The sequence below is a fragment of the Thunnus maccoyii genome, chromosome 15 (genome assembly GCF_910596095.1).
Source record: "Thunnus maccoyii chromosome 15, fThuMac1.1, whole genome shotgun sequence".
NCBI lineage: Eukaryota > Metazoa > Chordata > Actinopteri > Scombriformes > Scombridae > Thunnus > Thunnus maccoyii.
Window position 1 is genome coordinate 23481967 of NC_056547.1, and position 144179 is coordinate 23626145.

Consider the following 144179-nt stretch of genomic DNA (forward strand, 5'->3'; position numbering starts at 1 on the left):
ACCCACAAATAGACAGGCATTCACCATTTCATTCAACTGTATCCCAGAGCAACTCAAATGAATTATTTACTGCTAAGAATTGCACCAACTGCATAAATGTTTATACTATGCATAAGGTGGGGGCGTGAAAATTAATATCAACTAAGCCAACCTTACACGTTTCTATCACTTTGCAAAATCTGCTGGATAAAATTTAAAAAAATCATATATTTCTCTGAACCCTTAAAATGCCTGCAAGGACCCCAGAAATTCTCATTTTATGAGCCATTGTTGCAGCCTATGAAATCACTGTAGGCCCGTGTGAGTGTTACTAACTACTTAGCTAATGTTAGCAGCCTCTAACCATGTCTAAATGCAGCAAACAGTTTAGTAGTGTATGAATAAATCAGTGTCACTGGCATTCTGTGCTTTTTTTAACCACAGCCAGTAGACCGTGGTATTGATAAAAGGGCAGCCTTTTGGCCTTGATAGCCATGTCACACAGCTAGCTCATCCTGCACAGTGCACACCCAGGCTATATGTGCCACGCCATGTATTGTTTACATAGCTCGCCCAGTTGTGCTATTTTTTTGACAGCACAGAAAACAACAAACAATGACTTAACGGCGTGCTGGTTTCAAAATACGCACACATTATTTATGTTTGTACTTCCTTCATCAATAAGCTGCTTTAGATACACGCCAGCTTTGTCAACTCATTGGCAAGCTAGCAATGCTAAACTAGCTAGCATTTGTTAGCTTAGCAGACAGGATTCACCAAATCTGAATCATTGGAAGCTAATGTTGAAACTAGTTACTCAACAAACGAGTCCATTATCGGACAGACCTAACCTGCTTTTTTTCCTCGTTTCAGTTGCGTCTACAATCACTCCACATGGTTTAAGCAGGAATGTATCTATCACATGCCATTTTAACAGTGTAATAAGCATAATAATAAACTGTCGCTTTGATCCGATAGCTGGGTCGGGACGAACATACATTTTGCGGTTGCTGTTTTCCTTTCTCTCAACGCTTACTGGGTCAAACCTACATTACACATCCTCATTTTGACAGCAGACAGTGGTGTAAAGTGTGGTTACATAGTGACTGGGAATCAGCAAAACATACAATAATGCATTTGAAAGAAAAGTACACGGAAAGGCTTGCAAAAGCGCTGCCAAATCTAGGATCGATGTCCGAAGATGGAACCTGGGACATTAGCGCTCTAGCTAACGTTGCCTGGCAGCACAGTCTGGATAAAAATACATTCAATAAACCCTTTTTCAGTTGCTTAAACAACTGTGTTAGTCATTGCTATATGTTGTTCACCCCGTTTATAACAACGGTTATGAATTTCATCGGTTAAACTCTACCCTATCCTTCACTGTCTGAGCCCCCAAAACAGACAACACGGACGGGAACAATGTCCCTCATGTAGCTGGACCAAAGGGAGCAGCTCTTGGTGGAGCTCAGTCCGACCTCTCCCACTCAATTTCAGGCTCACCGGTCTTGATGAACGCCGCTATGTCGCTGGCGTCCTTCGTCGTCTCCTCCGCTCCTTCCCCGGAGCTCATGGCTGCCACAACCCGAACCTGGAGCTCAGTATCTCCCAAGTAGATCCCCCCCAAAAAACGACAAAAAGGTGGCACAAAATTACTTCTGTCCCGACAAAAGCGTCATTAAAGACACACGGACGGTTACGGTGACTCGTGAACGCTAGCAGTGCCATCTGCAGACCTCCATCTTGGGGTAACGTAATTGGAAACGATCAGCCGGGGGCACCGGGTTCCTCCTCGGAGTGGAGCCGAGGGGAGAGTCGCTGTGGCGCGGAGGAGGAGGGGGAGGAGGAGGGGCGGGAGGGGCCGGGTCGCTGATCGGTGAATCTCCGTGTGCTTTCGGAAATGAGCAGACGGCGGTCACTGTATGTGCGTGTGTGCGTGTGTGTGTGTGTGTGTGTGTGTGTGTATGTAAGGGGACATTTAAAATCAATGAGTCAGGTAGCTTAGAAAACTACAAATGGACCACACATATGATGGCTGCCAGCTGTGATATTGATGTTAATGACAGCTTTATTGGCTACGTGTAATTTGAGCTGTCTAATCTGTCCAGTGACTCATAACTGTTTAAGAATTGCACTATATAATTATTATCGTTCTGCACAATGTATAATAATAACAATGTCTCTATTGCACATCGTATAATAATAATCATAACAATAGTAATTCTACTCTTTTTATCGTATTTCATTATATACTATGTATATGAACATTGCACAACGGATAACTATTTTTTTAATCTATCTCACTACTCTCATTTTATTATATACTACTATATAATTACTGCACAATGTATAATGACAACCTTTTCTATTTTACTATGTAACTATTTTGTTTTATCCTATTGTTGTGTGTGATGTGTGCTGAAGTATTTCTTATTCTAATTCAGCCCAATTATGCGACACTGTTGGGAAAAGACCAAGTTTTGGTAAATTCATCAGAGACTGAATTCTCTGATTGTTTCTCTGTTGTGTCCTTTAAAATGGGTGAATGTTTGGTTATTTAAGGGGAGGAGCAGAGTGATTGGTAAACTCTCCCGGATACGATCCAAACAGAAAAAGGTCAGCTGTTTTGATTGAGGTGCTGTCACGGCGTTCTAGTCTCCATCCTCTGTGATCTGAGCTGTATTACTGACGCCATCTGCTGGTGCAGGCGGGAACTGATACTCACATTTCATAGTCTCTCAATGATATGAAAATAAATGATTTGGATTAGAGGTAAAATTGGTTGATTAACTGATTCGTTGATTGACATAAAGATAATCAGCAACTGTGTCTTATGGGATAGTAAACTGATAATCTTTAGGTTTTGAGTTAACAAAACAAGCAAGATGAAGACATGAGCCTGAATGTACGGAGAGTTTAACTTTAATTTTCTGGCATTTTCAAACTATTAATTGATTTATCAAGAAAATAACAGGAAGATTAATTGATAATGAAAATAATTGTTAGTACAGCCTTTGAATAGATTGTATTAATACTGCTTTTCTATAATAAAGCACATTTTATTTGCAATTCATTGTAATGACATTACACGCTGATTGTCCACACACACACACACACACACACACACACACACACACACACACACACACACACACACACACACACACACACACACACACAAGCACAACATGCTCAAAATGATTTCTAGTAAGTGAAAATGTTGATGTTGAGTGTGTAGAATGATTTATTGATGAGATGACGTTATATTGTCTTTTTACAACAAGGACTCAACATGGAGAAAGACATTTAGTTGTAATGTATTCATCAGATCAGCTGTCCTGCATCAGTAGAGAGGATGGTCTGCTTTTATCAGTGTTTAAAAATAATGAAATGGATCTTTGCAGCTGCATAACATACATACAGAAGGGATACAAAAGGCAATACTGCACCAAATTACAAAAAAAAGATAGCATGCTCAGAATATATATTAAGAAAGATTACAGATGGAGGCAACCAGGTGAGGCAGAGGGTGAACTCACCTAATGTCAGTGTACCAGCTTTTCTGTATGGAGAGTAGAGTACACATTTTACAAACCTAGAATTTGTGAATATCAATGCATACTATGAAACGCTGAATTTAAATGGCACTTGTTAGTTTACCTTGATGTTAACTTACTTCTTTATGATCATCTACAATGTGTCTCATAATGCAAATATCAAGACTGAAGTTCATAAATCTTGTTTGTCTCAAGTACAAAAAGATATTCACGTAAACAGGCATTTTCCATGGCTGCACACCAGACAGATGAATGTAATAGAGAACATGTAATACAGTAAGGAGCAGTTTAGATTGTAAAACAATTGCACAGTCTTCAGTCTGATGTGCTAAAACAGGAATTTACTGTATATCAAATTCCCAACTTCTCACTTTGTGAGGGCATATCAATGGAGGCATTGAAAAGAGGATGCATGTACTTATTGTTGAAATGTATGACGTGTATAATCTTTCCTTAATATAACTATAATTCACAAGCTGTTTAACATTATAGCTAATCCAGCTAATTACAGCCTTAAGTTTAGAACCTTTATTTAATTGGCTTTTTTATTGAAATCATTTCTTAGATCCACAAACCAAAAGCTGTAAAGAAAAAAATATTTTATATTTCTATATTTTGCAAATGAAGTTCACTAGTTACTTTACATTTAATTCTTACTTAGATGCTAATGTATTACTTCAAATGTCCACCAGGGGGAAGCTGATACTAGTGATCAACCTTTCCTGCACAGAGGGACACTGAGGCCAGGTGGTGAAGGTAAGAGATGAATCTCTCTTCTCCTTTTCATGTATTAGTTTATTAGTTTCAGCACTGACAGGGACACCAACCTGCTGGATGTAGTAGTAGTAATAGTCATTAATGGTAATTTTGTATAGTTTTGCTATTTTCATTCTGATGAGGACTGTCAGTAAAATACTCAGTGTTTTGATATACAAATGTGCAAAGACAGTGTAACATTTAATTCCACATTAATAAAACATGATCTGAAGCAGTGGGGGTAAAAATACAGATGAGAACTCAGGGCTCAGTAACAGTGGTCCCTTCCTTTAATAACTCAGGACCATTGAATGACTGACCCCTGCCTTCAGGTGCTTTCATTCCCACAGTGACTCCTGCCAAATAGCAATATATCCCACTGAAATGTCAGCAGTAATTACTCCTGTGCGCTGAGACAACCTCTAAAATGAAAGAAAGCAGGTGGTGATCATGCTCCGTCGCCCTGTCTCTATCATGTCTCTCTTTCTCTCTTTGTCCACATATCTCTACTGTCCTCTACGTCATTGTTGTTGGAAAACCTCTTGAACTGCGCTGAATCGTTGGCAAATGCATCAAAATCTGTGCTCCTCTGCTCTCAGTGAGGTTTTGGGGCTTTCTATTGAGGTCCTCTGTGTGTGTGTGTGTGTGTGTGTGTGTGTGTGTGTGTGTGTGTGTGTGTGTGTGTGTGTGTGTGCGTGTGTGTTGTGGTCTGGGCAAAACTCACAGTATAATGTGTGGTGTCCTCTTATTGGCCACCCCCTGCTGCTATCGTGGAAGGAGAGAACAATAACAGCAGGTGGAACTGACACACAAACAGACACAGACACACACACAGAGAGAGAGAGAGAGAGAGAGAGAGAGAGAGAGAGAGAGAGAGAGAGAGAGAGAAACAATGTGCAGCCCCCTAAATGGAAAAGCCTTCAAGGTTAACTGGACTGCTATGTGGACAATGTGAGCTTTCTCTCAGGGCACCATCACTGGGAAAGACACACACTCTGTGAAGTGATAGATTCAAGTGTGAGAGAGGGAGAGAGAGAGAGAGAGAGAGAGAGAGAGGGAGAGAGGGAGAGAGGGACTCAGACATGCACATACAGGCTCTGAAATTCATTTTGTTCCAATTTCATCTGCCACAAAATAAAATTACAACACATGTATTTGCATTTTATTTGTCACTCATATCATCCTGTCACACAGTACCATTCTCACTTTAGTTTTTAATATACTTTTGTGAATAAATTACATTAAAATAACCCAAAATGATTAGTCATACACAGTACGGATACAAATTGATCTCACAGAAGTTGCTTTGTAGCAACATTCCTTGTTTCACCGTTGGACTTAATTTGCCAAGATGAACTTGAAGCGCACCATCTGTATCTTATACAGTGAAGAACTGGGAGGTTATTTATACTTTATCTGAAGCAATTGGACTTTCGTGTCACCCATAACTGAACCGCACTGTGCTTGAGGCATAGTCTGTCCAATGTTATAAATTGATTCTGCTGTCAGAGTTACACAGCGGATACAGTGAGAGACCTGGTGAAGGGCTCGAAGGGACAAGCATAAAGAAAGACACTGGTGCAGCTGTGCAACGATGTGCTATCACTTTATTTTTCATAGTCTGCTGTTGGCTCTTGATGAATCTCTTGGTAGCAATTCAGCTGTGTATCAGCAGACAGACCATTTAGGTGTTGACATGTTGGACTATCAGGATCTGTTGGATCAGGTAATGAATTTAGGTCAGTACCTTTAAGGTGACCTGTTTGAATACACCAGCTGCTGTCAGACTGTTGGTAACTTTGGTTATTGATAAATGAATCAGAATTGAAATGTATATGTATGTTTTGAATGGCAACTGACTCTTCAACCATTTTCATGTAGAAAGTGGAATATAGGAGTGTTCTTATTGGCCACAACCGACTGGACAAATGGAGGTTTTATCAATAATTGATGTTGAAGTGAAGGTCACCAATTGTTGACAATTAACTTAATAATCCCCCTGTGGCTTTTCCCCTTGTTTTGCTGCAGTAAAAATTGCTCTGCGCCTCTACAAATGAGGTGCATTAATACTGATTCCCAACCAGGTCCAGGTCATACAGTGAAATGTGGCTTTCAGCTAAATCAGTTGCAATTTGATCATTTTAGTATGATTTTTGAGAGCAGACTGTCAAAAACAATCCACAGAAATGTACTCAGAGGCAAAAGCAGCCAGGAAAAATATTCTCTTCAAGCTCTGTAGTTTGGTAACAACTACACGCACCACTATATTTCCTACATGTGTTTAGTGGATAATAGGGATGTGCAGAGGGCTCGGTATTTGTATCTGTATTTGTTGAGGCAGCAAAATTATTTGTATTTGTATTTGTATTCAAATAAAAGTGGAGAGAGGCTTAAATATCCTGTTTTTGTTTTTATTACGCTTATAATTTTAGAAAATTAAAGATGAAAATTGAAGTGATGTCCAAATTAAGAAATATGCGTCATAGCAGGTGGATTTGACTCCCCTCATTGAGACCTGCTGATAGCGTCTATAACTGACCTGCTCACTGGTATTTGACATGTTTTGTTTTTTTCTTCCCCAAAACAAATCATTTTAAAAATATTTGTATGAAACAAATATTCGTAAAAAAAAAAAACCCACTATTGGTGCTTTGCCGAATAACGTATTTGTATTCAGGCACACCCCTAGTGGATCACTCATATTTTTTTGCCTGGGCTCTTGAATGTATTTGAGGTAGCACTTTGAAGCTCAGAGGTACAGACTAAGAAAGAACAAATTCAAATAAGCTTTATTGACATGACAGATCAGAAACCTATATTGCCAGAGCAGTACAGAAAACTATTAACACTGACAGGTGATTAGCAGTAAATATACAGTAATATGCAAATATCAACAATCATATCAAATACAGTATAATAAAAGGCATTAAATAACAATTGCATTCAATTAAAGTCATGACCATACAGAGGAGAAAAGTTGTCCATAACGCATGGAAGGATTGAGTCCAGTAGATAGAAAAACATCTGCAGCTGTTACACATGTAATCACTCAAACATTTACTACAGAGCTTGTTTTTCTTAGTGTATGACAACAGTTAACATATATGCAGCTAATAGTGAACACTGACTTTTCTCCACACATAGAGAGGGCAGTTTCTGAGGATCGGGGAGATGGATAAACTCAGGATACATATTTATTTTTTCAAAGAAAACCTCTCTAAAATAATTATGTCTCACAGTATAGCCAGGAAGTGACAGAGAGCATTTGAAGGCAGCACGTTAAACGTCAGTTGGAGCGGTATCCTAGCAACCACAGACGCCAGCGCCGTGTTTCGTCTATCTGGAGTTTCACTTTTCTGAAGCTTTTTTTTTGTTTTGTTTCTTTTGTTTTTTTGTTTTTTTGTTGTTGATTGTTAGCTAGGAAGATGGACGTATCACTCGAGGCACAAACTAAACCGCTTTCTACTTTGTCTCCATACGGTTACATCCCACCACGACGGAAGGACCCAAAAGAAATGTCGTACTTTAACAAAGAGTCCACGGTAACGTACAGTTACAGTGTTGGAACTACTTGTTGGTAGCCGCACTAGCTATAAGCTCACTTTTGCTTAAACTATCTGGAAAAGTGGGGGGAAAAATGAGTCATAACTTAGCCAGGTTACTAATCTGTGGAAAGGCCCAGACAAACGTTAATAAATTTAAATGCGTACATTAAATAATGAAAGTAGCTAAATCGATGAATATTCTCGAAATGTATCTACAAACGTGTCTCCAGCATAAGATATATTGTAACAAGCTACTATTACAACTTTTTCATTGTACTAGATGGTGATATGCCTGTTGTAAACTCAGTTAATGGACAAATCCACAGAAGTCAGTTTACATTAAGTAATGTGACACATTGTGACACATTGTGACACAATGTATCCCAACAACAAGAGGCTTGCTTTTAGGAATAAGGACTAAGTGCCACTAAGATCAGTACAGAAGAAGGTGAACCAGAAACTCAACACAGCTAAAAGACAATACAGAGGAGGACTTCTGTAGAAATAATACGAATAAGCTGTGGGCCACTATGAAATCTATTACTAATAGCCTATGACTGCCACTAGAAAACCACTGCGCACAATAGATGGCAGTACTATGACAAATGATTTGAACAACTTCTACATTAGGTTTGATTCACATGATTTCTCATTAGCAACATAACAATTGATGATTGTGTTTCAGGGATAGACATTAGTCCCAGAGAAGTCACAAGACTATTTAAAATGACAAACACCAATTAGGCAACAGGCGCTGACGGTGTCTCAGCTTTCCTTTTGAAACCATGTGCAGAGGATCTTACACCAGCCTGGCTCTCTGTTGATTCACACACATACATCTCTCTGGAAAAACGGCAATCATTACTCCTCTTCCAAAAAAGCCTGTTCCCCCAGGAAAATAATGACTATAGACCAGTAGCCCTGACCTCTATTATAATGAAGTGTCTGGAAAAGATAATGGTGTGGAAGCTGAAGTCAAACATAAATGGACAGCTAGATTCTTAACAGTTTGCCTGTAAAGAAAAAACACTGATAATGCAACACTGACCATAATACACTTTATTTTGCAACACCTTGAAAACCCCAAAGCCTCCTGACTCCACTAGACTGCTGTTTATAGACTCAAACTCTGCTTTTAACACCCTGCAGCCACACATCCTGCTCAGTAAACTCAGACACATGTTTGTTAACCTGTATATCATCATATATCATCAGGTGCTATCACTCATTTTTAACCAACAGGACTCAGCAGGTCCGAGTGAACCAGACGTTATCTAAGTCTAAAATCATTAACGCAGGCGTTTTTCCAGGATGTGTGAGTTCTCCAATTCTGTTTACATTACATACATTAGTTTTCTGATGACACTACTATCTATGGATACAGACACATTAGTTTGGACGTTAAAAAGTTTGTACAATGGTGTGATGAACCGTCATCTCATTTCAAACACATTTAAAAGAAAAAAATGATTTTTGATCCAGGACATCTGGGGGATCATTCTTCACTACTGGTCCATAATTCTTGTGAATTCTGTATGCACTAGGATACAACAGCAACTCAACTGTCTGCACAGACTCAGGGTGTGGTTGGACAGAGGGTAATGATGTTATTTTATCATGCTTTGATAGAGAGTTTATTGCATTACGGAGTCTCAGCTTAGTTTGATAAGATATCAGTTAAGTTACAATCACAAATAAACATACTGATCTACACAGCAATGAGAGATATGGGGCTGAGGGAGTGTCCCTCCCTCCAGATCAGTTGGAGCAGACTACAGTTAAACAGGCTAGAAAATTATTGCTGACCCTTCCCATGTCCTGCATTCAGAATACAAACTGCTCCCATCAGGTAGACGCTACAGGGTTCCAATTAAATACAGGAAAAGATGCCTGAATGGCTATAAAATCACTTTCATCCCTCTATCAGTGAATCTCCTAAACGCAAGACTAATGAAGTTGTGAAATCAGGGGCTGTGTTGCACATATTTGAACACACTTTTTGCCTGCACTTGTCTGTGCTATGCACTTCATGTCTGTTGCTGCACCATAATTGTATGTTTCATGTCCAAGACAAATTTCCCAAGGGACAAATAAAGTAATCTTGAATCTTGATCTTGAATTAACCTTGAAGAACCTCTCTGAGCTGAAAAATATAAACAGTCCCAGGAGGGAATAACTCTTCTAAATTATACATTACCAAACTTAATTAGTTTGTTAGAGCAAACCATGAAAATATAGAATTTCATATTCAAGCCACAAACTGAACCTCTGTCCAATGAGGATATTACAGAAATAGTATGAGTCTCCGTATTGACTGACTCAAACTTTTTAAACCACTTTTGAGAATAGACGGTTGTGAATTTTGCCTTCACTTGCCAAAAGTGGCGAGACATGATCCCCCTCTGAGAGAGAACAGGCTGTGAATGCCAAACTGAACTGAGTCTCTTTACTGGCAGGCCCCAGAGGTCTCCATGTATGACCAAGTGTTCCACCAGGCTGAGGGTTATGATATGAGAGCGCACCGGGATGACAGGAGACACTACAAAGGAAGAGGACTAGACATATACGAGGAGGTAACGGCCACACTTTAGTGACCATTTCTGTTCTGAATCGTCAAATTTATACTGTTTTAACTTGCTGATGAGCTTAAAATTTGAGTTAAATGAATCTAGAGCTGCAACGATTGATCGACAGAAAATGAATAGCCACCTATTTTGATAATCAATCAACCATTTTGAATCATTTTTAAAGAAGTAGTGAACTGATTATCTTTGGGTTGTGGACTGTTGGTCAAACAAAAGAAGACATTTGAGGTTGCACCTTGGGCTTTGGGAAACAGTGATCGACATTTTTCACCATTTTTTACATTCAGTAGACCAAACTTAGCCCTAAATGAACCTGTCATGTTTATTTAACCTAGCTTCAGCAAGACATTTCACTTGTTCTGACATATGAGGAATTGTGATAAATTTCCACGGATAGTTCTGCTTTTTTGTATGTGAAGTATTCATGGATGATGTTGGATTTTATTTTATGCCCTGTTGATTGTACTGTATCTTATAAAAACAAAATCAGAAGTACATTGGATCAACAGAAACGGAACAGAAATGTTATTTATTTGATGAATTTTACATCCACTGAACCAATTCACCGAACCCGGCAATCCTACGAATGCAGGTTTGTCAGTAAAATGAACGAGCCATTCGTCAATTTCTCCTTTGTAGGACAGTTGTACTGACAGCTAAAGCATTAGATCAGAGTGCGCAGCACACAGAGCCACAGACAGAGATGATTTGAGCTGATCCTCCAGTCACATACTCAGGCTTATAATACTCATCATCATCATTGAAATGTGATGGGAACACACACACTGTAAATTTGATTAAAACTATTCCTTCCTTTTGAGATGAGCCACTATTGAATCAATGGGACTAAGCTATCAGGGATGTCTTTCACATTATCTTCCCCAAAAATGTTGAAAACATGTTTATTACTGTAATCAAGTCAGGACTAATGTTCCAAAGAAATTAGGTCACACTAAAGTAATTAATCTTACATTCATTTCATGTATCAAAATGTTGCTTTTAACTGAGTAGAAATGACATGAATAAGACTTTGAGCCTCTAGTCTGAATGATGCACAGCTGTTTTACAGTAAAGTGTAATGCAAACTTATTTTCCAGTAATGACGTCAATGGATATTACCTTATGACACTGACCACCTACACACTGGCCACACAGACCAGTACATTATAAGATTTACCTCTCTGCTCAGCTAATAATCCACCATATAATTCCTGCAGAAGTCCTTATTCTGGCAAACTTTTAAAGCTGTGGATGATATTAGCAATAAGGTTTTTGGAGTGTTTCATAGAAGGAAAAGGCAGTATATCATGAAAATAAATAAAGAGCATACATTTAAAGACGTTCTATATTTATAGGTCTGTTAACATTTTTCACCATGTGGTGCCCGACATATATCACAAAGTTTTATGACATTTGTTTATGACTCCTTTTGAAGCCATTTCATCTCTGTAGAGTAATTATTCATGTCAAGAAAACTAGCTCACAGTGAGTTTCTGGGTCACTGAAAGCAGAGAGAGTGGTGAACAAAGCAGCAACACACACACACACACACACACACTGCTGAGCTTGTAATTACAGTGAGTTGAGTGGTAGCCTGTCAGTGTTGGTGACAGCTCCTGCTAAATTAGGACGTTTCTGTTACGCTATTCACGTTTTAATATGAATTAAAACCAATTTTTTTATATAAACTGTTCAGATGATAATGGCAATGTGTCATTTATTTATTTTTTTGTGCCTGTTCCCACTGAAACTCTTGAAAATATAAACCCAGCGGTGAATCTGCCACAGAAAGGAGCAGGTACTATTTGCCCTGCCTGAAGTCAGAAGCTCACAGTGTTTCCAAAAATCTGTTTAAAAGGCTCACTGCTGCTCTGGGTAATATTTAACACATGTTCATTCAGTTTTTCCTATTACAACTTCATGATGTAGCTAATAGTTTCATTTGCTGGGACTATTTTCTTTCACTTCTGCCAATATTGCACACTATACCTCGAGGCAAAGAAGAAGCTAAGTGAAACTTGGGGCAGAGAGGGACAGTCATCTTTTCATCTCAGCTCTGGCAGAGTGAGAGTACTTTTGCTTTAACTTGATTTTGGTGATACCTAAGTGATGTATTAGAATAGTAGCAGGTTCAGTGCAGTCACTGAGTATAGCACCTTAAACTGTACACCGTCGGTACCTCTACTACCACTACTTCACAGGGCAAATTCTGGGCCCAAAAATGGTTTGATGAATCAGCACAACAGCACCTGTAAACTGCTAGCTCTAAGTGCATTCTTTGCCATTTTAGCCATGAAATGTGAGCTAAATTTATAACTTTTAATCCTTTAAGTGGTGTGTTGGTTGGTCCACCACTTTGGCCCTGACTGAAATATCTCCACTACTACTGGATTAATTGCCATGACGTTTGTTACAGACATCCATGTTCCCCTCAGGATGAATTGTAATTACTTAAGTGACCCCCAAATATAGGGCTGCAACTAACAATTATTTCCATTACTGATTCATCTGCCAATCAATTTCTCAATAAATTGTTTAGTCTATAAAATATCAAAAGTAGCTAAAAATGCTCTTTATTATTTTGCCTTTTATTATGTCAAGGTGACAACAATATTTGTATTACTGTCCTATATGACAAAGAAAAGCAGCAAATCCTCATGTTTAAGGAGCTAGAACCAAAGAAAGTTTGGCTTTTTTGCTCGAACAGTAACTGAAATGATTAATAAACGAACAAAATAGTTTCTGATTAATTTTCTCCAGATCGACCAAACAATCTCAGTTGTACCTTGTGTTTAGCAAATGTTAGCATGCTAACACGCGAAGCTAAGATGAAGACCATGGCAAGCATTACACCTGCTAATCATCATGACAACATGACATGTTCATTGTCAATGTGAGCAAACTAACATGCTGGCGTTAGCATTTAGCTCAAGACCGCCAATATGACCCCAATACGTCTGATGTATTAGACCACCAACATGTTTTGAGTTTAATTTATAGAAAACGATCACAATTTAAACACCAATCACAATATTGGTCAGAAAAATACAGTATGCTTTTCACAGTAGATATTTTGAATTGTCATAGCAGGAAAAGCAGAGGTGGAATTAACACAGTACTCTTAACAATGGCTTTGTTCCATTTATGTATCCCAGTAAGTCAGTGAGAAAACATGAACAATACCTGAACCCTGGAGTTGACACACCTTACACCTACTATTACACCTGTGCTATTCCTGCTTTGGCATGCCAAAATGTTTGCTGTGACAAAATCCTATGTGATATTTCTCCCACTCCTCGCTGCTACAGCACCTCCAAGAAAAACTGTGTGCAACATAAAAACGTATCTCTCTGCCTTGTTGTCCTGCTCAACCACAGGAGAAGTCCCGAGTTGTGCCAGTGAGATCCTCCTCAGACTACGGCCGCCGTCCTGCTCCTGTCCTCTACCAAACAGGCCGGCAGTACGCACGTGTGGCTTGCATAAAAGCTGAATTTTTCATGAAGAACGGGATCATCTGGAATGTGGCTGAAGGATACGGATCAGTGGCCCCCATTTGAAGTATCGCAGCATGAGATGAAAGTGTTTGTTCTCACCATGAAGGCATTGAATAATAAACCAGTGTTGGAGTGCGTCAGTTTCAGTTCAGTTAACTTTTTAATTCAGACCACGTGTCCATAATGAGAAAAACATAACATTTAATCAGATGACATTTAAATATGATATATCACTGTATAACATGCAGGTAATTAGCAAGACAAACCATTATTTTTTCTGTCTCAATAAAGCTTGAAGAACAAAACTGAAAATATGGAGACTTTGACATTTTCCAGGAGGCTCAAGCTTATTCTATCAGTATGATGGAACCATATAAAGGTTCAGGTAGTACAGACAGTCTATAAATCCAAAAAATGTCTTCCAGTTATTGCAGCTCAGTATTACACATTATATCAAAATTGATTTCTGCCTTCAGTAAAATGTTGTTCTCAGTAAGAAACTGACATGATTTCTCTATTGAACAAACCTCTGACTATATGTTTGAAACACTGGACTTTCCTACTCGAATAGCTGTGTTTCTGATGAAAGCTAGCTCAGTAAAGGCCTAATAAGAGATTAAAGAGGTTAATTGCCTCTTTAAAAACCCACAATCTTGAGCAGATTTCATATTTGCCATTATACATTACCTGTATTTAATCTCCCTCTGTTTTCTCCCCTGCACTGTGATTTTATGTTACCATTGCCTTATGCATCACTAACCTCTTTGATTTGCAAGTTCTTGGATCCCTTTTGTGTGTAAATTTTGAACCCACGCAAGTGAGACCAGCCTCCTACATAATAGGATTTTTTTGAGGACAGACATCTCTCATTTGCTTGGCTTTTGTTATGTGACAGAAAGAGACCCTTTATTCTTAGAGAGGGTGCAGTATTTCAAACTGTTGGATATTGTGTTTGTTTAAGAGGATTAGGAGCTAATACATGGGGCGGTGGTTCAAAAGTAGAAAGATAAAGTAGCATAGTAAAATGAACATTTTGTCATACAAGTTATTATCTTGTAACAAAAGCCTTTATAAAACAATGGTTTCACATCTTAAACATGAGTCATCCTTAGACTTCTGAAGAGTGAGTGTAGCTCATTGCATCTTGGTGTATTGCAGCTGTACAGTCTTTATTTATTACTCCATGTCTTTGCTATATGGATATTTTCAGAATATTCATATTATGTATATTAAATATATTAAATTATATACATGTTCTACTGATAAGTTTTCATACAAACAAACACAAAGTATTAACTGTAACAGTTGTAGTTGTAAGTTAGGTTTGATAGTAAGACATATACTATTTATAATGTATCATTGTGTTATATTTAAAGGAATACTTTGTCAGTTTGTAAAAAAAAATACACTTGTTTGATACCACTTTCATTTATTTCCATTAAATAAAAGGCTACAGCCAGCAGCTGGTTAGCTTAGCGTAGAATAAAGACTGGAAACAGCTAGCCGGGCTCAGTTCAAAGGTCAGCACTCACTAATTAACATCTCAGCACTCATTAATTAACATCTCGTCTGTTTAATCCACAGAAAAACCAAAGTGTAAAAACAATATTTTCCCGTTTCCAGTCTTTGTGCTAAGCTAAGCTAAATGGCTGCTAGTTGTAGCCTTATATTTAATGCACAGATATAAAGTGGTATCAGTCCCTCTCATGTAACTCTCTGACAAAAAGTGGACAAATAAGCGTATTCCCCAACTATTCCTTTAAAGAAAACAATATAATACCATTAAAGAAATCTACCTTATGATAGATGGTAATATTGCCACTGTATAAATAGAGACAAGCATTACTAATGCATTCTGGGGGTTTTGTTTGGTGACGGCATTGAATACAACTGCCAAATGAGAGCCTGTGTTGTCTCTAATCATTCAAACTAATGACCTTACAGGCTTTTGACTCTATTGTGAATGAATCCTGTGAATGTTCATAATGTGATAAGTACACTCATGTTTTTAGAGCACCAAAACAAAGACACAAAGACAATGGATCTCAATTTATATACAAATGTTTAATGAATAACAAAAGGATGGCAGTGAACATTTACACACATTGCTGTTGGTTTGGCTCCAGATGGATTATAAAAAAGAAACCTTTACTTTCCTCTTGAATCCTGTGCCTGAGTCCACCTACTCTTCAGTGGGACACGAACACAGCTCTAAAGCTATAAATACAATTCACAGGTTTTGGCAAACTACCCATCACACTGGCAATTTGTTGGCATCCACTGCTCTATATGACAATAAACTATTGTAACATCCATTTGGAATAAAATGGAACAAACCGACTCACAGTGCCAACCAGGCAGATATATAAAAAAAAAAAAAAAAAAAAACACAGCTCGGCAGGCAGCTCAGATTAGCTCCACACCACTACTATTGTACAGATGGGTGACTGCGGTCCTTGAGAGCTGCACTAATTTAGCAAACCTCTCTTTAGTCAGGCACTCCTTTAGACAGTGAAGAGACTCCTTGGAGCGAAGTCTTTGTTACACTTGAGATGTGAAAAACCATCCAAAGTGCAGCGTTGAAGGACCGTGGCGGTGCACCTCGGCCCTGCTCTACATTGTGTTGCTAAGGACAAAAGTGGTTCTTGACAATTGTCTATCCATTGTACTGCTGGCTTCTGGTAATGAGCTTTAGTTAAGGAGCATGACGAATCACCTCTACGGCCACCTTGTGTGTGTGATTGTGTTCTCAAGTCTGTTCGGTGGGTAAGTGCGTTAATGCTCAAGGCATCACAGTCCCTTGTGACAGAGATCGGGTCATCTCTGTGTGAACAAAGTAGGTCTTCAGCTCTCCTTTGCCCTTCACATTGATGATGCCACGACATGAACACATGTACCCTAGTGTTGATAAGATACTACTCGTCTCCTCTGTTACCTGCATGGAAAGAAAGAAACGTCACTAGAACTAAGAAGTTCACTAGCACATTGGAAGACAAGCACCTGTATTATGTAAGACATCTCACCTGTATTTTGCCCAGTACCCCAGTGGTCTCCATCCTACTAGCCACGTTCACACTGTTTCCCCAGATGTCATACTGAGGTTTTTGCGCCCCAATAACACCTGCAATCACTGGCCCGTGATTTATACCTAGCCAAAGGAACACAACATCACAAATCATATGGCTAATTCTTTAGAATGAGAGATCATCAACATTAATTTTCACTTATTAAAGGGAAAAAACTAGTTTGTGCACGTTATTTATGCTGTGAAGAAATATTCTCACCAATTCTGAGTCTGAAGTCGTTGAAGGAGTGTTTGTTGATGACGTCTAGCTTCCCAACCAGAGCAAAGGCAAACTCCACCATGGTGCCTATGTGCATGTTCTGTCTGTCATGTTCCTGAGGAAAATGCATAGGGGGAGAAAATAAATTAAAGGTGCTATATGAACAATGTTTAGACATCAATATGCCATTTTCAAATGAACAGTAATAACTTATAATACATAAAGACTATGATCAACATGGCTGATAATCTCTATTTCATACCAGTGGGATCATTATTAATGCTTTTAAATTTAAATTTGTTTCCTGTTGCGTCTTTAATCACAAGTTTTCTCTTTTGACTTTACACTTTGAATCTGATATTTGTGGCTCTGCATGCACAAGAGGAACATCAGTCTATTCCTTTTTGTGCTGTAAATCAACACAAATTTGCCACAGTTGTCATTTCAGCCAACAAAATCAATGTTCAATGAGAAATGAGCAGCCTGCTTTCGTCTACTTTTGTGTGAAATCAAAGAACCATTATTTCAAAAATGACTACGATTTTTGAGTGGGAAATCTGCCACCAGTATAAGATAAGATAAGATGCACTCTATTGTCCCCTTAGATACATTTTTCCTGGGTTCAGTGTTGATGCATCACAAAACATTTATCTCCCAAGCAAACTTACATACATACATACCGCACAACATTCATGCAAAAACAAACTAACAAAAAAAAAAACACATATCACTGTAAATCACTGTAAACTGCATTATGTGTCATGCTAGGACAGAGAGCTAGACAGGTGTGGCAACAGTAAATAAGCTGCTTAGTGAACGCTCAATTAAGCAGATTTCCTTCCAATGAGGCAGATTTTATTTTTACAAAGCAATTTTCTGCCACATTTCTGAGTGATGATCTCATTTGCATCCAGTGACTGCACTGATGTATTCAAATGAGTGTAGTAATGAATCACTGATGCTTATTTGTGGCACATTTAAGGAGCAACCCACACAACGCTTGGACAGCAATAAATACTTTGATGCTTAAGCTTGATCCTGTTTTGTGACCATGAATGAAAAATGATGAGTTTATTGAATATGAGCTTAGGCTGCCAAAACAGTTGTGGCCCACTGAAATGTGGTAAGCATGTGCAAAAAGGCTCTTGTTCTCTGCCTGGTCCTCTATTATCAAACATAAGCTCATAATAAAGCTGGTAGTAGAAGCTGTAACTCCATAGCCGGTGTGTCACTGTGTATCTGATATGGAGGAATCATTTAACACTGTGTGTCTGTCCATGTATGTCCATGTATGTGCACGTGTGTGAAAATGAGTGTAAGAGCGTGCCTGTGCGCACTCTGGTCCCGGTGTCACATTGAGTCCAGTTGCAGCCATGTAGGTGCTACCGATGGTCTTTATCTTCTCCACTCCGCTGAACTTGGGTTTGGAGAGCAGCTGAGGACACATGAGGAAGTTAGTGGATCACATAACACAAACAGAAACAGGAAATAACACCAGCTATCAGCTAAATACTTGGCACTTTTACATATTACTTCTCTGACTACTTTGGTGCGCAACCACCCGGTGTGTTTCCATCTCAAAAAAGAAGCAGACAGCCAGGAGTATCAATATGAGAGGAGTTTACCTCATCAAAGTCTGCTATGATCTCGTTGAGGAGACGGAGGCACTCCAGTCCTTCCTTATTGACATCAGACTCGGTATAAAACTCTTTGAAGTCTGGGATGGAGGCGAACATCACACACACCGACTCGTATGACTGATGATAAAGGTCCTGATAACAAGCAAGCAGATGATAACAGCTGGATGTGTTGTATTGATCGAGCACTGATGAAGGAAAGTTAAAGACGTACGTGTGGTCTGTGGTTTCAGATGAGTCTCAACCACAACTGACACTAACTCTTTAAATAAATATGATAAAACTTTAATCATCTATGTGGAGACTCTGAGTCACTGCAGCAGATGTAAGCAAAACGAACAAAAGTTTACTGAACTAATGAATTACGGAGAAATAGAGTATGCTAGGAGAGTATGCTACATCACAGCTTGCAAAGGAGTAAGAAGAGTTGAGAAAATGAAAGAATATGCTGAAAAAAGGTATGAATTAAAAGCACATATAGAATATTTACATTTAATTATATATTTTCTTTTTAAAGACACAGATAAAGCATGATCATTAAGAACCACAAACTGACAGATTGTAAATGTCGATTGTGAATGTACCTCATTCTTCCAGTTGCGACCCAGGAAGTGTTCGGCGACGTGGGCGGGTAGAACATTCTCCAGCAGAACCCGGTTGAGGTTCTCCATGGTTTCAATCTCCTCGCACTCCCTCTTGAACTTGTCCCTCCACAGGAAGTCCAACCTACAGTAATATTCATTCTGTTACAGGAGGACACAGAGTAAAGAGACACCAGCGTCATTCACACCCAGCACTCTGCTCCAGAGATACAGGCCACAGTGGAAACGTACACCAACAGCAGGAAAAAAAAACAAACAAAACAAAACTGAAAGCTTGTCATTTTTAATCTACGGTTAAATGTTCATATTTAACGAGGACTGGAGGTCGATCTGAGAAGCATCATTGTAATTGGTATTCCTCTATGATATGTGAGCATTTCTAAGAGGTGGACTTTGCCGACAAATTTATAGGATATCTGGGAAAACCTAACCAACTGAAACTAAAGGCGTGCTTGGTATTCATGGAAAACTAATGTCCCAATAAGGCGACAATGAAACAGTGCGAGAAGCTCCGCTCTCATTGCTCAAGGATACAGTAAGCAGACCGACCTGTTTTGCATAAAAGATAGCCACTACTTTTTTTTTTTCTTGGTTTGGTTATTCATGCTTGAGGGAGTTTTGAACACATCTAAATATGTCAGCAAGACTCATCTATCGGGGTCAAAACGTCCCAGGAATGTGTGTTTGTGCATCAGACAGGGGTCTCCTGAACACACCATCATAATGCTCGTATATATCAGAGAGCTCCGGGCTACCTGTGGGCTGGTCCCTGCAGTGTTTATGGATGTGTGTGGGTGCGTATCCGGTCTCCTGTGAGAGATATTTCATATGTGTGGTTAGCTGTCTGGATGATGTATGTGTGCACTGAATATCTTTCCCTTGAGATTAAAGTATGGTGCCAATTACCAGACTCCTACAGTGTAGGCTTACATACACTGAGATCTGCTATAGTGTTGATAGCTTGAGGCCAAAATAGAAATGAAGGCTAGCTTTCCAGACTCTTAGGATGGTTAGTCTGAATCACTTGTATGTATACGTATGTATATTTGCTTCTCTTGCGGAGACTGGAGCTCCGGTACTTCCAGGAGTCCAGAAAGTAGGCCAGGGGAGAAGAATCTCATTCCAGATGCCGTTTAGAAACCAGCTAACAAGACTGTAAATGAGCTTTGCTCCATCGTGCATCTGTTCTTGAGGGATGAATTACAGATGCCTTCGTTCTTCTAACCTGATTTCTCCTCCCTCTGACTAAATGGCTGGGAATTGGCTCACTAGAGTTGACAATGAAATTTTGCAAGGCAAAATATGTTAGCATGTAAAATGCAATCTTCAGCCTTCTGCCCTCATATCCGGTACACATTTATGCACTTCTGCGTCAAGGGCCACGGGTGACGCCACTTTGAGCACCTTTTGACCTGTTTCCAGAATTATTTTGATGACAATGAAGTCTGGGCAAAACTCAGACTTAAATTTTAAATCCCACATAAAGGGGGCAGCTTTCTTTCATTTAAGAAATATTGCAAAGATGCCGAAAAACTTGTTCATGCGTTTATATCAAGTAGATTAGACTTCTGAAATGCTCTTTTCACCAGTCTTCCAAAACAATCCATTGATAAACTACAATTAATTCAGACCTGTGCTGCCAGGCTTTTAACTAGAACAAGAAAAAGAGAGCATATCACCCCAGTTGAAGCTAACATGCACTGGCTCCCAGTGTCTTTTAGGATTGATTTTAAAGTTCTTTTACTTATTAACAAGGCTCTTAACAGTTTGGGACCAGCCTACATTACTAATTTGTTGTTTTATAATCCTTCATGGTCTCTTGGCTCCTCTCCTGTTTTTTAAATACAAACAATCACACATATAAGAAAATTGGCAGCTCAGCCTTTTATGCACCAAAACTATGGAATTCCCTGCCCAAGGAAGAGATGCATGCCCTGTGAACATTTTTAAATGACAATTGAAAACTTATTTATTCAACATTGCTTTCAACCAACTGTCACTGTTGGTTCCTCTGTTTTATTCTTATCTTTTACATATTTTATTGTTCGTATGCCTTTCTTTGTTTTATTTCTATTTTTGACATATTCTGTTGTTCTTAGCGTACCTGTTCTTGCTATTTGCTGCCTCTTTGGTTTGTTATTCATTTGATTGCTTGGTTTTATTGTGCAGTATTTGTACTTGTTTTGATTTGCCTGTTTTTATGTATTCTCTTGTTTCTTCACTTTATTGTAAAGTACTTTGAGCTACATCCCCTGTATGAAAGGAGCTATATAAATAAAATTTATTCATTATTATTATAATTGATGAAGCATTTTACTGTGCTGATTTACACCCAAACAGCATCCGGAAGAACGAAACCAATTACCCCCCGACAGACTTTGATAAAAGCACAACCCTAAATAAGATGTGACAGCAACAAAGAGTTTTACACAGCAAAGTTGTGTTTCCAAAACAAAATGCTCCCCTCCCATCTGGTGACAGTGACCCAGAATGAGAACAACACAATGAGCTGTTTGGACCGACTGTGGCTCTCTGGGGAGCCCCGGTTTTGGGTACAGAGACTCTAGAGGGAGTCCTCCCGTCCAGAACATCTGTTTCGGGGTTAGAGCTGATGGCTGGTACCCCGAAAAAAAGATAAAACATGCACATGAAATCTGTGTCAGCTGAGTTTAGTTCTCATATGAACTGAAGATGTTAGACACGGAGGAGATGGAAGCAACACTACAAAAATGCCCATCTGAACAAGTATTTTGATCTGTCATATTGAGTCAAATCCTTGAATGCAGTTTCATTTGCTACCAAAATTTGGTGTGGAAATCATTTCAAATCCACTGATGTAATATCTCTTGAAATTATTCAATTCCTTCACTGGCGAAGATGTTCAGCAAAAAAAGATTCTGTAACAGCACTGAATGACCTAATCAGATGGATACAGTATATCTGTAGTGAATGACTCAGGTAAAGTTATAGTTTATACTGAAATTTGTTTACTATTACATTGTGATAATAGCAATATAGTGAAGTTATGTCATTGTGGTTTAATAAAACTACTGACCTGCCTGGCTAATACCAGCAGGGTGATGAAGAAGATGAAGAGAGACACAGAGCCCATGGTCTTCAGGTCTTTCAGGACTCCTGGTCTGGAGAGAGAGCTAAAGAGAGAGAGAGAGAGAATACTATTATCATGATGTTGATCGCCTGCTGTCAAAGTCTGGTGATACTTTCGATTTTTCTTATTGTCAACAAATCCCATTAAAAGACAAAAAAACATTAATTAACTGATCCTACTGGGAATCTTATTCATCTCTGTCAAAGAGCTCCGTTGTTATCCAATAACACATCAATGAGCCACATTGTTGCACTGGGTGACATGTTCCTTCATCACGATGAACATGGAGACTAGTTTATTTTGAGTCAATCAAACATACTATACACCACCCACTGCTGTAAGTACTCACCAGAGCACCAAATGTGTAGTAAATGTAAAAATCCCCTTTTTACTTTGCTTACTGAAAAACTACAGTGCCCAGTTGTTACAGGGAACGATTTAGTCTTTTGGAAAAATCTGACTATAAATGTGCGACTCATTTTTTAAGATTTTTATCTTCTATAGGAACCACCTGGTTTAGGGTTAAGTATTCAGATGGGCTAAACTACACTAAACGCATTGTTGGTTTTGGTCTTTTCATGAAATTTACTGGAAGTAGGAAAATGAACACCAGCCTCATTGTTTAAAGGAACACGCTGCTATTAGCATGTTGTAGCCATTACTTTATTGTGTGGTGAAATGCAGACTAATCTGAAAAGTGCATGCATCATTACCACACAATATTAATGTAAATTCTACAATACTGAATGAGAGACAAAGGTCAGTGTGATGAATAACCAGACTCTACTTCATACTGTTGCTGTTATTGTTACTGTTGTGCTTAAATTGATAGAATTAAATGGCTCCCTAGAATTTAGGAAAAAACATGTTAAAAAATGTCAAAAAACTATGTTTGCCTTGGAAAATGATGAACAATAATGTATCCACGACTGGTAGTAAATAGACATAAACATGAAAAAACACAGATATGATCCTTTAAATGTTATTTATCTGTTTGTACCAGTCTCATTAGTCACTATAATAACTGATCCATCCAGACAATCAGTTGTAGATGTAAATGGAAAAATACAGTAAAATAAGACTTTATTAATAAAAAAAAAAAAGTGTATATATAATTTTAGTCTCAGTAAGATTTTATGTGTGATATATATATTCTTACTGTTCATACTGCTGGTATGGTGAGCATCAGCTTGCATTTACTGCTGTACTTTAGAGGGTAGAGATATAACTTTATACCATGAATTCATACCCGCCAGTACTGTCAAAAACATCCTTTGAGGGAACTGAAGTGTGAATGAAGGTTTGTCAAGAAACAAAGCAGATTTATTCAGCAGTCCTCGTCTATCCTCCTTTTATTTACCTCTGCATCGCTGCTCGTGTTTATATGTCTTTGTGCTCTGGCAACAGCAATATAATATCTTCATGCAAATAAAGCCATGGTGAGACAGAGAGAAAAATGAGAGTGAGAAAAAAGTATTTCTTCAGTCTATCTCAGTGCCCCTAAAACTTTTTGCATAATGGGATTTTTTTTCCAGCAGTGAGACTCAAGCTGTCAGTCAAATGTGAAAAATGAATTCAGCTCCATAAACAGAAACTACTGTATTTCATGCTGCCACTCATCATCCTCCTCTCTGTGGGTTACTCCTGATAGACAGTTGGATGGGATATTGCCACCTCAGCAATACTCCTCCACTGAAGACCAGGGTCCGGTCTCATTAGTCATTTTAATAGGCTGTGCTCGGCTGAGCGGGCTGCAGGGTCAGAGGGGGAGCGGAGGGTTTCAAACAGAAAGTGTTGACCTTAAGTGGGCATAATAATTGTTTCATTATTGCCTCGGTTAGAGAGGAGAGACTGCGTGAGACAGAGTGAGCGTGCACTGTTTGCAGGTACCTTTCCAGTGTTTTGTTCACATATGGCGCATTGCTAAATCCATCCAGCCTGGTCTGGAGGATGATGATGTTGTAGATCACCACGGCAACCAGCATCACCACCATCTTCAGCTCATAGTTGATCCTCAGGAACACCGAGCACGACACCAGACCCAGTATACAGCAGTAGATAAAGTACTGAAGACAGAAAGAGAGAACACATAATCCAAATGTGCATTCATTACTCTTCATATGTTTTCTTTTCTCAAAATGTAAGTGTTGTACACAATGTACTGTCTGTACTGAGCTGAGGAAAAAGACTGAAATGTGGCTTTATTTGTTCAGTGTACCATGTTGGCTGCAGTAAGTGTGCTGCTGTAAGAGCGGTGAGTAAGCCAGAACACAGATAGAAAACAAGAGCAGAACTAGAGTGTGCATACTGACAGCAAGAAATATCAATATTTTTATATAACAATTATATATTCTTTACGTAATAACTGAGAATAAAACAAATATCAATTCTGTGAGCCTATAGTGTGTGAGAAGGCCTCTACTATGCTTATTAAGAATTAACCAGCCAATGAATGAATGCCTTGAGCTTTAAGAATTCCCCTATATGTGGGACAAGCTGGCGCCACTGATGACAAAAATAAATATGTTGGCTTCCCTGGTTGTCTTCTTCCTGCTTGGTGAGAAATGTAACCAATCCACTTAACAGATTTGAAATGGCTAAAAGTTTCCTCGTGAAACTGGGAACAATTAACATGGCTGTCTCTTTGATTCATTTCCTTTTATGGTAAAGAGACAGGGCTGTGTAACAGTGAACAATCAGAGACATTGCTTCAACAAATGCCTAGCAGCAGGTTTATTCACATGTTCACAACAACATGTGAGCAAATTATTTGTAATTAAAGTTATACGAGAACATTTCCCTATATGTAACAATGTATTTTGAATTGAAATTTGTGCAGTTTTAGATACATATCAACTAATTTTAGCTGTTTATGGGATACTGGTGGTAGGTAATTTGACTTTTATTTAACACAGTTAATATTTTAAGTCTCTTACTACGTCTCACTTTTGTACTTACTGGCAGGTACAACTTGATTTTATGTCCTGTGTTTTCTTCCTGGCAGACCCCCAGGCTGTCATTGGTTAGATTCACAGGTGGAATAGTTGTCGAGTCTTTTTCCATGGATCCTCCACAATCCTCCACAAAGAACTGATAAACAAGGAAACGGGATAAGGGGGACACATTTTGACCCATTGCTTTAGTGCTAGAGCAGCAACAACTGATGTTTGTGGTGTAAAGCTCTGACCAGAAGACAAATTACTGCCAGCATTTATCAGTCTTTGGCTACAAACTATGTGATCTTTTGATAATGTGGAGAGATGAGCAGAGCTGGAGGTATCTGAGTGTGGTAACATTTCCAATTAAAACCTTACACCTATAACACATGATATACTGTGAAGGAATGAAATGAGAATACAGGAATTAAATATTTGTATTGAGTGCAGTTTGAAACACTAGTTCTATTTCTTTATTTTTCCTCCTACAGAGGAACAGCAGCAGGGTGATTAATAAAAGAACAGCAGTCATACTCTGCAATTATAGCAGAGACAGAGATAGACACATTCAGGTCTCAGGAATATTAATAAAACTAGTGAATATGAAAACAAAAATGTTAAGAATTTGCTGGTAGTTTGTATATTCAGCCTGTGTAAACCAGTGGCACTGTTTTCTTGTAAGTATTATTAGGTATACACTGGTGTGTGTTGTGTTTTGAATTGCTACGACTTAAAGTGATTAAGACTACACCACAAGAGCTGTGGAGATTTATTGTACTATTGATCCTTTTTTTTCTATATTCCATCTGACTATGAAACAGAATAATTTATTTTTGCGTGGTTACGTATGTTGTCAAGTCCTTGTGTGTGAATCCTTGCTCACTGAGATTAGTGAGGCAATTAGCTAATAAATTCACAAGATCATTGTTTAAAGAAGGTTGACAGGCAGTGAGAAATAGATAACTAATGTGTCGAGAATAATGTTGATAACAATAGTACAGCAACTATAAGCAAATATCATACTTCACAATACCAATGATTTAAAGTTTAATGAAGATTACCTCATGCTGGCATAACATTTATCTCTAACATTTACAGTGACGTGAATCATCAAATAATCAAATGTCCACTGTACTAATGCAGCTGCCATCATGACATACAGTGATCACCTGATGCATATTTGCCCTGAAGAAATCAGAGGAAAAAGCACAAACACAACATCTTTACTTTTAACTTTTCATAGCCTCTTGTAGTTTCTCACCATATTAAAGACGGCCATCACCAATATGAGAGCTGTAGTCGTCATGGTGAGGACCAATCGCAGCCAAGGATTATTGGTGACGATGATGCGGGAGGAAGTGGGGAACCAAGAAAGAGAGCAGAGGGATCCTTTCCTTCCCTGCTGGAGATGCAATGAAACCGAGGGAATGATTAGAGGAGGAAGAAAGAAGGAGAACAAAAAATACAACTCAGTAAAATCTCTCATATCTAAATTGCTGTCCTCTGGAGGGATTTGAGGTATATCTTGAGATTAATACCAGACGTTAATACCAAGGTACTGGTAAAGTGGAAATTAGTAAATTTAAAAAGTCACATTAGTTATTTTTATGGCTCCTGGCAGTTCAAATCAGAACAAAATCAGAACTAGGGCTTATCTGTCACATATGTACATACCAAGTGTTGGAAGTGCTTAATTAACATAACTTTTTTATTCATACGCAAGAGTTTTAACTGAAAACACATCTTTTTATTAGAGTGCTTTCTTGGCTAATGTGTCTCTTCCTGTCCCTATTTCAAATTATTTTCAAGTGGGTATTAGTGTGGCACTTCTCTCGGGTTTCTCACCTTTCAGGACAGTATGTTCGTGCTTCAGAATTAGCTCTAACAGGACTCTCACACTTGGACTGAGTCCTTGTTTTTTCTAAAACCGAAGTAGTCCTTTCTTGATGAACAAAAATCAACATTTAACACTTGTTTGGCCCACTGAGTAAGGATGCTTTTTACATCTTTCTTGAAGTTTGGCAGATTTTTTCTCTGGCAATTGCAGTGCTGCTTCTTCATAGCAACAGCTAAGCTCATTTGGCTTGGACAGACATTTTCCAAGAAATGTGTTTGATCACAATAACCATGTCATGCACTCTTTCACAGATGAACAGAGCACATCCTTTAACTATAATATGCCCCATTAATAATAACTTGCATGAACTCAGCCAGGCGCATGGAGCTAAAGCACACGCACATAGAGTATGTTATACATGGCCTCTCATTAGTCGACTGTGTGCTCTTTCCCCAGTAGCCGCAGAGGCTTTTATTGAGAACATGTTCGGTGTTAAATTGATGGTTAGTACAAATCCATCGAACATGATCTCTCCCTCTTTCTCTCTGTTCTCATTGAAGCAGTGTATAAAGCTGATATCTGGGTCAGGGGAGACCCAAGGTTATGGATAACCCCCCGTTAATTAGAAGTGACCCACTTCCAGTACGGGGTGATGATACTCTCTTGACAAGGAAGAAGGAGAGAGATTGGCTCTCAAGGGGGGATATCATTTATTGATGTCCATAAAACACTTGTGACAGGTAGCTGTAGCAGTGTGGAAATAACACCTGCTTGTGCTGGATAATAAACAACAGCAGTGAGTGAATAGATGAACTATTGTATAGAGGGGAATAAAAGGTAGATCAGCTAATATAATCCTTATATATAATGGTTACAGTTTATATTGAGTTCCAACAGATGCAAAAAAATGCTGTTCGAAACATCTGCTCAGCCTTTCAGACAATCAATCTATTTCTCAAATATAGAACATTTTACCTTATTGTTATTTAAATGGATAAACAGTAAAAAGTAAATTAGTAAAATTATAAATAGTGAATTACAAGTTTAAATGATGTGCCTGTGTGTGCACCCATTTTCAGTAAAATGGGACTCTCTGTCTTGTGTGGGTTGTATCTTGGTAATAGATCAGTGAACAATGGAAGTTTTAGTTTCAAAGTTAAACTCAAGTGTTATCTAATGCACACCTGACAGACATCAGTGTAGGGAATGAAATCATGTGACAGAAAAGAAAAGAATGAATTCCTGCACACTGTCCACTGAAGCCAAATCTCAACCAGAGACAATAACCATGGCAATGATTCATAAAAGCACCCTTAAAATGAGACAAACAATACATGTCAAAATCCATAGAGTACAAAGGAAAATAGAAAAAAAAAGAAATATATTTTTTAATATAAGAGATTGGATGGGCAATGCTTCTTTCAAGTTGAAAGTAGAACTTAATTGCCAAATCACTTATAAAATGTGAAGGTTTCATCTTGTGACAGTCCAACACTATGATGTGTCCAGGGGGGAATTGACATGAATATTGTGAGCTGCTTATTATTAGCTCAATGATTTCCACAGTCATAAGAGACCAAATTTAGAGATTTGTAGAGAATGCATAAAGTCATGTACTGAAACAATGTGAGTAAGACACAATGTTGTAAATGTAGAGTTTTTTATGACTTTTGTAGGTTTTGGTGGCAGATAAAGAATATTACAGCATATAGTTCCTATAGTATCTACCTAAAAGATATATACGTATAAATATAATCTTCTGTAACTGTTTCTTTTTTTGACAAAGTCAGTGTTACATGGTAATTGCCCTCAGAATGGGAAAACATTTTGATAAGTAACTAAGTTTCAGGGAAGTCTACAGGAAACTTTAAAAAGTGCTTAAAAGAGAGTGTTGAGTCAATGACATCAACATGTAGGAAAATGACTGTGTCATCTGCATATAGAGATCTACTAGAGTATGCACACATAGAGTTTCTATACAAAAGAAGAAAAGGTAACTACATTAGCCACCTTGGAATGAATGACACCATGGCCTCAGATGTACTAGACATTTTGAATGACCTGATTAGCAAATATCTGCAATGTGTACAAGTTTTACCATTTTTAAAGGCTTACTTGACTTGTACATATTTTTGTCTCAAATGCAGATTTTGTGAGGGTGTGTACACGCGATTGAGTGTGTGTGTGTATTCACTGACGAATGCATGCAAACCCACCCACCAGAATATGGCCAGCGAAGCAAAGGAGCAGGATCAAAGCCAACAGCAGGAATGCCAGGCCAAAGGAGATCCCCAGCACAGCAGTTCTGCAACACACACACACACACACACACACACACACACACACACACACACACACACACATTACTCTAAGCCTCATGGCACTTCTCAGCCCTCTGCAGTGCCATCCAGGGCAATAAATGTAATGAAGGTCCTAATGTATTCTGCCTCAGAGCTAGAATCCATTTACATTAAGAAAGCATTTATCTGACAGTGGATTGTACATCAGCATACATGCTTTGTTATGAAGTTATGTTCATCTATCACTTTTTCTAAGGAGGAACACAGTACGGTTGATTTAAGGACCCCTGCCATAAAACAGATGATGTCATGTCTCAATGTGCAGAGCGATGCTGCGACAAACAGAGCAAAGATAAAGAGAGTGAGAGAGAGGTGAATTAGAAAATCAATGGCCTCTCAGATACTAAATTACACCTTTGGCTCCCAGAAGCAGTAAATTAGCATGACCGCGAATTTCTCTCCTTGCCATTAAAGAGACGCCACACTTTGATTCACCTGATCTATAATCACTACCAGACATGGTGCCCTTTCATCTCCATCTGCTTTTTAGCATTCTGCCTCTTGCTCCCCTGCCTCTTTCATTTCAGCGTGGGCCTGTTGATGAGACAGCTGGTGCCAAATGGCTTTTTCACATCAACCTGCTGCCACAGCTGGAGTTTGCTGACGCTACAGGGACTGTGCAGTGTAAATCCTGTGAAGGGGCGCAGACTTACCTGGGCAAGACGAGGACCTGCACTATGAATATACAGCAGAATATGAGGCAGGCGCAGGTGACATAGTACTTGAAGGCAGGTAATGTTGTGGATCTGTACTGTTGAGAGAAGATAAGGCCAAAATAAGAAAACTGTGAATGGGATTATGAGTGTGTGTCAAGTAGCAGCAGCAGAACATGTTAAGGCAAAGTCCAAATTAACACTCAACATGCACAATGTAAAATATACCAGATCTAAGTCATAGTATGAAATATATAGCAGACAGTTTGTTTCCTATAAGGCTGAACAGCCTCCTTAATGACTTCATTTCACTGGTACCTATACAATTCCATTGATTTGTTTCCCCAGCGAACAATGCTGGCGGGTGCTTTGTATGCATTCGCCTACCTCTTTCTCCAGAGCTTTGTTGTGAAAGAACAATGAGATCCTCTGAATGTCCTCAGACTTCAGCCACTGTCTGGAGATGCAAGTGAAACAAACAGATTGAGACACTGCAGAGAACTTTGCTCTGGGTTGTGCTATGTAGTATCTGAACACTCTTCTATACCTCTTCACAGTGCAGATATTAACCAAATATGAATGTATGAATGCTCAAAATCTGACTGCAGGTTTTGAATATTATCATTGTTTTTTTGTTTTGTTTTTAGTGTTTAATACTTATACTTATTACAATTAGACACAATTTAATGAAATGTGCAGAGACAGCACCTTTTTTCCCAGTGGATAAAACCAAAGAGTATTTCCTTGTTTCATGAATAACACAATAGATGGTAATATACTCATTCTTAGTTTTGGGGTAAATTACACTGAAAATACTCTACGCTTGGAGAAGATCTCATTATTGTTGCTACTTCTTATAAGTAAAATACACCATAAAATCCAACAAGACAGGAAGTATCAGAGGTATGATTTTACCAATTTGTTTTGCTTTGACAATAAACGAATTGTCAATAAAATTGCACTGTCACACCTATAAAATGAGATAAAACAAATGGGTTTGGGCTACATGCATCTTTGGCACTTTTGTCCTAAGACACACTAAAAACTACACTAGGTTCTTTAGCTAACTCACATTTTTAGTTTGAATAACTGCAAGGTTTCTGTAAGTCATTATAGAATATGTCAGTATAGACCTTAACTAGTTGGGTGTAGACACTAAAGGGCTTTTCACACTGCCCACACTTGGCCCAGGGCTAGAAGCATTCTTAGAACCTTTTTAGCCCCAGGCTAAGAAAGCTTTCACATTGGCACAATCCTGGCACATTTCAAAGTGGGCTAACCCCCGACTTTAGCCTAGGGTTTGTGGCCCTGCTCCAGAGTGGGATTAGCTCCGAGTTTGTAGGTTTATCCCCTGAAAATTGACTATCAGCGTAACATCTTAAAGGTGCCAGTGTGAAATGGGGCTAAAGTAAACAATGGAGTAGTCACGTGTCATTCTAGAATGTAAACATTAGTTGCATGTTTCAACGGATATGTAACCCAGAGCTAGTAGAAGTGCAGTGTGAATCGTATAGCTCTGGGCTTAGGTTAACCCGAGGTTAAAAATGTGTCAATGTGAAAAGGGGCTAAATTATCACAGGGTCAACTCTTAGCCCAGGGCTATCCCTAGCCCTGGGCTAAAAATATACAGTGTGAAAAGCCCATAACTTGGTGTTTCTACTGCTAAGTGTCAGGAGAACCTTTAACTGACTGAACTGACTGTGCATGACCTGTCACTGTGAAGAAAAATAATGCAGAAATAGGATACAGCAGCCGTGATGCTTACTTCTGTGAGTTGATGCCATCAATGGTACGAATCATCCGCTCATTGAGTTCCTCCTCAAACCTCCTCCTCTGTGACTTGGACCTGCAGTTGAACGGAAGGAGGGGGAAGTTTAAACATGAACACAGACTGAAAAATGTTCTCTTATGAAATCTTGCAAAGACGGAGTAATTATATTTGTCATGATAGCTTACCTCTCTCGTCGCTGGAAGTGGTACTGCCCCATTGGAACATCCTGAAACAGGAATCACACCATTAATATATTAATAATGGACACCTGCATCTGTGTGTGTGTTTGAAAGAGACAGTGCATTGTACTCACAGTAGTGTTGATCTTGCCGTTGTCTGTGGTCATGCTTTCTCGATGGTGGAGGTTGGCAAAGGGTTTGGCAGCGCCCCAGGACTCCAGGTAGCGGGTCATCCTGACAGACGCCCTCCCACCATCCATAGAGGGACGAGAGCGCACACTCAGCAGAGGGCTGTGCCTCTCGGTCTGAGAAAACCAACAGGGACAGAGAAAGAAACAGGCAATTTTAAACATTATGAGCTGATTTTGTTGTCAGCTGTTGTGAAACAGTGCCAACCCCATAACCCTTATGTAATGTCAAAGCATTTTTCGATAAATAACGCAATGCAAATGATGCTCACAGAGATTAATTTTGGTGAACTTAGGTGATTTTAACTTGTACTAGTCGAACTTGTTCAAGTATTGTCTCCTGCAAAGAATATTTTTTTCTAAAATTTCACAACTAAAAAACACTAGTTGGATAAAAAAAATGTATGTATTACAAATCTCCAAAATGTAGAGAGAATCACATATTGCAATAGTAGTGCCCACTCTGATCCATGAACTGCGCCTGTGTAAGCCAGACTTTTACACTATCGCTGTGCTCACACTCAGTGGGTGTACAGTAAAAAAGACTGGGCTCTGTGGAAACACTTGTCAATTGACAGCGCTTGACATTTCCGACCTGACTTTTGATGATTTGAGCTACTTGAACAACTTTTAGTGAAGAATGATGCAACTCATTTTATTTTGGCATGTGTGCTGTGTGCTTGTCTCTGACAAACAGCACACCACTTTACTTCTGACAGAAACATTGCCCTGCATAAAGTCATACAGAAATGAGAAGAAGTGTCAAAATGGAGTTTGGAAGACTTTTATGGGTAGGATCCAGGAGGATTTGCTGGATGGTGACATGTTCTTGTTCATGTTCTGTTAATTGCTGCTAGATTCGGGTATTGTTACTGAAAAAAGTCACACAAATGCCTATAAGAACTGAAACAGACATGTCCATAATGGCTGTTTTCATTTCCCGCGGGTGCACTGAACAGCTCTGACAGTGACAATCAATGACAACGACAGTGGGGATGACACCTCCTGTGATCCATGCTCCATATTTGGCCTTGATCCATTCAGGGCTTCTTGTAAATGTCACTTAGCCCCCACAGCCTTTTGCTAATATCTGATAGGATATGGAAAAATGATCATCTTTAAAGTAAATAAAGGATACAGAGTAGCATCTTGTAATATTAATTAGTTGTAAGAAGAAGAGTAACCACAGCTGAAATACCTTGAGGCTTAGGTTTGGCCTTAAACTACCGGTTTAGTTGGTTACTGTGGTGATAAAAAAAGTGTCAGTAATCTGATGAAATACAGTAATATACTACAGAGAACGGAAAAAGTTATTTACAAGGCTGCTTATAATATATAGCCTGCATGATTTGCCGAAATAACCTCTCATCCACAACTGAAACACAGCTAGTGGAGTTAACAGCGACTCAGCAGAGTAGTTCTTGGAAACATGTTGCTTGCACTGATAAAATGTGTTGAAATATGTTTGACAGCGCAGATAGCTGACTTCTTCTTTTTTCTGACCATCTAATAGATGACAATCACAACATTATCAATCAAAACATGCTTGATCATCATCAACACATACGAATTTTAAAGTTTTTTTGACACATTGAAATTAACATTGTACACTGAGGAGGTTATCTCTGCTACTCTGTGAACTGGAATATGCTTCTACTAAAATGGGAATCTTCAGGATTTAAAGTGATGAGATGGCTATATGGGAAAGCTACCAATCCTTGGTCAAGCTGTTTGGAGAAGCATCAGAGAGTGAGAAGAGGAAAAATGCAAAAGGAAAGGAGCGGATTTAGAGAAATCAATGCCTTAAAGACACTCTGGCTTATTTCGTCATTTCCAAAAGAGGCAACGGAAAGCTTCAAGACGTTGATACTTCAGAAAAGACATGTCACTGTTGCACCAAGAGCCCTGAGGTCTATGAAGCAAGCAGATAGTGAGCACAGGATGCCTGGAGGAGGAAAGAGGAAGGCCTTACTGCAGATATTTAAGGGGGTGGGTGCATTGTAGCCAAGTTATGGAGGGATTAGTAAGGCAGAGAACTGTTAAGCACAGTTTTTCATTTGCCAAACCAAAAAAAAAAAAAAAAAACTGAGCACAGACTGGATGCCAACAACACACTCTGTATAGAGATGATCAGTGCAGAAAGTTCTCAGCAGAGGCAGATCTCTTATACAGTATGTCCTTAACTAGCTCTTTATGCAGCACAATGTTTCAGTCCACTCTGTGTCTCAAGCCAAGCAGTGAAAGGAACACTTCAAACATAATCTTCACTGAGTAGAGCAACAGACTGAACACCCGCACAGAAAACAAGCGGTGAAATTGTCCATCTGATAACATACTATACTGTCATTGGTACTCCACACAATTATATTAATTCCCTATACTTGACAACAATGTGGACTTCTTTTGTGCAAACCTGACCATCTCATCAAGATGTTTATAAAGCAGTGGTGTTGTCCACGGTGCTGAAAGTAGACCCTCATTTCATCTACTGTAAATTACATGAAAACTAGGTAAGGCAAGTTTATTTGTATACCACATTTTATACACAAGAACAATTCAAAGAGCCTAATATAATAATAAACAATATCATTGTTTTGCGTGATTTGACCTAGAGGGGGTATATACAGGTTGAATAATAGAGGCCCCAGAATCTAACCCTGGGGGACTCCACATGTCACAGTGATCCGCTCTGTTTAATGATCACCAATGGCAACAACAAAGACCTTTTCAAGATATAATCTGAACCAACTGAGGACTGTTCCAGATAATCCCACCCACTTTTCCAGTCTGTCAATGACTACTTTATGTTCAACAGTATCAAAGGCTGCACTCAGGTCAAGCAGCACCAAAACTAATGTTTTACCTGAATCAGTGTTCAGATGAATGTCATTGAGCACCTTAATCAGTGCAGGCTCCGTGCTGTGGTGTGGTCTGAAGCCAGACTGAAATCTGTCCAAAAGGCCATTTTAAATTAAAAAGTTGTTGAGTTGAATCAGAACATCTTTCTCAATATTTTTTCCAATAAAACTAACCCAATTAATAATTCAAAACACACACAAGCAGTTTCTATTTAAACATATATAAGTTATTGTCAAGTGAATATAATATAATTTGTAGTATGTAGGCTGTGAAGTGATGACAATGCTTTCTCTTTTTCCAGGGTAAAGGGCAGAGGTTGGACAAAAGAACAAGAACACCTCATCACCCTCTTTCAGTTGAATAAACTGCTGTGACAAAAACTGAAGGTTATACAATAAGTGTGAAAAGGTTGCTCTGCTCCCTTTATCACTAGGCTCTGGTTCCCAACATTACCACTGTTTTTTTGTGTTTGTATGAAATCGTTAATTTCAGTCCAATGTTTCAGTTAATCTGTTAATTTATCAGTAATGTTAGACCTCACTTGTTTGCTTGTGTTTGAGTGAAGTGTGTATCATATGCTTTTGCCATTGTACGCTTGCATTTGCACTTCATGAAGCAACTTGTAAACCTGATTTGAGTGCTATATAAGTAAAGATTCTTCTTCTGTTTACACAAATGACAAAATATAAGGTTCAGTTGAGTATTTTGTGTTTCACAATGTTATGTGTTGTTTAAGTGCAAGATCCTGCTGTGATAATGTATATATTTTTAAGTGTGTGTTGTGGGATGATAGGGAAGATCATCTTCTTAATCAGTGATAGTGAAAACCGGTGTGCATCATTAGGTGCTCTAAGGCGTGCGTGGCCAGTCACTGTCAAGTAAAGGGAGGAACTGTAAATCTGTTCTGTAGTAAATGACATTTGGTGCACTCACGGCTGGGTGTGTGTGCCCATAGAAAATTGTGATTGTCAGTAATATCACAAAAATCAAATTTGAATGCTTGTTTGTTGTTCTGTACACTTTTAAAGCTTTATATGAGTCCAGCTCACCCTGTGGTAAGCTGAGCAGATGGTAGGATCCAGTTTGGCAAGGCTGAGAGGTTAAAAGACCAGTGACTGATGTTTAGTAATGGGAAGGAGAGTAGGTGGCAGCTTGTTGTGAGGCTACAGGTCATAGCTGTTGATTTGTTCTTTACTTCAATTGTAAGTTATTTTTGAGGCATTTCCTGGAGTGAATTTTTGCTAATAAATACCACCTTTAATCACATACTCCTGCCCACCAACCTGCTTCTTGAACATCCCCTTTAAAGTTTTCCAGTGCCAGAACGCCAGAACGCATTACAATGTCAGATGCTCCTGTTATTTTGTTTAGCTTATGTATGAATATCTGCTTTCAACATGTACCAATCATGTATTTTCCTGGACCAATTTCATATGTACACCACTACTATATGAGTGCACTTGAAATGGATAAAAAAATTGGTTATTACAATAAGAGTTTTCACAAATCTGATAAAATAAACTTTTTGTAGGAAGGAAAACAACTAAAAGTGCTTTAAAATGGACAAAATATTCATATATCAACAGGAAGAAATATTGACAGTCAGCCGAATTGAATGTCATTTTTAGTGTTATAGTAACCTGTCTGATAGTGCTTTTTGATTGTGTGTTTGAATGTATAAAACCATGTATGTGATAGTATCTGACCTTAGGGTTAATGACCAGGTAAGTGATCACTCTGTGTTCTTTCAGGTAAGAGTCTCGACTCTGTCCGTCTCCAAGTTCCACCTTATATGAGCCCTTCAAATGCTCCAGAGTCACTGAGGAGATGTGGACCCTCCTGTAGATGAGACAGAAAGGCAGAAAAGTTGACTGATGATGAGAGGTTAAGAATTTTTGTCATTATGTCATTACCAGCTCTGTCAAAAGTATTATTTACTTTCCAGCTTTAGAGCTACACAAACCTGCAATTCTCCTTTTTCTGCTTTGTTTGTTACCCTAGCAAACAGAGACGGATGGAGATGGGAATATGTTTTTTTCAGCGGGGCATATTTTTCAGATGTCTTTCAGCAGGCGTGAGAGGAGACAAACCATTAGCAGCCAAGTGAGACAACACAGTGGCACAGGAGAGCTTATTTTCAGTGTAGCATACACATAACCACCAGCCGATTTTCCTGTGCTTGTTACAGAGGTAGGATGGCAGACCTAATGGCTACGTAACAAATGCAGAGCTGATTGGTCAAATGAGGAGGCTATAATTAACAAAATGCTTATGACGGGGTAGAATGAAAACAGACATATCCCATGTTCCACCCGGTCTGTAAATGTGTTCATTTTACAGCTGACTCTTGATTGCACTTGTTCTTGGTGCTGCTGCAACACATCAATATGTTGTTCCCTCAGGTGTGTTTTCATATTTGGATTTAAGGGGGTGGTTTACTGTGATCTAGCCAACATTGGTTTTAGAAGAGTGATACTGATGTTAATATTTCTTTTGGACTGGCCAATGTTTAATATTTGATGCTGATATTTGATAAATCTGACTATTTCCACAGCCAGAAAATGTTAAGAAATGAGCACGGATTCAATGTTATTCTTTTAAGAGTGAAAAAGCATCAGAAACGGTTCACTTGCTCACATCTACAGTACGTGTTAGGCTACATGGAACTGCAGTGGAGCAGATGGGAATACACTGAGTTGCTTGTGTGCAACTTAACATTAATCATTGAGAGAGCAGAAAGTGTTAGTTATTTCCCAAAGCATAGCTTCCCCTATGGTTTAAAAAGTCAGCCTAGCAAGTACATGCATCTAATCTTCCAATTACACAATAATAAAAAAAAACAAACAAAAACTTGCAAGCAGCACTGCAACCACAGTAAGAACAAGCTGAGTTGTAGCTCATAAAACATCTAACTATCTAATTTAATTTAATCTAATTTATAAACATTAAACTTATTAATTCCTTATTGTTTTAACAGATACATTTGTCAGTTGATACATATATATGCGTTCTTCAGAAAAAATAGGCAATCGGCCCGTTCTGAACAGGAATGTTTTAAATGGGCACTGCAATTATGCAATTATGTCTTACCCTGGCACCCCTCCTGCCTCCATATGATTGGCTAGTGTTACGTCATGTGACCACACATCATACTGCCATTTCTGGAGGCCAATCACACCACACAGGACGTTCCCAGAATGAACGCCAACACGCATGTTGATATCAACTCCAGTGGCATCTCGGACCTTCCTGTGGAGAGTACAGAAGAAGGAATCTTTAAAGGAACAGTTCAGTATTTTGGGAAATATGTTTATTTGCTTTCTTTCTGGTAGTAAGATGAGAGTATCGATATCAATTGCATGTGTGTGTGTGTTAAGTATGGAGCTGGAGTGGGGACGTGGTTGGCTTAGCTTAGCATAATGACCGGAAACAGGGGGAAACAGCTAGCCTGGCTCTGCCCAAAGTTGAAAAAGTCTTTGTATTAACACCACTAAAGCTCACTAATCAACGTGTTATATCTCGTTTGTTTAACTTGTAAAAATGATCATTTGTGCTTTTTTTAAAAATGCTTTTTATGGATGATATTATCTCCTTTTTTAGACTTCCGTTTTTTGAATGCCATAGCCCGTGCTGGCAGTAAAAGAATTTGATTCTAGTCATGGTGGAAAATCCTCTGCATTGGCATTGAAATACAGACTCCGCTTCATTGTGTCACAGGTGGACGACAACGAATGGCATTTTAAATCTGATTGTGATTAAAGGTCAGTGCTGGCACGCTAACGTATTGGTCTGTAAAACTAATGTGCGTGATGAGTGAAAGACACAGAGACAGAGAGCAGAAGGAGGGAGGAGGGGGCAGAAAGAGAATGTTTTTTCATTTGTTTGAATTTTTTATTTGTTCAGTCGGGAGGCTTATCATATTGCATTCACATTGTGTTTACTCTGGAGTTCAAACAGAGCTGAAACCAAGTCTGGCATTCCTTCTGCGCAATCTGTTTGACAGACGTGTTTGTGTTTGTGTTTCCGTTTGTGTGTGTGTGTGTGTGTGTGTGTGTGTGTGTGAGAGAGAGAGACAGAGAGAGAGAGAGAGAGAGAGACAGACAGAGAAGAGGAGAGGGAGATCTGGTATTTTACTTGATGGCCTCACACATATCCAAGCCCATCTTCACGCAGTTCCTTGCGTGGTGAGGCAGCGATTCAGGCAGACCAGACACACAGTAGTAACAATCTCCCAAGATCTTGATTCTCATGCACTCGTTTTCCTTTGAAAGAGAGAGAGAGAGAGAGAAAGGTAAAGAGGGGACAAATGATCAAACTCTCTGGAACCATAATCTGCCAATAATTCTTAACATCTTTATTAATGGTTAACTATTTTATTTAAAAAACTGACAGTTTTTGGAGCTCTTTCTCACCTCCAAACAACCCATACACACACACACACACACATACACACAATCATATCCATTAAGCCCAGAATCATACACCCACACACATAACACATTATCTCTTGTTCCACATGTGGGATGTGTAGCAGCTCATCATTGGACCGGGTTTATATAATGGCAGCTTCATCAGCGGGAGGACAGAGCTGCTGGACACAAAGCTGAGAGAGCCTGACTCAACTGTTTAGAACCGAATAGCGGAGTACCCACGAGACCGCCAGATACACTCCGACCAGCCCACACTGCCACAACCTGCAGCTGTCGACACACACAGTACTTTGGGAAGGTACGATACGGAGGCCAAGAGTGGCCGCAGGACAGAGAAAAGATTTATTTCAAGGCCGTGCTTCATCTGATTGACAGCAATAGAGAGGTCTTTGTCTCTCTTCTCGGTTATTTTCTGGTTAACCCAGTTGCGCACGCTATTCAAATGAATTGAATGAATTCAGGTGACATTATCTTACAGCTTTATATGTGCAACAAAACACATTATTTTATACCTTATACAACTTTAATTTCCCCATTAAATCTGAATTAATTATTTATTAAAAAATTACTATATTGTAACTACAGACAGTAAGGGTTAGTATCATGGGTTTTAAAGGATTTATTATATTGATTCATGGAAGCTCTAGTAATTAAGGGACTTTTCTGATGTGTTTTGTGCAAGGTTTATGAGATTATCAATGATTTTTTAATGTGAAAAACTCCATTATATCTATCCAAAATCCATTTAAGGAATCCTGACTTATCAATACAAGACTACTAGCTTCTATTAGATGGCATGCTGGACTACACTATACTGAAAAATGTTTCTGATATTTTGTCCATATTTTGTCATTAACATACTGCATATGGAGGAATATAAACACATTACAGTATATATCCAAAAAATGACCGCCACAAAATACAAGTTCACAAATGTAGGTTGTTCACCACTGTTTTCTTGTACAGGACGCGTAGTTTGCATGTGTATGAAATTAATTCATTTCAAATCAATTCAATTCAATTCAATATACTGTCATTATATATTGTTACCTTTGCAATCTGGTCAAACTTGCCAAAGAGTTCATTCAGCATATGCACAAGTTCACCTGGAGAGCAGTCACTGGCCAGTCTGGTGAAGCCCACGATGTCGGCATACAGAATGCTGCAGAGAAACAAGAAGAAACAACAAATAACATAAATATTATTGCGATACTGAATAACACTACCATCAAATAACACAATTCATTGCGGGGAGGAGGAAAGGAGCATAAGGTTTTATATCCTGGACAGTCATTCTACTAGTAAAGTAACAAGGAAATGGAACACCTTGGTATTTGTTGATTGTCTTTTAATTAACTTGCATACGATGTTGAACCGCACAAACCCACTCAGTTCTTGATTAGTGCTCACACTCAAGTCAATGAAGGTGACAACTAAATGTTGAGGGCAGCAGAGAAAACATTTTACACACATACACATGGTTGTACTGGTTTCTATTTCGTATCTGGACCATGCATCTAATATTTGCCACTTTAGTCTCATGCACTTCCTTTTCTATCTATATTTCACATTTCACATGCATGTTTACATTTTAAATAACATTGAAATGCACAAGAAAAGAAACATAACAATTGCTAAAATGTTCCATTCTTAAATATTGAAACCTTTCCAACGTTTTTGCTAAATTTGAAATAAACTTATATAAACAGCACTCTAAGTTTCTTCGGAAATGTGACAAATTGTGTGCAAGGCCTCTTCAAGTATCCGACCATTTCCCAGAGAGAAGGAATGATATGTCAGTAAGTGTAAAAAACACACAATTTATTCTGCTCTTCAACACCAGCAACCAATTATCACAGTTGAAGACATGATAGTGAAGGCAGCAGCTGGTGTTTGGCTCTGCACGATCTGTCTAGCGCAGGAGGAACCACACTGCCACCTGTCCTTGGGTGTCAACTCCTTCTTCTGGTGAGATTGGCCTCTTTAGTGTGAACTGGACCATGTGAGGATTTGTTATTATTGGAAGGATAATGGGCAAATCAACATGAGAACACACATGCACACACTCACCCACAGACACACACCTGAGACCCACTTAAAAGGGACACAGTGATGCTGTTTCTGCTGTTTTGGAAAGCAGGTTTTTCAGAGGACATTCCTAGGAGAGACTCTCACGGTAAGCCTGGATTTGTGTGCTCTGCTCTGTTTCTACAAACCCTCTTCCTGCCACGCTATAGAGGAGGATGTGAGACTCCTCTTCATTTGGCAAAGTGACCTCAAAATACAATGGGAGAGGATTAACTCTGAACTGAATTTGGCCATGGCAATGAAAAGAAACAAGAAGATGGGATGTAGAGAAGATAGCAGAAAAGGAAAGGAAAGAGGAGGAAAGTAAATGCGAGGAGATGACAGAAGATGAGAGGAGGGCAGAGGAGAGGAGCAATCCTCATGTGAGAGCAGATAGAGAGGGGAGGACAAAAGAAGACAAGGGATGAGCAGTGGCGAGGGGGAGGACAGGAGGGTATAGGAGCAATCAAGCGCTGAGACGAGAGCAGAAAATAATAACCTTTATTATGTGGGGGCCCAGATAAAGGAGAGGGAAATTTACCTGACATTGGTGTGCCGCTGAACGTAGAGGTTATGGAAGTTGTTGGTACTCTCAGTTCGGCCAAAGTTTGGTCCCTGAAGCCTCTGGATGATCTCGGCTTTCATCACCCTGGCTATATGAGACGGCAGCAAGGATAAGAGTAAACGTTCCTAGAGGTGCGGGGGCAAAGATCAAAGACAGGCAAGGTAGAGTCAAGTGATTGGGATCCAATGAAGAAACAAGACTAAAAGTCTGCAGCCATGTTGGCCAAACCTGTCCCCTACAAATGACCTTTATATTGCTAATTTCTATGCTAACGTCAGCATGCTAACATACACCAAGTACAGCTGAGGATGTTCAGTTTCACAGTATTTGGTCATAAATCAAAATGTTGGGCATACTAAAAGTGGTGATGGATCTAGATGAAAGGTTGAGGGTTTTCCAAGTTAGTAGGCTTCATCCCCATCTCTGGGGACCATGAATGTCCGCAAACTTTCATTTCAATCCATCAAATAGTACTTTTGAGTCCAAAAGTGGTAGACTGAATTAAAAAAAAGAGTTTTATTCATAGACTGGTCACTAAATGTTTTATATTCACACATTTTAACATGATAATGCAGCAGCATTGATAGAATGACACACTGTGACCTTGATAAATCTGCAGAATGCTCGGCTTACAGTCATTTTGATTTCCAACCCACACAGCATCACTTGTACATTTTGAGCCAGCAATAAAACATGGCAGCAAGCAAGAATTATTAATATTATTTCGGGTCAGAATTCTCAACCAATATAGAGGCACAGATCCAAATTCATATTCTTTAGTAAGATTTGTGCATAGGGATATTCAGTTTTTATATAGCCACAGGTTTCACATGTAAAATGTACTATGTAAGTTATATTGGTATAACTATTATATGCCACATAAAAACAGCATGTTCTATTCTGTTCTGTTCTGTTTTAGTCTTTTCTTTTGTAATGTGGTCATTTGTGTTGTGTTCTATTCTGTTTCATTCTATTGTGTTTTGTTTTGTTCTATTCTGTTCTATTGATTTGTGTCATGTTGTTCTACTCTATTCTATTCTATTGTGTTGTCTAGTTCTGTTCTCTTCTATTCTATTGTGTTGTGTTGTTCTATTCTATTCTATTCTATACTCTGTATAAATATAGCCATAGTCATCCACAGCTAATATTTAATCTCTTAAATAGACTTTTACACGCCTTAATGATGGTTCATCGGGGCTAATTTTTCAGCATAATTGAGCTGAGGAACCCAAAGAACGATTGAGGCGGAGAAAATGACCTCACATGTGAAATATGTACTGTAACATGGCAGTTCTGTAAATTTGTGGCTGGTCTATAATCCTACACTTGGGTTTTAGATGATCATGGGGAACTTGAGGGGAAAATTAAAGAAGTCCTTGTCAGATAGACTTACCAAATGAACAATTGTGACGTTGAACCCTCTATACTGAAGGGTTGTTATTTATTTTACTGGTGTACTCAACTTGCCTCTCTGATTTCTGTTTCAGTTTTCACTTTCTACGTTTCCCACAATGCCTTTCAAACACCACTAGAGTCAAGCTGCTTTTATTCAAAGGTAGCAAATGGGCATATCAATACAGCTGTGAACACTGGGACACATCTACATTTGTGGAAACGTACCAAAGAAGTGACATTTCTTGTGGCAGGAAACTTTAGAAAGTTGACATATTCTCCACTGTCAAATTCCTCACAGCTGCACTGGAAATATCTTAACAAGACATGTGATTGTGTAGTATGGTTGGTTTTCTGGGGGAATAAGAAAAACGGAGAACCGGAGATGCAAGATCTATCGCCCATGCTTGTTGTGTAACCATGAAAGTTGTAGGTTTTCGCTTAGCACCGTACACATTTGGATGGAGAGTTGTTTGAGGGTGATTTGGCGTGCGTGTGCATGTGTGGGTGTGTGTGTGTGGGTGTGTGTGCATGTTAGAGAGAGTGAGTAGCTGCCTGAGGGGGTGTGACTCATAAATGCGGCTCACAGCAGAGAGGGTCATTACATTGTTCACACACTACGGGCTCATTTCCTAAAACACAGAAGCAAATTAAGTAGAGAGAGGGGTTTGGGGAGGGGGGTTGTGCTAAAAATAGGAGCCTTCACCACCCGCACTTATTTACTTATTCAGCACTGAACCAATATGAACACTCCACTGCGGGCATGCAGAGGGGCTATAATAGCCTGTAGAGACGAAGCTTTATTAGTCATGTGTTTGATTAATGAACGGAAGTGATTTGTATTTCGGCTATTGAATGAGATGTGGTGTTGTTTAGTTATGCACTGGCATTTGTGTTAACTTTCACACACTCTCAACACACACACACACACACACACACACACACACACACTGGTGCAAGCACACAAAATTTGGAAGAGTAGCAATAACATTTGCCCACCTGAAGCATTAATAAAATATATACTATATCATAAATAATTTTCTATCTTCAAATAAATGGATAATATATTTATACAAGACATTTGTAATAGTCCTATAGTCATAGCCATGCCTTTAAAAATTATATATTGATGATAAATGATAATAAGGAAATAATACAATTTTACAATTCCAGGAAATAGTCATAGCTAATCCCTACTGAGTGGATTATTAATTTGTAAAATTATGTGTCATTTCCCTGGTTGGAGAGAACGGCGAATGTCAGGGCAAAGACGCTAATGTCAAGCAAATGTCACTGCATAATGCCTCTTTAGACATAATCGACTTAATAACTCCTCAAAGCTAACAAAGCTGAGAAGTGAAATATTTTGGCAATAAAACAAAATAGGTTTTGAATTTAATCTGGGCCCTCATCAAGTATGTGTGGCTCTGACAGGAAACAATGAAACAAACATTCATGACTTAAAATCTGGTTTTGCAGGAATAGATGTATTAGATGGATTAGCATTTATTACATTTTTGATTGTAGTCTTGTATTGAAAGATTTCAGTCTAAAATAAAAACACTGACGTTGCTTTCTCTCTGAGAGTTAGACGAGAAGATTGATACCACCTCTATATCTGTCCGTTAATTATAGATAAAGACACGAGACGGTTAGCTTAGTTTAGCACAAGGAGTGGAAGCAGGGGGAAACAGCTAATTAGCCTGGCTCTGTCTAAAGCTGTGGTTTTACAGTAGGGTTATATGCAGTACTATTTCTTAGCCAAATTACCATGTTAGATGTCGTTTTCCTATTTGGTACAAAAACTGAAGTGTAAAAACAAGTTGTGGTCTTACAGGGGTTATATGTAGTACTATTTCTTGGCCCGGGTGCAGTGACTTACTGCACCCAAGTCACGAAATAGCCCAGCACATGCCCTCCCATAAAACCACAGCTTGTTTTTACACTTCAGTTTTTGTATTGAATAAACAAAGGAGATAAAAAAAAAAAAACAGTTTAATTAGTCTTCTTAAGAGGGGCTGGTAGGCAGATTTTTTAAAGGTTGGAGAGAGCCAGGCTAGCTGTCTCCCCCTGTTTACAGTCTTTGTGCTAAGCTAAGCTAATGTAACCCATTAGAGAATTGGGCTCTGTAAGATTATTTTATTATTTTCTGTTCGCTCAAACAATGTGTCAGCCAGAGTTATCTTACCCAGATGAACCATGCAGACTTCTGATTAGAGAGGTGAAATATTCAGGTAGAAGTTCGACAGTACAGAATAAATTAAATAACACAAGCATATGTAGTGCTAATTGAGTTACAAACTAGTTCAACTAAAACAAGTGGTAGTGGATAACTTTGTTATGAATGCCAAGCATATGACATTTATGTGAAGTGAAACTGGATTCAATTACTTTTGTACTTTTGCTAGTGTTATATTATGTACACTTGCAGCATGGCTGTCCTGTTATGCACTGCCAGTGCTAATGATAATAATGTAGTATGTTCAAGAAGACTATTGAATATGTGCACTTAAACTATAACCTTGAATATAAGAATGTGAGTTATGTCAGATACATGATGTTGTGCTGTTATTCAGTTCATGATTTAAAGAGAAACACACATGTCAATTTCCTGGTTAAAAGGTTTAATAATCATAATTTGTGGTTAAAAAGCTAAAAATATTGCTTACTGTGTCTGTCATTCTCTCTTTCAACCCCTCCTATGGACATAGATATTGGTCCTAAATATATTTGAGTAGTCTGTGAGCCCTAGGTGGGTTACACTAACCTGAGGGCTCCCGCTTCATAATGATCAAACAAATATGAGAGCAGTATCAGTCTTATCTAACTCTTAGAAAGAAAGCAAATATCGTCTTTCCTAAAAGGTCCTCTAAGAGTTCACTCATACATGATTTCAGATCTGATCGTGTGTGTGTGTGTGTGTGTGTATGTGTGTGTGTGTACCTGTTGGTGCTTCTCAAACTCTAGTTTGATGGGGGACTTGATGCAGTTGCAGGTGTCTTGGTAGGTCTGTTTGAGTGCCAGGTCCATCAGATGTTTGTGGTACGCCCCAGCCAGGTTGCCACAGGTAAAGATGATCACGTTGGCTAAGATCTGCCACATACCCCACATGCACACATATACACAGAGAGAATATGGCATTAAAATAATGCTAGAGGGTGCCACATGTTCCAGATATGCCTGTATGTGTCATTTTCCCACTATCTGCCTACCACTTAAACCTACATTATTACCTTGTAAAACCAGGTAGAGCACACACTTCCACAGCGCTTTTCCACCACTATGTCAACCTCAAGCACTTTAAAATGTGGCCATGCATATCAATAGGTTGTCCTTGGTGCTGTATCCAAGGGCAATGAGCATGTTTTATTGTTAATGTGGTTTTCCACTGTGTATGTGCAAGACGGAGAAGAGAGAGACTACAGTGATTAGAGTGTTATCAGTCTGTCTGCTTTGATTACTGACTAAAGAGCATTGCTTTGTGTGTGTGTATATGTGTGTGTGTGTGTGTGTTCCATTTTACTTCATGTATAGGTTTTGCATATGGGATGTATTTATATTGAAGATTTTTCTATTTTGTTTTATTGTGGGACTCTCTTTGTGTGTGTCTCTATGTGATGATACTGTATCAAGAGACTGTTCAGACCAAGCCAGTGTTTTAAGAGCTGTTCCCCGAGTACATTAAAAGGCAGTTCATTTGACTGTGCAGGCTTTGCTGAATGTGCTGTGTCACAGTGATACAGGACAAGTTCACTGTTTCACAACACAGACCTTATTAAAATGTTGTATCTCATCAGTTTTAATTGTGCATGGAACAACCTTGCCAATTTCGTTTTGAGAAACTAACCCCTGTGCTGTAGATAACAATGCGGTGAAGCAATCATGTAGGCCTTCAGAAACCGAAATAGGAAGCTCACAGCAGAGTCATCTCAGCTAAATTCTGCTCCAAGAGCAGGAAGTTGTGTAAAAAGGAGATTACAACAGTCAGGTTGATCTGTATGTTCCAAAAGTTTGTGGTTCAACATTATAAATCTGTCTTACCTGCCAGACTAAAGTCTCCAGGTCTGTGAGGGTGGTGGCCAAATAGACGCTAAGGGTGACGGTGTGCGAGAAGCAGGTGATGGCACTGGCGATAATGGCCGCTCTCATGGAGAAGGGCAGCATGGTGTACACGACAAACACGATGAACAGGAAGAAGGACACCTGGGAACAGATAGAATTACTGCCAAAATCAGCCACATCTGTACAAAAATCTCCAGTGATTTGCAATGTTTTGTATTTTTACAGTAAAAACGTCAACCTATTTCTAAGGTAATATGCATGGCCATACATGTACTACAGTAATGCCAAAATTACCACAGAAGCGCCCAAAATAAATCACAAAAATGCCTGCGATTGCATCCCACCAGCAATTTATGTCCTGCATCTTCCCTATTTGTCTGCATGTTGTCTAAATACAGTACAGAACACAGTTATGTGAGCTCGGTGGGCTGCCCACTCTTGTTCACAAAAAGATCCACCGATAAACTGCTGATCCTGTGATGAATTATTAGAGATGAGTAGGCTGCTCAAAAAATCCTGCCTAGAAAACAAAATACAACACCTCAGAGCACCATGAAAAGCCATAATATCACCATAATACAATGGCTGCTCAAATATTTACATACACATGGGAATAAGAGCAAGACTGTGTAGTATTTTCCTAAAGAAATGATTTATATGAAGTTTCTTTATATGAAATTACTGTGGTCAGTCCTCTCTTACTCTGACCTCATATCTAGAAGTACGTGTGTAGATGTCTCTGTATGTCTGTTTCCTACTGTGCTGTTCATTGATACCTTGTGCTGTAACCTCCTGCTTCGTCCCTGTCCACTTCCCCTGCTGTCAGTCCACCCCTTCCTGTTGTGGTGGCTGTGGTGGTGACCGGTTACACTTTCAAATGGGACACCAGATGAACTCTGACCTTCCTGCCTGTCTGTTTATTTCCTGCGTCTTTCAGGTTCAGAGAGTCGGTCTGCAAACAGGAATCCACTGACCCGGACCCCGATGTGTGAAATCTAAATAATATGTAACTAGAACACTTTTGTCTTTAAGCAAGCTGTAGCAGAGGGGAGCTCGTCTCATACTGCTCAAAGTGTTCATAACGTCAACATTATAAACATTATTTGCAGTGACAGGTTACTCGGTGATGCATTACAAAGATATTATTACTTCTACCTCTAGCGTGTAGTGTTTTATCAGGCACAAAGACGACTAGAACATTGGGTATAAGTGATTGTTTGTTTGGTTGACCGAGTTCCTTCTAAAAGAGGACCTGAACACAGAGAACAGAGAGAGAAAGAGGTGTTTTGTGTAGGCTTACACTTTAGCTTGCTGTTGCTAAGGGAACCAACATAGAGAAGGATGCTGACGTCGGAGCAGATGTGGTGTTTTGAAGGTCCTGCATAATTAGCTATAACCTTCAACTTCCAACCCTGAACTCTCACCTCCGAAAAACAGAGGGGGCAGTTGGAGTGTGTGACGTCCAGTCTGTTCGAGCTGGGGGAAATTGAGAATGGCAGTCCAATTTCAGGGGCGTCACCTGCTTGTGTCAGCCATGCAGACAGCCAGACACACTCCACATCGCCACATCACTCTGGCCCGAATCCTAATACACCCTCAAACACCTCGAGACGGGAACTGCAGCAGCCATCATCTCACTCCAGCTTCTTTGATTACTTTTTTTTCTCTCTCTCTGCTCTTTTTCCAAGCACACAACCCGCTTCTGTGTTTCTGAGAAAAGCAGCACACGCTCACTTACCTCCGTACCCAAACACACACACACACACACACACACACACACACACACACACACACACACACACACACACACACACACTCACAAACACACACTCACAAACACACAGATTTGCGGTGCTTGGATACGCACATTAAAAAATGTTTTGCTCTCTGCTCACTTCAGCATTTATGAGCATAAGCAGCTTGGCAGCGTTTTTGGATGCAAACATCTTCATCTGTTTAAGCCTGGATAGCATGTGCTAATACACACACAGGTCCTGGCTACCAGGTGTGGCCGCCATGTTCAATCAGCCTTCTTGAAAGAGCTGTGGCCTTCAGAGAAATCGAATAAAGCCCAGACTAACAGGGTAAAGCAGCTAGATCCTTGCACTGTATGTGTGTGTGTACAGAGGGAGGGTGAGTAAGCGAACATGTTTGGGATGGGGTGGAGGGATTAAAAGTGAATGACCAAGCAGAGCGCCAGCTACACTCTCTCTCTCTCTCTCTCTCTCTCTCGCCTTCTGTCTTTGTTTCTCCATTGCTCTGTTCACTGTTATTAGCTCTGTGTTCCATATCAGGCATGCTGTATTCTCAGTAATCACATTCAATCCAACCCACTGAGTGCAGGCTGCAACTCCAACTGGTCTCTTTTCACCAGATTTCTGCTCTGCTCCAAGTTCTTTCTTTTTTTCTTTCTTTCTTTCATACATAGATAGATAGATAGATAGATAGATAGATAGATAGATAGATAGATAGATAGATAGATAGATAGATAGATAGATGGATAGATAGATAGATAGATAGATAGGGGTATAAGTGGGAGAGTCATGGGAGCGGAATAGAGCGATTAATAATGCAGAATGATTATGCTCTCACAGGTGGCTGATGATAAAAATATCTCCACCACAGAGGAGGGAGGGAAGGAGTGGAAGCAGGAGGGGAAAGAGGGGAGAAAGGAAATTTGGGCATGTGGGTGGGGAGTGGGGAAGGGGGTGGGGGTCTCAACAGGAGAGGAGGTGGCAGGTGGAGAAGCTGAGGAGAGAAAAATGGGATTTGATGAATAGGGGGAGACAGGGCGCTAGCTTGAGAAAATAGGATTCCTGAGACAGAGAGAGAAGGAGTCTGGCACTGAAAACTAATGTGTCTGTCTGCTGATCTACTCACCTCCAGCTCTCATCAGACCTCATTAACACTTGTCACACGTGGAATTAATTCTGCACACACACACACGCACACACACACACAATCATGCACGCATATACAAAAGCACAGCTAAAGTGACGGACAAATGTCTGAAAGAGAACCTTTGTCACATTCGGCAAATGCACATGTATGCGATCATAATAAATCTCGTGGATGCACATGCACGCGTCAAACACCGGACATTAACTTATGCTTTGATTATTCTTAGTTGTGTATTCATGTACTGCTTGTATTAAAGGGGCATTTACAAGGCAGGAAGTGTCAGATGAAAGCATACTGTCGGTTGCATTATGGAAATTGTAGGATCCAGCGTTTTCAGAGCTTGATCCATTCTGGGGACTGTAAATCAGGTTATCTCAGCCTCAGCCTCTATTGTTTTAACCTGTGAGTCCCCCTACTTCACTGACAACTATCACAGATAGCTTGAATACCACTTTAAATTACATTGGCGGTGATTTTTTTTTCTTTAATTGTGTATTTGTTTTGCGGGTATTTTGGTTGGTTTGTTATTTTTTCGTTTCTGTATTTTGGTTGGTGCATTGTTATGCACTGGGTGGCATAAATTACCACAAACACGGCCTCTGAAGTTTATTTTGAGTTGATCCCACACACAATATAAATACCCGCTAACCAAATATGAAAATAATCCCAAAATGCACTGTTTGCTCCTGTTTGAATAACATTGACTAAAAACTACAAGCCCCGTAGCTATTTAAGGAAATTATTAAGTTAAAAAAATGAAAGTATGAACATATATTCACATCTTCACTAAGAACCAATGGGCGAGATAGGGAAATCATAAAGTAATGAAAGATGAACCCACAATTGCTGGTTTTTGCTTTTCAAGGTAGTTCCTGTTAATAATAAATATACAGAACGGGGTTCAGGAAAGACCTGCATCATGTCTTATTGTTGGCCATCAAGACATTTAGTTTATGTTGTGGACTTTTAGTAGCTGGTGCTGCTTGGTGGTAGTTAAATCTCCTAGACCAAACAACAAATCATTTTACCAATACCACCTGTGCCGTGACAGAATGCATACACAGACCCACAGATGCACTTGCATATTCTTTTAGAAACACTACCTGGTCCCAGGGGCTGAGTTTCCCTCCTGAGAACATGAACACGTAACCCATGGTGACCAGGCAGGCCCATATAAGGAGAGAGAAGAGGCGGAGCATCCGCTTGAAGACGGACTCAATGCAGACGAGGATGAAGATGGACAGGAACAAGAAGAGTGCAGCAAACACCGTGATCAGGAACGTCAAGTGGTCCTTTGTATTCTGGAGAGATAGAGATAAAATTGGTTTATACAGCTGCAGGTTTCAGTGTGTTTGATTCAGTTAAACACATTCACACTGATGTGCAGTACATGCCTGCATGCATACTCAGCAGCCCACACACACATGTACAGTATATATTAATGTACTAGTGAGGACCTTCCACTGATTATATTAAGTTATCTGCTTTAGCACAGTTCATGCTAGATTGTTAGCAATGGATGATTGAACGCACTCTCAATCCTTAAAAGATCAGTTTAACCCACAACTTGTAACTGTCTTTAACCTTAAACCCAACAATCAATGTCAAAATAACAAAAAAAATGCTTACTTTAGGAGAATTCCCCCCATCTTTGTATCCTAATGAGGACATCAAGTCCTCATAAGGATAGAGGTACAGCATGACACACACACACACAAACAGATGAACAGATCGGCAGACAGACAGTCTGAGCCCAGAGAATGTGCTACAGCATCACTTCTGCGCTCACACTGTCAAAGTCAGCATTTAGAAGCTGTCAACACACACACACGCACACACACACACACACCACATACACACTCTCTCTCCCTCTCTCTCCCTCTCCCTTTCTCTGTGCCTTTGACCAGACCTCCCTCACCACCTTCTCATCCTCTTCCTCACTCTCGCTTGCAATTCAGGAGGATGTACACAACAAAAACTGTCCATGCGTGGCTTTACTGTTTACAGTAAAGCTTACTGTTTACAGTAAAGCCATGCATGGAAAGTTTTTGTTGTCCCTGTTTACAGAGAAGACATATTCATAATCTCATATCTTGATTCCATTATCTGCCTCACTCTGCCTTGTGAAAATATTGATTTTTGTTCTTTGAAAATTTCAAAATCATGTGCAAATAATCTCACAAAACTGCTTTCACTTGTTTCAAGAAAAAAAAATACTTCATATCAGATAAAAAGACTTCTTTAAATAGACATTTTATGAGTTTATAGTGTATTTCAATCATTCTCACGGTTATTGCTACACTATAATTCTCATCAAATTTTCATGAAAGGATGGTTGGTTCTTGGGTCAAGGAAATGCTCCCAATATGGAGACATTGCAAAATTATGAACTGAAGCTCGTGTAGTTCTCAGGCATTCAGGCACCTTAGACTCATCTGTATCTTTGTGATAAATTATTAGTGCTAACAGGAGGAGACTCCTGCATCTTTCAGTTCCCCTTAATGTCTTTAACCCATGGCACTTTCATCTTTTTGACCTGTCCATAACCTCTGCATGTATACGTGTGTGTGTGTGTGTGTGTGTGTGTGTTTGTGTGTGTGTGTCCTAAACATATTTCTGTTCTAATTATGTGGTGAAAGTACCTCCTCTGATATTGACTGGAAATTAGTTTACTATGCAAAAATCCCATCAGAAACAGTACATACCCGAAAATGCACACACTCATAGTCAGGGTGGGAACAAAGTACTCTTTAAGTCCTTTTGCCCTCTTCAGAGTGTGTAAATTATGGAACAGGAGCAAAATCACCATCATTTGCTCAAAAAGAGTGCTATGAGCACACCGCTTCCACATACTTCGGAAATGAGCACACTCTCACAGGCTTGATCAACAACACCCACGTAAAGTTATTCCAAAGTCATGATTGTGCTGACACGTCCAGCAGCTGCGAATGTTGAATTAGCGAGCCTCTCTGTGATTAGATGTCATCGATTTTAAAGTAAAATGAACATCAGTTTAAGGCACAGAAATGTGTGTGATACTCTTAACGTGTATTTCACGTTAAGCAGCAGAGAAAGATGTTTCAAATCCAGCCTTGAATTCGTGTTTGATTTGACAGTTTACTGACCCGGCGGCTTGTTGAGAATAGCAGAAGCTGTTTGGCCGAGGCAAATGCAGGAAGAGAGCGTTTTGCTGTGTATTAGTGTAGCAGTGCGGTGTAGCAGAGGTAGTATGAGTCAGGGTCTGGCGAAGGGATCCCACGGGATCTGGCTGCTGACGCCATGCCAGCTATACAGTCAGCTTGAAGCACAGATTGAATCCCAATGAGGATGTAAGCAAGACTGCAAACTCACACATACAGCGGGGGGGATACCTGTGTTGACATCAGTGACAAAAGACCCCTTCTGTGTCATCAAAACACATTCTGCATGACCTGTATGCACACAGAGGTTAGGGAAGAAGAGAACAACTCTCACCACTTTAGGGAGGGGGTCACTACTTTTTCTAAAAAAGAAAAAAAAAAAATCTGCACCTTGCACATTTCTGATTGTAAGCCATCTAAGCCTGTTAAAACCCATTTGAAACAATTTAAAGCCATTTCCCTCGACGTGGCACAGGGGGAGGGAGTAGTGCCTGCCTGCCATAATGTACTGCATTGTCATCCAGAACAATTATTTCCTTTTTTAACCCAGTCTGGCTTATCCAGCTATTATACTGTGAGGGAAAAGGGTAAAAGGGAGACATAGCAGCGAAAGCAGCAGCAGCAGCAGCAGCAGCAGCAGCAGCAGCAGAATGAGACAGAGACATGCGGTAATATAATTATTCAGCATCAAAATGACACAAACATACAAAATACATTATGTCAGAAAGTGAGGTGAAGGGGAGAGGTGGCGCAGGAAGACACAAATCATGACCCAGTGTATGCACTTTCCATGTTTCAGGTCCTGTTGAATATTTATCCTGCTTGATGAAGCAGCGCTCTTGGCATATTTCTTCAATCTGCTCTCAGCCTGGTCATGAAAATCATCAATAATCAACAAACCCTTCCTCGAGTGCTCCATTTGCAGTGCAGAGGAATGTTAAAACACTCTGCTAAAAGAGGTCAAAGGTTGCAACATTTGACCCAAAAGATTATGATATTAATTATTAAAAGTTATAGTGCTAGTTTGAAGCATAATAGGTAGTTTATCTGAATCACTTTTACAGACAAGCTATTGTCAGAAAAGTTTAATACCACTTCAAATGCTCGTGCTAACTGCTTCAAATGGTGGCTGAACTGTTTCCTGGTAGCTTTACCCACTCAGATTTTGGAATACAACACTTGCTTTATATTGTATTGTACTTATTTAAGGATTTAGTAAATTCCAATGTGTGATCATTCATCACAGCATAACAGGGGAGGATTTCATCAAACCAGGGTGAAGAAATGGTCATTTCACAATCAGGCAAAAAAAGATGCCAGAGGGCACAGCAGTGGGACGGTGCTGCTAAGTGGATCCAAACAGTTTGAAACACATTCAAACATGCAAAGATTCCCACCGGCCAAATGGTAAAATATGGTAAGTGATGTAGTGGTAACTGAGGAAGTGGGTATTATAGGAAGACTTAAAATTTCAGGGAAATGTGATAGCCATCTTAAAGGGTTGATCAGCACTTAATTATACACAGCAAAGTAAATTGCTCCAGTGCTGAAAATAACAGTCATGGGGAATTTTAAAATGATCTCATAACCTTAAAGGAACACTGGACTGATTTCACACATCAAAGTCAATTTGGTTGTCATGGGAAGTGGTTTTAAGTTGTATGATGTCTGCTGTTGCTCTGGTGAAGCTTTATGAGATCTGAGAAAATAACCCCTAATGATGTCACCAATTAGGGATAACCCCTCCCAGGCCAAAAAATGTTAGACAAAGAAATTTAACAGAAAGCCTATGTTACACACTGGTGACTAAACTAAAAGTCTAAAGACTAAAAGTCAAGATATCAGCCTCTGCTGCTTTGATTTTGATCATTTTTTGCTTTTATGCGTCTCCCAACTGTATGGAAATGCAATGATAAATCACCTGAGTACTTCTTTACTGTGATGTTTCTTCTCGTTGAAATAGAGAGGAAAGGTATCATTCAAAACTAATGGGACATCATTTTGTTGGGAAGATTAGAGGTTGTTATGGAATAGTTGTATTGGCCTTGATTTGCATTGGTTGGCTTAACAAAGAAGCTGTTATCCAGGAAGTAAAATAATGACATTTTGTTTTAAAGAAACAAATGAATTATTTTCTTGAAAATTGAAATGTTTGACAATTAGATTTTAACTTCGATAATTATAGAAACCGGAATTGTGGAAAATCACATATAACAAAAATATTTTATATTATATTTTTACTTGTAAACTCAATATTTTTATATGAAGTTCTGTATCTGAGTGTAGCGGCACAACACCAATGCTTTATAGTGTTGCAGCTCTTACCACACCTCGGGCAGTGATGTCACAGCATTTACTTTACCACAGTCATTCACCTTGCTGCCCTCCATGGACAGATTGGTGATCCATCATAACAAAAACACCCTGCTCTCACTTGCCTGCATCTATCAAACTGTCAACGAGATGGAACAGACAGATCCTCTAAAGCAAAATTAACAAATTCTTAAAATGCAACGAGGAAAATGTGTCGCAGATGATCACAAACTACCAAGAACATGAACTGAAAGGACTATTGCGGCAATGAAACACAATATTGATGTAACCTATGATGTAAATCATGACAATAATGAGATGTTTTGTCCGACTTTTCATAGATTTCGTAAGTCCCATTACCAGTCATAATACGGATCTATTTTTAATCTATTAAATTGGCAACTGGTGTTTTAAAAGTCATTAAGTTAACATGCTGCCATGTAATTCCTGGTTGTGTACAAACTCACAAACACACACACATGCACACACACGGGCATACCTATACACATACCAAATAAAAACAACTTTGAGACAACAAGAGAGAAGAAGAATTATTTTCTCTAAAAACTGCAGATAAGCCTTTGAAGGAAATGAGAGACTTCCTCAGACTAACACACCCAAACAACACACACACATACACACACACAGGCATGCACATGTATATGCATAGACACACACACACATACACACACTGTACAGTATGGGTGGAGGAGTCTACATCTTAAAAAACACCACATTCACTCACTCCAGCCCTGATTTGTGGAGAAAGATAAAAGTGTGCAGTCATTTTGCGAGCATTAGTGCTGCTCACTGATAAAGCCAGAACACTTACAACAACATCCTCTCCTCCCTCTGCCGCCCTGCTCCCAACCCCAAACTACCCTCTATTTATTCCTGCCATTCTTCTTTGTCCAGCAGTAATAAATACGCACGCCTCACTGAACAACCGCTCCACTAACTACACACGAGCCCGTCTGTCATTTAATAGGAACATACTGGAAAAGAAATGGAATGATTTCGATTGACACTGTGAATGATGGGAAGTTATTAAAGGAGATTGTAATTTAAACTGCGAACGCCCAGGTTTACAGCCGCAGAAGAAGAAGAGAACCTGGAGAATTAAATTGGCAGGCCAGGGCAATGAAATCTATTGATTAAATAGAAGTAAAGAGATCGATTTAGGTGGAAGATCTCCCAGGAACGACCCTGTCATGGAGTTCAATTGAATGTAACGGGACATCAGTGACAGCCTGCAGGCGCTACTTTGAGGGCATATGATGCAGAGAGTGAGAGAGAGAGAGAGAGAGAGAAGCATAAGTCTACAGATCGTTCTGAGCATATAGGAGCAAAACAATCGGTTAGAAACAACAACAACCACTGTGATGAGTGGGCTTGCCTTTGTACGGCACTTTCATAAAAAAACACAAAAGCAGCACTTGAGAAACAATAGCTTGTGTTTTTGGTTGAGTGTTTGTGGCCAAAACAACACTTTTCACTTGACAAAAGCACCAACACCCACACAGCTGGGAACTAAACTCTCATCCCGCTCTTGATCCACTCTGCAAGCCCAGCGATGCAATTTAAAGTGCCGCTTCATATCCTCTTATGTTGTCACCCATAATCATACACATGCACATCGGCCTCAACGTCTCATTCAGTCTCGTGCTAAAACACAAACTCCCCTTTGATAGTAACACTCTGCTGCTCGATCCTAACTAAAAGGCTTCTCTCTGATGCTCCATATTGGCGTATACTTTACAGCAAAGCAGAATCTTTTAATGGTGCTGTGATGAAATGTGCAGCATTCCCAAGCATTGCAAAAAAAAACAACACAGCGTTGTCTTTATTCTGACAGACTCTGAGCTGTTTAAAAATGGATTTTAGCTAATCAGAGGGTTTTTTTTGGTCGGTATGGTTCATTATAGAAACTTTGGTCTTGCTCCATACTTCATACCAGAGAGAGGTTTGAGTGGAACAAAGGAAGGACGGATGCTTAATGTTGTGCAACATAAAAGAAAAAAAAATAAAGTGATATACTAGAAATGATAAGATGACATTTAATACAAAACATTGTCTGCTGTGGCGGATTTACACTACATTTCCATGACAGTGTGTGCAGTAATGTGTGTCCTCTTGTTTCAGTTTCTTTGGGTGGCACGCGTTTCTTTGAACCAGCTATTAAAGTCTTGCTAAAAACTTCTTTTTCGTTTCTTTTTTGGTATTTTTATGTCTTTAGTGCCAAGTTCAAAGTAGAGAGATGTCAGGGAGTTAGGGTAGAGAGAGACAGGGAACAACATGGGACAAAGATCCCCAATCAGACTCAAACCACGGACGCTGCATTTCATAGTCACAGGGCACCCCACTACCAAAGTCTGCTATTTATTGTCAGTTGTCATGATTGATAACAAAATATGGAAATGTGACAAAATTTGGAAAATTTGCAGGTTTGGCACTACTGCTTTAAATTAAAAACCAAGTTGATGTTTTTATTACTGCTGTGTAAGTGTGAATGTGCTACATTCATACTAAAGACCTGCTCTCACCTCTTCTTTCCCTGTAGATAAACTTACCCACACCTCTGAAAAAACCTGTTTAAACGCTTACATCTGTACACACACACACACACACACTGGCAACACACACACACACACACACACACACTCACCAGTCCTGAAGCGAAGAACACCACCAGCAGTGCGAGGCAGGTTCCCATGACGATCAGCAGCAGGAACACGATCAGCGGATGCTGCTGGCTCATTCTGTAGTAGGACTCGTACAGCCAGTCCTGGGGCTTCTCGTCCTCCACGCAGACTTCGCTCTGGAACCCCGGACAGCCGTCTCCCAGCCCCTCGGGCCCCTCGCCACCCTCGCCACCATCGCTCTTCTCTAGCAGATAGCGTCCGCGGGTCCACAGAGCCTCCTGCCACATGGGTAGCTGCCTCTGGATGGATGGTCCTGCTCTTTACTGACCAAAACAAGTACACACAAGTGAATGGGGTGAGGGATGCTTTGGCTCCTGCTCCTATTCCTCCACCTCACCCTCAAAAGTCCTCCTCCTCCTCCTATTCTTCTTCTTTTAAAAAAGTTTGCTCAGCTGTAATGGGTGGATGGACAGCTGAGTGAAAGAGAGGCAACTTGCCAGCGCTTGCATCCTCTGCCGCTCCTCCAGCTCGAGGTGACGAACTGAGCCAGGACAGATGAATGCTGATCTTCCTCCTTCTCTTCCACCTGCTCCTCTCCTTCCTCCTCCTCCTCCTCCTCTCAGAGAAGGTGGTCGGACACTGAAAAGGGGAGATGAGACTACACTTCCCTTCCTCTTGTTACTGCCTCTTGTTTGCCCTTTATGTTTGGTCAGTCAGATAGAAAGCAGCCAGACTCTGCTCACCGCTCAGCGCTGTAGCTGCAACGAGGCAACATGTTACTCTGCTGAGGTGCAGATGAGGACTGAGAGAGAGAGGGAGCTGAGGGAGAGAGAGAATGTGTAAAACTGGGAGGGAGAAAAGAGAGCGAGAGGAGAGAGGGTGTGTACCAATGTGGTGGGGAGATTTAGTGGGTAAAAGTGTGTGTGTGTGTCTGCTGTACCCATCAGAGAGATTGTGTGAGATTTGCTAATTTCGAGAGAAGTGGTATATGACTCAAGACTTTCTTTCTGTGTGTGTGTGTGTGTGCGCAAGGTACAGAAAAAAGGAAGAGAAATTTACATAAGAGAGAAAGAGAAGACAATGTGAAGTTAGCAGATGAGAAGAGAGTTAAAAGAAGAAGACTGTGTTGATGCATTTGTCAGCATGAGTGTGTGTGTGTGTGTGTGTGTGTGTGTGTGTGTGAGAGAGAGAGAGAGAGAGAGAGAGAAGCAGACTGAAAGTGAGTGAGTGAGAAGGGTTGTAACAGCTGTGTTAAACCAAGAGGAACAGCTGAGTGCGGAGAGAAAAAGACTAAAAAGCCATCCAGCAGCCGGCGACGAGATAAGATGGGCAAGAAAAACACACAGAGGAGGAAGGACGGGGAGGAAGAGGAAGCAGAAACAAAGTCAGGAAGGAAAAAACCCCAGGAGACAGAGAGAGTGTGGGTGGAAGAGAGATTGGTGCTTCAAATGGGGGGGAAGGAGAGGGAAGCTGGTAATGAGTGAAAGTTTGAGCGCGACAGCGTTTGTGTGATGATGGTGGGAGTAAAATAAGATCTGATGAACCAAAATCCCAGCATTCCTCTCATCCTTCCAGCTTTTGTCTCTCTCTCTCTTTCATTTCAATTCTTCAGCTGCCACACCGGGCTCCCTCTCTCCCCTCCTTGCTATGCTACATGTGATGCTCTGTGAAGTGTGAAAATGGCCGTGCCACTTCAATGTGTCAAATCCACATAGTTTCCTTTTAGCACGCTAAGCAGAGAGCGAAAGAAAGAGCAGTCTGTAAGCTAAGGCCAAGCACGGTTTATCTGATAATGATAAATACTGTACATTATGCTGCAGGTCATTTTTAGAAACCATACGCTTTTCAGATAATAGCTGAGTGTGGCTCTTATCCAGAGTCAAAGTGAGGGCAACAGAATATACTTCTGTCCAAGAACACCAAAATTACAAGTAGTTATAAACAAGGCAACAAACATGTCACCCCCAGTGAATAATGCAGTCAGCCAGTCAGAAAACTGGTAACAATTTAGTTTCCTAGCCATGCTAGCATCTCTGTGAGGTTGTACTCAGGCACAGCAGTGCTTTGAGCTACATGCTCATGTCAGCATGCTAACATTTGGTAGCAAGCACCAAACAACAAATACAGCTGAGGCAGATGGGAATGTCATAAAGTTTGCAGGTAAATGGTTATAAACCAAAGTTTTGGACACATTTAATATCTGAGCTAAGGATGGCACTAGAGGAAAAGTCAGGTGATCACCAAAGTACAACTCATCCTGTGGGGAACAAATGTATCAAATTGTATGTCAATCCATCTTGGCACGCGTCAAGATACTTCACTGGGTAAGTGATAACTTTGACCTGCTGGTGGCATTAGATGAAAAGTCAGGCATTTGCTAAAGTCATTAGGATTCATCCTCTGGGCACCATGGACATCTGTACCAAATTTCATGACAATCCATATGATGGTTGTTGAGACGGTGTGTCAACCTGCTGGAAGTGCTAGAAGAAAACTCTGGGGATCACTAGGTCTTTAGGATTCATCATCTGAAGACCAAGAAAAAGTCTGCAGAAAATTTCATGGCAATCTATCCAACATTTAGAGCGACCGACCAAACAACCAACAAACTGCCAACAAACCATCTCTCGAGCCCCGCCACTAGTGTGGCAACACAAATGCATTTTGGCAGTGTATTTACTGCATTTGTGCTGCCCTGTTTTGATTGATTGCACACATAATGTCTAGAGTACAAAAATGAAAAGGTGCATTGATGGTCCTGAGGGCATATTATTGCAACACCTGGGTTCACTGTATTTCATCTTATTCCAACTGTCAGTTCCACTCCCCTTCGGCATTCAGTCTAATTTTGAAAATCCTGGAATGCGACAGTAAGATGTGTTGTATGAATCATATTAACAATATATGTAGAATCCCATGTGAGTGATGGACAAACAAACACATGCCTGTACTCACTCAGGATTCATAGCTCTGTGCTCATGGGCTGAGTTTATAAAAGATGTTGAGCTTCACTTCTTGGATGACCAACAGAAATCCATAAGCACAAAGGACAGAGAGGTTGCAGCTTGTCAATGTTCCTGTGATTGCAGAAGGAAGAAGTGAAGAAAGAGATATTTTGATAGCAATTTTCAGACAGAGAGTGTAGAGCAGGGAAATCAATCTCTGTGGATAAAGTGACAAGGTGAGAATTTTGTAGAGAATGACGATAATGACAGTGATAATGATCACGATACCCATATCATCATGTCCTCCTTCAAATGAACCCTCAAGTAACCAACATATATTTTTTAGAACTCTACAGGCAGAGTTCTAAAAAAGTGTTTTGTTGTCAAAAGTAGTAAAAAAAAAAAAGTATACAAACAACCAATCTTAAATACTATGTGGTATATATTCTATTATCACTATGACTTCTTAAAATATATTTACATTTTTTTTGACACATTGTAGAACCTATCTATGGAGGTCAGTAATGAATGTGTGATTACATTGATTAAAATGCTGCCATAATTACTGTAATTACAACATGGTGATTTCATCTGACAAATTTTTAAAAAGCCATTAATTCAACAGCTGTCTAAAGTGTTTAAAATAAACATACATCTAATCAAAGCTGCATTAGGCAATTGTGTGACCACAAAAGTGCAGAAATTACACAGAGCCATATGGTTTGTCCCAGTTCAAAACTGATTCTACCTGGGTTTCAATAATGTTCTATATATTACATTACATTTATTTAGCTGACTAGCTATTTAGCTTGACTTTAAGTGCATTCAAACTCCACAGGAACATGCACTAGATATCATCACTTGTATAACATACCCTCCACACAAAAAAACTAAGAGTGTGAATGAAATGTGTTCACACAGGGGAAGTGACAATATGAATTATACTCAAAATTGCCAATATTTTCAGTGTGCTGTTGATGGATGGTGGACGGTGAGTAGAGGTTTTTCAGGGCAGGCATTCTGACACATAACACAACACACGACAGGAAAAGCACAGGTGGATCCAATAACGTTATTAATGGCCACATTTTGTTTAGGTGTGCCTGTCCTAGGGCCCTGGTTTTTACAGCAGACATTTTGACTTTCAAAGCAGGAAAAGCACAGGTGTAAATACTAACCTTAACGATGGCTCCATTACATTAATTGTCCCAGCAAGCCATGTTAGTGAGTGAGCAAGTGCATTGCCAGAGCACTGGAACTGGCTCACTTAATGGAATGGAGCCATCTTTAGAGGTGCTATATGTAAAAACTGGCCACCTGTCGAATTCAACCAATTGGGGGCAGCATATCACCAGAAAGTTGGACTGTCTGTTACATTATGCTACGTTAGTGCAGAATCAATTGTGCATTATCAGTGCTCTGTTAACTGGCAAACTAAGTAACTAGGACTTTGACTAAGTATGATAGTAATATCAATTCAGTGCTAACATTTGCTTGAATAAATCTAACACTGAAGAAGTGGGAGCGCTACTGTTGAACTGAGGGCAGACTGGATGCTACAGTGACTCACTATTTCACTATTGTCTTTTGAGGTACAAAGTGGTGTTACGAGACAGGACGGGCTGGGGCTAGCTGGTTAGCATACGAACTTCAGTAGATATCTCTGCAACACAACACATTGATGTCTTTGACATGATGTCAAAACTGTTATTTCTTCATATTCTGTTGATAATTTTAGTTAATTTTTGAATGTTTTAAGCTAAAACTCTTAAATATGGTTCCTTTAATGTTATTAATTCCACCTGTGCTTTTCCTGCTTTGACAAGTCAAAATGTCTGCTGTGAAAAAGGTATGTTGTGCCCCAAAAACTGCACATACGGAATATGAGGAGCTACTCACACGTGGAAAAAATTTAAGCTAATTATTGACAGTGATGAAAAGGCAGCACAAACAGATATCTTGCTTTCATCTTGTTGAGTTTCCAAATAAATTTTAGAGGTTGTAAATCAAAGCCATTTGATTAGTTTAACAACCTTTGGTGCAGGTTTTGTATTGTCAGTAGTCTTGAGTGCTAAAAAGACTGTATACTTTGAAGATTTATATAGTATATACAATAGTATTAACTTAGTATGCATGTATTTGAGCCAAAGCTACTGTAACTTATAGTATCAGCTTCTCAACTTAGCTAAGACATCGGCAAACACTTGCCTACTTTGTCACACATTTAGCTAATGCACATCAACATTGCATTCATTTGGAGGTGTGTTTCTGACTAGCTGATAAATGTAATGCTCACCGTTTACCTCTGTTTTGGTCTCTAACAGCTCTTTAGAAAAATATCTGTGCCTTAGCTTGCTAGGTGTTCAGCTTTCTTCAGTGGCTAGATGTTTACTCTGCCTCCCTGTGGTTCAGCGCTGGGCAGGTAACGTTAGCGTACAGTCAGCTCGTCAGAATTTGTTTGAGGAAATGGCTGCTAACTGTTTTATATGAAGGATGAGACCCATAAGACTCAAGTGTACAGTCTACTGTGTGAGTTTGCAAACCAAAACAGTAAGCTAAATGCTAATCACTTAAACTTAAAGTGGCTGCAAAACTGTTACAACAACAGCAGGTATAAAGTAAAAATACAGAGAGGTAAGGGCAGGAAATGGCAACTAAAATGTTACACCTCTACAATAATATTAAAAGTTTTGTAAGTGATAATGAAATAATAAATAATACCAGAGGACTAAAATAAATTTTACTCTGCAACAGTCAAGTGTGGATATGTGTGGAATTTTTCCAACTATGTTAAATATTTATGTGCCAAGGTGTATATTCACTTTAAAGGACCAGTGTGTAGGATTTAGTGGCATCTAGCAGTGAGATTGCAGATTGCAACCAAATGAATATCCCTAACCTCACCCTCCCCTTCCAAGTGTGGAGGAGAAACTTAAGTGGCCTTGAAACTCAGGAAAAATGCTAAAGGCCCTCTCTAGAGCCAGTGTTTGGTTTGTCTGTTCTGGGCTACTGTAGAGACATGGAGGTGCAACATGACGGGCTCTGTAGAAGAGGACCTGCTCCCTCTGTAGATATAAAGGGCTCATTCTAAGGTAATGAAAACACACTGATTCTTATTTTCAGGTGATTATACACTAATTATAACATACTTTTGAATATTATATTCCATTTCTGCCGAGTCAGTTCCGTTAGATGCCACTAAATCTTACACACTGGTTCTTTAATTACATAATATAAAGTAAATTTAAGTAAGGCGGTTAGTCATATCATGCACTCCAGCTCAACAACACTCTTGACTACAGTATAAAAAATGACAGATTTGAATAGTCTGGATTTATAATGGCTAGCTGCTGCAGTAGTTCATCAGCAGAATAGGATCAAGCTCTCAGTGTCAGTAACCTCCTGAATGGGAAGCAGGGCTCTGCTGGAAAAGATCAGGCCTTCTGGAACAGCAGAAACCCAAATATTTATTTTAGTAACAGGAAAGACAGCAGCGATATAGAGGAGATGACTGACGCTGGGAGTCACGCATCATAATAACCCAGATTCCCCTTGACAAGCTGATAGCTGTACGACATGAAGTGTGATGTATTCACAACAATTCAGTGTTGCTCATTCTGCCTCTTATGACTGTGAGTCTGCGCCGCCCCAACGGCTTTTTGACCCCGCAGAGATTGGTGTGAATCTGTGTTTAATTGTCACATCAAATCTCCCTTCTGTTGGAAACAGAGGCATTTGACAGAAGTGTGATGAGTTCTTAATCTGCAGTGTTTGGTGTCTGTCTCTTTTATCCTTTTGTTTGTGTCTCTGTGTGTGTGTGCATGTGCTCGTACCATATTGCAACATATCATATGCTTCCTGCTTGGTTGCCTTGAATAAGTGTGTGTAATGTAATCTAATTAGGTCTGCCGTGACACAACAAAGACAAGATTAATGAACTGAGTTCCTCGCACACACACGCACACAGACATACACATGCAACCCCCATGACACTTTAAGGTTGCATGTGTGTGTGTGTGCTTGGGTGTGTTTGCAAGTGTGCTAGTGAGAGACAGATTGAACTGTGAGCTGTTTTCCTTTATTCAACTTGTCCTTCGTTCAGTGTGATAAATGTTGTTTTTCATGAGCCCTTCAGCAATGTTACTCAGATTAGGGGAATCCCATTTTTTACCACGATAACACACACACACACAAATACACACAGACAGACAGACAGACAGACTGACAGACAGACCAATGGCTATGAGCTATGACGGCTACAGATAATATACTATGACGACAGTTTTTACCATGTTGTCAGACCAAATCCCATTCATGTACTGTATGTATGTGCTTGTTGTGCTATAAATGGGGTATTCTATATAAGCTCGTATACTGCATGACATTAACAACAGGTGTGGTTGTGCTGACCACCTGCTACCCCCTCAGCACGCACACACACACACACACACACACACACACACACACAGACACATCCGCACAGCTTAAAGGCGATGACAGAATGAGAGCACATTGAGGAAGAGTGGCCTTAACACCCTAATTCTGCATCAACACCCTCCCACATACAGACAGAGGCACAGTGTCAGGATGGAAGACGAGGCGGCACAAGCAGATGGAGAGAGGACGACCGGGCTATGCTGCCTTCATGTGCTCCAGGAAATATTATCACTATGAGTTGAGCATGCATGAATGACCCCTTATAAAGTTGTAAATGCTAATGTGAAGGTTAAGGTTGATATCTGTTACTACTAGTAGTGGAGGTACTATCATCTTTGGTCTTTTCGTGTCTTTTGATAACCCAAATGCTGTTTCTTACCTTGACAAGAAAATGTTTTGGGGAAATATTTAAGCTGCATTACTTATTTCTTTTTTTTCCTGTCCACTAGGGGGCAGCGGAACAAGCTGAAAATAATATTGTTATGGTCTATGTTGAATTGAAACAAATAAAATAAAACAAACATTTAGCTTTCTTTCTCTTAAGTGTCTAAAATGTAATTATGGTAAACAAATCAACTGTAGTAATATTAGCATTGCAAAGCTGCAGTTTGATTAACATCCTTCCATGCATGTTTTGTATTATTTCCTGTTAGGAGTAAAATGCATATTTCTTGTATGCTAGCTACCAAAAGTCTACTATGGAGAGATGTGTGTATTTACAGTATTATGTGCAGATTTGGGCCACATATATTATAAACTTATGGACTTAGCTAACATATTATCTAACAACTGTGTGTTTACACATTCAGTATGAACAGAGCAACATTCATTTGAAGAATGTGAGTCATATTCACTCTCATCTTAGCTCTGGTTCAACCCCTGAGGAAAATATCTGACTCTTTAGCTGCTAAATGTTTCGATATGTTCACCAGCTAGTGTACGGTGGGTTTATGCAATGCTAAAAGGCTAAAAGAAGCTAAAAAGCTCTGTACAAAAGAGATAATTTTATGCATTTGTCACCAAAAGCAAGACTTTTAAAACATGGTTTTAAACATTTTTAATAAAAAAAATTACTGATGATGTTCAAAACTGTAGATAAATTCTATTGTAAATAAAGAAGTTATCAACCTATTAATGACATACTTGATGTGTGTTATGTCCTTTATAGTTCTACTGCTACACCACCAACTGTGTCTCTGACTTGAGCGCTAAATCAAACCAATAAGATATGAAGAAGGACCAGCGTTTAGATCAGCATTTGATTTTTATGGTTTATTGGTCATGATCTATTCCTGATCGAAAGCGCTTGATTGCAGTGACAAGTTGTTTTACCAGATTGCAAACTGGAAGGAAAACATTAGAGCCTGAGGTGCAAAGTGACATCTGACCCACATTAATGCATGGGTCCAAGACATTTCTTCTGTGTTTAAGAATCCTTTTTATTGAGGGGGTAATCAAATGAATAATTAGGATGCACAGTACTAGCAGGCCTGCTGAGAGACGTCTGCGGCTTGTCACTTTTGTAAAGGGAAAGCAGCATGAGATGAGGGGGAACACCGAGAATTACAATTGTATTCTAGCACTGTTCCCTCTGTATATTGCCGTTTCATGTGCACTAATAAAAGCGAACACACACTCATACACACCCACCAGGAGGATAGTCAGAAATTAGCATATAGACATATGGGAAATCAACAGTGATGGAGATCAATCCTGTCTTATGGATTCGCTGCAGCACACAAAGGTCAAAACAGAATCTGGTCTTTTATATCCTGTAAAGTATTTGAAGATGTTGAGGGCTAAAAATGATCTAGGCTAAAAAGCAGCATGAGAATATTCAATTATTGATCAAATTGGATATTATCCCCAATGCAGTTGAGCATGAACAATGATAATTACAGTTTGAATGACGATGTGCTAGAAATAAAGCAGATTTCCCACCTTGATGAGAGAAAAGTGGGCTTCATCACCTAACTGGGTCTCGCTCAACCCAATGGTGATTAAAACACACTGAGATGACCTAGATGAGTAGCAATCAAGGTGGGAAAGTGGGAAAGAGAGCGAAAGAGAGAGAGCGAGAGAGAGAGAGAGAGATACCTCCCACACTCAGAACCCCTGATTCATCATTAAGACCTACACCGAGGGATTCATTAAGTACAACACACAATGTTTTTCTCAATCAAACACAGTGATTTAAACCATGCTGTACACTCAGCCTGTTTTGCATTTGATTCCTGGACAAAACTGTCTTATCTGAGAGATTCACAAAGTATCTTGGAATTGACAAGATGCAAGACTAATCAGGCTTTTAATTGCCTTTGATTGCTATTGTTCGGGGGATTCTTAACAAGACTTGTTAAAATGCTGTTTGGCTCCGTCTCCTGCAGCAGAAAATGTTTAGAAGTGGATGATCAAAGAGTTGGAAGACTCTCTGGATAAGTACTGGAGATGGTGATTGCTCTGGACTGAAACTGTAAACACAACTGCAAATACATGGTCTGTAAACTATGTCCCCTGATTTCTCAGGCTTGAAAACTACCATAAAGCAAAAAATACCAATATTACAAAATCTGATGTGTTTTCAAAAAAATTATACATACATTACACTCATAAACATATGCAAACTGTGAAGACAGGGGGGCATACGTAGATAATGCTTTATTTCAAGTGCCAAAGGCCAAAAAAGGTCGCACAGTAGTTTGATATTCTTGCCAAAGTCCAGTACAAATATTGTCCTTGTCATGACCAGGAAGTTATATTTCAAGTACTTAGTGCATTACAAGATTTACATATTCTGATCAGAGTGGAAAAGTCTCATCTGCCTGTACCCTTCCAGCCCTATTTTCTACAATATATAAGAATCAAACCAACTGTGTATGCAGCTGATCACTGACTTGAAAGTCTTGCCCATTCAGCCATGCATGAGGATTTTCCACTCAAAGCCATTTAATTCAGAGCTGGCCGCGGAGAGACTGCTGGGCTGGGTCATCAGGCTGTATAGCTGGCAGAGCTCAGACATACCAAAGCCAGCAATCTGTTTGGTGGACTGAATCCTCTCCAGCTCAGGGACATTTTTCTGTTGATGTTTGCTGTGAAAATACAGCACTTATCAAGCTGATGTGAGCAGTTCAATATGTCAAAGAACAATTCTTTACTTGTCTCTGTTTTTTAACTTTCTTAATGGAGTTTGTCACCTTAAGAACACCCCGGTCTCCTCTGAGAAACCTTTGATTCTAATCTCTTCATCTTCTTTCCTATGTTGTACACTTTCTCAATTTGGCTTTCAACACTAATCCAGATGTGGAAACTATGAACAGGTAGCTGCTTTACAATTCAAATTCCCCTGCTTTTTGGTCCTTTTCACCTACTTCAATCAGAGTCTAAGCCTCCTATGTAGTTCACGTTCGTTCTTGTTCAGAGGTCGTTTCAGCAGAGAAGAAAAGTGGATTGGGATAATTTTGAAGATGCTGGGCTGAGTTGGACAGACTGATTCTTTTCTATAATATGAAGCACCACTGTCAGAACACACAGGGAGGCTCAGAACACTTAATCCTAAACCAGACACTCACATACAAACATCTGACATCCACTGAAGCTCAGGCAAGTCCACTAAAGGCCTGGTGTGACTGAATGTGAAGCTTGTGGACAAAGTCTGGCATCATAGAGTTAATGTCTCTATATTTGGTTTGGGATTTAAGCATATTGAGGACACCAGCCAGTGTGACAGTGTAGAACAGACTTGTGTTTGAGTGGTTTTCTTAATTCAGCACCAAACAGTCCATGTCCACCACCTAGTGTTGTTGAGAAGAATCACATGTTGACTGAGGGATATGTTGTAGCCTCATAGGCACAATTTTAACTACAAACCCCAGGAATTCAGAACCATCAGAAACAAACAAGTGTACATTAAAGGATATATGGCAAGTTACAGCTACACCAATCAATATTTTTATCTTAACAATCGGTCAATTTACTATGTGTAAAGTGAAAGGGGCCAGTCAATGACAAGCCCGCATAGACTTATCACCAATCTGCAGTTATTCTTACCTCTAAGGAGCATTTTAGCATCTTTCAGTTAATTGATTTGATTTTAGAGTCCACAACTGTTTTGGTTCAGTGTCACTGCTCTCATTAGCCTTGTTTCCAGATGCAGCCGGCAGCTGTTTTCAATGATTAAACTCTGGTAAGCCCACAATTAGCTGCCTGCTCAGCACCAAACAGCCAAGTTAGCACCTAGCAAGTGGAGCATTTAGCAGCTCAATCTGTAAAACAGAGCTACAAAGAGTGAACAGAATTACCTAAATTTGTCATCAGGTGGTCAGAAATGTGACTGTAAATTAATGCTAATGTTGCTCTGTGTCTGCCTGCAGAATAAATAGGCAACTGTTTACTATCACGATTGCCATTATGAATTTTAAGGTGATATACTCTATGTCAGTGTTGTGTTTACAGGTTGTTACACTGTCCCCAAGTGGCCAAAAATGAATACTGCAGCTTCAAGTACTGTATTACCATATTATCACTAAAACAAAACACACAAACACACACACACACACACACTGACTGGCAGTTTTAAAATGTTTATTAAAAAATAAAATAGAAAAAAATATATTTACATAAAAATGTCAAAAAAATAAACCCCAAAAAAAACAAAAGCTGGGCAGTGGTTTCCTCTGGCCACCGGTTGCACGATGACCATTTTGAGGGCCACTGCTCACATGGATCAGCCAGGACACAGAGGGGCTGCCACCTTTCTCTAAACAGCAGCCGCCAGTTTAAAATCCCTCATTGTATTGCAATGGGGGTAATATTACATTGCACCTACATGTGTACGCCAAAATCTTAGCCGTCCTAGCCACTCTCCGTTGCTTCCTTTTCCCCTCTCTTTTTACACCAACCCGAAGAAGTGAAGGCAATGTGGCAGAGCACAACCGAGACCTTTTGTTTAAGTGTTTCCATCACCAATAGCTGAAAGTGACGAGGGGCGGTTAAAGTGAAACAGAGAGTGAGCTACGCTGGACGGCTGAGATGCACAGAGATTTTAATCCATACAGACTTTCCTAGGATACTGCATGTCAGTCTTTGCTGTGAAGATGCAGGCAACTCTAACCCAGTCAATAACCCCCATCACCAATTTAATTTATAGCCTCTCATCAATGCTGGTTCTAATCTTTAAAAGCAGACATGACCGTCAGGGATGCAGTTTGGAAGGGTTACACAGGCTACGTCCACCTTTTTCTCCATTTAGAATGGGCCAAGATTGCATGTAACTGAGCATTTCATGCGCCATCGTGATCACCTCCCTAAGAAAAAAATTATTTAAGAGAAGAACCATCCATAGGGAATAAAAAGGTGAAAGTGTCTGGTAATATGTCTGGGCACAACTCTGAAAAACGCCTCCCCTTTTTGGCAGTCTGTGGCGTCATTAATGATTTTTTTTTTTGTCAAATCATTATATGTAAAAGGAATTTCTCTAGCTGGAGTTGATGATCAGCTCATAATCTGCTTTGCCTGTGAGCCATCGGTCAAAACAGAAGCCCTTCATCTGAGATCAAACTGATGCCAGGTGCAGTTTTGACTGACAGATCAGAGTTGCCATAGTTTTCTTGAAAGAAAAAAAAAAAAGAAAAAAGAAAAAAGACAAGTAACAGTACAGAACAGAGTCTTGGTAAAAGGTAAAGAATTGTTGGCGGACACGTTGGCCCCTGCTGAAGTGCACCTGCAGAGTGCCAGTCGCTCTCTGGGTGCACTTGCTCATAAACTGTCGGGCGTCTGATTAAAAACCTGTGGTGGCAAGTCATGAGTCTGGATACTTTCTCACACACGTTTAACTATGTCACACGCTACACAGACTCAGACCCAACCATTGACATTAACATCCCCCATTCCTTACATTTGAATGATAGATGTAGAAAACTAGACTTTGAAACATATCCGGACCTTCATACAAATACAAGAGGGTCGGGGGATGGGGTTGTAGTTCACATGAGTTGGCTTGCGAGTCTGACCGTCAGTAACATTACTCCAGTCCAACGAGCAGTGTTCATCATTTTACCCCAAACAGAAAAGACAAAGAGTTGACACGATAATTAGAATAATCCACTTGCATAGTAATAACACCAGCGTGTGTAGTGTTCTGGGCGAGTCACAGCCTTCGACAGTCCTGTCTGTGAGTGTGTGTATTTGTGTGACATGGTGTGCTCGCGGAAAACAACGTACACACACTCCAAGTAAACACAAAGAAAGGCATTGCAAACAATTAGCGGAAGTACCTGGCAATCAAATATACACAAGATTCCTGAATGGAATCAAAATATAATTCCCTTTCACTAGGGTCCTTGGTTCAGGAAGACCCCTCCCCATCCCTCCTTCTCCTTTGTCCAGGACCACAAAGGAGAAAAAAACCTTATCGCTGAGCATCTTAGTGTTGGTCTGCACTGATTTACAGCTGCGGGCAAGAGTTGAGCTCAGCCCTGGGGTCAGATTTCCACAACCACATCCCTCAACTAGAGAGAGAGTAAGCATCTGAGGAGTTCTCTGACCTGGAATCAGTGGCTTTCTGTCCTCTTATCCTAATCTTGATCTTCAAATTCAAGTCATGTAAGCTGTTGCCTGCTGTGGCCCCAACCCTCCTACAACATGTAATAAAAAGAGACAAGCACAAAAATGAAAACACACAAGCATATATGTTTAACAGAACAGGCTTTCTCGGGCCACAATCCTGCACTGTCTGGAAGCTTTAGCTTTAAAATCACCTCCAGTGGAGAGAAAGACAGTCGAGAAAAAGGCTAGCAGGCCGCTGCCAGCCTTCACCTGACTGACGAAATATGGCAACAGCACAGTCCCACAAGGGACACACATACAGTACATACATACAGAGGTACACAATCTTGAGGTGGCAATGCCCAGGAGCTACCTCTTTTAGGCCAAAACAGAATTACATCCTCTCCCCTTGTTTCTCAGGATATCATAGGGTGCAGTTTTCATCCCTCCACTTCCCTCCAGGATGCCTTGGACTAACTAGACTGAGGAACAAAACTTCCACGAGGAACTTTATGTTAACCTCGCCCATTTTCACAAGTCAGATGAAGGAAAATGCAAGGAATATCAAGATAAGAGCTCCTTATTCCTTTCTGTTCCTGGTTCTCTTAATCGCACAGAGCAACACGAGCAAAAGGGTGGAGAGAGGAAGAGGAGGGGCCTTTCACCTGGGGTCCATCTCAGTCTGATGACAGACAGGCGCACACACACACGCACACAGACAGAAATACCAACGGATGAACACACACACTCCGGAGATGTTGCCTGGGGAAAGGTTTCGTAAACAAAATTAAAAACTCTACAAAAATAAAATAACTGTATAAAAAATGCCTTTACATATACACACACAAAATTAAATAAGCATTTACTTTAGTTCCAAAAAGAAAAAAATAACATTATTGCACAAAATGAAAAACCATTTGTTCTTAAGTGTATAAACTGTGAAAAAAAGTAACACTGAACCTCAGGCAGCTTGGCTGCAAGGGTCAAGGCGAGGTCAAGTCAACTTGGCAATGGCTTCACCCCCAAGTCCAACATATAATAAACAAAAAAACCAGAAATAGACCTGAAATAAAGATGAGGAAAACAAAATACTGACAGTAACATAATACTGAAAAACTACAAAAGTGTGAACAAAAGTCATGCAGAAATGGAAAGGTATAGATAGTAGGAGGAAGATGCGGAGCTGAGGGCTGTCGTTCCATGTTGCGGCAGCCCCAAAGTGAAAACTGCTGGTCTCTGGTCCTCTGTCTGCCTGTCCATCCTCCTTCTAGACGAACGAAGAGCCAGGGTTTGCAGCCAGAGAGGAGAGGGAGGAAAAGTGGTGGGGGGGGGGGGGTTAGGGAGTGGTTTCTATCTGCTGAGGCTAACCGGTAGGCTGTCCCTCTTTCTGCGCCGCCAAGTGTTGCGGTGATACTGTGTGTGCGAGTGAGCGTGTGTGTGTCCGCGGTTAGCCAGAACGGGGTTGTTGACCAGCGGCGGGTTGTGGAAGCCCTTCACGTTGAATTTGACTCCGTTCTGAGGAGGGGGAGAGAGAGAGAGGAGGAGGACACAGAGAAAAAATGATGATGCACTCAAAAGGATATCATCTTTGCTCATTTGATTTTTAAATTTTAAAATGGCATGGGCAAAGAAACAACAAAAAAGCAGGCTCATCTGGGAAAAAAGTTCAACCCGCCACTTCCACATCATTCGTAACACACTGCGTTAAACCAATTATCGCAGGTGGAACACTGTGTAATGAAACAAAATAAACCCTTATGGACATTTTTAATTTGAAGAAATTATATCACATTTATTAACTGTTAATTAGCCAGTAAGCATGCTCTCTTTGGCAGTTTATTTTGTTTCCCATAGCAACAAGTACACAGCAGATGTCGCAACATCAGGCTTCAGAGCAGCAGTGTTACTGTTTACTATCAGTTATGGATTACAGATGGCAATTGCATTTTTTTTACTACACGACTAGTCTGAAGAGAGTGAGAGAGAGAGTGAGGAAAAAGATAAGTACATGTGAGAAAGAAAAACACTTAATAGAGAATGGAGACCGCTGAAGGGAGACAGAGAATGAGATGGAAAGAGTGTGGACTCTTGTGTTGTGACACAAGGTTGTCTTGACAGTGCATTTGAGTGTGTTTGTGGCATCCGGCGCCTACCTTGTGTGTGTGGCTGGAGTGGGGGCTGGGCGGAGGCTGGGGGCTGGAAGGGGCAGGGGCATGAGCATGGGCTGGGGGGGGCATGTGGAAGAAGGGAGGGAGCCCGGTGTCTATACACACCTGTCTGCCAGGTATGGAGTGCATGGCTAGACCACCGGGCAGTGAGACGCGAGCCTGAAGGACGAGAGGAGTAATAATTAGTGACAGATAAGAGCAATGTATATGGTTATATTGTTCCAAATGTACACCTGTGATCTTATAAAATGTAGTCTATAGTGTCTGTAGCCATTGCTTTGCGCCCACCTGTGAGCCTGGAGGCATGAGCAGATGGTGTCCTCCCATGCCGGGCTTGCCGGTGCCCATGCTGAGGCCTGGCGGTAGGGCCAGGCCCAGGGGCGGGAAAGACGGGTATGGTTGCAGGGCAGGCAGAGGGACGGGGCACGGCAACGTTGAATCAGAGTCCTGCCAAACACACGAAGTGGAAGAGATAAAGAGCGGGGCTGACAGAGAGGAAGTCACTTGCAGCTTGTGTGTATTTCCATCCAAATAATAAAATAAAATCAGATGCAAATTGAGTGTGCTTCCATCAGCCGGGAAGGAGAGAATAAAATAGGCTATACAGCATGTATTTAAATCAGGTGGAAGTAAGTCAGATATAAAATGGATAGAGGTCTGTAGCAATTTACCACTTCACCATATGTGTGTCATACCAGCTAGTGCTGACTGCATTTCATGCTGTCTGGAGGCTGAATTACGGATATATGCAGGAGTTCAACAGAGTAGCTGTTATGTCAATTGACTGTTCGCTATGTCAGAATTTATTGGGGAATACTGCACGTTTCCATCTGCCATTTAGAGTGTAATATCTTACCTACAAATGAAAAAGCATCTCTCTTGTGTGTGTGTGCATGTGTGTGTGTGTGTTTCCTCACGTTGTCTGATCCAGAGAGTGAGGAGACAGAGGAGGCTGATGAGTGCTGCTGGGGGCTGGAGATGGACATGGGGGAGTCTGCGCTGTGGGGCGAAACCGAGTCCCTCTGCTGCTCTTCTGACCCGACACCACCGCCGAGCACACAGCTGGGCTCCTGCTCCGACACTGGCTCCTTGGGAGGTGAAACTAGAAAAGACGAATAAGAGCTGAGGATGGATGGGACTCACGACTGAACACACAGAAAAAAGTTCAGTAAACCACAAATTCATACTTTCCTCACTGGATTTTATTATTCAGAGATATCCAGTTTTAATAGTGTTATTGCCTTCATAGACTATTAAACTCTCAAATCTTTTTGGTTCATAAACGTCCTTGACCCTGATTTCTAATTTAACTAACTAATTTTAAAGTTCTATTTCAATGGATGAAATATACCTGTTTAATGAAGTGGGCATTTTCAACTTATCAGAAAAACCATTTATCCAGAAACTCCTCACACAGTGTTGGACTCAGAACATTATCGCTGACAGCACAGGCAGCTTTTTCCTCATTACGTGATTGTATATTGAAGTCTGAGGAATCGTACCTCTGTTATCCGTTCGTGCCAGATCCCTGCCCCCCCACTTGTTAATGATCCATTCCCTGTATTCGATCACTTCCTGGGTCAACCTGATTATCCTGCCCAAGGTGCTGCAGGGAGAAGAGGGAAGAGTTTAGCCAAGCAACACTATTATCTAGGAGTACCTTCAGTTCTGTTAAAAAGGACTCAACTCTGACCTTTCACAGTCTTTGTTGGGGTACGACCGTGCAAGTGGTGACACAGCATGACTCAGGACAGTGTAAGCATAGTCAAACACCTGCTTGACATGCATGGCGCCGTAGGAACCCCTGCCAACGTCATTACCTATATGAAAGCAAGACAAATACAACGATACAATCATAAACAATAAGATAAAGACAAAAACATCTAGCCAAGTAAGCTTACTTAGCTTAACTAAGTCTATTAGTAGTTATGAGTAATAGTCAAGCTTTCTCTAAACTGTTCACTGGCTGTGGGACATTACACACCAATATATAAAAATGCTGATTCTGTTTGGCACTGCAACTTGGTATTTAATATTACATCATATGGCCAAATAATAATAATAATAATAATAATAATAATAATAATAACAATAATAATGCTACATATTAGGATCTGAGGTCAACCATCGGAATAGTTTAATGTGCCAAAGTGTATGAATTGCAGACTTTAAAGCCACTATGTATAGAATATTTATGTGCTTATAGCATCTTTCAAATTATTCTGATGGAATAATTTGTGTTTGTAGAAAAACAGAAAAATGCAGGTAAAGATTGGTGCAGTCTATGTGTTGCATTTGACCCATTTATTCTGTGTCCTATAGCTGTCTGCCACAGTGTCATCCTTAAAACTACCACTGGATGGCACTAAAACACGGAATTTTCAAATCCTATGCATTGTGGCTTAAAGCTTTTGTTCAAAAAAATGATGAAAAGAACGTTAAAAATATATATTTCCCTAAACCAGAAATTACAGGCCCCTACTGCACAAATGTCAAACGTTTGCCATGATCTACTGTATAAAATGGCATGACCACTGGTGCAACTATGGGTCAAGTATTCCTCAGTAAATTACGTTTGGTTGTGGTTGGTGAATCTAAGCGCACTGACTGCTTTTAACTCAAAGAAAATTTAATCATGACTTTTCCATATATCAAACAAAACTAGCTTGTTGACAACTCATTTTCAGTTTTAACCCTTTGATTGTGGCGCATCTTTCAGTGCAACACAGTAATACATTTTCCCTCCTTTGCTGAAAATGTGTAGTTTGCAGAGGTATTTGTTCTTAGAGTCCGCTATCTTCTGTGTTCCAATTTTTATTTGACTCTAATCACTGTAAACACACCTGGAAGCAGTGGGTCCTCTATGCAGAGCATGGATGGCCTGTATCCATTTGTCATGGACTTCATTATCTCCTCTTTGGCTATGTATGCACCCCCATTTTTGATGCGAATCCCTGTTTTCAAGTAGTTGAAATGGCGGCCATACAACTCAAAGAACTCTATCAGCAAGACGCCCAAGTTCTCATTTGGGTTTCTGGCATCAATACGAGGATGAAGCTGGAGAGCAAGGACATGGAGACATGATTATTATGCATTTAATATGCTAATACACTACAGTTGTGCTAATATACTACAATAGTACTGCAGCTATTGTACTGTCATGCCTGCTGTATCATCAAAAGCATTGCAACCATAAACTGGGCTAAGGCTGCTTCCTCCTCTTAAATATTTTCCCTTTAGAGATGTGTATTTGTGGGTTACTCTACCTGTAGGAAGCTGATGACCATTAGGATGAGGCTGTAAGAGCTGATTCCCCCGGTGAAGACTTCATTTAGATCCCTCTGTAGTAGAAACTGCTTCAGTACAAAGATCAGGTAAGGCAGCACTGGATACTTCTGAAAGTGGAAGAAGAGACAGATGTGGAATGAGAATGGTGGATGCAGTCAAACTGTGGATTGAGTAGAGGGAAGAGGGTGAAGGAGTAAATCTTAAGAGAAAAGTAGATTAAAATTTGACTCTGGTTCCATTTGTATGACACACTGAAGAGAAGTAGGGCTTTCAGATGAAGTGTACAGAATGAGGTAGAGGTAGGACGAGACTACGATTCAAATGGGAGAGCAAATTATTCAAATGATTATAAGGATGTAATCTTGTCCTGTAGGGGTGTGAATCTTTGGCTGAATGGCTATTTAATTTGGTGATTCTACACAATTCAATTATTATTTTCTTCACAATTAAAGTCAGTTTAAGTTAATTTTGATTCAGTAGCTATTGGGCATCATACTGTAAATCCATGCAACTACATCTCGCAGTGGAACTGAGTTTTTGTAAGATTTACCAGAGCTAGCTCCAGTCACAGAATCACAAGTTCAGTGGAAATGTTGTGTCGCCTGAGTTAGTTTCGTACATTAGTCATGTTTCTATAGTCACATTGGAGCAGTTTTGCATACGGTTGCTATTTGTTTTTCTTTTGGGAAGCCATAATACTGCCACCCTCTACAAACTCCCTGCTGAAGCCACGATTATTGCGGAAGTCATACTGATTCAAACCAGTTTCTCTTCAGTAAGTGGATACAGTTGAATTATCGTCATTTATAATCAATGCAAATATGTATCTAGCTTCCAGCTGGGCCACACTTTCCACAAAAGGTATCCAATGAGGCCTCCCAGGGCCTGTGACTTGATAATGTGTTGAAACCCCAGAGGATAAGGGAATGGGAATCACAAATGTGTTCATTTTCCAAATGAGAAGGCAGTATAACCTCCTGGCAGTTTATGTCTGCATATCTGTGCCAGTGGAGCAGCAAGGCTTGGTTGACTTTTCAAATATGCTTTTAAGAAGTGAGAACAAGACTTGGAGGTACACTGATCCAACAGGCAGCATAGCAACCTGGCATGATGACCTCTCTATAACAAGACTGGACTGGAGCGTGTCTCGCCTACACATTAACAAAATCAACTAATCACTGGATTAATGTTGAGTACGCTTGTCAACAGCAGGCTTTCAAGCTGGGACATGTATTCCCAGAGAACCGTAACACAAATATGCAACAGCAACAAAAGGACAAAAGCCAAAACCTGACAGCTTGCTGGAACATCAGCACCTGGAATTCCTCTACTGCATTAGCTACTAAAAGCGTAACTAGAGCAGGCAAAGATCCACCTTCAGCAGGAATTTTGTCAGAGCCATGGGGTGAAATTCACCTCCGCTGTGTAGATTTGGCAGCTTCTCGGCAACACACAGACTCATTTTGAGTTAAGTGGAGATTATACCCAGCACTGTTGCTGGGGTCTGTTCCAGCTTCACTCTGGAAATGAGATGAGCCAATACAAGATTGGAGTGAAATAAAGTGTAACGATTTCAACTGCTGGTCTGCCTGATTCACAGAGGGAATTTCCAAAGTTCTGTATTTAGACCCCACTGTAAAATGGCAATTATGTGTCTCCTCTGGTGTTTTTTTTTTTATTTAAATAGGTCTGCATGACCTTTTGCGGCTCTCTTCCTACATTTCTATATGTACTGCTTTTATAGCATGTTGCGGCTTGATTTCATTTACAGGCATGTGATCGTCAAAGGTCAAAAAAGCAGGAAAATTACAGAGTGAAGAGCAAGGCGCGGCAGTCCCTCCCCTTCCTACGTACTTAACAATGCAAGTCATTTATTAAGTATATATTGATAGATTCAGGTTCCCAAATCTGAGAATTTGCTGCTTGTCTGCTGTGTTAAATCATCATACATTATTATATATTTTGGGTTTTCTGTCTGTCAGACAAAACAAGCAGGTTGAAAAAGTCACCTTAGACAGTTTGACATTTTAAAACCAAATGATAGATTGTCAGATTAATCAATGATGATAATCTTTTGTCACAGCTCTAATGAGATTAGGATTATATTCTCAATTCAATTATTAGTTGTTGACTCTGTACGGTGACGGAAATCAGCTAAAAATGTCCATCTCACTTTTCTAAGAGTCCAAATTGATGTGTTTGATTGTCTTGTTTTGTCTGACCAGCAGTGCAAAAACCCCAAAATAATCTGTTTACAATATAAAAACTAGAAAAAAAGTATCAAATCCTCAAACTGAACCCTAACTTGAACAATTAATTGATAATCAAAATAGTTGCCAAATAATGTTCTGTCAATCAGCTAATCAATTACTCAACTATTTGTTTCAGCCCTGACTCACATGTTCTCAAAAGCACTCAGTGTGTTTATCAAACTTCCTTGTTGATATAATTTGTGCGCAAATGTTTTTTCTACGACTATAAATAATTTCTACACATTTACAAACTTGGACTTCTCCAGAGTTTGTTTTGTTTAAAGGATGATTTATGAGCACACACTTACTGATCAACATTTGAAATAACTAATCTGAGACAACTAGACAAACTATTCGTACCCAGGTTCACTGTAAACTCAGACTTATCGATCTCACTGTTTAGAAGTAGAAAAGTAACTTTATTTCAGCCTGAATTCTTTCTAAATCTGTAATATCTTTTATTCTGGAGGTTTAAACTCATGTCCTCTCAAAGAGGCTGTTTACACTTGGTTTTAAAATGCATTTTGTTGATCCAAACACAAGTGGACAGACACATCGACATTCACACCTGTGTATCATGCGTCTCCAAGTTGCCCAGCTGACCACTTGTGTTCAGATTTTGTTACTGGCTACGTTACTTCCACTAGAAGGTCAAAGGGCCCGTCACCTGACAAGCGCCAGATTTGTTTTGTACGGGCTAGCTAAGAAAACAAAAATGATCCAGGAACTAATATACATGGGTCACAGTGTCGGTGATTAACACAGGGACCACAAACCACATGAAAACTGGACTTTCAGCTCCGTCAGAGATAACTGAGTGGAGTTGAGTTCCCCCCCCAAAAAAAACAAGTGTAGCTGTAACCTGTGGATTTTGAAAGCATCGCACCTTAACATAGTCTTTAATGAAGCTTGCCGCCTTGACTCCAGTCTCCACGTTGAAACTGATGTCCACCTTCACCTCAGTCTCCTGGTCTGTCAGCTTAATGATTGGCACCTGAAAGAAGATAAAGTGATGTGTATTAGCAAAACGTTACACTCGAGCCATCATCTAGGGAGATTAAGGAAAAAAACAAAACAAAATGAGCGTCTGCGCTAACTGGCAGTCTTTTAGATCACATTTTCTAAAGAAATCACATATCTGAAATGATCATTCAGCCATCATTTTCTTATTATCATGTCAGTCAAAACAACAGTGAAGTTTGCAGTGGTTTTCCTGGTCTTGTGCACACCCCACAGAATGAGTGTGTATACTACTGAGCTACTATTCTGAAAACTACTGCTGCTATAAACACTCAGTGACTTCACCACAGTAGAGGCCCACATGACCCGCACTGAGGTATTTTATGCATTTTTGGATCTGCAGAATAATGGCTTGACTATCCACTGTTTTTTTTCATATTATAGAGGCCAGTAAACAGAAAACTGTATATTCTCTTTTAAAAACAGGAAGATGACCACTAAGTCCACCACAGCTGGCAGAATGTGCCACCTCTCATGCAAACAGATGGAGGACACTAATTGAGTCTCACAGGTTGGTGCACCTCTTTTTCCCCCTCATCTTTTCACAGAGATAAAAGAGTGACTGAGCCAAAGCTTTATACTTTTCACTGACCATTTGAAGTCCAAAAGAACTTTTCTAGGAATGTAAAAAGTGCTGCCAAATTTTGATTTGGCTGGGTTTGTTCCAAATCCCTGTTTGGTTTCCCATTAACTGAGGCTGTAATATTTTATTACAAACTGAAGAATAAAACATTTAAGAAGACCGATATTAAAGCAAATATTTTAAACGAGCCATAAAACAAGTCTATGACACAAATCAGTTTTTATTGCATCGGTGTTCATGGAACAGTCACAATCACTCCTGTGTTTGATGGACATGTGCTGCAGCAAAGCAGCGTGGCTTTATTCAAGGACAATATGAACACAGCATGGCAGACTACTCACTGTAGCCTTGTCCAGCACTTTAATGGAGAAAGGTTCTGCCACATTATGCTTGCGAAGAGCTTGTTCTAGCTCTTGCAGTGGGGGTCGCTCCCATTTCCCAAACACCACAAGGTCGATGTCACTGAGGGGGAAAAAAAAACAGTCACAATTAAAATACTGAACAGCAAAACAAGCCAAGTATAGAATGCTCATTAACACTTTTCTTTAATTATAAATAATAGGTCTTGCCTTGTTGGAAGGTACAGCCCTGTGCTGAAGCTGCCAAATATTTGGACCTGCAAAAACAATGTTGAGGTGTTAAAATATGAAAATGAGGACCAATGTCACCAAAGTTCAACTACAAGCCATAAAGACACTATACAGGAAATGAGGGACTACAAAAGAACCAAACAACCACTTTTCAAGATCTCTCATATCACATTCTAATTATAAAGGGCTTGGCTACATGCGTTTGTCAGTGCAGATCCTGTATCGTACAACAGCTCATTTACTAATGATGTATACTATACTCCAGTGAAATGTTTGCAAACTAGCAGGAACTAGGTATTTCCGGGTTCCACTTCAGAGACCGTAAATGCTGCCAAGTTGAGAACGCTGCCAAATTAAGTATACAATGACTGGGGGGAAAAATGCTGTGTTTGTGGGCTGTGAGCGAAAGCTCTCCAAAGGAAGCGGAGTGGAGTTCTTTCCTTTTCCGTCTGGGAAATACGACAAGGCAATAGCACAAAGACGGGCCGGGATTAATAGGTTGAAATGAAAAGGGAGCTGGTACAAATCAGAGGCTTGATCCATTTACCTGACAATCTGGCTCACAGTGGAAGTGGGGAAGACTGGCAGCCAACAAATCACTGCTGTGCGTGTTTTACATGATTAAGTAATGAGAAGAGACATTACATCAACCTTACCTTGCTGGACAGTACTACCCAACCAGCTGCGAGACACTCCACTTTCTCTATTTTGTGTTATTAACACACAAACGTGTTTTTAAAAATCATGTGGCATGAGGAAATACAAAAAGTACACTAAAAATGTGATTCTTAAAAAAAAAAAGTCAGAATAGAGTCAGTTTTGTGGAACTTGCAGCAAAGGTGTTACAACTTTTACTGTCTTTAATTAAAAAGTGTCTGCTCTGGAACAGCCAAATAAAAAAATCCTATCAATTGATGTAAGTTTGACAGCGTCTCAAGCACCTGACTAACTATTAAAATAACTGAAAACAAAGTTTTGCAAATTCCGACTCATCCACCTAAACTCATGCAAAAGTAGTTATAGAACAGAAAACAGCATAAATACGCAATATGTTGGTATTATCTTGTACAAACACTGCCTCACCTAAAACAAATTGATATAAAAACACAGCACCTCAACAATGATTTATGAGCAAACTGAGATCACCATTTGTCTGCGTGCCAATAATTCCCCCTCCGGGAATGGCCTGTATGATTTAAAAGATTGCCCTCCAAGATATTAAGATCCTGAACGAGGGAGAAATTGATCCAAATAAACGCAGGCGTATATATGTATCTTACATCTGCAGTGGGCCACAGCTCCTTGATGATCATCTCTATCCGGTTCACCACCTCTTTCCTCATAGCTGCCTCCTCTGGTCGAGGAGACATGAAGTTGTAGAAATCCATCACCTCCTCGTGGAGTCTGGGCAGGAAGGATGAAGGGGTTATTCTCACCACATTAAGACTTATGCTACACACACACACACACACCACCAAACCTGGACTGAGAAATGAGACTGTATATGATTTGAAACATGTCTTCCCTTTTGGAATATTTCATATTTTTCCATTGCAGACTTGTATAGAACTAACAATCTGATGAGGAAATCTTCTAAAAATGGCCTTACACAGATACAAGATTTTGGCATGCTATTTGGAAAAAAACAAAAAAAAAATAAAAACCCTCTCCAGATGGCCCAAGATATGCTTTCTTGTTATCACTGTTCTGATTAACCCCCATCATGCCAGAGCTAGGAAAGCAAAGTAACAGTATAGTATGTTCAACTGGAAATATTGTATTGTGTAGTTGATGGTTCCTTATCTTCTACTTTACTAAAGGCCTGTCAGATTACCAAAAGAACAGGATGAATAGCAATACACTGGATTAGTATTGGCACTGATACAGAAATGGATCAGGTTTCAACCAGACGCGACCGATTTGGGCATGTCTGAAAATTTCTAGAAAGCTGCGATTTTACTTGGAATTTGTTCAAGCTTAAAGGTGCAGTGTGTAGAGTTTGGTGGCATCTAGCGGAACAAACTTGGCAGAAATGGAATATAATGTTCATAAGTATGTTTTAATTAGTGTATAATCAAATGAAAATAAGAACCATTGTGTTTTCATTACCTCAGAATGAGCCCTTTGTTTCTATATAGGGAGCAGGTCCTCTTCCACAGAGCCTGCTATGTTTCTATGGTAGCCCAGAGCGGACAAACCAAACACTGGCTCTAGAGAGGGCCTTTCGCATTTTTCGTGAGTTTCACGGCCACCGTAGGTTCTCCTACATGCTTGGAAGGGGAGGGGGAGGGGTATTCGGTTGGTTGCAATCTGCAGCCTCACCCCTAGATGCCGCTAAATCCTACACACTGCTCCTTTAATTTACTGTTGTTTCAGGATTTATTTTCCTTTTTTGGTAAATGCTACTTTAGAATCATAACTGTGTGAAACAAGACTCAAAATCACACTCATTTTTTGGATCAATAATCATTTGAGTCAAAGCTTGTTTCCATAACCTGCCTAAAGCGTGTCCTATGCATAACAACTGTAACCTTAGCCCTCAACCAAACCGCTTGCCCAGAAATAAGCAAGTACTACAAGGGGTAGTACATAGTAAGGAGGGAGGGAGACTTTGGAGAATTCTTATCTCAACATCAGTGCTGACATTTGGTCCTCACAAAAGACTAATTTTTGATTGCGATTTACACCAAGGTTTGGAGAGGAATGTGAAAGGAGTGCTTAGTGAAACACTGTGGGCCACATTATCCACAGTTATACAGTCTTCTTGTTATTGCAGATATGGTTTTGTGTTTGGCAGCAGAGGGGCACATATAATGTAAAGATTTCGGACCAGTCAAATGCCTCAGAACAGTGGATCTCTGTTCAACCCCATGGCCATTCATTTTTCTAGGAATGCATGCCATGATGTCAGTGTGAAATACAGAACAGGGAGACTGTCACAATCAATTACCAGAGGCCTGGAGGAAATGCAGTCAGCCCATGTGCCCACTCCTTAGTGAAAACTCTCTGCCAGCAAGCCAGTTAGGCCAGGACGTATACATGCCAATAGTCCGCTGCTTACAGAAGGCATAGGTATTGTTGGGCCCCCCACAGTCAAAATAAGTGCTAGCACAGCCGTCCCTGGCACACTAGTTTAGAGTCAAACATCTCTTTAACAACTTTAGGCCATAATATTTAAGTAAACAACAGTGTTCGCTGTTGTAGTCTATGACCGCATTATTATGACAGCCTTGTATCTTAGTGAAGAAGTAATGTTTTTAACAGATGGGTTTCTATTAACCCAACCATAACCTCAAATCACCACAATTTGAATCCCGCAACAGTGAACCGACCATTATTTGTATTTTCAATTTGGAAAGCAAAATCCCTCTATGTGGGACTTCAAAGGACGTCCCTGAAGGCAAACCACTGCAAGAGCAGTGAGTGCACAAGCCAAAACTTGCATCAGAAATCTTGTAGAACCGTGAATATACAGAGCAAATGAAAGATGTTGTTCTTTCACTATTTACAGAACAAATTATTCGAGAAAATCTTAAAATTTCAGTTGACAAAGGGCTAGTGCTACTGGGCAACTCAGCATCAAGCATGTGGAACTGCTATCATGACAAACACCAATTCCTTGTACAGAAAATTCCCAGATAGGTGCAACCAGCCATTACAAATATCACAAGTTCCTGTAACACATTTGGAAGTTTCTTGGTCATTTGCTTTGTAAGGGGGCTTCTGTCAGAACAAAATGACTACAATTATAACATTAAAGATATATACTATAATGCTTATACTAACATACTCAGTTACACAGCTCTTACTACATCAACAATGTGGGTGTTGTACATTTACACAACATCCGCTAGTCATTTATGAATACACAATGGCTAGAAAAACAGACATCAAACCAAAAAGTAGTTAAGCTCTACTCAGACTGTGTTCACATAAACTGATATTGTTGCTGCAGTCTCTTTTATCAATAGGAAATATGTACACATGTGAAGAGATGTGTCCGTAAATGTTTACAAGTCCCACCCCTGTCTGTTATGCCACACTGATGGAGAGCTCCATAAAGAATGAACTGGAAAAAGAGAGGACTGCGACTGCGACCAGAATAACTTTTTGGGAAAAAATGCCATTTATCCATAGTTGACTACAACAGTAGTCAGAACATGTGCATCATTTAACTTGCTGACAAATACTAAGTTTCGCTTCATTATGTTACAATCACTTAGTGTAATAAAATGTAGTGAAAACTAATGAAACATACAAAATCAAGATCCCCCTTTCAATACAATACTTTCACCATGCCCTCACTGTGCAGAGACTGATTGCTTTAGGATCAGGAATAGTTCAGGCACATTGGAGAGTTACTGGACAGTAGTAACTTCCCCAGCATTACCGTTACACAAGTTACAGTGTTATTCAACCCCGTTAGCTAAAACCTGAGCGGGGCTGTAGTCTTTTATAATTATTTTCGTGAGTCTACGAAAGAGTTTCAACTCTACTTTCTAATTCAGCATAACTGTATTCGGTCAACGAGGAGAGTTTATTAAATTCTGTTTTTAAATCTCTGGTTTCCTAACTTTGAGTGTGCTGCTGAAAAAATGGAAAACCGTTAACGTTAGTTAGCTAAGTTAGCTTGGTCAAGCTCGCAAACGGGCAACAGTTAAAAGCAACACATCCGGTTAAAACCGTCTAAAAATACATACACATTTGAAACAAGCACTATTCAATACATGTCGGCGATTCCAATAAGATGAGTTTTCTAATCATTCTTCGTAACAATTTGATACAAACTGCTGTTTTTGGGACCTCCTAGTTCAAACTTCAACAAAATATCACATAGCTTCCGGTGTTGTTCTGGCCGTCACTCGGTGTCTTTACGCAACTAACGGTAGCCTTTTTTTTGCTATCCAGCAAAAACAGCCCAACTCCAGTCTGGTGGATGCTCTGGCGTATTCAAACTGCGTTGGGAAACGAATAACTAACGTAGTTTGTAACATGATACTTAATACACATAGTTACACAAGAACCAACAACATATTTTAACCAATAAACCTGCGGGCAAAACGTTAAAAGACGTTCAACCACTCACCCGAGGACCCCGGGGTTGTACTTCCTCGTCTTCCAGGGCGTCCAAGTGCTCGCATAATTGCCATTAGTGCAGTTAGAAAGCAGGTAATTCATCCCATAAGTGCTCGCCTTGTTGTCACTTTTCCTCCGGCCTGGATGGTGACTGTGTGTGTGATTTACAGGTGCAGATGGGTGAACCTGGTGACGCTTCACGCAGATCTGCTGTAGATTGAAAGCCGACTGCTCCTGTAGGTGACGGTGATGATGATGGTGGTGGTGGTGGTTGTTGTGGTGGTAAAGGTTGACATTATTGTCCATGCTGTCGCTCAAGTTGAAAAGCAGATTGGCACCCCCGACGTTTTTATTAACATTTCCACCCATAGTCCTCTCTAGTGAGCAGCTGTCCGTCCCTGAATCCAGTGAGGACGACGGAGAGGCAGATCCCGTCTTCTGGGGCAGGGTTTTCCCCTCACCTGGTTGAGAAGTGTTAGCCGCGGTGAAAGAGTTGTTCCCGTTGGATATCGCAGTGCCGTTCATCATGATGCTGCTGCTGTGATGGCTGCTGCCGTTGCTCTTGCTCGATGCCACATTTTTTAAAACATCCAGCGCAGCGAAATTCACGCACTGGTTGTGGTTCTGATTGTGGAGCTGCTGCTGCTGCTGAGCGGAGAGTGTCCGTACTCCCTGAGAGGTCTCCCAGACGTGCATCCATAAGGCGTTCGCAGGTCCTTTCTGTTCGGGCTGAATCCAAGCTACCCTCGGATCCATTCAACTTCTCTCTCTGGTTAAAACCCCCCCCGACAAGTATCTAACTCACACTGGCGAGCCCGTCGTGATTCTGCGCCGCCTCCTGGACCTTTCAAAAGGTCGCTATGCTGTCCGGGGAGTACGAAAAGAGACGTATTTAAACATTAAACCGAATTAGGACCATTGATAAAGTGGCCCCTTTACACCGCTAGCTGGGGAAAAAAACGCTAGTCGATTCCTACGGGAATTCAATATGGCGTATTCTCTTCAAATCCATGCGCATGCGCTCTACGAGGGGTTTCTTAAACCATGACTGCGCCCCCCATCCGCCCACTTCTTCATCACTCCTTCATCACTCCTCAGCCGGCCGGGTGATGAATTGCACAGAATAAATATTTGAATTTTGATTTTGATAAATATTTAATTGAACAACAAATGAATTACACGCTAAAAACGTCAATAATGAATAAGGATCCTGTGGAGCAGGGCCTGGGGACCCAGAGGTCCTTGTACACTACTCCTCCTCTCCCTCCCCCCTAGCCATCACCAGTGGGTGGGTGGGTTCAAAGGGGATCCCCCCATCAACATGAGGCTGGACAGTGGCTAAATCTTGCAGGAATGACAGTTCATTGTTAACAACATAGACACAAACAGCTATCCTAGGGTAATGGCACATATTTGAACTGAAATTAGAAAGATGTTACAAATTTATATGTAAGTGTATCTCTATTTAGGAGGGCTCTGACAAAAAAAGCTCACTGTAAATATTAGAAATTTTGAGGGGGAAAAAAAACAGAGCAACATGAGCATTTAACAAAAATATATTTCACATAAACAGTAGACAGAGAGCGAGACCACATTGTGTTGTCAGCTGGCATCTGAAATACTGCTGGGGGCCATAATCACAACCTCTGGCCTTGAAATGCTGCTCTCTCTCTCTCTTTCTCTCTCTCTCTCACACACACACACACACACACATACAAACGGGAGAAAGCCACATTACATTCCACTGGGTAACACATTGAGCTTTTTCACTGTCTAAGTGTAAATGGAGCCTCTTCCTTTTCTGTTTATTATTTCAGATGTACGCTGCGGCCCCTCAATCCAAATGCTCTTTTTCAAGGGGCAATACACAGCAGGTGGTGTTGATCACTCCAGAGTCTGTATGCAGCCCAGGCCCAGTAACAGCCATCTCCCAGCCCATTAAGCTCTATGATGGAGTGGAGGCAGGCTGGATAAGGCATAACCGGCACCTTCTGGGATGCATGAAAAAAAAGAGAGAGCGAGGGAGAAAGCTTCTTGCATAATGCCCGCCCCTGCTACTCACGTGCAGCATGTGACAGACTCAAGGAAAACCCCCCCAGAGCAAACTATGTGTCAGCTAGGATATGTAGCTCTCTCTATAACACACTCAGGCATCCACACAGCTGCTCAGCCCCACTGTATGCCTATAGAAATCTAAGCTCCTCTTTCTATTGCTCTCTATCGTACGCTGTGTGATACGCAGGCATTTGAGTGACACACCAGATTGAATAGGTTATTCCTCTCATCTCTCATGTCACAGTCTCGGCTCAAGCCAAACGCTGCGGCTGTGTGCCAGTGTGCGCGCGTGTGTGATTTCAAGGCTGGTTTGCCTCATTGTCAGCTTTTATGGGATTACCACATTGGTGACGACTGGACCATAGCTGACAGATGCCTAACACACACACACACACACAGACACAGACACAAAAACACACACACACACACATATATACATATATATATATATATATATATATATATATATATATATATATATATATATATATATATATATATATATATATATAAACAGAGACATGGCTGGAGGAGTCAACAGTATGCTCATAGGCGTAATAGTAACAGTAGATAATATTAAAGAACCAGGCAGTTGTCTGAGACTGCATGCGGCTTGAATGGTAATGAGGCCGCGGCATGTTCCAGATATTTAACCCACATTAGTGGAAAGCTGCATTTACACTGTTACATCAACGTTTATTTCAGATTTCTGCACATGAGCATATTGCCTGTGGTGTGTCAACCCCACTGTGGGGCTATACAGTATAACCAGGACAATTTAATTGATGCAGAGCACCTGAGACCTTTTTCACAGCAGACATTTTGACTTGTCATAGCAGGAAAAGCACAGGTGTAAGTTACTAATAACATTAACAATGGCTCTGTTCCATTTAGGTGATAGGTCAGCGAGCCAGCATGCACAATATGAGGGCTTTGAAACGTGCACACGTAAATGGAATTCAGCCATGACCAGCGGTGTGTGGTCCATTAAGGGTGCTGGGGCACCGTCTCTCCTGCAATTCCAATTGTGAAATACATATTTGAATGAAAAAACGTTTTTTTTTTTTATTGTTGTGTTGTGTGTGTATACATTTCAGTTGTTACTCTCATATAAATCATACATAATTACAGAAACGTGCAATGATTAATGAAAAAGCTCTGCCTCCAATCTTTGTCTGTGTGCTGAAGGGTGTATTTTTCTCCACTGGATGGTGGTATGTGTGTTATATGTTCAGCTTTTCCTGGTGGCCTCTGATTGGTTGACACCGCACGCTGAAAATAAGTGGATCTGGGCCATAGTGGCTAGCTCTGGGTCTGAAGAGTGAGGCCAATGTGGAAATGTCTTAAACCTAAATCTTTCTAATGGCCAGCAGTGGGTGACTCCACTGGTTGCAAAAAATGACCCTACTTCTCACTTGATTCATTACATCAGATAACTGTTTCCTAATGAGTTAATGGTCCCAATCACTAGTTTCAAGTCTTCTTCAATACAGCATGATGTTCATTTTGTAAATTATGGTCCCATTTAGAGTAAAATAGATTATAAAGCAGTGTATGCTTTTGGGCCGGTCTACTTTGTGATTGACAAGTCGCTACCATGGCGACAACATAGATTACGTAACGTAACCATGGCTGATAAAAGACCCTCTAAGGAGTCAGCTGTTCAATTTTTTCAGGTAAGTCCATTTTGTTTTAATGGTTTTGCTAGTGAAAATTATTATTAGCATTATCACAGTTAACCATAGACTGTAAATGCACAGTGCTAACCGAGCTAGCAGCTTGTGCTAGGGTCAGCTCCACCCTCTCATCCAAATCTTGTCAATTCTGGCTCCAAAAATCCAAGAATGCAACGGTCAAATCCAAGATGGCGACTGTCAAATCGCTAAACTCGAGGCTTCAAAATGGCAGTCGACAAACCAATGGCTGATGTCATGGTGACAACATCCATATTTTTTTACAGTCTATGTCTGGGGCGGAAAATTTTATGCCCAAGAAATGTTGCAACATTTGGCGATTTTTCACCCAATTGCGGCTTCCTCATTAGATAACATTTACTCCCTTAAAGGGGGTAAACAAAGGCAAAACGTACATGGATTGCTGTGGTACTGTGGCAATAATTGTAAAGTAAAAGCAGTTGCTAAGTGGCCACCAAAAGATACTTTTTTAACTTTTAGAAACCACTAGCCTAGCTGTTAGCCACCAGTAGCTGGCTCCCTGCTACATTGTACGGTGGCTGCTCATGGCCAAATCACAAAGAGCTACCCAGAGCCATAGCCCCGAGTAAAAAAAGGCCAGTTGTCAACCTGCACCACCTACAGGAAAGCAAAGTAACATTAAAGTAGCAGTTTAGACATGCCGATGTCCTCCATCCACAGGCAAGGAATAATATAGTTTCATTTATTTTAACATTGGCACCATCTGTATGAGTGAGCTGCACTTTTTTGTCTTTTTGATACAGTAGATGCTATTTGTTAGCATGTATGAGTCTTTATTACTTATTTTAAACTAACTAGTGTTGGTACTAACTAATGTTATGTTAATTGGAGCATATTTTTTGTGTCTTTTGTCCAACAGGACTGCCCTTCTGGTTAGCATAGAGAGGGACGGAGGGGATCCTAAGAACATTCTAGTCATAGGCAAAAACATATAGACAAAAAAAAAAGCACCACAGTTTTGTAATGGATAATTACATTAATTATTTCACTACAAATTTTAGTCTAATTGAAAGAATTTACATATTTGGTTTACAGCCAGAATAGTTAGCTCTGGTCAGCTGACTGTTTTCACAGTCACATCTCTATTGGTCTAGTACCTGAATACTTCCATACATTCATACATGTTTTGACAGAAAAAATAAAATGTAACTAATATTTGGTGTTCTGAACCTCATGAACACAAACACAAAAAGGAGCAGCCATAAAAATAAAAAAAAAGAATAGTAAAACTGCAGCTTTAACACTCTTTGTCCGCAGGTGGTACAAGTGTTAAAATTAAATAAACTATTTCTATCTTTGCCTGTAGGAGGTGACATTGCAGGTCCAGACTGCCACTGCTGTTGCTTTTCTTTCCTACAGGTGGTGCAGTCTGAGGAACTAGCCTGATATTGCAGAGCAGAAACATGAAAAATGTGAGTTTGTGAGTTACAAGACAGTTCATTGAAACGCTTTGCATATAAAAAGAAAATCCCTTGGTGTCCAGCTGAAGACAAATGGCATTATACTCAGATGGCAGCCTCAGTAAATACAGGCCGTGTAATATAGTTATGCAATTACAAGAAGCGTGGATAAAGAGGATACACAGAGGAAATAGCCTGGAAGAGACAGACATCGGGGACCTCTAACATGAAGGATGTCAGTCTGCATAGCTTTCACCGACATGCAGCCTTCATTTTTCATCACACTCCGATACAACGGTCCTATAATTTATTGATGACACCGTGTGTAAAAATGATGACAAAATAAATTTATTTTAAATACAACCCATTTTTAAAATTCATAATGACATGACCTTGGCTGCGACTGTTGTTGGAGGATGTCCTGCAGTGTGAAAGGGGGAACTGATGAAGAGTTATGGGATGAAATTGCAGCTGGAACTTCTGGGCGCAGGCACAATGTGGAAACTAAAGCTTCAGTATAAACACTGATCTACAGCTCGGTGAAATGTTGAGCTTAATGGTTGACCCTGTGTCATTTTCACTGGTATATGAATTCAAGTAGTGACAGTGGATAAAATCTGGATAAAAATTAGTATCTACAAAGTGAGACATCACTGCTGAAAAGTATGTACTGTACTGTAAAACAATACCAGACCAAAAGAGATGTAGAAGATTGATAGCTGCATTTCCTTTCTATGCTCCTGATCTTCCTCTTTACTTCACCAGTTCTTCTTTGATCTCTGTCTCTTAATACCCCAAAGATTGTCCCTGAATACGTTGACAGAATGATGTGTTGAGGCAATGTTCTATTCTTCTCATTTCAGGCATGGTCGAGCTATTGAGAGCCATGCTTGATCTCCATTTGATTTCCCTGCAGCCCAGTATCCGGAGAACAGGCCTGCTACAGTCTCAGTCTTTACAGGATGAAGATGCAGTTTCATTTTGGCCTCTCTTTCAAGAGTTGGGGTGGGGGTGGGGGGGCAAAGAGGTACGTAGAAAAGTCATTCAGAGGCAGGAAAACGAGTTGAGCTTAATTTAAGGTCCCATCCGTTTAAATTTGGAATGGATGTTAAAAAGATTGATTTGCAACAGATGACTCTTGAGGATGAATGAAATCTTGAAATGTCCGCTTTGCATTTCAAACTTCATGTTCCATCTGGGAGAATATGCAGATCAGCGGAGAGTCTTAAAACGAGAGAGCTATTTATTGCTTGCGCAGAGTGTTATAAATCCAGTGTATTACTGTTGCGGTATGCTCCATTCACTATCTTATTTCCTGTAGAGGAGCGCTAAATGTTGCCTCTCCTGCAGGCACAACACTTCCAGTACATTTAGTTCATTGTTGTTGAAGTTCCTCAGTGCTTTATGGACATTATTACCAAAGTAATGGCAACAATAAAAGTCTTTTTAAGATGATGGCTTTCAACTGTTGCTTGCTCTCAGCTCAGATGAGATCATTTACAAGCCTGAAACATGTGTTTCAATCTGTTTTCAATGACAAAAAAAAAATCTGTATCTTCAATGCTTGTTCTGACATCAGAGCTATACTAAATTAGAAAAAAAAAATATTATGGGAATGGTCTTCTCAGTCACTGTAAGCAAATACCTTATTGTAAAACTTCCAGTGCCTGTAGCGTTTTCTAGAACAGAAAAGGAATCAACGCCTTCCTATTTTTCGGGTAGTCTTCAAACTTAGCAAGGTACCATCTGAAAAGAGAAGGGAAAGAGCCATTTTCTTCTATTAATACAAGTATTTGCTTCAAAGTGTGCAATACACTCTATGAAAACCTTCTTCCTGTGTGTCTGTGTGTTATTATTCTTACTTGTGGTGGGCCACAGCCCTGCTGGCGAGGACCACTGCGGTAAAGAGGGCGAAGGCTGAACTGTGAACAGAGTGGCCGGCCAGAGCGAAGCCTGCCCACTCTGTTATCTCTCCTAAGAAGTTGGCTCCAGACACATATTCAAACATTCCGCCTGTGGGTGGAAGACACAGAAATGAGGACAGGTATGCTTGTCTGTTCATATGTTCACTGGAGCAAAAGCAAACCCAAATATTTTCCTCAAGGGGAAAATCACATTTTATGGTCTTTTATGTACCGGAAATCAATGACTAATGTCGTTTTAAACTATCTCTCAATGTAATTTTGAGCCTGTACGCTGCTAAAAACTCGAAGGACATCAACACAGCTGGTTCTACACTGACCATAGGTGGCTGAGCACTCACTACTTGACTGTAGGCCGTGTGTGTGCAGTCGTGCTGCTACCCTCTATGTGAAAATGGCAGATTCTTGGCTGTGGGGATTCCAGACATGCCTGGAAGTTCATTTGGAGCAACACAGCTCACAGCTTCCCCCTACCTCGCCTTTCTTCACTTTATTTTCCGTAAGGGTCCGGGATGGATTATTTCAACAGGTTCATCGTGAGTTCAGGCTAAAGGTGCTATTGTTGTGACTATGTTGCTGGTGAGCTGAGCCAATTGTGTTTAAGAATCTGCTATGATTACTGATTCATTTATAAAAGTCAACAGCCAATGTGCGGTTTAAATTTTCCTATTACAGTATGTGACCTGAAAAAGCAGAAGTGTAGATTTTATTTTGCTTTTTCAATACATACTAGGCCTGGGCTGTTTGTCAAAAGGAATTTAGGGATGGGCCAAAATCTTGTTTATTCAACCCCCCCTCCCTTACTTGTCACATCTCATAGAATGACATCTATTTTCACATGGTAAAGGTCATACACTGTAGAAAATATCCACCTGTTTTTCCATTTGTTTTTAGTTGCGGTGCAGCTATGAGTGCAAATTGGCAGCTGAGCGGACCCCAGAACCTTTACACTGCTGTTTTTAAATGTCAGTGAAGTTGGATAAGAAATAAACTAATAAATAATATACATTCAAAAAAGGTTTTCACCCAAATTTGTTTTGAACAAGTGAAATAAAAGAAAAGCAGTGCAATTAACTGTTTTCAGGGTTAATTGACTTGTTTAAAGAACTTATACATGCAGAGTGATGGGCTCTATAAGTCCTTGTTTTAAAAGGACAATTCAATATTAGGAAATACTTTTATTCACTTTCTTGCCGAGAGTTAGATGGTAATTAAACATAGTGTACAAGGATGAAAGAGGAGAAGATTTGGCTTTTGTACAGATTAAACTATTGAGCTGATTAATTATTGAGCTGTAGAGGTGCTGAGGAGGTGGATTTTGTTAGATTTGGACAGAGCCAGACTAGCTGTTTCCCCCCCGTCTCAAGTCTTTATGCAAAACTAAGCTAAGCGACTGCTGACTACAGCTTCATATTTACCGTACAGACATGAGAGCGGTATCAGCCCTCTCATCTAACTCTTGGTTAAATGAATATTTTTTTTTACAGTTCATAGACTGAATGCTTTATTTAGCATGAGTCACAAATCAGTCTGGCCACCACAGTGTACACAGACACATAATGTATAGTACATGTTCCAGTGCAGGGTCGGTTTGCCATCTAACATGATTACTATCAACACTCTGTGGTTTAGACATTTTCTTTCTCTGTGTCAGCTAAAGCAAAACTACACACAAACACTACGAGTATTGTGAGTCACTTACACACACAAGCTGAGTTGGACCGCATTAGAGTCAAAGCAGCAAAAACCTTTTTATCCACTAATGTAAAGGCTCACAGAGGGCAAAGGCAGGGAGGGAAAGATAACTAGTGACAACCTGTGATTCTGCTTACAGTGTGATCCTGTATAATCATACGACCACACTGGGAAATTAGCATCTTGAGCTCCGTACAGAGACCGCGGTGATCTGTGCCATGATATAATTACTGCTTTCTTGACTTTCATGTCACTCCTCAGCAGCAATGGAAAAAGTATTTAAACTCCCAACTAAAGTGGAACTGGCATCATGATGTAATAGTAAGTGTCCTGTATATAAAATTAAAAATACTCACTGTGAACAATGGACCCTTTCAGAGACTAAAATCTAAGTATTTTTAATTATAGATAGTCCTGGTGGCCGAGTAACTACAGCCAACAACTACAGTGAATAAAGCAGAGTAAAAGTACTATAGTGTAGTGGAGTAAAAGTATAAAGCACAGTATCAGTACCTCTAAACTGTACTTAGAAGCAGTAGTGTAATAAATATATTTTATAACTTACATCTTGTCTGAAGTTTCCCTTCACTGAAAGCTAGATGTAATAGGAGTACAAGACTTGTTCGATGTGGTGAGAAAAATAATTGGTCCTAGTGTTTTTATGACTAAAAGCCTTACCTGTGGGAATCTTGTAACCAGTCTCTCCAGGCTTTCTCAGGTTCCTCAGGATGTGGTCAGAGTGCACATTCACCAGCCAACCAACAAACCACAGTACAGACCCTGGAAACGATCCAGCCAAAAGCTGCTTTAGCGTGACATTTTACTGACCGAAAGTCATACAGCCAAGCTGTGTTTTTAAAAGTTCCAGCACCTATTAACAGTATTCATTCAGATGATATGATCTGCAGTGCTTAAAGGCCCCGAAAACCTACTTTCTCTACCAGCTTTTTAGTACGAGTAATGTCAACCTACATGAACACTTTTTTAAAGTTTAAACTGGATTATTTCACATGATACATTTTCTATTTGTTTTGTCTGTGCTCTGGTGTGAAGTAGGCAGGGCTCAGTTGGAAAAAGGTGACGTCACAATCCCCTGAGCACCAATCAGAATTTAGCTATATTTGATTCAAATCTGATGAGCTACTGTTTTGTCCAGACTGACAGTGGCCTGTCAATCAAACCACATCATCAAAGTCCTGAAGACAATTTGAAATCAACGTTTCAGTTACTTTAAATATACCTGAGATATAGCGTTCCACACTGCACAAATATAGTCAAATAATCATTTTATAAAATACTCCACAATAAATAAAAACAACACCAGTGCATGTTCTTTCATAACTCATGATGGGCCACTTTTGACACGTTTGTCCTGATTAATTACAGTATGACCAATTAAAGACTGTGGGTGTCTGGGGTGGATGGACTATGGACAGCTTCAGTTGACTAAATCAAACATCAGCCTTGTTCCAGACCTTTGAATTGTCACATCTCAGATTTTTTTTTCAATGATTCAAAATGAAATCGCAATTCAATCTGATCATCAGGCAATACAGATATGGGTTTTGGACACTGTATTTACTGAAAGTTGGGATATATATGACGGTCAGTAAGAGATTCATAATGATGGTAATTGCCCCATTTACACAAACTACTCACTACTGCAGACAGTCTGTAATGTACAGACAACAGTACATATTGTACATACTGTATATATTGTCTATCTGCCCCGTTGTCCAGTCAGTGTTGATAGTAAAACGTTTGAGGTCACAAAATGAGTCAAAATGTGATCTTATGTTATATCTAATAACTACTTTTTACATCTCTTCTTTTAAACCATTATTTCTACCTGAGCATTTTTTTCAGTAGTACTCTACTTTTCACTTTGTCATTATCTGCCCCAAAATGCACAATTTAGTAGCTGTTGAAACAGCATCTGCCAGCAAAATGCAGCTGAATCAGGTGCTTCTCAATTGGAGGAGAGTGGACTTCCAAAGTACACTTTGACTCTAATGAAGACACAGTACTGTTGAAATGTTAGTCTGTTTGCACAATTAAAGGCTGTGAATTAATCGGTGTGCTCCAGTCCCTCCAGTCCACTTTCTTCTCTGACAATTTAATAGTAAGGGGAGTTGAGGGAGAGAAACAGCAGAAAACTTAAACTTTAAATTGACTGTTTCCTGCGTTTGCTTAAAAAGCCAGAGAAGCCAAACAAAGATAAAAGATGGACAAACTGGTTTGAATGATAGCCCTGTTTCTGAGCAAAGTTTGGCCATTTCATTTCAAATGGAGAAAGACAAGTGGAGAGAAGGAAGAGGGGTAGAAGGGATGAACTGGGAGAGACAGGCATCCTGTTATCCTTACTGTCATCTTACTCTGTTCCTCCCTAATTAATTAAAACATCCTCCAGTGCTGTTATTTACATTATTTCACCCTAATCTGCACAAACTACACAATATTAAAACAGTAACTTGTACTTTTTGTAGTTTATTAACCAAACTTGATTATTTTTTATCACATGTAAACTTGAGTATTCTTCTTGTAGCTCTTTTAAAAGTCTTTTAAAATCCTTAATGTTTTTTCTAATGACATCTTTCATTATAACATATAAATAATTTGTTGTGTCTCCTATGCTAACGCAGCATTCATTAATCTGATACTACTTACAATGTGAGTGTTGTGAGTGTTAATGCCAAACCAGATCTATTTCACATAGAAAAAGGTGCCACCAAAACAAAACAATTGACATTTCCCTTGTGAAAAGTGGGGGGGGGGGGGGGGGGGGGTGCAGACACAGAAAACCTACCTGCGATGAAGCATGGATGTGTAACCCAATCTGCAGGGTACTCAGCATAATGGCTCAGGTACCTGATCTGCATGTAGCCATTATAGACGCAGAAAACAAAGGCCAGGGCAAATGAGATGAATGGGGTTGGCTTACCTCCTCGAATTAAAAATGGATAAATAATGGATCTGTTGCAGAAAAAATATATATTAACACAACATATTATTTCAAATACATGCTTTGAAATACAGACATTTATTAGTTAACTTATACTCATATAATGCGATTTGTACATTTACATTCTAACCTCTTCTTGTGCACAATACTGAATGAATGAATTATTCAGATACTAGTCAGTTTATGTAAGGGTAGGGCTGCCTTACAAACACACTGGGAAACATACAATACAGTGGTATGCTGGCGATACTAGTCGATCATTAACCAACACTAAGTGCTTCTAGGGTGTAAAGTCATGGTTTAAATGAATGTGGTCACCTACCTCTGAACATAGTGGCAGAGATACATCGCTATGAGCAGCTGATTGGGCAGAAGAGATGTTTTTGCAGAGGATGTCCACACTACCAGACACACAGGCAGCAGGAAGGCAGGCAGCTCCTGAACAAACCAGGCAAACTTGACGTTAACTGGAAATCCGTATTTGCTGGTGGCATACCGGCCGTATGGCACATTCTCGAAAAGCAGAGTAACAAAAGTGCAAGCTGCCATAAAAACCATGAAGTAAGCCATGCAGTCTAAAGTGTACAGCTCATCTTCTTCCGAGGGGAAGAGCCTGGAGAGGAGCGCGTCCATCACGGCGGCGAAGAAGAGCATCTAGCCGCAGCCGGCACACTCAGCCTATACTACACGACACACCCCGCTGACCCCTGACCCTTTCCCCTAACCAGCCACCCACCTCATACCTAAATCTGCCCAAGTGGGTGTGTCTGGTAGTAAAGTGGGTGGGTAGTAAAGTGGCTGTTGCGGCTGCAGCTGGGTATACTTGTAGGCAAACGTTGCCTCTGACGCACGTGAGTCAGGACCTTTCCGGCTGGCCACCAAATCTGCCTGACAAAGTAAAACCACTGTCAATCTGGATAAATAAATTCCTCTCCTGTCGATTTTGTCTTAAAAAAATACACAGAATTTTTCTCTCCTTCTTTAATCCACTTAGATCTTATAAATGCCCCTTGAGCTTTTCTTTCATAATATGGGTTTTATTGGAGTTTATGGAGTTTATTTTTGTCATTCTCTGCTGATCAAATGTATCTCTTATATTTTTTTTTCTTCCAAGCCGTTTATGTTCTATATATATATTCTGAAGGAGATTGAATATGTATAATAATATATAACATATATTATATATAAATAATATATAATGAATTGGCAGATTTTGTATTTTAAAAACTTCAATTTCTGAGTATATGATAACATGGAGTCATCCTGTAAGACTCCTGAATCAAGACTTTCATGCCATTACAACATTCATCATAGTTTAGAAGACTGGCATTGAATTTCCAGTGTCCTTTTTATCTGGTAGACTGCATTAGAGGTGTTACTGATAAATCAATACAGCAGTGATCAGTAAGTGGTGCAGGGAATATTTCACAGTTTGATATTTGACTAAGCATTGTAGGCCTATCTGCCACTAACCAGAAATCTAGATTTGACTGAGGCATCAGTATTAGGATGAGGGTGTAAATTTGTTGGAGGACCTGTCAATCCACTCATCCAGATGTTTTTTTGGCTTCACTTTTGCATAGCAGCAGGAAGTGGAGATGCATTGTCCATTTTTATATACAGTTTATGGGGCAAATAGTTTCAGCAAGACACAAAGATAAATGAAAACAAAATAACTGTAACTACTAATTCACAACTAATTAATATTGTGTTATATTCTGACCCTTCCAGGCTTAAGTATTCCTTTATAATTAGTCCCTATACTAAATTTTGAACCACAGTTCTATTTTGCATCCCTAGATATCTTCTCAGTCATTAATAAATGGGTAATTGATCTTTCATTCATGTTTTAGAGAGCTGAGAGGGTGTTTTCTTTAGGTTAGACGCTATTCTTTTATAGAGAAAATACATTCACAGTCACACTATATTATGATCTAATGTTATCTAAAACAGGAGAACATGAAAGCCATAATTATTTCTATTAATTTATTGAAAGTGAAGGATACAAAAACACTTGAATGGTAGGTTTCATTATAACCATTAAAACCATCAACCAACACTGACCCAGAACACCCTCTATGTGCAAAAAATAATACCAGCTGCACAAAAATGAATAATTTTGAAATATTTCCATTTTTATATATTATGGGCCACTTTAGGAAAAGTTATGAAATTTCAGGTTTAAATAATGTAATTTAGGGTGTTCTTATTGCTTTCAAACGTCAAAATGTTTGACCCGAACAGTCTGAAAGGGTTAAAATTGACGGACGCTATAGGTGGCATACAATACACGCCTCCGACTCATGGGCTTTCCCAGGAGGACCAATCACAGTCCCTGAACAGATATGGTATTGAATCTTATCAACCAATCAAAACGCTTGGTTTGAAAATCGAAGTTATTCAACGTCGTGTGGTGTCTGACGTCATCAATACATATTCATAAATCACTTTGCATGCATTACTTTCCGTAAACAATCACCTAGTTACCTGGTCGCTCGCTTCACTGATACATTATCTTAGAAAAATGCACGCTTCTAACTTCGTTTATGCGACATTCAAGCTATAAATAAATGCATTATAGTATTAGAATATCAAAAAAAGAAAAAACAAAACAAAATGCATTTTTATGTGAATTGCGTTTACATTTTGAGAATTTTATACTACACTATAGAAATTAAAATTATAGCCGGTGAGATAATATCTCATAAATCGCACGAAATGTTCCGAACTGAGAGATGTTTTAATTTTATTTCAGGCAGATTTCGGGGCAGCCGGAAAGGTCCTGACTCACGTGCGTCAGAGGCAACACGTTTAACGCACAGTAGATTCACATTTTATCCGAGTTGAGAGATACTTTTCTTTGCATCCTGTCACCACGTCGTTCCGCAGACTTTTCTCCAGAGTCGTCTGTTATTCCGACATGGGGAAGAGAAGCAGGCAGCGGCAGAAGAACCAGCCTGCTGGCAGAGACAACAGAGACAACGCTGTAAGATTCACACTGCTGCTGCAACTCCTGCTAATGTTAGGAGCTCAGTCAGGCCATATAACACCTTTTATTTAACGGAACTACACAAGAAGGGAACTGAGAGCACTACAGTGGCTTTTAACTTTATTAAACTTGTGCAGCCACGCAGCTACGACACGACTGAACAGCTGCAACATCACGAAGCTTTGCTGTTAGCTTCCGTTAAATCAGCTCATTTCAAAGCCATGTGTGGCCACCTGTCACCTTTTAACTTTACGTGGCTCTTTGTTGTGTGGAGAGACTGTGAGGCTTCACCAGACTTCGCTCAAAATTGTGTTAATTTAATGTGTCCATGCGTATGTGTAGTCAAATTTAATCAAAACAAAGTGGCGAGCAATAGCAAGCAGGGTCATTAAAAAGTAGGAAACTTTATTGAAATATGCAAGGTATGATGAAAATGACCATTAGACCATGCCAACAGATCTTATGACATGTTTTGCAAGTCAGTTACATTCTCCCATAAGACAAAACATTACATTTAAGGATTTTTGAACATTAAACATAGACATTTAGTAGGTGCTTTTCCAGTAAAGTTTGTAAAGGCAGATTTCAATGACCCACACTGATATCCATGCATCCATGTGTTTCAGGGCTGGGGAGCTGGCTATGCTGACATTGTCAAGGAGAATAAGCTGTTTGAGCACTACTACAAGGAACAGGGCTTGGTGCCTGATGGAGAGTTCGAACAGTTCATGGATGCGATGAGGGAACCGCTGCCAGCAACCATCCGCATCACTGGATACAAGAGGTGAGATGGACAGATTTATGACCCCGGTTCATACTCTTTGTCTTGTGCATGCCAAGTGTCACGCTCTACACGATGCAAGATACTGTAAAATGAACGTGCTTTTTCCTTGACAGGTGTATGCACCCCATATATCATCATTCAAGACTTTTCTGACCTAAGATACTGCTCAAATTTTCAAATCTTAGAAGTCATACTCTTTTATCTGTTGCACATTTCTCACCTTTGAATTCCCGTTTTTCAGGACATGAAATATATTGTTTTGCACACCTGCTGTCTCTTGATCTAAGCTCCCATGTTTGGGCTTTTAAGGAAGACAGTGGTTTGAATTACTGGATTTTTAATGTTGGATCACTGCTGCCTGATGCTACCAAATATTCAAAGGTACCTCAGTTACCACATGTTCAGTTTCTCTTCCTCTCCGACTTATTCCAGCCATGCCAAGGAGATCCTCCACTGTCTGAAGGAAAAATACTTTAAGGATATTCAGGAGCTGGAAATTGATGGCCAGAAGTTTGAGGCTCCACAGCCTCTCAGCTGGTAATACCTCACATCGTTTATCCAAAAATTACATAACACAGATACATGTAGTCACTTCGCACAGGAAACACAGATTAAAGAAAAACTCACACTGTACCTGTCTTGCCCAGGTATCCTGATGAACAGGCCTGGCACACCAACATGAGCAGAAAGATCATTAGGAAGTCTCCCCTGCTGGAGAAGTTCCACCAGTTTCTGGTCAGCGAGACTGAGTCGGTGAGTCAGACCAAACAGAAAATCAGAAATTTCTGTCACTCTGACAGGAATAAGGAAAACAAAATGTCAGAAGTTGCCAGAGAAATACAGACATTAGTTTTATGTTTGTGTTTGTCCTTGCAGGGTAACATCAGCCGACAGGAAGCTGTCAGTATGATCCCTCCTCTCCTCCTGAAGATTGAGCCCCATCACAAGGTAAAAGGAGTGCTGTCTTTGAATGTTAAATCTGTCAGTACTCATTATTTTCTTCCTCTTCTCACTGGACAACACACATTCCCCGTGGCTTGACAACAGCTGTGTTTAAAATAAATAAAAATAAAAATTTGAAGCGTTGGTCATGCATGTGTTTTTGTTCAGATCCTGGACATGTGTGCAGCTCCCGGGTCAAAGACGGCCCAGCTGATTGAGATGCTGCATGCTGACATGGAAGTGCCATTTCCAGGTAAGAAATGCACTTTACTGGGAAAGCTGTTTATAATAATTGATTTCTTTTTATTTTAATTAGAACAAGAGGAAATTAACAGCAGTCCCTGCTACTGCAGTGCCACTGCATTAAGAGTATTTAAATCTGACCCAGTCCTTCACCTTTCAGAGGGCTTTGTCATTGCCAATGATGTGGACAACAAGCGCTGCTACCTGCTGGTGCACCAGGCCAAGCGTCTCAACAGCCCCTGCATCATGGTGATCAACCACGACGCCTCCTGCATCCCCTCGCTGCAGGTCCAATCAGACGGCAAGAAGGACATCCTCTTCTACGACCGCATCCTGTGTGACGTGCCCTGCAGGTCAGCAGACGGCTGCAGCACATTGCGTCATATATCTGGCTTGTGTCTGCGTCACTGATGGGTGTTATTTCAGTCGGGTTAGGGTTTAGAAGTCTGAGGAGGGAGTGGATAACGCAGGGTATCTACAAAAGGGCTGTTAATACTAATATTTACTTCTTGATGTTTCAGTACTTGATTAGCGGTAAAACATTACGCTCGTGTAAATGCCTTCTTCACTTGAAGTCTAGCTTCATTTTGTGGCCAAAACAGACCTGCCTTAGTTTGCAGTGCTGGCTGAGTTCGGCCAGCTGTAGTGCTGAAGCCAGGGGTCCCTGCCAAACACAACAGAGGGAGAGGGAGGGGAGGAAAAGCAGTAATGAAGACAGAGCAAGGCAGGCAGGCAGCAGTGATGTGAGCAGTGAGCTATAGCCCAGCGTTTAGACAGTTTGTGCTTCGCAGACATTTTTGCCCTGTGAGAAGTGTCGGGGTTCTCTGGTGGTTTCAGCACCTCGGGCCAAACCGATGATGTGTCTGACTGCCGCCGCTGCTCTCTGCTTCTGTGTTCACACAGCGGGGACGGCACCATGAGGAAGAACATAGACGTGTGGAAGAAATGGACGACCAGCAACAGCCTGCACCTCCACGGGTGAGCAGAGAGAACGCCTGCATGAGCGTGTGCTCATAGTTGCGTGACAACATAGGAATTCATGCACTCGTGTGATAGATCAAATTGACTAAATGGCAAGGGAATGGAGTGTGTTCTTTTGGTGCTAATTAAAAAGAGTTGGCAGTATTACAGAGCATGTATGTGTGTTCGCCAGACTCCAGCTGCGTATCGCAGTGCGCGGTGTTGAACAGCTGGCTGTGGGAGGGAGGATGGTCTACTCCACCTGTTCACTCAACCCTATAGAGGACGAAGCTGTCATAGCAGCACTGCTGGAGAAGAGCGAAGGTAACAAACTCTCACAGGCGTATACAACTTAAGCAATATGCGCTTTTTTTGTTTTTTCTCCCAAATCGAACTTCAATTGCAGTTTTGTTTCATGCAGTTATTTTATTTCCTTTTACTAAAATGTTTCTTCATGAATAGTATATTGATTGACATTAGGTGGCCTGCTTGTTTTTTCATTTGGACCTTTTTTGCTTTTGGCTCTTAACTTGCGGTCACTATCAGCACATACAGTAAGAACAAGTCAAACGTCTCAGCCGTAACTGAGTCTCATAGCCTACTATAAATTTCTCAGAGTTGGGAAAACAGATGCACATTTATGAGAAAATCATGTGACCTGACAGCAGCACATCCACTGCAGATATCAGATTAAAAAGGCCATCTTTGACACAAAGTTACCTACAATATTAACAAGTTTACAACAAGCTTACAACTAGTCACTCAATCACTAAACCAGCTGATATTTTTATTTGTTAGTCTGGAAGCTGATTTTATTTTGAATAACTAGCTTGTTACACAATAATGAGCCCGTGTCTTGGAAAATGGACTGATGTTTATATCTGCTGGTATGAAGACAGGCAGTCCCTAAAACAAGTGTAAAAACAAAAGTTTTGTTTTTATCATTATAACCACTGGTCACGTTTGCTAAGACACACTGTGACGAGCAGCAGACCTGCACAAGCACGTCTTGATTCTTTAACTTAAAGACCGCCTTCATTTTTGACAGGCTGAAGATTTCACAATATATGAAGATTATATCTAAATATAGTCACTCATTTACTGCCAAGCTGTAATGTCTCTCTTATCCACATCGCCAGGAGCGTTGGAGCTGGCTGACAGCTCAGCTGATCTGCCAGGGCTGAAGTGGATGCCTGGGGTCACTTCCTGGAAGGTACTGGAACATTTAGCCGTTACAAAAAACATACCAACGACAACAAAGCATGAAGGAAAACAGCGTTAAAATCATGAAAACATTTCGACTCAGTCAGACTGAACTTTGTAGGTCTGTGGTCCTGACTGTATGTTAGTTGGTTGCATCAAGCACTTAAACAATTGTCTCCGTAGCTGATGACCAAAGACGGCCAGTGGTTCTCAGACTGGTCCGAGGTTCCGAGCAGTCGCCACACACAGATCCGCCCCACCATGTTCCCGCCAAAAGACCCAGAGAAGCTGGCTAGCATGCATCTGGAGAGATGGTAAGAACACAGACATACACAGTCAAAGTTTGTACTGTGATACAATGTGGAAGGCTGTTTAACCCCCAAACGAGCAAACTCTAAACTAAGACTATGAAGATGTCTTTCCGAGGTGGAGATTTGTGGCTTTTTTTTTCAAAGTCTTTGTCTCAAAGCATTTCGTTCTTAAGAATGCAAAATAACACTTTGACCCTTTTCTCCGGTGATTGATGTCATATTCATTAGCTGAGTAATGTGCCTGATATTATTTTCTTGGCACAGCTTTGTACATGCACATACACGCCGTCTGCAGGGACGTACGTACAAACTCACACCTGCACACTCACATAATGATGTCATTTGTACTCTGCAGCCTTTGCTTTAATGTTTAAAACTGACACAACCGCTGGCCAGCAGAGGGAGCTATTGTCACACATTGTCAAAGCTCAGTTTATTTAATGCTGGAAAAAAATCCTTGTTTATTTTCACAGTAGGTGGCACCATAAAATTCAGAGGCATGATTTGTGTGTGTGTGTGTGTGTGGTCCAGGTATTCCTTACATTGTGGGGATGTAAATCTGTTTAGACAGTTGTTTTGTGGGGACCCGCCTTCCTTATGGGGACAAAAAGCAAGTCCCCTTAACATAAACTGTTAATTTAAGCTAAGACTTGGTTTACAGTTAAGGTGTGTGTGTGTGTGTGTGTGTGTGTGTGTGTGTGTGTGTGTTTTATGTCAGCATGAGGATTCTGCCACATCACCAGAACACTGGAGGTTTCTTTGTGGCCGTGCTGGTGAAGAAAGCTCCGATGCCTTGGAACAAAAGATATCCCAAGGTACTTTCTCACAAACACACACTTAATGGATGATTAGACTGGTAGGCCCACCCCCCCACCCCCCACCACATCACTCACCTGTTCAGTTTTACTAACCACAGCTGGGACTTTGTCTCTTCATCCCCCCCCCCTCTCCCTGCCATTCCTAGCTGAGGAAGGACGTCTCGTCCAGCTCAGCGGCCCAGACTGGATGCTCTCCGGCAGCCACAACCCAAGCAGAGGCTCCCCGCCTCCCTGAGAGCGCCGCGGAGGACGGGGAAGGGGGAGTCGCAGAGGGGAAAGTAGAAGAGGAGGCACCCAAAGGAGCTTCTTTGGCTCAGGAGACCAGTGCCAAACAAGAGGGAGTGTGTGGGTGAGTCACATTGGTCTGCAGAGCTAATACACAAAGGAAAACTGAAGGCTCTCGAGTCATAAGAACTAATCAAATAACATTGCAAGGAACGAGAGATTCTTCCTCTCTCTCCAGACCAACGAACCCATCACTGGTCCTCCAGATTTTTAGCTATTTCCTTCATTGATTTTTTTTTTTTTGTTTGTTTTTTTTTTTGTGGCAATCTTATGATCAATAATCAGTTCACCATTAAAAGCTCTTACAGAATGCATGTTTTTCCTCCATGAAATCTTTATTTAAACTATTGACGTGGAATATTTTTGCAGGACAGCCAGAATAAAGTCGGAATTTGGAAATTAAATAAACATAAGTAAATGATTGTATCATAAATTATTGTCTGTTTTTCAGGCCTCCGCCCTTAAAGAAGATGAAGCTGTTTGGTTATAAAGAAGACCCCTTTGTGTTCCTGACAGAAGACGATCCTGTCTTCATCACCATACAGTCAGTATCTTTATGTGTATTAGACATGGAAATGATGATTGTTTTCAGCTTTGTGGCAGTTCTAAACAGATCTCCTTGTTTTGTTTTTGTTTTTTTTTTTGCTCTCACTTAGATCTTTCTATGATTTGTCCCCGAACTTCCCCAAGCTCAACGTTCTGACCAGAACCCACGAGGGCAAGAAGAGACACTTGTACATGGTGTCCAAAGAGCTGCGCAACGTGCTGCTCAATAACAGTGAGCGCATGAAGGTGTGTGTGTTTTCTTTTCCCAAAAGAATTGTATCACATCACAACCCAGCTTTGATGGTGATCGTAACACATTTCCTTGGATGGAAATCTGATGATCACTACAACAGATCAATAATCAGTTATTTCCAGACAAGGCATCTGGTATTGATCAATTTTATACAGAGTAATCAAACAAACTGGGTTATGATTATCATAGCTGAAGCACACAGACTGGCCAGTTTTTGGAAATGGACATATTGGCTTTACATTGGCTACATCAGTTTGTTTTTCATTTGTGTGTGTGTGTGTGTGTGTGTGTGTGTGTGTGTGTGTGTGTGTGTGTGTGTGTGTGTGTGTGTGTGTGTGTGTGTGTGTGTGTGTGTGGTCATCAGAGGGAAGCAGCCTAACAGATGGGACCCTCTCCTATCCTAAATCCCTCTGGTCCTCCACCTTGTAGCACCTGCACAGGTGGTGCTGTGTGTGTGTGTGTGTGTGCGCGTGTGTGTGTGTTTTGTTTCTCAGTCTCTGTTCTCCTGATTGTGTTTGATGTTTTTACACTTTTTAGTCACTTTCTGTTGGCCTGAACCACACTGAATTGTGTGTTTACCCAAACACCTCTGTTACTTCCGTACAATTATTGATTTCCTTGTCCTCCATAATATCTTTTCACGAAGAAAATCTAGGAAATTGTGCTTTTTTAATAGTTTAATATTAAGACTAATTAAGAGTTAATTTTTGCTTCACTTCTTATACAACATGCATATTTTTTCTATGCAAATCAGCAACAGTCACCAGCCACTCCTGCTGGGACACGAGAGACCAGCTGCACTTTGTTTACCCACAGCTTCATAATATCTCGTACAGTAGATGCCTTGAGCGAGGCAGTTTGCTGAACAGCAGTAATTATAAAAACATTTCCGTAATATTACAGACCACTAGCAACATAATTTGTCTTTTATTTTGATTTAAATTACCACCCTTGATTAAATTTTTCTGGGGAGATATTAATTAGCAATATTAAATTCAGAAGATGTTGGCATCATCGTATTTGCACACATTCATGGGTCATTCTGCTTTTTTTTTCTTTTTTTTTTTTCCTCAGGTCATTAACACAGGGGTGAAGGTGTGGTCTCGCAACAGTGATGGAGAGGAGTTTGGCTGTGCCTTCAGACTGGCTCAGGAGGTAACAAATACACACACACAGCACCCTGATCATCAGCCAGTCACACTAGTACACAACCATACACAATTTAGTCTATCCTAAAACATCAGTCAGGTGCCCAAATGGACATTGCATGTTTTTCTTGCTGTAATATTCCTCCTGTTCATACTGACCATTAAGAGATCCCTTCATGTTGCACTTTCAATGTAAGTGATGTATGTTGAAGACTAAATCCTCAGCCCTCTTTCAGTGCAAAAATGTATTTAAACGTTGATTTGAAGCTAGTATGAGGCCTCAGCTGTCCAAATCAATTCAATATCTCTTAAAATTAGTCTTTATAGTGCCAAATTCCATTTTTTTGTTACCATCCTTCTACGGAAGCTTCTAATAAACTGTGGAATTTGTCCCCCATCACTTACATTGTAAGTGCATTGTGAGGGGATCTTCTAATGGTCAGTATGAACAGGAGGAATGATTACAGTGAGCAAAACCTGTTTGATCATTTGGGCTCCTGACTGTTGTTTTAAGACAGACTTATAAAAAAAAACTGTGAACCTGTCGTTTTTAAAATAAATCATTTTCTGTATATCCATCTATTTTTGTGTCTTTATCATTTGAAATCTGTTACTGTGAAAATGTAACACTCACCACAGATTTTTACACCAGCTGCACATTGTCACACAACGCTAAAAATCCTCTTTTTCTATGCTAATTAATTTCATGACATGAAGTGATGCATGAGGCTTATATTTCTGAGACTCTTAACACTCTACATATTCTTAGATTTGATAATAAATCATTGTAAAAGTGGCTCCTCTGACGGTTAATACAAGAACTCAGTGCAAACACACAGACACGAACACAGCTGAATAACATGAGAGCCAGACGGAAGAGTTCACACTCTGACGAACCGATAATTGATTCATTTTATAAGCACTGTGTAACCGTAAAGAATCTTAATTGTATTCGTCTGCAGATTGTCAACCACATCTCTCCTCTCCTCTCCTCTCCTATCAGGGTATCTACACTCTTCAGCCGTACATTCGCTCCAGGATGATCACAGTGAGTGTGGAGGACATCAAAGTGCTGCTGACCCAGGAGAACCCCTTTCTCAGCAAGCTGGAGGACGACGCTCATGCTCAGGCCAAGAAAATGGGTACGCACCGCACTGCTTTTAAAATGTGATTTAAAGATTTTAATTCCAAAATAGAAAATGTTTACTCAACTAGATGAGCACTTAATATTAATATTATTACATATTTAATACTACAAGTTTTGAAAGTGACAACAAGATGACAGAATTTGGGCGTCAGTCCCAGCCTAGATGTTAGAAAAGTGGATTAGGGATTGTAAGGTTCTCGGCTTGGTGGCTAAAAGTGAAAGAGGAAATTGAACTTCCTGCTGTTTTAGTTGACCTTGAGCAAGGCACTGACCTAACCTCACCAGAGCAGCTGAGCAGTTCCTGTAGTTACACAGGCTCATTTTAAGATATTCATGTAAGTAAGTGTACAAATGGCAAACTGGGTTAAAGCATCTGAAATGGGATTTGGAATATTTCCTTGTTTTAGTTATTAACAGTTAGTGATCTATTTATTTCTCCACAGTAATGGGCAGTATTGTGTTGAAGTACATTCCCAATCCAAAGTAAGTTGTTTTTAAGCGTGTATACATATTTTATCATCGTATTTTGAAGTGATGTCCTGGTTTCTGGTCTCATCTGACTCCAACCGTCATCTCCTGTTTGTCAGTAACCCAGCAGAGCCGCAGTGTCCCATCCAGCTGTGTGGCTGGAGGGGAAAGACGTCCATCCGAGCCTTCGTCCCCCGCAACGAGAGGTTCCATTACCTTCGAATGCTGGGCGTGGAGGTCTTCAGAGACAAACAGGGCGTGGGGCAGAAACGAAGGGACGTAGATAAGGAAGGAAAGGAAGAGGTAGAGGACGGAGGGGAGGAAGGAGCGGTGGAAAATGAGGGAAAGCTGGACTTGGAGAACGGAGATGAAAACGGATCATCGGAACCAAAGACCGACGGAGATAAGCAAGGGACTAGCAGCTGAGAATGTAGAGGAGACAGGAAGGACTGACTGAAGATGTATTAAAGCTCTCGTGGTAGAGGAGGGTAAACACTTCTACGGGTTTCTCTGTTCACCACACTGCCACTGCAGGATTCCCTCCGAGAGATAGACTCCCTTGGGATTTTTTTCCCTCTTGGACCCCCCCCGCCCCTCCTGCAGAAGTCAGCTTTTTAGTTTAATGGCTTATTTTATTTTATGTATCTGTTTTTTTTAATGTTTTAACAAATTTATTCCACTGACCAAGTGGCAACAATTTTCTTTCAGTTGTGCATGTTTAGAGAGGTTTTTATTAACTGCCATCTCATTTTCTACACCTGTAATTAAACAGAAGTATGGAGTTGATTAAAAGCGTGAAAGGTTAATAACTCTGTCACCAGTCAAATTATTTTATTTTAACAACATAATTTTGGGCTGTTGAAGTAAATGTTTGGGAAGGGATTGTTACAGACAGAATAAAACACAGCTATGAAGAATCAAATAGGTTCTTAAGGTGGTATGAACCTTTAAAACAGTGGTAAAGTGGGTGTCGTGTCACCTGGAATGTCTTAAGGCCAGGCCTGATAATGTTTCACCATTTAAAAAAAACAAAGCAACATTTATATTAACTACATTTTCATGTTTTTAAGTGAAGAAAAATGTCAGAAATAAATAGAATCACCCTGATTTAAAAACCCTGTTAAATATGCAGTTTTGTCCCAATAAAGACTTTTGATGACAGCTCACAGCAAAATGCAAACTGTCCAGGCAGTCAGAAATAGTGACTGTCAGAGTGATGGAAAGCTTTGTCACTGAATGGATCTCACAGTGATGTATCTCAGTGCACAACACAGTCTGAGACGACCAAAAAAACTAAAGTCAGACTGTACGGTGAAAGCTACTTGTCTCATGGTTTTTCATGGATAGAGCAAGCTAGCTGTTATTCTGCTTACTTCATATATATGTTATATGAAATGTGACCTGTGTGGGGTGAACTGGTGGGAAGCGCATCTACGTGTGCCATGTTTTAAAAAAAAAAAAAAAAAAAAAAAAAAAAAAATACTATTAAGCAGTGGTTTAAAAAAAAAAAAGTATGGGATGAGCGATACATTTCTTTCATTGACGATCAAAACATAAACACCATTACACTTTCCATGACAACAGCATATTTGCCGCATCTTGTCAGCAGTTGCCACGGCAGCTTCACTGCACTGGATGGACTGACATCTCTCCTCCTGTTTATTACCCAGTCCAGCTGCCATGACAACAGCTGTCATGACAACCAGCCCCCTCACCTCTCACTGGTGACGGGAGGGAACAGAGGACAGAGGGACCACAGAGAGCATCCTGCACTCCTCCGCTCTCCTCTCGTTTTCTTCTCCCAGCAGCTCCCTACTCACTTTCCTTCTATATCCTCTGCTGTCGTTCTGTCCCCTTCTTTTATTTATGTATTTTTTTTTTTATTTGATCCATGACCTCTAAAGTGCACGGCAGTGTGTGTTACCATTCAGGAGAGCGGCTGTCATGTCAATTCCCTCGGCTGTGGACACGCCAGTGACAGCGTTGTTTGCAGCGGCAGAGGGGGGGACAAGTCGTGGGACATGAAGAGTCGATGTTTGAGTTGGATGCAAGGATCGAGTGGAAGAGTAAACCCAGTTGTACCCTGATTTATTTGCTTCACCCCCACCACCAACTGTTTTCAAGTAAAGCAAAGGGACATTTTGACTAAATTAGGGTGATTTTTGTAAAGCACTGCTTTTATTGCAGAGACAGATGGTAAAGCATTGAAAAGAAATATTGGACAACCTGGCCGAGGGAGGGGGAAGGGAGATTGGAAGATTTCTTTTTCTAAAATGTGAATAAGGTATTTCAGAATGAGGATAGAACCAAAGCAAAGGGGGAGCTGTTTGTGCTGTCGGTCAAGGATGAACGAGAAGAGAAAAAAAAACGCTCAATTCTTTTCGAGCTGAGTAGAGAATAGCACATGAAAATGGAAGGAGTTGAAAATGATAAAAGCCCTTGGAGGATGAGGAGAGACGAGTGGATGGAGAGGGAGAGAGAGGGTGGGGATGAATAAATTGAATTGGACAGATAGAGAAAGGTTTGGAGATGAGGCAAAAGTTGTTACTGAGTCATAGGCCTATATGTGTGTGTGTGTGTGTGTGTGTTTGAGTTAAGCCTGCATGTGAATATGTGTGTATACTTCAGCTAAGCCTGCCTTTGTTTGTGTGTGTGTGTGTGTGTTTTATGTCAGCACGAGGATTCTGCCACATCACCAGAACACTGGAGGTTTCTATGTGAATATGTGTGTATACTTCAGCTAAGCCTGCCTTTGTGTGCGTATGTGTGTGTGTGTGCTGGTTTGTCAATGTGAGTGATGCCTTCTGCCTTTTAGCTTCCATGTTTACTGCCAACCTACTAATACTAGTAATGACATCAATTCCGCACAGGGACACATACATTCACTTAATGTCGTCTTTCTCCTTCATCCTCTGCCACACCTCTCGTCTCTTCCTGTCTTTTACTTTCTGTTTAAATTTCCATCCAGTCCTTGTCTCTAACATTATTCACACCACTCACTTCCTCTTTCAATTTTGATTATCTTTTTCCCTGGTAGAGCTTTCTGAAAGCACTCACAGCCTTCAAAAGTTCAGATTCTAAAATGTTCTCAAACTGTCATCTCAATTTAAGTCTGCTTTTATGGCAACGTTTTTCATTGGAGCACTGTTGTTTTTCTATCCTCCATGTTTGTATAATACATTAAGATACATTTCAGGGTTAAAAAATGTAGCATCAGATAACTACTACGTTATGAAGTCTAAAAAAAGTTCCTCTCTAAAGTTATTTGTCCTGATAATTTGATACATTTTTAAGGTGGATATTGCTGCACTTTAAAGGTGCACTAATCAATATTTTTATATTTATAATGGCTTCATGTAAAGGCTCACTCATAGTGGCAAACTCACAGAAAATTATCAACCAACTCTGCGGACACTCTGGGTCCTGTTTTATTAATTTTAGCCTCTTTTAACTCATTGTCTCTGGCAAAAAAGCTGAGATAAACCCACTTTGAAAAAAAGTTACCTTTTATAAATGCTTTATAAGTTGGAACTAATGACTTAATGAATGGTTAATAAATATTTATCAAAGCTTTATAGTTTCTTTTTTTCACTAGCTCTTCTAGTTCACCAGGAAGACCAGTCCAGTGGATCATTCTGCTTCCGGGAAAGTGCTGCATTAGATCTGAACCAGTTTACTAACAGATTATTAACATTTACAACTGCGGATGTGATGGATTATCAGGCAAACCCTCTATTAATGACTTAGTTAAACTACACACTTGATGACTTTCCATTAGAAAAAAAGAAGTCCATCACCTTTTACTGATGACTTCTGAACGTTTGTAACAGCAGATTTGAGAGATTTTTTTACAGCCTATTCCAACCCAGAAGTTGGTATCATTAATGTCTTATGAATAAATAGTAAATGATTTATTGACCATATATCAAGAAATTAGTGACAATTTACAAACCCTTTGCCTTAAATGATACCAAACCCACTGTATACTATCAACCTACACTCCCTGCCAAGTTAGCGAGTTAGCTTTAGCTGCTGAGGAAAGTCAAACAAATCAGTTAAAGACCTTGTCAGGATTTATTGAAGACCAAAACAGAGCTAAAAGTCGCCAGAGTGAATACTGGATTACATTCATCAGATGCTTGGATACACAAATGCTAAATGCTAATGTTGCTCTGTGTCAGCTGAAGGGCTAATGCTAACATGTAGGCCATATCTAATTATTTGTCAGATTTTGTATTTTCAGCTTTTTACAAAGTTGGGCAAAAATTAAGTTTAAAACAGCTTTAAGAGGAGCATCTTTAAAAAAAAAAATTAAAATAGTTTTTATCTTCTTATTTGGCATTTTATTGAATTCTCAACCAGTTTTTTGACTTGACATGTTATGATATTTTGCTGATTTATTACATCATTTGACATTTTTTGCATGATCCTTTGTGTGCCACCTTGTACTATTTAGGGAAATCAATAATATAACACATGTCCTCTGCTCACCTGAAGATGAACATACATCATTGTGAGTGGAGGCAATGTCTGATGTCACTGGAACTCTAATCCAGACAAGAAGGGAACTCAAAGTACCACAATACTGTGGATGCTGTCCCTTCTTCACCCCTTTCTTTTATTTTCCTTCCTCCTCCTCTTCCTCCTCCACATCTTCTCTCGCTCCAATTTGATGCTCTTGCATGCTTCATGCCCTCTAGCGCTCAGCCTCGTGGACATGCATATATGTTTGGGATTATATAATCAAGCTGTTACGCAACACTAAAAGAGACTGAGGGAGGCAAATTCACACACACACACACACACACACACTTGGAGAGAGAGAGAGAAAGAGAGAGAGACACAGAGAGGAGGGGGGGTGGTAGTGGTGTATGTGTGTGTGTATATAGTGGTGGGGGAATCTTGTGTTTCATGTTTGGATTAAACCAAATCCCACTCAGCTCTACACACACACACACACATACACACACACACACAACTGCTCGCCCTTTTAAAATCCGCTGGTAAATCTCTGGTTATGGATGTTGGCTCTGTCTGATAGTGTTATTGTGCAAAGCCTGTGTGTGCCTGCATCAATGTGTGCACGTGCGCCCACAAAATATAACCATTTTAAGGCAGCTGCCTCTCCACGTTCACACATGCACAGAGACAGACCTCGTCCCATGCGATTTTTTTTCTATCTCCGATACACACACTGTTCTCTAGTGTATGACGCTGCAGCTTTCGCAGGCTTTAATCCTTTTTTTCCCCCTCCTCATCCTCTGTTCCTGACTCGTGATAAACGTGTGTGCATGCATGTGTGTCCATGCACACTCCTCATATGGCACCATTAGCACTGAATGTGCCGTCTCCCAAGACTGGATCAAGGGTTTAAAGCTGAATTTACCTCTAATTTGTTATGAAATTAATTCTCACAGGTGAGCAAACACCCACTCCTGCATTAGGCCAAATTAAAGCCTCAAGAGGAACACTTCAGTCCTCTTCACATTTATTGTAATCTACAGCTAAACAGCACCCACATCACAATGAATCTCTCTGCTTGCACATCACTCGGTGTCCCTAAGAGAAGCAAAATAAGGTCAAACATTAGACCAATATCATAATCGAATCTGCTTAAATCAGTGATGTGAATATGTTACTATCTTTTTAAATGATTAGGTAATGTATACATGTACGTATTATGATTATCGCTATTTATCGGGGTTTAAAAAGAAGGATTTGGGAGTCTAGATGCACTAAATCCCTTCGTATCGGTCAAACCCAAGATCACCGAACAGTCCAGGGTCATTGCTTACAAACTGTACTTACTTGCTGCCTGTCAGGTTGACTGATCTCATATACGGTCCAAAGATTTATCCTCTTCAGCAGCATGGAGAGAAAGATGGGGTAGTATTTCAGAATGACAGTTTGGGGTTAGTAACCTGCCTGTGCCCCCAAGTGTGCTGTCTTTAACTATTGCCTCTGTCTTTCTATTCATATATGTCTCTGTGTCTCTGTCTCCTCAGCTCTCATCCTGTCTCTGCTGATAAATCACCAGAAGAGAATTAATAATATTCTCAAGGCAAATGAAGTAGGGGTTCAGGGCAGAATGCAGGTGAAGGCCAGGGCACCTGTTCATCCGCTGCATTAACACTGTACACACATGGGATTTCCCTAGCTTTAAATAGGCAGTCCATTCAGATTCATCTATCCTAGCAGATATGCTGCTGAGCTTTCCGGTACTTTACAGTTCAAAGACTGCACCAGGCTCTTCAACAACAGTTCTGTACAGTACCAGAAAATAGTTCTGGAGGCTTTTACCATCACTGAACCCTTTAAGAATGTATGAAATGCTCCATATAGCGGCTGTATTGAAAGAACAGTAGCTTGAAGAGAGAAGGATGGAGAGTGTTTCTGTTGGTGCCTGTGGAGGCGTTTGTTGATGTGGAGGTTTACTGGTGCTCTGAAGGAGTACTGAGGCACTTTGCTTACAAAATAATAAAAAAAACAAAAATTTGAAAAAATAAAATGAAAGCCTCGATTACATTACTAATTACAAAAGAACAACTTGTTGACCCTTATTCAAAACTAACCAGCCTCTGCACACGTTCCTCTCTTCATGGTCATGAGGACCAGTTTCTCTTTCCTTTTGTTTTAGTCATTCAATAAGGCTTTTGTTTTGCTTTAAAAGTGCCTTGAAACACTTACCTTACTGTCATGTCCCAAAGGCAGTCTAAATGTGATATGAGAGTCAGACACTGTAAGATTTCATTAAGTCCTTCTGAGAGTGCCAGTTCTGAAATGCTTGTGATAATAACCCCTATAGACCAGCTGCACCATAATAGGCTAAGTTCAGACTTAGCCTATTTTAAAAGTAAGTGTTTGATGAAGTGATGATTTATGAATCATTGAATTGACACAGGTTGCACCACAAATGCAGAGATTAGTTGTTAATACTGTATATACACCTGGGAAGTGCCAGGTATAACTGTTGTGTAGCTAAATAGCATTAGCTTCGTAATATGTAACCTGTTTAGAGTGAAGACAGAGAGATAATATGGAATTTGGTTGACACATTGGACATGACACTTGATGAAATGTCTAATAATGTTGTAAACTGATAAGAATTTCAATTATATTTCACAAAAATAACACAACATGACTCAGACTAAAGTATGTTATTCCATATTTTGCTAATGACCTACTACTGTAAACTAGGTTGAAATGATCTTAAGTTTCCCCACTCATTCCAAACTGCATGAATACTAGTAACTTTGAAGTTAACTAAGTACATTTACTCAAGTACTGTACTTAAGTACAATTTTGAGGTACTTGTACTTTACTTGAGTATTTCCATTTGATGCTACTTTATACTTCCACTCCACTACATTTATTATATTGTACTTTCTACTCCACTACATTTATTTGACAGCTTTAGTTACTTTTCAGATGAAGATTTGACACAATGAATAATATAACAAGCTTTTATACAACACATTGTTAAAGATGAAACCAGTGGTTTCCAACTTTTTTGGCTTTTGAAATCTTACAAAAAGCAGTGTGTAGTCGGGGTCACATTTCAGATGTCTATGAGTTGTTAACAGCTCTACCAAATAGTGATTTTTCCCTCTAAACTTCTCACATGCTTTCATTTCAACAAATGTTCAAATGATCCAATATTTCACCAAAAATCAAAGATTAGAGAAAAAGTCCAAAACCTGAAAACAGATTTGTGTATCAGAACTTTGTTTTTCTTCTTTCCTCTCCCATTAATCATCTCACGACCCCTCAGATTTATCTGGTGATCTTTTGGAGGGGCCCGACCCCTAGGTTGGGAACCACAGGACTAAACTAGCTAACTGTATATAAAGTAGTTGAAACTAGCTCCACCTCCAGCAGCTACAACAGTAACATGCTGCTCTAACACTGATGCTTCACTATTAATAATCTAATGATGTCATATATAATAATATATCAGTCAGAGGATACTTTCACTTTTATACTTTCGGTGCATTTTGCTGCAAAGGATTATAAATATAGGATATATTTGAAAAAAATGGCAAGTTTAAGATATTGTTTGCCCTAAAACTGGTTGAGTAATTAATTACTAAGAATTTAAGACAGACTACCCACAGATTTGGTTATGGATGTTTATTTTCTACTTCACATTTATCTACAGGTCACTTGTAAAGACTTTTGCTTAGTATGAAACAGAAAATTCATCGCAATATTAGGAAAAATATTAGGATTGTCTTCTGCTAAATGTATCTCAGGGGTATTGTTAGTAGTAGAAATGAGATATATTGTTGATTTTGATTCAACACCTGCAGCTGCTTTTCAGTACAAATAGAGGAAGTTCTTAAAGACAACACTGGATCCTGTAATCTGATTTACCATGATAACTATGTCCCTGACCTTTTGGGTTATTTTTTAAACCAGGGAGTGCTGTTCCTGTTCAGTGTCAAACCAGAACCCCAACCAAAAAAATAAAAAGACTTGCTTTCCGGTGTGGAGGGGATGATGGAGGAGGAGGAGGACGACAGGATGTGTGAGGGGAAAGTAATGGCTGCTGGGATGACGGGGTGAAGGGTAAGGGTCCTGGAGAGGTAAGGGATAAATGAGAGAAGAAGAGATGGATGAGGTTGATGAGGAGAGAGACAGAGAGTGAGAGTTGGAGTTAGGGGTGGGGGTGGGAGGGGGGTGTTGAATAGCGGGTACAAGGCTTTATTTAGTGCATGCCTGCAGGTGTTGCCTAGTAACAGAGAGGAAACAGATCGAGGGAAGAGAGCTGGAGAGCACATCCCCCTTTATCTTTTTCACTCTTTCTCTTTTCTGCTCCTGGCCTTACCCTCTTCCAAAATCCCAATGCATACACACACTCACACACAAACAAAGACACTCTCTCTGTGTCGTTCTCCCTCAGACTCTGTTACACACACACACACACTCACACACACACACACACGCACACAAGCAAAAGCCTGGTCCCTCATTAGCAGTCAGGATGGCTGCTGTCCTCCTGTCAGGAAGAAGACGAGGAAAGGAGGGCAAGGAGAGGCAGGAGGAGAGAGATGAATTAGGGAGGAAAAGTAGACACGGAGATGAGAAAATGCAGCGAAATCTTCCTATAAAGAAACATCCACCAAGATTGTTACTATAGCATTTGTTACTCCGTTACACTCTCATCATTTGCTCCGTGAAAGCTTGTTTCGGAAGGTTGTTCTACAGTTTATGGATTAGTGTGATTTCCTATTGATCATACACGACACATCTGACCAACATGATGGCTTTTAATGAGTCTGATTTATATTCAGTGTCTTACTTGAGAGCTTATAAAATGAGTAAGGAAGGCAGCTCAATAAACCGCTCAATGTGCTGTTGTATCTCACATCCAATCACGGCCCTTGGCGGCATTGATCAAGGTTAGATTGAGGGCACTCTGGGTGTGAGTGTGTGTGTGTAATCCACCCAGTTGCCTGCAACCTTTAACAAGGTTGCAGAACAGATAAGGGTGGTACACTGGAAAGAAAAAAAAAAGACAGACAACAGATAATCAAATCTACATTAGAAATTTCCATGTTGTATGTTGTGATTAAAAAACTGAACGGATCATTCACCGTCCACGCACGGAAACACACAAATGGCATAACTGATGTGGCTAATGATCCATGGATGTGTCTAATGCCTGGATTACCAATGACTGCCTCTACTGTGTTTTTAATCTTTCTGTTCTCTTTAATGTCCACGTGTATGCAAAAGGCTACATCCTCGGGTGTTTGCAGCACTGCGACTGTGAGTGTGTGACCGCTGTCTGCTGCTCATGTTCATGCATGCATGTCTTGGTGGTCTGGGGAAGGGTGTGCTTTGCATTTTAACATCCCGTCCCTCACTACAGACGTCTGCTAAGGCTTTTCTCTCTTCCTATTCTTTGGTTTTCCCCTCCAGTCCCCGTCCAGCGCTAGCAGTGTGTCTCTGTGGCTACATTCACATTACAGGCCTAGATGCTCAACTCTGATTTTTTTTAGTCAGATTCAATCTTTTTGTGTTAATGGTTAACGTACATGTTTGTAACTGATATGTATCCAGCTCTGGTGTGAACAATGTTGAGGTCCTACTGCCATGCATGCACAGATTTAATGTGAGTTGCATGCCTACAAGAGTAACAACAATAAGGTAATTTGTACAACAGTCAAATCATAAACATGGATGACATGGCTGTGCTAGCTTTCGGTTAAGATAAGTAGGCTACCTTCCACTTTGGCTTGCATCGAGGCTTCTCCATAAATGTCCAACAAATCTGAAACATCTTCGACTCTCTTTTGACCCCCGACACTGTTGTTGCTCTCCTCCATGTTTATTTTTTTTTTTACTGATGATAGGAGTGAAGAAGTGAGAGATTAACAAAAAAACACAGAATCTGTGGCCCAGATCTGATGTGAAAAAAATCTGATTTAGTTTGTTCACACTCCCATAAAAAATCAGATGAGTCAGTTGAAGGGGAAAAAAATCAGTTTTGGGCCACTTCAGCATTTAATGTGAACAAAGCCTATCCATCTCTTGTTTGGCAGAGAGGGATCACCTCGCCCAAAGTCCCAAATGGACTGAAATGCAGATCCTTAAAACTGGAACCTTATTGATTGAAAGGTTCACATAGCGTATCCTACCTTAAAAGAACTCACTGATAATCAATGCTGTGACTGTTGCCAGTGGACAGCAGTCAGAATTGATTGATTGAATTGAATTAATCAAGGCCGACCCTGATGCACAATTGCGTACACATGAGGAGAGTCACGTTAATCCACCGCAAAAAGCTGTCTGGCTTCGTAGCTGACATCTAGTGAAAGAACTGGAAGAGGCTAAAAATACATTTTTCCCACATGCACTGTGCCATATAAAATATTTATAGTGAACCCTTGTCTGCTAAGAATGGCAAGAGATGTTAGAGAGAGAGAGAGAGAGAGAGAGAGAGTGAGAGGGAGAGAGAGAGAGAGAGAGAGGGGGGAAGTAGCTGCCAATGCTGGCTGTTGCCTCCATCCCAGTGCCAGAGCTTACATAAGAGCTAACTGCAGTTTGAAACAGAAGAGTACAGAGCTTTACACTCTCTATCTGTATTTAACACACACAGACGCTCAAACAGAGAGTGACATAGAAAGACAGACAGGAAGAGAGAGAGGAATGACTCTACTGTGTTGTTTCTCCAGGAATCTATTTATATCAGCTCTTTTTATACTCTACAACTCGCTGCTACGCATGCCTTGATTTCACCAAGCTTACAGTTGTGGGTGTAATCCATCATCCGAAGCCAAAAGAAGCAGTAGACTAAGAGAAACGTGCAAGGGAAGAACACAAAATTATAATTTAGATTGCACTAATATTACATTATTCATGTTAGTATAGTAGATTAAGTCTAGCTGAAATGTATCACAGTACTCTGCAGTTATTTAGCTGTCACACTGTCCATATTTTGTACAATTAGGGACTTTCAGAGATCATTCCTCACTTGTCAGGAACTTGACAAGTTGGAAATACCCATTTTACAGGCTTGACAGTTTATATTTTGGCCCAATATTTTTTGAGCAAACTGGGGAAAAGCACTTCTGTACAGAGGACATTGATTTATTTCAGCAACAAACCAGCACATTAAATGTACAAATTCATTCAAAACTGGTTACTTAAAAGCTCTTTATTTCTTGTAACCAAAAAATATGTCTTCACTGCACACAGAGCCACTTTTTGCCTTGATGTGTCAGGAACTGCTGTGAATCTATGAGGAACTGTTAATTTCAAAGCATTTATTCAGTAAAATGTCACATATTTTACAACATATAATAAACTGATAATTATATAATATGAACTATTTTATAAAAACAGTGATCTCCCGACCTCACATTCTTGACTTGAACTCCCCCAACCACCGTCATTTTCACAGTACAACATTCCCAAGCTTGGATAGTGATGACATGGTGTACTTATTATTGAGTCAAAGGAAAAACATTAAGAAACGCCATATCTTAAGATAGATATTGATACAATGACGTGCACTAAAACCCACATAAAAATATGAAAGGAAACATCTGCAGCTGCTAAAAATACATTTTTCAAATATCTAAGGACTAAAATAGCTTTCTGATGTTGGTTCAAAACAACCATCAGAGCTCTTCTAATGTGATTTTGGTACTATGCCATAGCTGCATAAAATAATGCGGTTTGATATTGACCTTGGCTGTCTCGCGCTCCTCTGTCTGGCTGTGTATTCTGTGAAAACACCATCTCAGATGACACCATTTCCTATTATGGAAGAAGAGAGGAAGGTTTCACTCAACATTCACAACATTGCTTTTTCATTAATAAAAGCTACATGTATTCCCATGTTGAAGTTAGAGGTGTGGTGATGTTGCTTAGTTTTGAGATTTTCACTCGGCTCTTGCTTTTACAGAAGAATACTGAATTAGAGAACTAAACTACACACAATTTCCTGCTTTCCTTTAAAACATCTATAATCAGAAATGTGGATGCTGAGTAGAGCTGTGTTTGGGATGTTTCACTATCATTTAGAGGGCATCAAATACACAGACGCTAGCCATCTAGCTTGTTAGCTGACATACAGCACTACTAATGAGCAACAACAGATATCCTAACTGAATGATGATAGAGCTGCTTTTAGTCTAATCACTCCACACATCCGCCATTCTTCAAACTGTTTTAAGTGTCCTCCTTTAATTTATCTGGCAGATGTTTGCTCGTGGAGCCAAATCAATTTTTGATGGCCCCAATTCTTCACACACACACATGCACACAGGCACGCACGTACACATAAAATGCATTCATGATCTATGTGCAAATCCTCCCACACACACAGCCTATCTTATCCATACATCTGTGTATCAGCAGGGAAAACAAATTCATTATTTAACATGGTATTTCCAAGTGAGACACCAGTGTACTGGGTGTGAATGCATAATGCATGCAGGCTGTATAGAATGAAATCACATCTCCGGTGTCGCTCTCTCCACACAGTAAAGCTTCATCTCATCCTACGCTGGATATACAGCATCACTTATGCACACAGTATTTCATATTATTTCTTATCCTGCTGTGGGGAAGAAGAAGAATTGTTGAGCTCCTACTCAGGCTGGAACCCACAGCATTATTGTATGTCACCCTGTGGGAATTAGCATGATCATAAGATAATATATTATCTGTGATCCATATGTCATCGACGCAAAAGCTCCTCCAGTATTTCATACATTTTTGAAAGACAGCTATATACATCATGGATTGACTTATGTACAGAGAGGGAGGGAGGATCTATAATTCAACACAGGCTTTTTGATGGCTCTTCCCCAGAGGATTCTAGTCCTCTGGTTTTTCTTCTCTGACCCTTTTACAGCCTCTTTCTGCCTCTGCCGATCCTCTTGACATTCACTCGGTCACCAATTGAAAACAGCAAGTGTTTCTCTCTCTGTGTGAGAGAGCGCTCGATGTATGTGTGTGTCTACTAGTGTGTATGTTTGTGTGTCCTGCGAGTAGAAAGCGGTTCTCTGGCCAGCTCTCCGCATGGCTGATCTCAGCCACGGCTGATTCTGGGAAATCTCCTCAGCATCGTGTGTGTCAGTGAGGATGGGGAAGAGGAAATGGGAGACTCACAAATCACATCTCATCTAATGAAGCTAATATAATTCAGATGGAGAGGAGCTGAGCCCCTGCTGTCTGAGCTGTGTGGCCTTATTTCACTGTCTTGTTACATCTCTTTTTGTTTTGAGTATTAAAATATTCCCTTTTCACTGTCTGTACTTGCTTCATTGAGGGTCACTCTCCCTGTATTTATATTAAGTACTGAAGTGATTAGACGATCAATACGTCAACTAGTCTTAAACAAAAAAAATTGGTGGTTTGTAAGTGAATTCAAATACAACATCCATTACTTCTATAAAAATGTATCTTATAGGCGTTTTCTGATCTAATACCTGCTACTATAATTAAGGTTTGGTGTTTATGTTTATGCAACTAAAACTACTTGGTTAAGGTTAAAGGCGTGGTTAAAAGAAACTGGTAAATATTGGTAATAGGTACATCGTGAACAGTGGTCTGGTCCCCAACCACACACCCTGATCTGCTTCAATGAGATTTTGCGGTGCCATGGCTTTGTCACACTACTTCCACTTTTGCATCAGAGAGAGGTTTGTGAGGTTTTTCTAACTAGGTCACCTGACAGGAAAACCTCGACCACCGCAGCATTTGAAACAATGACAGGTACCTTTGATTCGGTGAGGGCAGTCTTACAGGATAGGTTCACAATTTTCCAAGCCTGTCTCAAGTGCCTGTACGAAAAGTGAAACAGATTTTGCTCGCTGTAATGGTTTTCTCTGTTCATACTGGACATTTGAAGATCTCCTCCAAATGTGTTTTCAATGTAAGTGATGGGGAGACAAAATCCACAGAATTCAAAAGTTCATCTGTAATATGAAGCTTCAGCCATCTGAGTTCATCAAATAAATCTTCCACAGTTAGTCTTTCTTAGTAAAATATTCCGTCTGGCACTAAAAAGACAGTAACATTGAAAGATACTGAATTGATTTGACTGCTGAAACCTCATATTAGCTTCAAATAAACTTTTAAATAAATTTAATTTTTAATAAAAGGGGGACTGTTTCAGGACAGACTTGAAAAATTGTGAACCTATCCCAGACTACTGTAAAAAAAAACGACATTAGACAGAGTTCTGACTAAAAGAAAAAAAGCTGAACATATCACACCAGCCACAGAATTGATTTTAAATCTAGTTTTTAAGTCACTGAATGGGTCGGGGTCCAAACACATCTATGATTTACTTTCACACTATGAACCCTCGAGAAGTCTCAGGTCTTCTGGGACTGGTCTGCCGACTGTTCCCAGAGTCAAAACAAAAACATGGTGACGCAGCATTTAGGTATTACACTGCTCATTGTTGGAACAAACTCCCTGAGAACCTGAGAAACGTGCCAACGCTAGCTACTTTTAAATCCAGGCTAAAAACTTTTATGTTCCACTGCTTTCCCTTCAACTGATGAAAAATGGTGAATGATGAATTTTTACATTGTGAATTGCTGAATAATTTTAACCTGACAGAGGTTTTATTGACACTTTTATTTGATCTCTTCTGTGCATGTATGTGTACGTATATATGTATATATTTATATATTTATATATATATTTTTTTCTCTTTTTTAATTGCTGTATTTTTATGCCTTTAAATGTCTGTTTATGCCTTGTGTAAAGGACCTTGAGTTGTCTTTGTGTATGAAATGTGCTGTACAAATAAATTTGCCTTTAACGCCATCCACTCTGTAGGCTGTAGGTATGTATTTGGGGAGAGAGTTCCAGAGGGAGAGGATGATCCTATCACTCCAGGTCCGGTGCTTTGTCCTGGATGGCAGGGACAGGAGGGTGCCATCGGGGGCCGGGGGAAGAGGTGTATTTAACGGACAGATATGAGAGTGTTATTGATCTTCTCATCCAACTCTCGGTGAGAAAGCCAATACATGTATTTCCCAAAATGTTGGGAAAACTACTCTTTTTGAAGAAAATAAATGACAGACTAATTCACAGTGAACACAGTTTCCCTCCCAGTAAAAACTGATAAGATGTGTAAACAGCTAGCTCTCTAAACAGAAATCAACCACTGGCTATTTTATAGAAACCATTGATTTAAGCTTTTTCACTTAAAACAAAACCCTTTTTCTTATCTAACAGCCCCCAGTGTGCTGCTAGTTACGCTGATGTATCCTCTGACTTTATCATAAAGATTTATGTTCACTCTGAAAAGGAAGGTACGATTTTCCAGAGAGACAAACTGCATTTAGGAGGTTTTACCCTCCACTGCATCCATAATCCTGAATAAAACAACACTGCAGGTACGACGCCACCCATATAAAACAGCTTCTCATTCTGACTAAGCTTACCCCACGAAAACAGCTGCCACATGCCCGCATCTCTCAGACTGTCGAAGCTCTATTTTATCACGCTACGTGTTGCTTTTACAAATCACATAAACAGCTTCCTCTCGGGAGGGGGGGGGGGGGATGTCATTTTTTTGGAATAAAAGCAATAACCTGAATACATAAACACAGTCATGGTCACCTTCCTCTCTTGTCTCACTCTGCCTCCTGTTTTTTTCTGTCTCTCTGAGCTTTGCTGAGGTTGTTGAGGATGTTTTCTGTGTCAAGGTAACCTTTAGGGGATTCAGTCTTGTTGTCTCACAATTGAATAATGACTGTTTTTGTCTGTTGCTTCCACTTGCGCAGGAGCGCACACAAACACACGCTTGCACACACATAGATATGGCTTTTTTTAGTATGCTTACTGTGTTGACTAATCAGAAAATTAAGCTCCTTTGCTCGCCCCGGTGTGCTCAGAGTATTGTGTCATCAATATCTCGCTCGCTGTCTCTGATCCATACACTGCTCCGTCTCTCGCCCGCCCTAATGAGCAGCGGGGAAAACATCAACTAGACAAAAACACAAGTGCTCAGGGATCAATTAATTGGGATATGTCAGCAATGATGATAACAGTGTGTGTGTGTGTGTGTGTGTGAGGGAGGGTGTGCGCATGTGTTCATTTAGTTTTTGCAAATTTGTGCAGGTCAGCAGATATGCGTTGCCGTAACTACCTGCTGAACAGGTGCTGACGAAGACAGAATTTTCACATTAGATTGTAGATTTTGTAACATTTCGCAAAAATTGTAAGAGATCTTAAGAGATTAGTTTGAAGCTGTAGTATTAGTAGTATTTGGATAGAAAGTCCTTTTTCACAGTAGTCATTTTGCCTGGCAGTTGATCTAAAAGTGACTAATTGTGATCCTTAATATATGGTTAATGGTCCAAAAGATAGTAGAATTCACAATGTTAAGAGAGGAAGTGATAAAAACAGATACCCTGTGGAAAAAAGTGGTGTATGTGCTCTTGTTTTTGAATCTGGTTCTGAAGCTAAAAATACATTTGTCGATGGAGAGAGATCACTCCAGGTACCTCCGATGAAAAGCAGCTTGTTCAATCAATTTGAATCAGGTGATATTACACTTAAATATGCAAGATCACACCACTAATATTCAAGACGTCAAACTGAAAATGGAAGAAAATTGGGTTGTCTCACTTTGTCGTCACAGTTTTTCACATCGGTTTAAGGTCCCTGGTTCGAAATGCAGATGGGACCTTTGTTGCATGTCCTTCCCAATCTCTCTCTCCTCATTTCCTGCTATCTCTCTACCATCGACTATATAATAAAGTAAATAACATTAATTAAAAAAGATATATATGACATGATAAAGTTGCAGTCTGTCCTGCCTTAATAGGTGCGGCAAAGCTAAGAGGAGAGTGAGGGAGATGCAAATCAAAACACACACCTCTGTACACACCCACACACATCTGAGAGGAGGTCCAGTCAGCCAAAATAAGTGAAATCACCTGTGTGGGTGTAGCATAGGTGTGCACGCCAATGCTGTACTACTCAAAGTGACTGATGACAGACATGTTTTGCTGCATAACCTACTGCAGCTGCTTTTTGCATGAGTTATATAACACAATATGGATCATGGTGATACATCATCTGTTGTTCATGCTGATTATTAAGGAAATTTTTTCGTTTTTTTACAACCTGGGTCATAGTTTTGGCCATCATTCCTTCTGGTTATGGAACTTTTAACTCACCAACTTCATCGCTGAGATCAGGGGGCGCTGCGAAGCGATCTGATGATTGTTTTGACATATTTTCTAAACCAGTTATCCAGAGGTAAAAGTTAATGCACTGTAAACGATACACAGTAATACCTCACTGCATAGGAAAAGTCAAAGTCAGTCTGCAAAATACATATTTTTATTTGCAATGGACAGATGAGGTAAAGATGTAAAGTTGTTTAAAAATGTGTTTTAGAAGTTGGGTTTGTGTGCGACCAGTCTGTGCTTGCCATTCTTGCCTGTTGGATTCCAAATTCCAGCAATGACGTCGAAAAAATGTCAACATGGCTGATAGATGGAAAAAACTACATAAATAAGACCCAGGCTGTAAAACAAACAGAAATGTTCCTTTAACATTTTTATTATTTCTTTTTCAGTGCACCAAATTTAACCTTCACAAAACGGCTTGACTGTTATGTTGAGGTCATTTTTAATCTCTCACCATGACTAGTGCACACACTCTCTTTTACACATCCACTGACAGGCGCCCATGTGTCAGATTAGGGTGTCCACTCGACACACATGGAGGGTTTCCATCAAGCTGCAGGCCGACTGATAAAAGCACAAGAGCAGAGGACGGCCTGTCCTTACTGAGGATGTTCGAAACAAAGTCACTGACTGCAGTAAATGAAAGTAGGACAATGCAGGGGCCAGGCACAGGACACAGCAGCCTGAAGTGGGTCATTTAAATGTATGCAAGTGTAGCAGTCAACGAGGCAGGTGTGACATTAGCTCACAATGCAGATATGAAACAAAACCACAATCCAATCAGTTTGAATAAGCTGTAACTTTTATTGCACATTCCTGTTTGGTCTTGCAACGACCTTTCACCTTTTTGAACTTTTAAGACCTCGGTCTTGACCAAGCGCTCAAGTCAGGAGTGGGATGAAGTTGCCCAAAGTAACTGATCACAGGTCAGATGTGCACATTCCCTTCACAAAAAGTGAGATTTGAAGCATTGGGAGCTCATACTGATCCTAAATCTGTGACTGAGGGGAACTTCAGTCCAGATCTTTGTGTTGACTGCATTACCCATAAGCCAAATCACTGTCTAGAGCAGGACCAATGGGGAAGGGACAGTAGTGACATCATGAAGGGGATTAGGAAGTTTTCTAAGGAGCGAGGGAATTTTCTCGATTCCACTTTGATGCACTCCGTATCGTCTCTAAAAAGAAGGAAATACTCCCTTTCAAATCTTGAGGCTTTGCAACTTTCCGACTTTCTTAAGTCCCTGAAATCCCCCCAAATAAACACACCTTCCCCCGTCACACAAGTACATAGGCTATCATTCTTAGTAGGATTTTTTTTTTCTGCTCGTTTTCTTGTGACAATACCTGCAACATGCTTCAAATCTTCATTTTGGCAAACCACAAATAAATTAAAACACAAACATTCATAAAACACAATGTGACATTTTTAGGACGCTTAGAAAGAAAAAAGAAAATACATACAGTACAGAACCCAGAAAAGAAAAAAAAAAAAGAACCAGGAAAGAGAAGCATTTGCATTTTTGTTTTTCCCCATGTTTTTTCTTGCTTTTCTTGAAAAAAGATATACAGTAGCTAGCTACCAATCACATATCACATGCAGATATAATACAACATAATCAGTTCACCCAGTTAGTGTCTGCAAACTACCAGTCTAAACTATATCACAAAATTATTCTCTTGAAACCAGCAAACACTCAGCTTTTGAGATATTTTGTCTTAATAATAATTCAGTTTACAGTTTTCTCCGCTTGTCAGCGGAGAGAACACTATACGATCGACCCTGAAATGACTAGCCAAATTGAAAGAGGACTAACACGCTTTCGTACATGATCACATACCAGATGGTGTGTTGTATCTTTTGTCTCTTTTTTTTTTTTTTCTCTTCATGATGGGAGTGTAACACACATATTTGCTCACACATGCGCTCGCACACAGACGGACATTTGTTATCGACCACAAACGCGACGCGAGGGGGGCTTGGGAACGCAGCTCGACTCGATCCAAACACGGCATGCTGGCAGCGCGGCTCTGCCTCAGCTCAGCAGGTTTAAACATCCTGCTCCAGGATTACGGTTGGGCCTGCTGAGAGCTGACTGGCATCGAGATGTTCTTCTACCCCAACCTCTCCTCACCTAACCCACTTTCTGCTCTCCCTACTCTCCTCCCTCTCCCTCCCTACCCACCCACCCCAAAAAACAGGGCAGGGGCGGAAAGTGACAAAATGTCAGCACCGAGCGGGAGGTTTGACATCCTCCATCCCTCTGCTCTCGCTGCTCTTCTCTAATGACGCTCTGCTGAAATGTCAGACCAATTAGCAGCTTTCCCTCTGACATTTAACTGGCAGATAGGCTAGCAAAACAAACACACGAGGAGCCCACTGGACTGGGCGGACAGATAGTCTGTGGCTAGTAGGGGCCCGATTGATTGAGAGAGATGCTGCTGCAGCCGTAGAGTTAAAATTAGATATTTATAAAGTCCTTTTCAGGGTTGGAACTCAGGAACTGTGCGTCCATTAAGTAATCACAGAGGGCAGAGCGAATAATATCTGTCTTCGGCCATTTTTCAAGCCACCTGACATTTACGAGAAGCAGTCGGTAGTGATCAAAGCTTCCCACAATTCCCTCTCCTCTCTCTATTGCTGTCAGTCTCTCTCTTTCAGCAGACATCAATCAGGTGGGCTCTGAAGCGTACGCTCGTTTAAAGCACCACTCCATCCACGCCGGCGCTCGAGCTCCTGTCTGTCTTCATTTCTGGGTGTTACCGCCACAGTCGCGGCTGCAGTGCGTGTGCAAGAGTGTGTTGTATGGGCTGGTGTGTGTATGTGTGTGCGTTTCTGGATGCACAGCTAAACGTCCGATGCGTATTTTTCAACTGACCTCTAGTTCTTTAGTTTTCGGAGAGAGAGAGAGAGCCAGACGAGGCTATGTGCACATAGATATTCCCTCACAAACACACACGTGTTTACAGTAACAATAATCAGGAGCTGACATAGACAGTGGGACAAGACAACTAAGTTTTAGCAAAAAACAGCACTCCCTTTAGGCCTCTGTGTCATTCACAGTAAATCATATTTTTCTCTGTTTAAAGGGTTGTCTCCCTCACACACACACACACACGCACGCACACGTGCACACATGCATACTGAGGCCTGGCCTTCAGCTGTACCATCTGGTATCTAAATCATGGGAATTACAGTCTTCTTCCTCTCCTACACACACACACACGCATACACACACGCACACAAACATGAGACACACAAACATGAGAGTAGAGAGAGAAAGAAAGAAAGAAAGAAAGAAAGAAAGAGGTGATTGACTGTCTTTCTATTTATCATACATAGTCTCCGCATAAAGCAACATGTGACTTCTTTTTTTTTTTTTTTTCTCCGTTAGAAATCAATATCCATCTACGCAACAGTGAGCTCTAAATTTAGCCACGAGAGACGGAGAGAAAGAAAGAGAAACAAAGTGAACGAGCGAGCTAAAGAAAGAAAGGAAGAAAGGGATAGAGAGAAAGAAAGAGAGCACAGCTCCATGTAAATTACAATCGTCATGTTGCATTGAACTGTGAGCAACGGCACAGTTGAAAGAAAGGGGAAATGAAGGAGTGAATGAATGAGTGAGTATAAACGCCAGTGTGCTGCCCGTCTATTAAACATTAACAGCTTCATTTATATGTAAATGACCCGACAGCTACAGAGAGAGAGACAATGGGAAGTAATGCCAGTTCAGTGCTATAGAGAAGAAGGAAGCGAGGGAAGGGCAGAGAGGAGAGGATAGGATGGCGAGGATGGACGACAGGAGAAGGGGATGAGTCTCCTTCATTCAGTAGTCTTTCACATGGGTCCACGCTGTCCGATTTGTCCGACTGCACGTGCATGGGTGTGCGTTGGGCAAAAAAAAACAAAAAAAAAAAAAACAGAAGAAGAAGAAAAAAGAAAACAATCCACCGACAGTAACGCACACTCCGATGCACGTGCATACACTCCCAGCTGATGTCCGATGGAGTGATGGAGTGAAACATACACACACACATACACACACACACCTCCCTCGCAAGCCTTTCCGAAATGGGGGAAAGAATCTCCCTCCTGGGCGAGAGGGAGGGGGACGAAAGTCGCACCTTGGAGGAGGAGTGACGGTGATGTCTGCTCTCCGAGAGTTTCGGTGGAGATGAGGACGAAACGAAAAATCCAAAAATAACAACACAGACACACACGACTAAAAGGGGGGGGGGGGGGGAGAAAAAAATCTTGAGTGGAACAGCAAAAGGTGAAGATGAGAGATTGTTGAGTTAGCGTGGTGTGTCGTTTTGCGTGTCGGGGCTAGCTGGGTTTGTTCCGGCTAGCGCGGGGGTCGGAGGGTCGACGGCCCGGCGCTCAGCCGTCGGACACGGGCGGGGACACCCAGCCGTACTTCTCGTGGGTCTTCACCAGGGACTTGAAGGTGGCCTCAGCTTCCTTGCGGCTGAAAGCTTTCTTGGACTTCCCTGCTTTCCTACATATACGTCCCTGTGAGGAGAGATGAGATAGAGAGAGAAGAAGAGGGGAGGGCGTGAGTGAGAAATTAGGTTATTATGTAGAAAGATAAAAAACTACAGCACTCCTAAAACTGTCCCCTAAGCAGGACAATAAAGACTCATTCTTTATTTTTATTAGGATTTTTAATGGGGTCTGCAAACTTTTATACTTTTCCCTTCCCAACTTTCAAATTTATGGAAAAACATCAAACCACCTTTAATATTTTTCTGTGGGTTAAGAGGTTTTCACAACCTGATTATACAATTCTGCATACATTAAACATGGTGCGTTTTCATGGTCTGATGAATGTATTTTGATTTTCTGCCATATTTCTATTGCATGCAGAACTCTTAACACTATCTGGTTACCATCATGTAACCAGATCGAATTTACAGGAAAAATGACGGAACTGTTTCACAAATATCATGTGGGGAAAAAACCCCAGAAAATGTTCTTTCTTTGGTTCATGGTAAAAGATTCTGAGAGATTGTGTTGGGAGTACTTCAACTCATGGCTTCAGTATTTCTAAAATCCAGACTACAGCCCTGCAGCATATAAGCACTATGTCTGCCAAGGAAGCTGTTTCCACGCAATACATTTGTTTGTCTGGCTGTCTATCAGAAAGAAACATCAAAATTATGAATGTATCTTCACAAAATTGGATGGACAATCAGGTCCTGAGCCAATCTTTTAAATGTTGTTGGCGATATGAATCTGGGATCTAAGCCAGTGGGTGATAAATATATTTTTGTTTAGCCATAAGTATGAAACTAATGGTGATATAGGCTTCTTTCCCAGTCATATGATTGTCTTTGCATTGCTGAAAATCAATATCACTTCAAATTTAAAGCTGCAAAGCCCTTACGTGTAGAATTATATGTCATTATTTCATCTTTTTAGGGCCGCGACGGACAATTACTTTCATTATTGACTGATCTGCCTATTATTTTCTCTATTAATGAAGTAATTAAGTGGCCTGTAAAATGTCACATTTACTTAAAACCTAAGGTGATGTCTTCAAACAGCACAAAACCCAAACATTGATATAAAACAAGGAAAACTAGCAAATCACCACATTGGAGAAGCTGGAAGCAGAGAACTGCTGGTTTTGCTTGAAAAGTGACTTAAACATTTTTTTTTTCAATTGTCAAAATGTTGCTGATTAATATTCTGTTGATTGGTCAATTAATCGACTATATACATATTTATAAACAATTGAAGTTGAATTATGAAGCTTTCAGCCCATTTATCTCCGCCTTGGATCAATTCCATTCATTTTCAGATCCTACATATAGTGTCTTTAAGTCTTGAGAAATTCTTGATTTTCACAATGTCATTTTGCATGTTGTCATTGATTTTGCTTTCTGCATCTACACTCAAATATCATGTCAAAACTCAGAAACCAGCACATGTCAAAATATTATTAGTCTGATCCTGATATGCATTGTCAGATCAAAAGAAAACACGATACTCCTTTCACTAATGCCTCTGAACATCGTCAGTGGTCGTGTCAAGCTTATTCTAGGAAAACTGAGTGATTTTTCAGGTTCAACATTTCCCGAACAACATATTGCAAGACTGAGACGCAGCCCGCACGTGCACATGGATGAACTTGCTGGTGAATGCACAGCCGCAGGGGAGATGTTGACAGGACAAGTGGTCTGAATTTGGGTTGACCAACATTAGATCAATGTTTAACGACAGGGAAAGGGCTTTTAAGACGTCAGGTTCAATCAGGAGTGAAAATATACCCTCCACTACACTGGGCAATAGGGAAATAAGTGAAGACTGGGACCAACCACTACAGTAAATGATGAAAAGGTTGTAAATATGACAAAAAATAGATATTGGAGCATACAACCCTCTTGTGCTCAGTGTGAAAAGCCTCTCACCCAGAGCCACTGTGACGTCAGACTTAGACGTGAGGCATTTTCACTCAGGCACCACCCACCTCGATGAAGCCCTCCCTCCTCTCACACGCTGAGCCTAATAATAAACGTGGGATGAAATGGGGGTGGGAGAAAAAAATGGAGAAAAAGAGGTGTGGGCGTCGCTTGTGACGATAAAGCTGCTTATTCTGTTGTTGGCAGTGTTGCTAAGTCTTTCCTGAAGAAGAGTGTGTGGGAGGACGAATAGGAAAAGAAACAACTGTCTTTGCATTAAAAAAGCTGAGGGAAAGATACACAACCATTGACAACACAGCCAGCGACAAAGGTGTGATTCATGCGAGTGTCTCTACATTTTGAAGCCGATCATTTCATGTATAAAAATCCCCTCGGAAACATAAAGGGAAGGTTTTTAAAAAACGGTAAATTTCTGTCCACTAGGGTTGTACTGAAATTTCTGTTGTGGTTGACTCACTATACATGATGCCTGCTGCTGTGTTACATGCCAGGTGCTTTCCTGTATTTGTTTGTACACACTCTGTAACACTGCACCACTTCCCTCTACGCTGAATGTTTCTTGGCAGGGAGAAAATGGCAGTGATGCTCTCCACTGAAACCAATATTAATGAAATTCTTTTAGAAGGTGAGCCCTTCTGCATGCTGCAGTGCAGTACAGATAAATATCCTCATATTATTACACATCCAGCCTGCACCTTAATCCTGCATTTATATGCCTCTATCCTGCTTTTCAATAGGAAAACAGAATAAACGGAGCATTTATCCCACAGTGGAGGACCCAGGAGTTAGACATTATAGTGACACAATATCTGATACACAAGCCAGCAATCATCATCTTATTAATCAGTTTCAATCAGTGATTAAAGGGTTAATTCACCCAAATTAGTAAAAAAAACATATTTTCTCACTTATTTATTTCGCTACAGATAATCCACAGAACACACTGTCAACAGATTGATTGGGACTATTTCTTTGGTAGAAAGTAGTTCAGATGAAAACTGTCCACAGAGAAGTCTGTGGTTTACCCAGAATAACATGGACAATGTTTCTGGAAAGACACATTGCTGGTGATTTTTTTAAAAAGTTAATTTCGAGCAACACAGCTGAAATTCCCCTCTATTGTATTGAGGTGGAAGTAAAAATCCCATCAATATCTCATTAACTGGGCAAATACTGTCTGCACAATTGGATACTAGAGGTAAGTCTAAAAATGTTCTGTTTCTTCAATAATTAAGGCGAACCAACTCTTTAAAAAATATTATTTTTATATTTATTTACTAATTTATATTTTTTAAGCAAGTGAAAAACAAAATGGCCGATTGGGATGAGTTGCTAGCTTGCGTCAGTGCTAATTAAGCTATTTTATATAGAAGCTTTTTACTTTTTTCACAACATTGTAAATCCATTCAAGAAAAAAACCTCTGAATAACATTGATTTGTATTTGGAAACAAATAAATGCTCATCTTTACTATAATTTTTCAAGGTTTTGGGTCAAATAACAACCCTGCTAGCTTGGTACAAACAGATTAGCAAACTGTCAGTTGATAGTTTTAGGTTATATTGTGGCACTTTTGGCATTTTTTCACCATTTGTCTTTACTTTTGTTGTTTTCTTTACCCTGGTTAACAGTGGCTATTGTATCACTTGGATTGATTTATGCTATAGCAACACTTCTATGTAAATTTATACATGGGTATGTGCTGTATGTACACCTTAGTAGTGTTGAGCTTTGCATATAAATTGAGAGTTTAGTTTTTGTGGCCACCAGCTGTTGTTTGAGTTGTGCATTTAAGTAAAAAACACAATAAAAAAGTGTTGATTTTTACACTGGTGTTATATGGGGACACAATGTCCCCATATAACTCTAGTTCTCTCCTGGATCCAAAACATAACAGCTGGCATCATTTTAAACTATTTTGCCTCAATATCAGGAAAGAAAAGCCTAAATACAAGACTTAGAGCGAGACTCAAGAGATTAAACAAGATAAGAGTTATTATCTCTAATGCACCACAACATTGCTCCATAACTTCTGCAGTGCATGATATAACAAAGTCAAGATAACAAAGTTCAACGTCAATTCTCTGCTTCCATGACATCTGATGGATGATCAGTACGTCCTCTTGCGTACTTGCTCGTCTATTTTGGGTTAAAAGTGATGTAGGGGATAAAGGGAGATGAGGTGATAACATTGAATGATCTGGAGATTAGGGTTACAGTTTCCATTCCTGTAACAACACTGGCCTCATTTCACTGTGGGGCTTAGTCACACACACTCTCTCAATTTGTCCCTCTGTCTCCCTCAGATAAACAAACATTTAAAAGATTATTTCCTGTCGTACTTCCGGCAATCTTGAAATCAATCCTTGCAACAAACCACCACTACAAGTCATTTAATCTCATATTGAGTTTGACATATGAAACACATGACATTCAGACAATTGAAACAAAGCAGAATATGGCTGATCTCGCCACTTGTATGAAGACAATGACATGATTTGTAAGTTGAGTGGCACTGGAAAGAAGAAAAGTTTCCCTTCAGGGTATTTCACTTGTTTTAGGAAGCTGAAAGCATGACTTGTGGAGGTACTCATTCAGAAATATATGCGTTGTTCCTTAGGACTTACTTTCTGTTCCTCTCCTTCACTAAGCCACATTAAAAGACAACCTCCTCTTTTCTCAAACAACTGGTCCACACAACCTTTAAAACGGAAAATGGACTGAGTGGGTGACACCAAAGCAGCGCTGGCTGAAACCTGCTCTGCCTCTCCATGCAGCCAGAGGCCTATAATACAGATTACCCAGACTGACAAACACAGATAATGCACCGGTTGGCTACTATCACAGAGCATAGCTGATATGTTGTTCTCTTCTCAAATCACATGCATATCTTCACATCCCACCATATGGTGACTGTCACCACCTCAAAATGGCGGCCGCTGCCTTGGATGGATATCGTTATGGCAATTGGCCATCATTAAAGAGGTGTGATTACCATGGTGATCGATGCCAGGGAGGATCGTACCGTCAGCTGAACGTTATGTTGTCATTAAACCAATCGCTGTGAGCATCTTGTACTTGTTTCTACACACAAGAGAAACCAATATCTCATTGGTGTGTTCTCTGGGAGGAGAACATGGGGGAGTGTGTGTGTGTTTGTGTGTGTGTGTGTGTGTGTGTGTGTGTGTGTGTGTGTGGACAAATTAGATGTACTCTGTTTGCATGCCTGTGAAAACAGTGGCTGTGTGTGTGTGTAAGAAAAGACAGAGGAAGAAACTGTGTGAATGAGAGACACTCAGAGAGTGAAAATGTGCTTGTGAATGTGTGTATTGATGCACAAGCCTGAACAAAAGTCTGTGACTTCAGCATGAAAAGGGGAAATTGAGCATTAATTAGTGCCATTGTGCTCGCAGTCATCTACAAGAATGGCTCAGTATGACGCATCCAACGATGGATGGAGAGAGAAAGTAAAAATATCTGCGCGTGAGAGAAAGAATGGGAAAACAAAAGAGAGACTATGTGTGTGTGTGTGTGTGTGTGTGTGTGTGTGTGTGTTGCAGTTCAGCTGAGTGAGCGCCCCAGGACTATACAGTGCCATGTCAGTGTTTATCTATTTCAGCTAAGCGCTCACTCGTTGAGAGGGACACACTCGTGTAAAGTGGCTGCTGGGTAATCGTGTGAATGGAGATCAGTCAATGGGCAGAGCAGGGAAGGCCCCAGTGCATGTTGGGAAGCTGCTCTGGGGACTGGGGGTGGAGGGGTGGAGGGGTGAGGGGGTGGGATTGCATAACACAGACATGTGCTTTAAGGGGTCGGATAAACAAACAGGGATCGATGGCATCATCATCCTCATCAGATCACTAAGGAGAGTCCCCCTGGGACTGATGGCGGGGTCATTAAAGGGTAATACCACTGTTTTTTTTTTTTTTAAGTTAGTGCCAATGGTCTCGGTTTCCATGTCTGCACACAGTCAGTTTAGCACTTTGCATTCATTTATCTTTATGAAAATTAACTTCCACAGAGCAATGAAAATCATCACAGCAAACAGGAAGTTTTAAAGGGGGAATTCAAGTTCAGTTTACTGATGATGTCATCAGGCTTATCTCAGCTCAGCTTGACTCACTTTAAGTTTATTACAGAGAGTCTGCATTACAAACTGACATTGTGAAGTTTGAAAGAAGTGGGCCTTTAAGAGGCATTAGGGTTGTGAAGATAGTTATGCAGTAGCATTATGGGAAATATAGGTGTTTTTGGTGCTTGACCCTTAGTAGGAACTAAAAGTCAGGATTTCCCTGCTGTTTCACTATTCTTGTTTTAATCTGTCACTTGTGAGTCCATCAACTTTATGGAAGTGACAGATTTTGTCAGATTTTAGGTCTTATGTTCATCATGTCTAGGACTGCAACTGATGATTATTTTCATTATCTATTAATCTGCAAATTATACTTCTGAATAATCAGTTGATTGTTTAGTCTACAAAATGTTAGAAAATAGTTTTAAAAATGCCAAACACAAGTTTCCAAAGACCAAGTTGACATCTTTAGGTTGCTTGTTTTGTCTGAATAACAGTCCAAAGCTAAAAGAGTTTCACTTTACAATATGAAATAGAGGAAAAGCTGAAAATGATTACATTTAAGAAGCCGGCAGCAGCAAAAGTTTGGCATTTTTGTGTAATAAATGACTTATAAGGATCAATCAATAAGGCTCAATCAATTATCAGAATTGTTGGCAATTGATTCTGCTGATCAGGCAATCGTTGCAGCACTATTGATGTGAGGAGATGAAAGCCGAACCACCTTGAAAACCTCACATCTTTTCACTGAGAGTGTCTTTTTTAGCATTTGATAACAGTTCATTTCATGCTAGATTTAACATCAGGGTTATGTTTTTAAAAAAAAAAAAGAATAATGAACAGGTGACAATTATGACAGTTGTTAATCAAGTCATTGTTAATAAAGTGAGTGCAAGAGATCAACAGTCTGTTGGATTCTTTGGTTTATGTACAGTAATGAATGGTTAAGAAATATTTGTTCGGGAATCTAGTGAGATATGTCTCCAGTGCAAACTGAGGAGAGGAGGATAGGTTATAGCCTGTAGTGAATAGACTATAATTCTTAATGACACTGGTGTACTTTCTAAACACTGCTGTACAGAGAACAATACAGCAGTACAGATCAATTACCAAATTGGCTCACACTACAAAGAAACCCATATTGAACATGATGCTGAGTTTGCTCAGACAACGGTTTTCTACCACCTGCACAGCATTGTGGGGCTTAAATCACTGTCATACAAGACAGATTACACTGTGGCAGTGACTGTCTTAAAATTAGAAGTTATGTATCGGCAAAACCAGACTGATGACTGCCTTCAGTTCAGCAAAACCTCTTGAAAAACACACCTATAATCTAAATGTGTGATTGTGTGTGTGTGTGCTCCCTCACATCTGCAGGTAAAGACACGTGTAGGTCTGTTGACTTTCAGCTCACCACTTTGTCACTGCACGTATCCTCTCACACTAAAAATAGAGGGAGCTGCTTCCAAACAAGCTCCATCACTATTGTCACATAGAGCCGGAGCCCAAGGACGAATAAATATATTCTGTGTATTTAGGTTTATATATAGTTCTGTGTGCTCTGTCTGTCACGGTGGTGCATGACAGATGAGGGCATCTCCCAGGAAATTAGGACAGAAAGCACATGCAAGGGCCTGTAGACACACATCCATTAAAGACCAAAGAGATAGAGATTCACACTCACACACTCACACACACACACACACAGACACACACACACAGGAATAATTAATCAATATTGTTTCCATTAGCAAACTGAAGAAGGAAGACACTGCACCATAATTGGGGAGCACTGCAGCGCCGCTAGCTCATGTCCTCAAGCAGCAAATCAAGATGAACACACGCACCACACACACACACACACCACACACAAACACACACACACACACACCACACACAAACACACACACACACACACATAAACACACACACACACACACGCACACATTTTCCTCTCTCTCTCTCCTTCTCTAGTTTTTGCATGACCTCTCTTAGTAACAGATGCTTAATGACCACAGATGACTCGGGAATAATGTTCAGTTATATCACCAAAGACAAAAAAAGCACTAAGAGTTGGGGGTTGGGCATGAGAATGGGTGACAGTTTACATAAGGTCTCCTGCTCCAGCGCTGTCATGCTGCTGACGTCAAAAGACAAGAGTCAGTGGGGAGAAATGAGCAGACTCTATATGGATAAAATTACTGTATATGACATTAAAGTGTGCATTACAAAACACAAACAGTGTTTTTTTGGGGGGGTGGAAAACAGAAAATCTATTGAGGGTTTAAACGTTTTTAGCCTAAAGTGCATTTGGAGATGCAGACATGCCCATCGGAATTGCAGAGCTGCTGCTGCTGCTGCTGCTGCTGCTGCTGCTGCTGCTGCAGTGCACTGAGGATGTGCAAAACAGATTTGACAGGATTACATAATCCAGTCAGTCTAAGTCACTGAGGGCTGCTGGTAGGTAGGCTACCTGCTGTCTTTATTTATCCATCTGTCTTTCTATCCATCATCACGCTTTGCACGTGTTGAATAATTGTCTTATGCCTATTTTACAATAATCTGATGTGAGTGCAGATATTGTGAGACTGCATTAGAGTCTGTATAGGGACTTTTCCATTACATGGCAGCAGCTCTTTGTTGTCAGAGGATGCTGATTTATGGAGGTGATAAAAGGAAAGCAAACCGGGACTGCAGAGATGAGCTGGCTTCAAGGAGATACTGGGTGTTGCATGAAATGGCCGACCGTAAAGTCACATAAAGATTAATAATATTCATAATCTTGGGTTTGCTCATAGCAGAGAGGAGGGGGGATAAGGAGACTAGCGGCTGGGCTATAACAGTGCAGTCTCTACTTCATAACTCACAGAGCATCAGTAGAAAAATGCTATAAATAAACATAGAGCAAGAATGTTTTCATACCAAATATTTTTGTCTTGTAATGATATTTTTCTTTGGAAATAAAAACAGTCTCCCAGGATGGTTTCTTTCCTACATAGATACAGTTGTTTCAAGAATTCTCCTACCAACACGTTATCTTGAGAGATCACTATAAAAAGGACACTAGATTCAATAAAATTCAGATTGCAGCTTAATTTGCACAAAAAAAGATGAAATTATTAAAAACATATTTGCATATCTTTACATTTGTATTAAGGGAAATGCGAGTTATTCCATACCCGATTTAAACCAATACCGTGATGGACACATGTTGTTTTACACGCGTAAAAGTAGTCTTACGCGTTAATTACGCATGACGCATGGATGCTAATGGGTTGCTCATATCCAGTGCGTTTCATGGCTGAAAATAGATGAACTAGAGATGAGTAACATGCCGTATGGTTGATGATATTCCAAACAGGACCCTCACCCACCAGCCCTTCCTCCCCTCACCTGTCCTTTTACGAGGCTGGCCGCAAACTGCCTCATGACCGCCTCCACCGTGTAGGCGCTGGACCATCCGCGGGGGGTCAACAGCTCCATGCATATGGCCCCGCCGTCCAACACGTAGCCGTTCTCCAACCGGGGCGTCAGGACCCGCATGAACGGCGGCGAGAAGGGGAAATTATCGGGAAAGGTGACGTTGAGCAGTATGAACTCGGTGCTGGTCTCCTTCATGTCCTGCCACAGCGCCGAGTCCTTGTCCACCTGGTGCAGCTTGACGTTCCAGTCATACAGGTTGTCCTCCACCAGCTCCACCGTGATGAAGTTGTCCCCTAACCTCCTGATCTCCTGTAGCTCCTTCATCAGCCTCCGTGTCCGGACCTGGGTGCAATGTTGCCGGTGAGGCGCCAGCGGTGGTATCGAGGAGGCACTGGTGGCTTTACTCCCGCCTCCTCCCGTCTGCTGCTTCTCCTTTGCATCCTTGCCCTGCTTATCCTTGCCGGACGGCTTGTCCTTGCCGAGCTGGTCCAGCTTCCTCGCCTTAATCTCCGGAGTGCTCAGAATGTTGGTTTCGTTGGCTGTCTGACAGTGTTTGTTGGCGTTGTTTTTCTGGTTCCCTTTGGTGCCCTTTAATGAGCCCTGGTGGTGCTTTGGGTCCTCGGTGTCCCGGTCGTGCAGACGGATCAGACCGATCTTCCGCAGTAGGGTGGCCATAATTTTTATAGATCTATATTTCTCCGCCGATCCCCCCGCAGAGGGGCGAGATTCACCCTTACAAGTCGGTTCCCGTTCGCGGAGACGACCTTTATCGATGCTGATTATTAACCTTGTTGTACCGCAATCCCCCTCCGTTCACTGCAGCCTCAGGATGAACACAACCGGGGAGCCTGAGCTGTTTTCTCCTCAGTGCATCATCTCGACACGGCTCGACTGAAGGCAAAAAACAGGAAAACAACAATTAAATACCAGTTTAGATAATCACTCACTTACTGACAACAACCAAATGACATATTTTGCCAAACCAGAT

General features: G+C 40.3%; 7 protein-coding genes across 25 annotated transcripts in view; 2 read left to right on the top strand and 5 right to left on the bottom strand.

The window, feature by feature from the left end:
* The window catches only part of LOC121913694 (triple functional domain protein), a 72121-nt gene extending 70305 nt beyond the window's left edge, over positions 1–1816 (bottom strand). For all 4 annotated transcript variants that reach the window (XM_042436451.1, XM_042436450.1, XM_042436449.1 and 1 more), the window contains exon 1: positions 1483–1816. In XM_042436451.1, the coding sequence (XP_042292385.1) occupies positions 1483–1552 (70 nt within the window). In that variant the 5' untranslated portion in view covers positions 1553–1816. The remainder of the gene's footprint in view (positions 1–1482) is intronic.
* A 5767-nt stretch (positions 1817–7583) lies between these two features.
* c15h5orf49 (chromosome 15 C5orf49 homolog) lies at positions 7584–14056 on the top strand. Its single transcript, XM_042435731.1, has 3 exons — positions 7584–7834; positions 10294–10410; positions 13800–14056. Exons 1-3 carry the CDS (start codon positions 7718–7720, stop codon positions 13977–13979), a joined length of 414 nt encoding a protein of 137 aa, XP_042291665.1. The 5' UTR covers positions 7584–7717; the 3' UTR covers positions 13980–14056.
* Positions 14057–15997: 1941 nt separating this feature from the next.
* Positions 15998–70617, bottom strand: adcy2b (adenylate cyclase 2b (brain)). 14 transcript variants are annotated; one of them, XM_042435683.1, is made up of 28 exons: positions 70524–70617; positions 70273–70385; positions 59341–61920; positions 58867–59166; positions 51852–52049; positions 47827–47988; positions 46729–46878; positions 42370–42518; positions 40812–40923; positions 39466–39593; positions 38422–38580; positions 37038–37170; positions 32419–32589; positions 32291–32331; positions 32100–32180; positions 30722–30791; positions 30335–30432; positions 29542–29626; positions 26746–26886; positions 25507–25638; positions 24439–24614; positions 22495–22591; positions 19422–19580; positions 18826–18972; positions 18528–18635; positions 17201–17315; positions 16940–17064; positions 15998–16851 (listed from the first exon to the last, which is right to left on the bottom strand). In XM_042435683.1, the coding sequence occupies exons 4-28, from the start codon at positions 59128–59130 to the stop codon at positions 16699–16701; spliced, it is 3354 nt and encodes a 1117-aa protein (XP_042291617.1). In that variant the 5' UTR covers positions 59131–59166; positions 59341–61920; positions 70273–70385; positions 70524–70617; the 3' UTR covers positions 15998–16698. The 14 variants fall into 14 exon arrangements, with proteins under 14 accessions (XP_042291617.1, XP_042291623.1, XP_042291622.1 ...); XM_042435689.1 differs by lacking the exons at positions 70273–70385; positions 70524–70617 and adding an exon at positions 64092–64385 and having other exon boundaries at positions 59341–59482; positions 61799–61920; XM_042435688.1 differs by lacking the exons at positions 70273–70385; positions 70524–70617 and adding an exon at positions 64092–64385 and having other exon boundaries at positions 59341–59601; positions 61799–61920.
* Positions 70618–73644: 3027 nt separating this feature from the next.
* Positions 73645–88765, bottom strand: tent4a (terminal nucleotidyltransferase 4A). Of its 2 annotated transcripts, none has more exons than XM_042435581.1 (13): positions 87756–88765; positions 83950–84073; positions 82649–82695; positions 82421–82541; positions 81363–81470; positions 78203–78331; positions 77780–77993; positions 76630–76756; positions 76439–76542; positions 75854–76038; positions 75225–75383; positions 74922–75095; positions 73645–74283 (listed from the first exon to the last, which is right to left on the bottom strand). In XM_042435581.1, the coding sequence occupies exons 1-13, from the start codon at positions 88499–88501 to the stop codon at positions 74119–74121; spliced, it is 2403 nt and encodes an 800-aa protein (XP_042291515.1). In that variant the 5' UTR covers positions 88502–88765; the 3' UTR covers positions 73645–74118. The 2 variants fall into 2 exon arrangements, with proteins under 2 accessions (XP_042291515.1, XP_042291516.1); XM_042435582.1 differs by lacking the exon at positions 87756–88765 and adding an exon at positions 87370–87700.
* Positions 88766–93239: 4474 nt separating this feature from the next.
* Positions 93240–100361, bottom strand: srd5a1 (steroid-5-alpha-reductase, alpha polypeptide 1 (3-oxo-5 alpha-steroid delta 4-dehydrogenase alpha 1)). Of its 2 annotated transcripts, XM_042436525.1 has the most exons (6): positions 99817–100361; positions 99339–99505; positions 97211–97312; positions 94778–94928; positions 94561–94661; positions 93240–94439 (listed from the first exon to the last, which is right to left on the bottom strand). In XM_042436525.1, exons 1-5 carry the CDS (start codon positions 100146–100148, stop codon positions 94595–94597), a joined length of 819 nt encoding a protein of 272 aa, XP_042292459.1. In that variant the 5' UTR covers positions 100149–100361; the 3' UTR covers positions 93240–94439; positions 94561–94594. The 2 variants fall into 2 exon arrangements, with proteins under 2 accessions (XP_042292459.1, XP_042292458.1); XM_042436524.1 differs by having other exon boundaries at positions 93240–94661.
* A 1896-nt stretch (positions 100362–102257) lies between these two features.
* On the top strand, positions 102258–112403 carry nsun2 (NOP2/Sun RNA methyltransferase 2). Its single transcript, XM_042436427.1, has 19 exons — positions 102258–102480; positions 103110–103267; positions 103700–103804; positions 103915–104020; positions 104144–104215; positions 104378–104462; positions 104613–104805; positions 105356–105430; positions 105606–105736; positions 106552–106625; positions 106799–106929; positions 107645–107741; positions 107891–108093; positions 108481–108573; positions 108686–108821; positions 109903–109983; positions 110980–111118; positions 111567–111606; positions 111711–112403. Exons 1-19 carry the CDS (start codon positions 102415–102417, stop codon positions 112015–112017), a joined length of 2292 nt encoding a protein of 763 aa, XP_042292361.1. The 5' UTR covers positions 102258–102414; the 3' UTR covers positions 112018–112403.
* A 19063-nt stretch (positions 112404–131466) lies between these two features.
* Positions 131467–144179, bottom strand: part of ube2ql1 (ubiquitin-conjugating enzyme E2Q family-like 1) — a 13501-nt gene continuing 788 nt past the window's right edge. The window contains exons 2-3 of the mRNA XM_042434565.1: positions 143162–144082; positions 131467–133781 (exon numbers count right to left, since the gene is read on the bottom strand). Coding sequence (XP_042290499.1) covers positions 133650–133781; positions 143162–143866 — 837 coding nt within the window. The 5' untranslated portion in view covers positions 143867–144082 and the 3' untranslated portion in view covers positions 131467–133649. The remainder of the gene's footprint in view (positions 133782–143161; positions 144083–144179) is intronic.

Excerpts from the sequence above, each read along its gene's own strand:
- tent4a (XM_042435581.1), bottom strand. The coding sequence starts at position 88,501 with ATGGATCCGAGGGTAGCTTGGATTCAGCCCGAACAGAAAGGACCTGCG. Across the intron at positions 84,074-87,755 it reads TACAACCCCGGGGTCCTCGG|ACTCCACGAGGAGGTGATGG; the intron begins GTGAGTGGTTGA and ends CTTCCTGCCCAG. Across the intron at positions 76,543-76,629 it reads CCCAACAAAGACTGTGAAAG|CACCTTGGGCAGGATAATCA; the intron begins GTCAGAGTTGAG and ends TTCTCCCTGCAG.
- adcy2b (XM_042435683.1), bottom strand. The coding sequence starts at position 59,130 with ATGTGGCAGGAGGCTCTGTGGACCCGCGGACGCTATCTGCTAGAGAAG. Across the intron at positions 47,989-51,851 it reads AACTCAGCCCCTGGGACCAG|GTGTCCTTCTTCCTGTTCAT; the intron begins GTAGTGTTTCTA and ends ATCTGTTCCCAG. Across the intron at positions 17,316-18,527 it reads CGGGACCAGAGTGCGCACAG|GAACATGACAGACAGAACAT; the intron begins GCACGCTCTTAC and ends CATTTTCCTCAG.
- c15h5orf49 (XM_042435731.1), top strand. The coding sequence starts at position 7,718 with ATGGACGTATCACTCGAGGCACAAACTAAACCGCTTTCTACTTTGTCT. Across the intron at positions 7,835-10,293 it reads ACTTTAACAAAGAGTCCACG|GCCCCAGAGGTCTCCATGTA; the intron begins GTAACGTACAGT and ends CTTTACTGGCAG. Across the intron at positions 10,411-13,799 it reads GACTAGACATATACGAGGAG|GAGAAGTCCCGAGTTGTGCC; the intron begins GTAACGGCCACA and ends GCTCAACCACAG.
- srd5a1 (XM_042436525.1), bottom strand. The coding sequence starts at position 100,148 with ATGCTCTTCTTCGCCGCCGTGATGGACGCGCTCCTCTCCAGGCTCTTC. Across the intron at positions 99,506-99,816 it reads CTCTGCCACTATGTTCAGAG|ATCCATTATTTATCCATTTT; the intron begins GTAGGTGACCAC and ends TTTCTGCAACAG. Across the intron at positions 94,929-97,210 it reads TGGTTACAAGATTCCCACAG|GCGGAATGTTTGAATATGTG; the intron begins GTAAGGCTTTTA and ends TTCCACCCACAG.
- nsun2 (XM_042436427.1), top strand. The coding sequence starts at position 102,415 with ATGGGGAAGAGAAGCAGGCAGCGGCAGAAGAACCAGCCTGCTGGCAGA. Across the intron at positions 104,806-105,355 it reads CTGTGTGACGTGCCCTGCAG|CGGGGACGGCACCATGAGGA; the intron begins GTCAGCAGACGG and ends GTGTTCACACAG. Across the intron at positions 108,822-109,902 it reads ATAACAGTGAGCGCATGAAG|GTCATTAACACAGGGGTGAA; the intron begins GTGTGTGTGTTT and ends TTTTTTCCTCAG.